The sequence below is a fragment of the Fringilla coelebs genome (assembly GCF_963513975.1).
Source record: "Fringilla coelebs genome assembly, chromosome: 1".
Lineage (NCBI taxonomy): Eukaryota > Metazoa > Chordata > Aves > Passeriformes > Fringillidae > Fringilla > Fringilla coelebs.
In genome coordinates, this window is record NC_140028.1 from 60,956,428 (window position 1) to 61,098,845 (window position 142,418).

Consider the following 142,418-nt stretch of genomic DNA (forward strand, 5'->3'; position numbering starts at 1 on the left):
ACTTGTTCAGGCATCATAGATTATTTTATTTCAGTCAGTCAATGGGAGCAAGTGCAGTATTTTATTCTCAGACTTGCAAAGAACCAAGCTTTGAGAGAGTACAGTACATGCAGCTCAGCAGGCTTCAAGCAGACAGAAGAAAGCTACCAATCCCCTTTCAAACCAAAAATACATTGTGAAAGAACATTTTGTTTTCAACCTAGTTAAGTAATCTGAAAGCCTCAACCAAAGGATACTGTCTGAGAAGCTGATCCATTGAAAACAGTTACTGGATCCTCTGTGACTTGTGCTTCACCTTGGTTCTGTTGTATATTTATAATTAAGATCATTCAGACTATCTTTTGGCCTGAAAAATTAGACTGCAAATAACTGCAACAAAAATAATCCCTCTTTTTTCCTTGCTTCACGCTCCTCAAGTAGAAATCATGCAAAGTTTATTAGCCTAATACAGAGAGGATTTTTGCCAGCCAGTCCTAATAAACACCCCTGCCCCCCCAGCAATCTAATCAAAAATGTTACATTCCACTCAGCAGCCTTATTCTCCTCAGAATGTTCTGTAATGGCAGATAATACTACAATGTGGAGCATGTCCAGTGCCCAGCAAAGCCACACAGACATGGGGGAACTTTTAATAGCTGAGAAAGTTTCCATTTTCTACCCCAGACTGCAAACCAGTGGAGCAGGTGGAAAAGGCATTGCGTGTTTCATGTGTATACGTGAGTGATCCTTGTTGCTGTACCAGTTACTGTTCTGAAAAGTAAGGGAATATTAAAATACTGGTTTCCCTGCTCTCTAAACACCAGAAATGTGACAGTGGTAAGTTATAATCTGTTCCTTGCTGAAGGGAATATTTCCAACTCTGTTCCAAAGCCTACTTCCCAAGTTTTCATGGACCTGACCCTTTCCCTCTGCTTATGGGCATCCCCAGATGTCAATAAAATAGGATTTTCCTCAAAAGCAAAAGCAAAAACACAAGGTCACTTATACTCTAGTTGTGGAAACTCTATAGTGAAGTTGCAGGAGTTAGACAAAGAGGAGATGTGGAGCATAGACTTTAGTTCTTAGTATTACCACTAGGAGCCAGTGAAGAAGTGAAAGCTGCTGAGATGAAATGGAAAACTTGCTCCAGTAAAAAATGTTCTCCCTGGCTCTTTCCTGGCTCATGGACCATCAGATAAGCTTTGACAAGATAGACAAAAACAAGGACATGGTACAATCCACGATGGTGCCATGATGAAAGGATAACCACAAACTTCTCTGCAGTGCTGGACTAATTTAGCTTTAAGTCAACATGAGGGTGATTCTCATTACTAGTTAAAAAAGCAAAGAGAAATGTCATCTCTTCAGTATACAACTGTTTTGCCTTGTCTTTTTATTTCCTCTCTGATTCCCACCTTACCAATATTTTTTAACAGTAGGCTGTATGACTTTTCCTGAAGATAGTCAAATCTCCCTTGTTGCAAGCTCCGTAAATATAGAATATGAATCTCTGAACTGTAACTCTGAAATTGTCTGACTGTATTTAAAATAATTTCCATGCTCTGTTGTTATATCAATTTTTATTCCTCACTTTCTGCGATTTCCACGGTTAGGCCACAGTTAGGGAGGCTGAACTCTGCTTATTTGATGTAAAATAATTGTTCTAATAATAACACAAAAAAAGATCAGTGAGAACGTTGTATATTTTTTGATGTTGACTGAGACTGGTCGGTTTTGAAAAGGAAGTGTGTGTAGAGAGAGGAAGCCTGGCTATCTGTCCTTACCAAGGCAGCCCCCTTTCTCTTGCCTTGCAGCCTTCCTGTCAGTGCCCAGGGGTGATTTACAGAGCCAGTGGGGGAAGATGATTGCCCTCCAATGCTTTGCATGCTCCTGAGTTCCTAATTTTACTGACTGGAAAAGCACCAGATATAGCTTCAGATTCTTCTGCAGGAAAAAATACTCACTTGGATACTCAAAGCTAGAGCTTTTTGAACCATCTGTGCAAGTGTGCAAAGGGCTCCTTGGTGCAGTGCAGGCTGAGGGAGATAAGCCCTTTTCTCATCCTGCCCAGAGGTACCTCCCACCATCTTAGTGAAAGTGGGGGAAAGGATGAAAGCAGCAAATGCCCCTCTTTGCTTTCTCTGCACAGCAGTACTGGTCCAGTGCCCTCGGCTTTGTCACAAGCAGACTTTCCTTCTCCATTGAACAAACAGGATGCAGCCAGTCCCACGCAAACACAAAGGCATCAGAGCAAACAGCTCCCAGCTGGGAACCCCAGCAGCAGCTCCTGTTGCCCATTCTCTGCCTGTGAACTCCAGAAATGCTACCAAACCGAGGAACAGACTGAGAAAGCAGATTACTGCAGAGGGCAGAGGATAAGATGGTATTTTCCTGCTGAGCCAATTCTTGCCTTTCATAACACTGATGAGCTAATAGGTTTAACACTGGTGAACTAATAGGCTCAGTGTGATGTAAGCTATCTGAAGACCATGGAGGCTTTAAAACACAGACCAATGCTTATTCACCTCCAGCTCCTTTCCACAGTAGGTGCACTCAGTTGGGCAGACAAAAGCCCTGTGAAGCTGCCATCAGCCAGGACCGATAACTCACTGCCAGACATCCAGGGGTAGTTAGGAGCTCTGGCAAGAACCCATCCCACCAACATCAAATGGTCCTTCTGCCACCCACTTGGTGCTGGTGGCAGGGAAGCCCTGACTCAAGGCATTGCATTACTGGGAGGTTTCTCCCATTGCAGAGGGCTGGTGCAGCCCTCTGGGCATCCTGAACCCTGCACTTCCTGCTTATCTGTTTTGTTCATCTGCTTGGAGATGTGGAACATGCACAGGTTTGGTTACCAACCTTGGTGAGATAGTTTTGTGCTTTTGCAGAAAGATCCTTTTGCCCCACCTTCCATCCTAAATGGAAAAAAATCCTGACCTGTTTCAGTCCAAGGAAGTATCTGCCAACACGGAAAAGGATGACTGAATTCACCTCCAGGGCATCTGATAGAGATTTTTTTATGGTTTTTCAGTAACTGGGAGAATTTTTGAAAGCCACAAGAAAGTGAGTTCCCTTTCTTGGACATATTTGTCCAGCCTTGCCAGCTGTACTTGCATGCAGTATCTACTTCCAGGTCCAGGTAAAGCTTCTGCCTCAACAAATGATTTCTGCAGTATCAGGAAATACTGTACTGCAAAATGTTATAATGGCATGGTGTAATCCTTCCTTTTTGTCTTTCATTTAAGCGCTATCACTGCAGAAACAGTGTAACTTTCGTTTCAATTGCTGTAATTAAGCAGTGTTTCAGCCCACTGGCTCCTATTTAAGCCTCCTACTTTCTCAACTGCCAGTGTTACACTGAAGACTTCTCAGTCACGGGGAGTCTCTTTCCTCTGAGCTGATACTGCACAACAAGCTTTGTCTCCAAGAAATAAAAAGATAAAATCTATGCATCTTCATTAATGAACATTTATTTTAATCTTAGTGAACAAAACCCTGGGAAATTTACCTGCTATTCCTCCCCCCCCTTTTTTTTTTAATCCATCTGTTTTATTATTTAACTCCCTATATGTTTAACATTTCCTTATTTAATTCTAGGTATATCACTTCTCTTTTAGTGATTTCAAGCTCTTTTCATGTAGGACTGTTTAGGACCGCCTGGATTCTCAGAAGAAATTGCTTCTCTTGATAACTGGATCAAAGAATTTATAAAATTATGCCTCCAATTGTACATTATTTCCACAAGTACAGGTTACTGTTGATTATTAACTTTCTCACATTCACATTTGTATAAATCCTTTGGGCTGTATAGATGCCATAATATCATGCTACAGAATCAAGAAAATAAATCAAATTACAAATTGCAAGCCAAGAAATGTTTTGTTTGGTTTAACTTTGCTGTTTCTACCCCTTTAAGTTTTAGTTGTTGTATTCAGCAGATATTTTACCTTTTACATCACTGATTAAATTAAGAGGCAAATTAATTTAAAGACTGACTGCTCTTGATTGTCAGCAACTTAGATGCTTATTAAGTGGTTTAAAGTACATTTAATTATAGATGTATTGCTTCACATCCAGGAGTCAGTGAAACATGTAGTGTTTATGTCTTCTTATAAAGTATTACCACTTCTGTAGTTCAAGAATGCTTTCAAAGGATGTATGCATAATTTCCTCCTTTTAAAAGGATGACTAACCACTAATTGCACTGAATTGAATCTTCCTCTTACCTACTGTTTATAACTCTAAAACTGAATTGGCCCATACAAATGTTATGTCTTTGCTTGCTCCTATATCTCCCCCCACTATCTATTCCAAAGGTTAAGAAAGACTGCTGATCAAAAGAGCAATCAGCCAATGCTACAAAGGGATATGGACTTCAGGCATCGAGATACATCACACACTACTCTGAATGCTTTTTTTATCCCTGATTCAAAAACCTATTTCAGAACAACAGGAGTCAGCCTCCTTCATGTCTTCCAAAATAATCCAGAAGGGGCAGCCACATAACCAAAAGCAGCCGTAATACAGAAGGCCACATAATCTGATGTTTCTAGATGATGAAACAGCAGTTTATTGTACTTTTCCCTTCTCAACCATTGTTAGAAAAGTCAGACTGCCTTCACCTTCCTCACAAATCCTTTGACTGGAACTACCAGGGAGGGGGAGGTGTAAGCCCTGACAACAAAACAACAAACCCCGTGACATTTCTTCAAAGGCTTAGTACGGAACAAGATTGTCATGGAGCAAGTCATAATGTGTGATCTGTGCCAGCCCCATTTTAAGCCCAGAAGGAAAAGCCTGGCAGTTGGAAAATCCTGGCAGTTGTACCTATTTTTCACTTTCTTATAGGACTATTTATTTTGGAATAAAAAGAAGAGATTACGGGCTCAACATGAGTTTAAAAATGTATCAGTGCTTTCTCCCTCCTTGTTTTTGCAGCTGAGTTGTTATAAAATTAATGGGATATGTTGAAAGCAATCAAGGATTGGACATCCTTCCCAAACAGGTTGTTCTCTTTCACCTTTAATAAAAGCAATTTGCTGTTTAAAGAAGTGAAAGCAGAACAGGAGATCTCTGCAGCTGATTTCTGTGCAGATGAATTAACATCCTGAGGCTTATTTGCTTGTTTAGTGAAGTCACCTGGGGCTCCTGCTGAATGAAAGGAAAACCACACCTACCTCAGGCCTCCCTGTTCCTGTGAGAAAAGAGCTGGTTAACTTATTCAGGAGAGGTTTAGACTGGACATCAGGATGGATCTTTACTGAAAGAGTGGTCAAACACTTTTACTGGCTGTAAATCACTGTTGGAGAGTGATAATGGGTAAGGCTGGAAGCGAACACCAGCAGCGATTTAGCTCCTGGCTCAAGCACAGTCAGTCCACTGGAGCACATTAGTGAGGAGTAAGTTGTGAATATCCCCAGTGAGGGAAACTCCACGCCCTCTCTGGGCAGCCTGATCCAGTGCTCAACCACCTGCACAGTAAAGAAGTTCTTCATGTTCCACTTAAATTCCTGGAACTTCCTTCTTTGCATGTGTTTCCAAAACAAATCAAGTCCCCCAAACCAAGTCTGTTTTGCCCATGAGGATAATTGGGAAGTGTCTTTATCTCAACCTGTGAGCTTTTTTTTTTTAATTCTGATTTCTTCCTCCCACCTCTTTGGGAAAGGGGACTGAGAGAGGGGCAGACTGACTACCAGGTGAAACCAAGCCACCACAGCAGTGCAGCAAACAAGTTGTTTGTAAGCTTTGGGCTCAACACCAATGACAAACAACAACAAAAAGAAGAATTTAGGCTGTCAAACTCCATTCACTTCACGTCACTGATGGGTTATCTCTCCTTCTTCTCCATGCCTGTGCACTGAACTTCATATCAGAAAGTCAGGAGGCTTTCCCTTTTAAATCAGCATTGCACATCTATAAAACAACAGCTTCTACAAGATTGATTACGCAGTTCTTAGAGTAAGAAGGCCTTGCTGATCTTCTGCCATCAGCAAGGCCTTGAGCTGCTCAGGCTCTGCCCAGCACTTTATAAGAGCTCACTGAAAAAAAAAGTCTCAATCTGAACCTCATATCCAGGCTAATAAACACCAAGTAAGCTGTACACCACCCCAAGTGAACAACTTCCATGCATCTGCCTATATCATTTTGGCAAACAGAAGGCATATTGTTCTTAAATCTGTTCAACAATAGTTCAGTTTCTACTTAAGAAACCCTTCTTTTGTGAGAAGCTAGTCTTTCCTTCCTCAGCTCCTTTACTTTCTTCCCTGAAGGGGTGCGTAGATTCAACACAAACTTCAGAAGCTAACACAAAACATCCTACAAAAGACAAGGTCATAAAGGATGATGGGAATGGTTACAAAATAAACAATGAAGGCACAATAAAAGTAGTCTTAAAATACAAAAAAGCAGCCTTTATTATGAGATCATAATACATGCCAAAAATAAAAGTGTCTTTTAAATCACTGTGTATGTTTATGAATTGTATTTACAGGTTTTTCCTGCCATTTTAAAACTAGAATTTGCTTGGTTTTGCAGATATTTTCAAAAATAAATATTATAAAACATGATTCAAGAAAAGATGCATACATTAGGAAAAGGGAAACCTGGCTTGAAATAAAACCATTCCTGCAGAAGCCAAGAACAAAGAACATATCAGGGCTGAGAACTTAAAATAAGCCCTACCTTAAACTGAGAGGGTAAAATTTTGTAAAAACAAGAATAAATCACTTAAAAACTGAAGATGCCAGTACTTTTTTTCTTTTTTATAATATAACATCAAAGTTACACAGAATGCCCCAGTGATCACTAGGAAATCTGCCACATTCTAGTTTTTCCAAACCAATTAAGTCCATGCTTCGTGGAATGAAATGCCCCCCTTCCACTGCAGGTCGAAAGTAAATGCGGTCAAACCTCATCTTGCACTTGTAGGCTGCATTCAGGTTGGTGTTGGACTGGGTGTCCCAAGTGTAGCGGCAGTGCTGAGGTTTACCCAAAAACTCCCAGGCATCCTTAATGTTGTCAGGCAGATTACCAAGTTTAGCAACCTGAAGGCAGAAAGAGGGAAAAAAATTCCACAAGAGAGTGAATTCACAAATTCTACCTTCAAAAAATAGAACTGAGTTGTCGCAGCATTGGATTTTTTTCTGCAAAACATAAGTTGTTAAAAATCAAAGATCTTGGAGATGTTTCTAAACTATGGTATTTCTCCAGATACTCTAAAGCATGACCATTTCCTGTGGCACTTTCTAAACCCAAAATATGTTCCAAAACATATGCTCAGCTCTGAAATGTTGAGGTATAGGGCCAACACCATGTTTCCTAAACCAATGTCATTCCAGTTCACCGCAACGGAATTTCATGATAGAGAGAGGTGAAACTCTGACCTTCTAGTAATAATACACAAATTTCCCTTTTAGTATCAGCAGCCAAAAACTACTTCTAATTTTGAATGTCTTGATTGCCGGGAATTAAGATCTATTTCTCCAGACCACCCTCTTCCTTCACTGATTCTAAGAATTGGAGAGTTGAACAAGTAAAGACCAGGTTCTCAAAATGAGAAAAAGTTTTTGAAGTCAAAACTTCCATCAAATCTGCCTGCATCTGCTCAGATACAAGTATTGTTCTTAAAGCATTTTGTTATGTGGAAGGGGTCTCCACATATATCACCTCAGCCAAAACAACACTTACTTCTACTTAGTCACAGTTCCACATCTTAAGAATAAGCGTTGACTATCTCTGTTCTGCCTAAGAGGTAATTTCTCATAAAGACAACAGAAAAGCCTGAGAAGGTTTTGTCAAAATACCTCCTCTAAATAACAAAATTACTTATTTCTATTTACCTCGCTGTCTCTGAGGTTTGTATCCCCTCCAAATATAACAGTGGTGGACTCAGACTCCTTCTGCATTTCATTTAACACTATTTGCAGCTGCTTCATACGTTCCTTGGAATGATCTTTAGTGCTCTCCAGATGAGAAGTCATAAGGCAAAGTTCAATACCAGATATGCTCACCTATGTGTGAAACAAAGAGGCAGTGTTGCTATCCACATCACGGTAAGAAGCTCAAAGACAAAATCTAATCACAAAGGAAATGACTGAATGTCAGAGCTCTGGTTTATATTAGTTTTACATTGAAGAAAAGGGGCTTACAGAAGGATAACAGGCTTTTAGTTTTGTTTTCAGACGTTATGAGACTTGAAAGCAAAGAATGGTTAGTAACTTGCATAAAAGATTTAAGTTTGTCAGTATCAAATGCCACTGAGTTTGCATGCTTGGAGAAGTTTTTCTGCTCTTTGAGACTCTCATAGAGAAAAAGCCAGTTCAGTTTTTCCTAGGATTTTCTGTTTGGAAGGCAGAAGTACAGCTGCTTAGTACATCCTGACTCACTCACATGCACAACTAAAAGGTTCCTCTTCATGGCAGTCGTTGGAAAAGGTATTATGTCATGTTTCAGTAGCTTCACTCTCGATTTCTTTAACATTACAGCAGTGAAATACTCATCTATGTTACCTACAGAGGACCAAGCAAAGAAATGTTTGAGGACATCTGCTGTGCCACAGCAGAACAGCCATAAAGCAGTTAAGGTTCTGAAAGAGACCTTTTTACCACAACCTGCAAGAGTATGTTGATTTTTAAGTCATTAGTGAAAAGTTGCGTAATAATGGTCTGAATTTTCCAGATTTTTTAAATGCAAATACCTAAAAAAATTACTTATTTATGGTATTTTTTGATTACCCTTGCTACCAATCTTTCAAAATGCAGAAAGAAATACAAAGGAAAACGCCAGAAAAGCAAGCTTTTCACATGCATAATTTGCATCAAGCTACATGCTGATACCAAAACACAGGAACATTGAGTGCGTCCCTCTTCACTTTACTCTTTATATTCTTTAAAATGGTTGGAGGTTTTGGCAAGAGAAACAGAATAAACCCAACCTTTGTTTTTTGGCTTTTGTCTTTAGCACCTGAGGGCATTTTCTTACCTGGAATAATAGTGTAATTGCCTGCTTTCATCTGGAGAAGAGGGAGATGTGGTGGGATGACCTCCTGCAAAAACACAACATCCGGACTGTATCTGAAATCAGCAAGGCAAGAAAAACTTCAATTAATAACTGAGAAGTAGTACTGCAACACTCTGAGGCCAAATGGAACAAAGTCAGGGATTTCAGGTGCACCTTGCCCTAATTTTCCTAGGTTTTGTAAGAATCTGCTCCTTAAAAAAGAAAAAGCTATCTGCATTGTATTTAGCAGCACATAGAAACCACCATTACTAAAAGGGAGAAAACAACTGTTATTATGAACATGAAACCAACATGGTAATAAAATGCATGACTTCCTTCTACCACAACCTTGCAGGTTTCATATACTACAGAACAGAAGGAATTCAACTTAAGCAGCTGCAAAGGGGCTTTGGGACATGTTTTCCAGAAGATTCTCATGTACAGGATGCTATTATGAACTATGTTTGTGATGTATGGTTGCAACTTGAACAATATTGCTCATTATTAGACTTTTAAAGTAGCCATCTAAAAAGATTAAACCTCTGGGATGCTGCACAGGTTCACACCTTTTAAAGTCAGCATAACAACTCTCAGCTATTTAGGATATTTATAGGGTGATTGATCTGTTGCATCTAACATTAAGATAAGTGGGACATGAAGATTTGTAAATTCTCAAATCAAGAAGCCTTTTCATTTTTCTGTTGAATCTAGGCACCTGACAATACGAAGAGGAGGCTGTACTTACAATGCCAGGTATGTACAGATTCCTCTAGCTCGGTCTTTCACATTTCCCAGATCCAGCCCATCAATGTTCCAGGTGATCAGCGAGAAGTTGCTGTCATCTTCTTTTTGCTGCGAGTCTTCACTGTTGACACTAGCATTACTTGTAGTTGCATCTGCAGTGAGGTCAATGCTAAAGAGAGAGTGTATTTGTTTGTTAACATGCATAATACTGACCTGTGATTGCCTCACTTGTCTTCTAAAGCATGTATGATCTCAAGGTCATTTAAAAGCACAGTAGCTAAAACATACAGGCCCCAGACGTACAGAGCTGTGGTACACAGGTGAAGTAAGTGGTTTTCTCTCCACCTATGGATGGAAGATAACATTTACCATTCTGATGTAAGCTAATCAGATGGTAACTAACAAAATCCAAAGCACTTGAGTAGTTCAACTCTTTCCCCATAATCCCACTCTTTCCCTGTGTACTTCAGGAACAGGCTGCTTCCAAGTGGACTCCCCATGGGGTCACAAGTCCAGCCGGCAAACCTGTTCCAGCACAGGCTCCTCTGTCCATGTGCCCACAGGTCCTGCCAGGAGCCTGCTCCAGCGTGGGTTTCCCATGGGATCAGCCTTCTTCAGGCACCCACCTGCTGCAGTGGGGAGTCCTCCCTGGGCTGCAGGTGGGCCTCTGTTCCACTGTGGTTCTCCAATGGGTGTGCAGGAGCACAGCTGCCTCACCATGCTCTGCACTTGGGGAATCTCTGTTCCTGCACCTGGAGTACCTCCTGCCCCTTGGTGTCTGCAGGGCTGTTTTCAGTTCTCTCTTCTGCTGCAGATGCTGTGGTGCAGCAACTTTTTAACCTTAAGTACATTATCCCAGAGGCGCTACCACCATCGCTGATGGGCACAGCATTGTTCCACAGCGGGTCTGCCTTGAAGCCAGCTGACTTTGGCTCTGTCAGACACAGAGGAAGCTTCTGGCAGCTCCTCACAGGAGCCATGCCTGTAGCCCCTCACTACCAAAACCTTGCCAAGCAAACCTGGTCAGAATAATGTTGACAACACACTGATGTTTTTGTTGTTGCTAACTAGTGCCTACCTCAAGACAAGGGCCCTTCAGCTTCCCATGCTCTTCCAGGTGCACAAAAAGCTGGGAAGAAACATGACCAGGTGAGCTGACCTGAACTGGCAAAAGGGATACTTCATACCATAGATCATCATGTCCAGTGAATGAACTTGGAGGGAATTGGCAGGAGGAGCCAACTGCTGCTTAGAGACGGGCCGGGCATTAGTCACTGGACGGTGAGCAATTGTACTGTGCATCACTTATCTTTCTTGGCTTCCATTTTCCTCTCTCTTTTTGTTATCTCAAATTTCATTACAATTAATTTTATATTATTACTGTTAATTTTTACTGCAAAACTGTTTCTACCTCAACCCATGCGTTTTATCATTTTTTTCAATTCTCCTTCCCACCGTACTGAGAGGGTTATGGTAAGTCAGGGTGTCCAAGTGAGTGGGTGCATACTACTTAGTTGGTATCTGGGGTTAAACCACAGCAGGCAGGGATCTGGAAAAGGTCAATTCCACATGCAGACCAGTACCTCCTCCAGGTGTGCTATGAGATGGTGTACATAAGACACAAATCTTACATCTTAACTCCCACAGGTACATTTAACAAGGTATTCATGTACAAGCATATTTTATTTATAGAAATAAAAATATGCATACATCCACTATAATACGAATATGGATAATTTACATATATACAAATGCATGTATGGTAAAATCTGTACACATATCACTAGACAACACAAGGCAATGAAAAGAAAATATGCCTATGCCTTCTCCAAAAGGCTCACAGTCCACCGGTCCAGAGAATCCACAGAGAGGAAAGGCAGCCCAAAAGCCTGAGAGCCTCTCCATGGGAGAGAAACGTCGGGAAAGGACGAGAACGGGAGCAGAAAAGGAACAGGAACCGCCTGCCTCGCTACACGTCAGCCGAGGCGCGATGCCCGGCCTCCGGGAGCCTCGGCCCGGCGATGCCTCTCCCCGGCTGTGGGGGTCCCAGCGCCTTCCTGCCGAGGGGAATCTGCCTCCCCTCGGCGAGGCAAACCTGCGTTCCTCCGGGGAGGCTCGGCTCCCCGACCCTCTCCTCCCGCCGCATCCCGCCGTCCCCGTCACCTACCAGCTGCCGCTGTCCGCGCAGGCCGGGGCCGCCCCGCCCGCCGCTGCCTCCGTGTCCCGCGGCGGGTCGAAGTAGGCGTTCAGCGCCCTCTGAAACACAGGGCCGGCTGGCAGCGAGGGGCCGCCGCCGGGCAGCCCCGCGGCCGCGCCGGCCCCGGCCGTACCTCCATGTGCCAGTCGCTGCCGGCCAAGAAGCGGCGCGCCACGGCCTCGTCGCTGCTGGTGATGGCGGCGAACTCGGAGCACAGCACTTTCCTCCGCTTGGCGACGTGTAGCGCCTCCTCGTCCTCTTGCTCCCGCTTGTGCTCCGCCGGCGGCGGGCTCGGCGCCTCCTCGGCCCGCTCCTCCATGGCTGCGGCGGAAGGCGAGCAGAGGCACCGCCCGCCGGGGTTGCGGTTCCGGGGCGCGGGCGGGCGGCGGTCAGCGGGGCGGCAGCATGGGGTTCACGATGGACACCCTGAAGGAGGCTATGAAGTACATGGTGCAGTCGAAGGGCTTCGACCGGGTGCTCGGCAAGGTACGGGCATTGGAGGGCAGGGCTCCGGGAGCGCGGCACCGCCCGGACAGCTGGTCTCTACGGGCATGTGTCCCCTCCCGGGACAAGCGGCTGGACCGGGATCAGGGTGTCAGTCCGCGGGGGCTGCGCAGGGCCGAGCCTGGCGGGCTGCGGGCACGGCAGGAGCCCGCTGGTGCAGGCTCGCCGGCGTCTTATCCCGCATTCCAGGCCTCGCACCCTGGCGTGTAGCCGTGCTGCTAACACGGGGTAGAAAACAATTGTTATAATAATTAATCAATTGTTATTCAGTAACTCTCGTTAAACACTGCAGCTGCCTTCCAGCAGCTCTCTGAAGGTGGCTGTACTGAATAACCTTCAGGAGTCATTCAGCTGGTGGCATTCTTTCCTTCGCAGTATGTGCGAAGCCGCTAACTTCCGGGACTGTGAAATTGTAAAATAAACCCTTCCCTGTTTAAAATTAGAAAGGTGTCTCGTTATGACATCTCCTGAGCCTGAAGGCAGGCTGGGAGCACAACGCACACCCCAGTGCTCTCTGAATTTCGACACAAGGCCTTACACTATACCTTCACTGCACATTCTGGTGTAAGGAAAAATGTAATTGACTGGTACTGCTGCACTGTCATGTTACATTATGCTCTGAAAAAAGTTGAAGTTACTGTTAATTTACACTGCAACTTGTGTAGTATACAGTAGCATAGCTGCTGTGTAGGAAAGTTCTCGTTCTAGAAGCAGTTTCAGTGTTCTCATTCAATATTCACTTGAATTTTTATTTGGTTGTGTAACTGTGACATGGAGTGATGGAGTAAATATAGCTAAGAAAATCAGCCATGTAGAAGTGCCTTTGCATTATAGAGCAGCAAATGTTATAATGGAAGCAGTGCTTTTGTTGACAGCTCCATGATCTGATACACTTAACAGAAATCAGCTGTTCGCAAAGTAATTCTTACAGTCGGGTTTTTCCAAGACATGTTGGTGTGTATAAAGTTTTTTAAAAATTTATAAAGCTTTAAGAAGATAGTTTATATATTCATAGAATCTATTTAGGTCTTAGTCACCATTTCACTGTGATAACTTTACGCTCCTTTTAAATCCTGATAAGTGGTGAGCAAGTATTAGCATTTCAGCTTGTAAAGGTAACTGCCTGGAAGTGAGCCTTGGGAGACAGGTTTCCAGTCTTCCTGGGGAATACTTTCAGATTTTTCCTGCAACCTTCTAGAATTAGGATGCTAGGAATCTGATGATAATAACAATAAAAGTACAGTTTGAATTAAAAGTAACTGCTGATTTTCTGGGAGATACCTGAAATCTCTCTTACCATAAGTAAATGACTCAAGGTATTTCTTATTCTGAAGAAGACACGTTTAGTCCGAAACCTTTCACCTCAAGCCTCAGACTTAGTTTCTGGTGTAACTCCAATGTGGTATCTACCCAGGCTTTAATGACTGTGTGTGTTTAAAGCCTGGAAGCTGAAGCAATGTGCTGTTCCCCGAGGCAGATGCGTGGGAGGACAGGAACAGCAGGGCTGGGAGAAGCAGAGACCAGCAGCTCGAGCTGAGTAGGTCCTGGAAGCGTTCAAGTACTGAACTATTTTTGTCAAGGAGAGCAGGCATGTAGTGCCAGATCAGAGCAACGACACAAGGGACCAGATGCTTTCCTCACCTCGCTGGTGGGGTGGAGCACCAGTCCCTGACGGGAGTGGAAGCCATCTGCTCCCAGTGCTGAGCGTCTGTAAAGTCCTCCTTAGAAATTCTGTCGGAAGCTCAGGCCTCCAGTGCAGTGCAGCATGCCTGATTTAGGACTTGGGGTTTTCATTGATACCAGTGCTATTTCCGTATTAGGACGTTGCCTCAGTAATTTCCTCTCTGTTTAATACCAGTTTTTTCCATTAGAAGACTGTACTGCATCATCATTGATCTTAGCATAATTTGTCTGCAAAATTTGGATAAACTGTGGTTTATCAGAAAGGGTGAAACTCAGCTCTTACAATGCATTATAAATAAATAACAATGAAACTGGAAGCATTTCAACCTTAATACCGTTTAAGATCAAAAAATATTTAAACTCAGCTGGTAACAGAATGGAAACATTCAAGTTTAAAAAAGCCCTTGTAAAAAACCTGAAAATTAGTAAGAAGAAATATAATAAATATGTCCACATTTCACTTTTAATAGTCTAAAGGCACTTCAAAGTCTTAGTTATACATGTAAATGTATGTGGAACTTACCCCAGTTTTGCATCTGCTTTCAGATTTTGAATATAGTGCTACTGACTGAAGAAATTTAAATAGAGCTTTTCAAATACTGAGTTGCAGTAACATCTTGGTGTCAAAATTCCAGCTTCTTTTGTTGGTTATAGGGGGAAGCATGGTACTATAGGTGAGCTGTAATTCTGGATTTACCACCTGTGGTCTGGAATAAAACTATATATACAAATAATGATGCTGTAACACTGTGATACAGCCTTGGATACTTATACTCATGAATAAGAATTTCCAATCAGAGAGGCCAATCTGATTAGTATTTCCAACACTCATTTCAAAATACTGATTTTTATTGAGTTGCTCTTATGTAATGACTAATGAATTACTGGTGGTCTCATTACCACATTGTGAGCTAACAAATGCCTTCACAACTGTGGTACACACAAATACTTAGAGCAGTTTTTGTGTTACCTCTAATCTGGTCTTTCACTCACGGCTTCAAGTAAAAGGAAAACTGAAGACGGTTTCCTCCTAAGGAATTCCTGACAGCATAGCACCTATTGAAGTTCTGTTAAGCTGTCAGTTTAAATATTTGTCTACATTAGAAGTACAGATTTTTCTAATGCAACAGTCTTCTGCTCAAAGTCTATGGAAATATCTAATGAGACAGTTGAATTACTCTATTTCCATCTTTTAATTTGTCTCATGAGTCCAGTGTCAGAAAAAATTTACTTTCAATTTGATTGAGGGCAATATTAGGTGTTGGTATTACTGTCACTAAGCTTTTTATTCCTTTTTTGGTTATACAGATGAAACTTCAATCTGCAACTCCTGGAAAAGTTGTTTGTGAAATGAAGGTAGAGGAGGAGCATACAAACAGAGGTGGCACATTACACGGAGGTCTGACAGCCACCCTTGTGGATGTGGTGTCAACAGCAGCATTGTTGTACACAGAAAGAGCAGTGCCTGGGGTCAGTGTGGACATGAACATCACGTAGGTATCGTCCACTATGGTACCAAAACATACTTTTATTCCCCTATTGACTCCATTGTACATCTTTTCTGTGCTGTGGCACTCGCTAAAAATGGGTGTTTTCTTGGCTTTCAGAAGTCCTGTTTTGATGAATTAAAGGGGTTGCATGTGTGTTTTTGGAGGCTGCCATTTGGTTTCAAATTTTGAGTTGGACCTTCTTAAGCTTTTATTTGTTACATGTGTTTATGAGACAGTGCCCATTTATTCACAGAACGTAAAGGGTTGCTGATATGTCAACAATTTTACTCCTAAGAAATTGGTTTGGTTTCAGTTTTTGCTTGTGCAGGTATGTTAATGTCTCCTCAAAATCCAAGCTCTAGGGCAAGCAGCTTTCTGTAAACCCTTTTTTAGTATTATTCCATAAACCAGAGGAAAAGCAGAGTTTACCTCTGTTGTGTATAGAGGGTGAATTACAGATTGAATCAGAGTTTCTCAGTGGAAGAAGAATCCTTTGCTCTAGGTTATTTTAAGGTAGTTTTATGCTGAGAATAGTTCTTCCTGTAATGAAAATTCAAAGCACGGTGTCTTAAAAAACCAGTTGTTCTGAAAGTTTCTTTCATCATGCTATTGTAGCTTCTCAGCTTTGCTTCATTACTTTTAATGAAGACATTATGACTAATTGGAACTAAAGTAATCCTACATGGAATAACTAACACAGAGCATTAAAAATGTTAGGAAAGTAACCCCTCATCAAAACTGCCTTAAAAAAAAAAAAAAAAAAAAAAAAAAAAAAAAAAAAAAGCTTGAAAAATGTGTGGGGGGTGATCTCTGTCTTTACCAGGTTCCTTCCTTTCTCTCCCAGCACCTTCTGATTTCTCCACTAGGCAGATGGGGGATTAAGCATCTATTTAGGCTTCATGCTACCACTGTAATGACTAGGATCTTACTGGAAATTAAAACCTAAAATTCTCCTGTAGTTATGGGTTTTTTCCTGCAGTAATATAACAAGAGGCCAACATCTGAATTATTGACACTATCAGCTATGTTCACCCAATTACATAAGGGCTGAAATCTGAAGAAAGTGCTGTCTCTGGAGGTGATACAAAATTACATTTAGGCAATGTTACATGAAGCAATATTAATATCTTTTTTTAACTTGGACTACTGCATTCATTGAAAAAGTGAGATTGGATATCAAATATTGTTACAAGAACTTTTTTCCTTTTTGGGAAGGAGCTTTTTAAAAAGTTGCCATGAGGAAGCTATTTCAGTAATGGAAAGAACAGAGAGAAACAGAGAAAATTTTTTTTGGTAACCACAAGAGGATCAGCAGTAGCTTCTGGAAATGAGACAAGGCTGAAATCCTGCCCTTGTCAAGCAATGGAGCTGGTGCTACATCAGCGTTAGGCGTGGCTGACATTCTTGTGACATGGCATCGTGTATAAAAATGGACTCGTTGATGAAATTTAGCTCAACAAGATTAACATCCAGCAATTCTTCATTTTCCTCTGCAGCTCTAACATTTGAATATTGTTCCCTTACCTCAGATCATGGTTGGATCATGTTCCTCCTAATTTGTTCCAGGGGAATTTTTTGTGCAGAAATTTCTTCCTATTACCCAAGAGTGTGTTTAAAAGCACACCCTCCTGCTCATGTAAATAAAACAAAGAGTTTTCTAATGAATGGAAACAACATTTGAGGGTGCCCAGATTTCCGTGACTTTCCTCTAACCAGGGTATGGGAACAGTTAACCTATGCTTACAGTTCCATACAGAAATGACCTTCTGGAGCCTTTGTGACATTGACATTTTACAGCTGAAGCAGCCAGACTAGTTTAGAACGGCTGTAGGAAGCCAGCAGTGGTTGGAATAGGACTCGGAGCTGAACTTTTAACTGAAGTCTTGGATACCCCATTGTTTCTGTTCCAAAACAGACTTTTCCTCAGCCAATGGGGTTTTTTTCTAGCCTCCATTTTCTCAGAGAGCTCTTACACTTACTTACCAGTGCCAGTAGTTAGAAGAGCTCAAATTCATTAAGTGGGGGTTTGCAAGTAGGCAGGCAGACAGAGATGTTGCTTTATTACCTGCTTCTATTAATTCCTCCATAATATAAAATGCAGGAATATTCTTGGATTTATCCTCTGTACAGTTGCTTACCTGTTCCTTTTTTTCTTCCTTGAAGATACACTTCTGCTGCTAAGATTGGAGAAGAGATACTGATTACAGCTCAGATTTTGAAGCAAGGAAAAACTCTTGCATTTGCAACTGTGGATTTAACAAATAAGGCTACAGGAAAGTTAATTGCACAAGGTAGACATACAAAGTTCATAGGAAATTAATATGAAAAAGTATTTTAAATAAGAATGTTGGATTTCAGAATCCCAGTTAGAATTATTTTCTCATTTATGCAATATCACCTGCACAAAGTTGTGATAGTCTCTATCAAGCAAATTTGTCTCACTTCTATAATAAGCGAACAGATTTCTTAATTACCACCAGTATTGCTACGAGCCTGGGTTTGGGAAGAACAACAGAGTGTGACAGCACAGGGAGGCATCTGGCTTTTTTTGGTCAAGATAGCAGATGGGAAGAGCCTTTGGACCAGCCATATGGTTAACCAGCATGACAGCATTTTAAGAGATCTGTTTTCTCTACCTGTGGCCAAAGCAACCCTGTCTTCAGACCTGTCACTGTCACACTCAAACACCACTAGAAGTGCTTCCAAACTGTACTTGTTCCCTGAGATGGTAGTACAGTTCCTGTAACATTGTCCAGAACTGGTTTGAAAGTGTAAAGCAGACTGATGCAAAATGTAATTTACTGATGCTGTAATAAATTAAGAAGTATTCAATAAAACTTTCTGAAACTACCTTTTTAAAGATTGTTTCATAGTTTTGTAGCCTCTTTGCACCTAAGTAAAATCTTGTCAGCATGCTGTACTTGAGAGACGGTGTGGTGGAACACAAATTCACCCAAGATGTCATCATCTCCCTCTAATCCTGGAACGTGAAAATAGTTACATCGTGTAGGCTTTTCAGCTCTCCCTGGCTGAGGCTGTGGTTATATTTGTTTAAAATCCATCAGCTGAATGTTACAGATGTAAAAAAGTAATTTTGGTAAGCTTTCATTCAGGCTAAGGCTGTAGATTATCTGACCAGGGTTAAATGTGGTAGAGTTAAGCTGCTGTTCATCAGCTGAAGCCTGGTCTCCTCTTGCAGTGTTGTGGACAGGTTTAACTGCTTTCTTCAAACTGTTGACAAATGATTCATGGCAAGATTATCAAGCTGTAATAAGAACAGCAATGCTACATGCAGTGCATGTTTTTCTCCTCTACAAAAAAGCTGATCTACGCTAGTAAAGGGCATGTGTAAGTCCTTTTTGTTGTGGAAGTTGAGTCATTGTCTTCAGTCATTTGACTTTTGTGATGAGCAGTCAGGGTTTTCTTCTGTGAATTCCTAAACCTAAATAAGTAATTTTTAATGAGTTAGGTGACCTGTTCATGCCGACTGATTTTCAATACAAACTTGTACAAGTTTACCAATGTGTCATTAATCTTTCCAAAAGACTTTTAAACAACTAATACGAGCAGATGACTAACCCTTCAGTGGAAGTTCTCTAAAAAAATATCTACAGTGGGCTCAAGCTACCAGCATGTATTTTTGCTGCAAGTTTAGAACAGTTTTCCATGATATATACATTCTCATAAAAGCTTTTTCTCTCGGGCTGCCTCAGAAGCACACAGGGTTTACATGCCTGTGGCTACTTGAACTTTTAATAGTAGCATCCTCTCTTTAGCAGTACGTTCATGATTGATTTTCCCACAGGACTTGTACTCACTAATACTCAGGAATCATCCCTGAATCCCATTTAAAGGAACACAATGCTTTGCTGAAACAGTTCTGCAAAGGTGATTACTCCAGCAGTAACTTTTTTTGTTTTAAATCTTTGCTCATTAGAGCTAGATGCTGCACTATACGAAGTTCTCACGTCACAGCTCCCTCAGCCTGGAGCACTGTTAACAGTCTTAAGCATCTCCAGTTCCTCTGCAATTACTTGGATGAGCAGAGAGGATCCATCAAAGCAACTGGATGCACTTTCTGACTTTGGCGATTGCTGCTCTGGTTTCTTTCTATTAACATGCTCTGGCATCTCCAGTTACCTTTTTTCTCATTCTTAAGTTTACCAGTTTTCTTACGTGGGTTACTCATGTAGCAGAGCCCGAGAAGATAGTTAAAACCACTCCCCTCCAATTGCTATAAACCCATCCCCTCACTGGAACACAAGAGTGGTTTTGACTATTACCTGAAATAAAAGGCAGAGGGTGAGAATGAAGGAGGTGCCAAATTCAATATGTGCCAAAATATTGAGAACACTCTCAGCTGTTTGTGCTGGGGCCACTCTGTCCTTGTGTAGCTGTCCCACTGCAACTTAACACGACTTCCCTCAATCAGCGCTGGCTGCCTCAGGAACCTATCAGAGTTAAGTGGTCCCATTCTATCACTTAGCATTCATCATATCTCCATAATTACAGCTGAAAAGCGTCCAGGCCAATTGAGAGTAGCAAACCTCAACACGGAAACAGCAGTATCCTCCTGTTCCCATTCAAGCCTGGCAAGGACTGTTTCAGGCTGAGAGCGAAACAGAAATAAACCTTCCTGAAATAACAAGTGAATTCTCTTCTCCCTTACAATAGACTATTCAACACAGTATTTTAGAACTGCCTAATTAATAAGAGGGACATTGTTAATATGCAGGCCAGTTATTTCAGAAGAGTTAATTAAATGGATTATTTTAAGACAACCTTGTCTGTTATCCCTCACCAGCAGCAGTATGTTGACCTCATAATTTATTTCACAACTGAACTCAGGCACAGAGATAATCTTAGAAGGAACTGATACCATTGAGCTTACCTTGCTCTGAGAGTAAACTGTCAAGCATCAGACTTAATACTTGGAAGTGTTCTTTGCTGATTTCACTCTAACCTACATGTGGAAAAATCTGTATCTTACCTTAGCTGAATCTCAAAGTAATGGAAACAAATTACCATAATAAGGACAAGTGGTACATGGCTCCACCTGGCATTAGAACAAACAGACCTCCTGTGGAGTTGACCTGGTTCCATCACTGCAGATTTAGGCGTAATTCCCTTACAAGCAAGCAAATAATGATTTCATGACCTCATCCTGTTAGTCTTAGTAGTATACAAGATTTCATATCCAGTAACTGACAGACAACTGCAAGTTCCTTCTTAACAGCTAAAAATGAGACCAGCCCTCCCATATTGCAGTTTGTTGTACTTTGGGGTTTTTCTTTTAAATATACCAAACACCCAAATTATACTGATGTCTAGATGTCTGTTCTTACAGAGGCCACATAAATAGCCATTTCATACCACATTTCAGTGGTATGAAATGCTGAGGAACAATTGTCTCTCTTAGTGAAAGTAACTTCAGCTTGCCACTTCATGCAGTACCCTGTCCAGCCAAGTGTTTCATGCTGGTTTCACATCCCTGCTATTGCACAAATGCATTCAGACTGACACCCACGGGCTCGCACCATGTACAGCTGTGCTTTGAGAAAATAAGGAATCAGAACAGACTTGTTCCCACTGGCATTTGAAACCAGGGGTCCAGATGTTGATCAGGGCAGATACAGATCACAGATTAAGATGCAGTGAAAAGGGATTTAGTCATGAAGCATTCCAGCTCTTGAGATGTCAGTGATAAACTAGCGAGAAGATAAGGATGGGTGTCACTGCTGAAACATGTGTTGAACTATCAAAATTCCTTCTAAGTTTTTTAGGTCAAGCCACCCATCCCAGGCTGAGCTGCTGGTTTACAATTCTCAAATTCACAAACCACCACCTAATAGGGATGGAGCAGGGAGGGCAGGGATGTCAGGTGAATTAGGCTGTTAAGTAACTGTTCTGAACAGCAGTTCAAATCTCTTCAGCTTCATTGACTGGCTCTGAGCCACTGCCAGGGCATATGGAAGAATTTCCCACTGCATTATATCATTCACAATTTTAGAATTTCCATCTGCAAAAAAAAAATTAGGCAGAACCCCCCAAACCTCTCCTTACCTCATTGTCTCCAAGAATGAAAAAAAAACCACTCAATGTATGCCTATTTTGCTACTTGAGTTCAGGGCCAACATGATGACAGTTATCACCTTCATGATTCTGCAATGCTACCACCAGACCAGGATCCCAAGCTGCCATGGTTTTGGGACACAGCAGCATATACAGTTATACAGTTCTCATTTAAAAGAGAATAAATTACCTGCCACCTTTCATCAAACAAGACACATTTGCTATCCTTCAGGAAAACCACCAAAAATAAATTAACAAAAAAAAAAAAAAAAAAAAAAACCAAAAAAAACCAACTTATTTTTGTTTACTAAGACAGTACCTGGGGCTTGTAACTCTAGTAAAATTCTGGATCTTTGATTTCTTTTGCTTAAAAGCAGTAGCTGCTTGAATAGATTTCCAGAGTCCAGAACAGCAATTTTTTTTAGTGGGTGCTCTAGCATACAGTAATTGTGCTTAAATTAAGGGACCTTTCCATATGTAAATCCTTTCCAAGCAGAAGTAGGCCACGGATATCTTCAGCCCTATAAAGCATTTCAGTCACCCAAGCAGAAGAGAAATTACACTTAGCTTGAGTTAACCTGTAGAGCTGACACAGCCCTCCCTCTACAGCATCTGCGCTACCCAGTGAGCCGTGTGAGCTCCCTCCCAGCTGCGGTGCACAAAGCAGAAAGCAGCACCTACTGCTGCAGACCTGAAGGGTTTTAATAATGTTTTGTCTCATTGCTTCCCTCCAGAAAGCGGTTCCAGAATCCGCAGGCTTACACAGCTTGTGAATTTACTGCTGCAATAAATGCAAAATGAAAAATCTGAGATGATTTTCCAGGCTAATAAAAGTAAATAGCAATTAGGTAAACTCACATGGCATGTCTATCTGCTTAGTGAATGTAAATGCACTCTACTCATTCTTGACTTCAACTATCACGCTCAATGGCGGTAATGTTAATGCAATATTAAATGAAGCCTCCAACAGTCCATTAGACTAATCTCACTATTAAGAGGCAGGAAACCCTTCAGTGACTCTCTTCTCACTGTTCAACCCTCCAGATCCTGATTCAACATAAGCTGGTGTTCAGTAACTGCACATAACCTAAATGACTCAGCACACAAGTGCAAGAAAAAGCAGTGTTCTCCTGGCAGCAGAACAGGGGTGGGAATGAAAGGATGCCTGCAGAGCTCACAGGCTGCAAGTATGTGCAAGGACGAAGCATTTATAGCATTTGTGTGATCTTTTAAAGTGATTTCAAAACTAATCCATTGCACCTTTTGTGTCAAGGAAAAGATGTGGTCATTCCTAAGGTCACAGCCACTTACTGTAGTGCAGGCTGATCCTCAGGTTTGTATTTTCAAAGTACAATCAAATAGGTCTTTCAGAAATGTCAATTTTTTAAAAGTCTAGGTCATTTTACAAGTTCCAATTTTCATCTTTCCACCTGCTGTTTTTCTAACAGACTTAATATTTTGCAATTAAAAAAATGGAATTGCAATGAGAGATCAGTACCTTTGATCTAAAACTTTCAATGCTCAGAGATTAGTAACCAATCAAGTAACCATTTTTTCCTTTTTTTAAGAGAAGCACTGACTAACCCCAGTGTTTCTACTACCTGATATAACACTTAACATAAATTTTCATGTTTATAAAATAACACTAAAGCTATAATCTAGCTTTTGAGGGGGAATTTATACTTTGAGACAGACATAACAAAGGGCATTAACTGCCAACTACAGGCCTGTTGCATTTTGGCAGTACTTGTACAGCAGTTCTGTACAAGTTCTCCATCTTACCATATTTTGGTAATACTTGCACAGCTGAAGAAACTTGAAAGAGAAGAGAAGCTTCATAGTCATGTACAGACTATAACATTTAAGAAGTTTCTCATCACCCAGGAAGCACCTGACTCAAGCTTTCCTTCACCAGACAATTCACTGAGATGCATTTAACATTTTATGGCCTTCTGTCTACTTATTTTTCCCTGCCGTTTTGGCACTTCCCAAAGTCTCATGACAAATCCTTAAGCAACAGCCCAGTTAAACTCCCATACTGAGGTGCAATATTGAGTGTATTTCAATTCTTGGTATTAGTATGTCCAAGGGACCCACACAAGCAGTTGACAATAGGCAGTAACTAAAATTCTTGTAAGAGAGCCTTTTTGTATTTACAAACAGCTCCAAAAATTAGGTGTACACCATCACAAACAGTGCTTTGGAAAATTAGTTTTGTGAGACAAAACCTACATTCTGAAAAAAGACTACCAAAAAAGCAATTAAGCTTATATAAAGAGGGCCTGAAACCAAATTCTAGATGTTATGAACTATTTCCATTCCTTCTGAAGGGCATTTTGCTACAGTAACTTAACAGAAGAATACTTTGAAATTGACCTGCAAGTTCCATTGACAAAGAGTAGAACAATAGTTGAATCTCTTCCCTAAAAGCTGTCCTGTTTAAGGAGAGAAAACTCTTCAAAGATGCCAAATGATAGAACAAACTCACATATCCCCCAACATTCTCAGCTCTGAAACCTGTTGGTCCCTTATCTTTTTTCCCCACTACTTAGACAATGCAGATGGTTCTCAACTCACTTTGATAGCACAGCAAAAACATAAGGTTTGCCAGCTGGGTAGTATAGACCACATTGAACAAAATTAGTTTTCCAATTTTTTGTTTCCTCTAATCCTGTGCTCTCCCAAGGAACCATGGTATGGTTTGTCATGAGGAACAAATGAGCAGCCTGTCTTATGCACCCTGTACAGAACCAAAAAAAACCAATTAAATGGAACCAGTTGTTTCCTGTAATACAGAGAATTAAAGTTAAAATCCATATGATTGCTGACACTTGGAAAGCAGTGTACACAGCCACTCAGACCAACATCTTGAGGCTTTTTCTAAGAGAAACCAGATTGAAGAAAACAAAAATACCTAATGCAAGAACTGTCATTTGTTTGCTAACCAAGGTAACTACAAGCCTATTGTCACTGTGGTGAGATGATATCCAAAATGACAAATTAGGAACAAAGGATGGCACTTACTAAGCAAATTCTAAAATGCAGAAACTTATATGTTCCAGAACCTATGAAACTTAGCTCAAGCTTCATGTGGACATTTTGCATTATGTCTTACAGATCATTCAAAGAAGAGACACTTAAAGCTGAGAAATTTTCAGTACTATTAGCAGGTATGGTGGTTACTAAATATTTTAGAAAGCCTTAGCATTCTGAAGAGCAGCCCTTTCAAGATATTTCTTTGTAACTTAAGGCAACCATGAAAGTGAAGTTGGAGCTTTCAGGGGGTGTTCTTGTAGGGTGTTTCATATTAACCTGTAGGAACTTACAACCTTGGAAGTAAAAATACTTCTGTACCAGGATAGTAGGATACTAGTAATGTCATTATTTCTGACCAGTACTTTTCAAAACATGTGGCCCACATTTGCAAGAACACCTTTGCCATTGATCTTTGCTAATCTTAACATTTTACAGTCTGTACATTTTCAGCGTTTGTAGTGGGTGACACTCTTTAAGATTGAAGATGCTACTAAGATTCAGTTAATAGGTTTTCCATAAATAAAACCAGCCATCTTTTACCTAATTTATTTAATTTTCAATTTTTTCCAATTCCAAACAAAAGCTAAATACAAGTTTTAAACAGGTAAGCACTAGTTTTATCCAAAGGGAGTAGGCTTATGCAGTTTTACTCCAGTAAGGTACTCAACCCTTAAGCAGAGCCTTCTTTGTCATCAAAACTATACAGTAGTCTTTCTTTTATCATTGCACAATCTTAAAATGTTCTGTCAGAACCAACTTTTGACACTCCAAACACTATTTTACATTGGTTTATAATGTCTATTCCAAAAGAAAGAAAAAAAACAACCTCAATGGGTTTTCTGTAAGAAATGTTTTAGAAACCAGTATTTCCTGCACAGTTCACCTGCAAGTTTACAAGTCTCAACTCTCAAGAAAAAATAATCCTCTACCAACATTGTTTCTGCAGCTATTATTTTACCTTTTTTGAGCTGCTTTAGCAACTTCAGACTCCAGGTCTGCCTCATCTGTATAAATGCATCCAACTCAAAAGAATACCTTCATACAGTTATACAGCAACTTGGGGAAAGAGATCCAAAACAAAAGTGCCAGTAAACTTAAGACATGGCCCAGCAAAATAAAAGAGGCAAAAAACACCTATACATTAAATGAGATGCCTTTTTTTTTTTAAGAAAGATTTCTTTCCCACACTTACTTCCTATTGTAATAGCCACTTCTTCGTTCATTAGAATGAATGATAGTGCTCGTCTATACAATCATGAACAGCAAAGCTATAAGGCTTTTATACCCGTTACATTCACTTCTCACCCTCAAAATACTGATGGTTAACATTAGGGATGTTAGGGGGCATGACCAGCACAAATGGGAACACCACCACAAATGATCACCTTGTGCTTTCGGATACATTTGTTTCAATGTACAGTCCCTTCATTTCGCATTTCAGTAAGATGCTGATGCAGTGCAGAAGTGTGCAGAGCATCCTCTCTTTCACAAGGTCCATGCAGAAAACATCTAAAAAAAATTGCAAAGTTCTGAGATACAAATGATTAAAAAAATCCAGGATGATCAAGTTTCACAATGTATAGTGTTCTGAACATGAGTCCATTTTCTTCTAAATTCTGAAAGAATGAAGTGGTGAGGAAAGTGAAAATCCACTGCTGCATTCTGTGATCTTCCCCATTTTGCTGGCCAGTACCTTACTCTGGCATGTACGGACAGAGGTGATCCTCTATGGTACCAACCGTCCAGTGAGTGAGCTGCTCCTGTGGCAGGTACAGGCAGATGCTGCATAACTTGAAGATTGTAGCTTTGTTTTTTGGAGTCTAGAGGCAAAGAAAACCCAAAGAAAAGGTATTAAGCCTAGAAGTTAACTCAGGTTTTAGTAGGCAGACCCCCAAAGACATTTAAAATTCACTATTTCATACACATAGACAGAGCTTAAAATTAGTCTACCAACTCTAATGCATAAAATGTTTTCACTATTTTGTTCATTCTTTACTTGAATTATTTCTGTATTGTCACCCAAACCAAAGCTTTAATTTTTTCTTAAACGCTGTTAGGCCTATTTCAGAACTTCTTCAATTTTTAATACAAGAACATTAATTCTATGTGAACACATATGTGGCCCATAGTTAGTTTTTGCACGTATGAGTCCTATTTATAGTGTAAGCTTCCCCTGAAACTGCCAAAATGCAATCATGAATGCATGATTGGTTTTTCTACTTCAGTACCTTTCAGCAAAATCACTGATGTTCCCAAGAAGAAAAAGCTTTTTGTGATTAAAATACACCTGTTAAAACAAGGACAAAAGAAGCTTACCTGCAAGTGCTGTCTGTCAATGAAGAGAAACACTGACTGGTTAGGGTTGTTGACAACAATTCCAGTCTTGTCCTTTCGGCTCAGAACATGCAGAAACTGTTTTTCATAGTCACCATGATGAAATTCAAACTTGGCCTACATGGTGCGAGGGAAGGAAAAAAAATATTTTTCAAGATAAAACTCACATGTAACCCATTTATTGTCTTCAATCTGGGGCTTTACAACCACTTTTGTTCTTTCCTTTTCTGATCTATTCTGAAAAGCAGAAACTGTGTCTTGACACAATTTTAAGAATCCCCTAATTTCATTCTGCCAACACTGATTGAGCCATTGCAATGACATATTAACAACTCAAAGGTACAACACTACCTGCAGCATATATAAAACCCAATTTATCTTCCTGTGGCAGAAGATCCCTGTGCAACAATTTATAATGCAAAGGCTCCATCCATCTTACTCTTCCATCTAATCAAATACAGCAATTTGGAATACAAAACCTTAACAACACCATCACATTTAGACAAAGATTCAATTGTACTAAGAGGCACATCTAATCCACTCCTACAAATACAAACACACTGTATGCATTTATACATACATGTCATTTGCAAAGGCCCTTTGGAAACTTACATTTTGGAAGGGCTAATACAACAGTGCATAAAGATAGGAGGCAGAATTTGGCATTCAGAACACTGACTGCTTTATAAATAAAAGCAGACAGCATACTTTTCTAACATTTACAGAACTTGCATACCTTATCAACTTATTGGTTAAAGAGAACACTCCCTCCAGGAACAAGTTAGTGACTGAAGTCAAAACCCAAAACCCAATACCTGAACAGGCCTAAAGGGTTCATCAGATCCCTTCCACCGAGAGAACAGGAGACAGACTATCTTCTCAATATCATTACGAGGCCATAGAATGAAGTCCATCTCCTGGGTACAGCCGATCACATCCTGTGAGCAATAAATTTCTGTACTTACATTCCCTCCAGTAGTCAAAGACACAGATAAGCAACTTATCTATACAGGCACATACTTGAGAGGTGATACTTATACAATATTTGTTTGATTTTCCATTTGTATTATTCATACCACAGCTGAAGTCTTCCTCGCTTGCCACTGAATTTTAGTAGCATTACCCACTTAGTATAAACTACAACTTTAAGAAAACACTAGCAAAGACTGTCTGTCTTCCAATATTCGTAAAGCAACATCACTTAGATGTACAGCAGGAGCTGTTGCAAGAATTCCTTCTAAAGGACACATTCCTTCTAAAGGACAAAGATGGCAAGAAGATACAATTCCCAAGGCACATCTCTGAATGAGACAAACGAAAGGTAAAACTTAAGAACTACATATTTCAACAATTTCAGAACTATTCTTACCCCACTGCTACTCTTCAAACTAGACCACATAAACAAACACAGGCCCACAGAGGCCTCATGCAGCAAATGAGAAAACAAAAAGGCAGGATTAGCCTTCAAGATTCACAAGGAAAAGCACAAGTGTTGGAAAAGTACAATTCAGCAAGCATAAAAAGGAGCCTTACCCTGCGCATGGACTGGTAGCGGGGTGCATGGAGCTGTACTACATCCTTCTGCAGAAGCTCTAAGGAACTTTCCAAAGAATAGCTGGAATCTCGCACACCTTTCAGGATATTTTCTTCATAGTTATTGGTCATGACTGGTATCACTTCAGACACTTCAAAAAGTGCTGACTTTTTCTTCTAAAAAAAGCACAGATTACATTAAGATTGCAATCCTTTTTAGGAAACTATAGGTAACAGTTTACTTCAGGATTTGTGATTTTCTGTATAAAGTACACATCACACAGACTAAGACTTTGACACAAATCATTCTAAAATTCACATGCAAAGAAGTTCATAAATTAAACAGAATCAGACTGACAACTTTTATAAAAGCTGTACAGATTTTTGTAGTCTCCAAAAATGCAGATTTACATATCAATCTTGAAAACACTAAGATTCTACATAAAACTTAACAGAATTACTCCTTCTTCAAGTAGAGTATACAACTCTGGGATGACCAAGAACTTCTGCAAGCTTCTCTCTGCAAATCAGGTAACACCTTTTTTCTCCTTTTCAATTTTTTACAGTTTGCCTTTTATGAAAAGTGAAATCTTTCAATGCAACATTTGGTGACAGCAGGTGACTGAGATACCATCTGAAGTTAGCTATAATCTTCTCAAAGGAGAACTATTTTCATTTGCTATATAACTTTTGTACTCCCTACAAATATTTCAGCATCTCTCAAGGAAGGCCAAAACATTATGAGAATATAAAATCACTAAAGTTTATGTCTGTTTCTAACAGTGCACTGGAAGTCTTGACCTACTTAAGAGAAAGTGTATCTCACCAAATAATGCTCCACTTCCCCTCTCCCCCCCTCTTCATCACAACACAGGTAACAGGCAACTATTTGCTAACCATACTGACTTGAGCTAAACTCCTACTTTAAGCAAAATGGTACGGGACGGACATCTTCAGATCACTGAGATGTATGCAAATATAACAGGATTTAAAACAGGCATTTGCCATGAATTTCTACAAAGCAATAAAAAAGTACTACCAATGTCCAACTAAAAGAGTCACAGCCATGTCACCTAAGAAAATCTAATTGTTGCCACTGCTTAAACATTCATTTTTATGTTACTATTGCACAGCACCCAGAAATTATACTTCAATAAAATCCATCTCTGCTTGCACTAGAACTGACAAACAAGAGCAAACTGAACTCAGAATTTTAAAGAAACTTTTCAAGGAAAAGTCTTCATTAAAAACACCTAATTATTACATCAAATGCAAAATCTATACATATGAGGAGATTAAACAATATCAGAGCTCATCTACATGCATTATGTACTCTAATGCCATTTGCTTCTACCTTCACTTCCTCATCATGTGTTCAGCACATTCACTTCCTCTAACTGCTTCCCTTAACGTTCTGTGGATAAAAACTCTCCCACAATTGCGGGTCTATAGCTGGCTTTAGAAAGACCCAGCTCCCCACCCAGATGTGTGGAGTTCAGCAGCAGAGGAGGCAGCCAAGCCAAGGAAGATTTTTCTCTTTGCCTTCCCAACTCCCTTTCAAAACGACAGCAGCACTTCCACATGTGCCTGCGCACTTGGGCCATTTCCACATCACATCTTGCGACTCCTCCCTTCAACTGCCAGGTCTTCCCTTCTGCTTTCACCAGATAAACACACGGGGCAATCGCCCCAGTCAGACCGCCTTCACAGCCCAACTGCTCACAGCCAGCAATTGGGCAGGACAGACCCCAATTAGGCTCAACGATTTACAGTGTTAACTTTGAAAAATATCTACCCAATACAGAAGTTACTAACTAACCATTTAAAGAGGCACTGGAACCCTCCGCCTTACAAAACTACAAAACACAAAGAGCCAAAATGACAAACATGAACTAAGTGAGTATCATAGCAATTAGCAATTAAAAAAAAATAAAAGTCAATGGACTCTGTTAAGGATAAAACATTTGATGCAATCAGGCAGTAAGACTTTGCACAGAACGCTTAAAATGCAACAGACACACTTTAAAACCAAGTTACCTTGTCTTTGAACACAAAGGCAATGTACATCTTGAAGTCAAACTGGTCAGCTAAAGATTCTTTTTTCTTTCTAAGCTGAGCACGAAGTCTGTTCAGAGCTTGTTTCTTCCGGGAGTTTGGGTCCCCCATTTTGTAATACAGATGGTACTAAAGCCTTTGGAAACTGTCGCTAAACTACGGGCACCTTTTCGTAAGACTTAAGTACAACAGAAACAAGTCGCTTGATTCCTGCTAATATAACTGAATAGATCAAACGCTAATGTAACCCAGAACCGCACCTCAGGCAATATTTTACGAGAATGTCATATTGGAGGGGTCAAGAAACAAAGAAAGTAGTTGTCCAGCCATGGCTGGACAAGAGGTTTTACAATAAATCAAGAAAAAACCCCAAAGAATTTCGAAGAGAAAAATTTGAACAGTTTAGCTGCAGGAATAAGTGGGAAAGAATGAAGGGGGAAAAAAAAAGAAAACAAACCCCAAACAAATCTTACCACAATTTATGTGTACAACAAAAAGCAAGTGGCACAAGCCCAATCCATGGGGGGGGGGGTATTTTTGCTCTGCTTACAAAAAAAAAAACCCGAAGCTGAAATTACAAACTGCGTTCTACCCCAGCCAGATTCATGACTCTACTGATTAGTATTCTCAGCCTTCCACTATTGCTATGTTGCCTGTCTTTTTCTTTAGTATTATTACACTTGGTGGAGAGCAGAGAAAAGGGTGCAAAGGAGGAGTGCACAACCCGGGAAGTATGACATTTCTCTGCCACCAACAACAACAAAATCAACTACTGACAACACAGCGCTGGTTTGCAGGGGAGCAAAGAGAAAAGACAGCGGAGTCATTTCTAACTTCATCCTGCTCATCACTACCCTGAGGCTACTGCTGCCGAAGAGGAGAGGGATCATGATGGCCATTGACAAGGGGCGAACAGGGATTCAAAGGACACTATTATCTCACCGAGAGACTTAAGCCTGAATCAGTGCCCCAAACCCGGGCTTGCTCCCTACCCGTGGGAGAGCCCTACATCCCCCGACACCTCATACACTCCCTGGGCTGCTGATCCCCCGGGGATCCTTCCCTCTCTCTCTCACTCAGCTGTGCGAGCACGGTCAGCCGAGGCTGTGCATGTCCGGCGCTCTTGGATTTCCCTTCGGCTTCTCTCTGCGCGCAGGGCGGCCGCGCCCGGGGCAGCGGGACACCCACAGCAGCACCGCCTCTCTCCCCTCTCACTTCATGGCCACGACTCGGAAAACATGGAGTGCGTTTCGCTCCTGCTTTTCGGTGACAGATTTCTTTGCGAGGTTTTTGTTTGCTTTTTATCTAATTGCAACCTAGGTTGCAATTTTAAACCTCTAAATCACCCTCCCCCGAATAAAAGCAAATCCCCAGTTATCAGGTTATTTTCTTCCTCTCTCCAGACATTTTTCCCCCTCCTCAGGTGTTTGATTAGTCGGGGTTAAAAAGTTTTTAGGTTAACAAATTCGTCGGACCAGGTTAAGAAGAGGAGGGGGAAAAAAAGTATTTCTCCCCTTCTCTCCCTGGAGAGAAAGGAACAAAAAACCAAAGGAAAACAAAAATTAAAAAAAAAAAACGAACCCCTCCCAAAGCTTCCCCCCGAGTTAAGCAAGAGACTGAGAGGCCCCGACGAGAGCCCGGGACCGTGGCCCGCTCGCTACCCGCAGCCGGCGGGCGCAGGAGGAGCAGTGGAGGAGGTGGCGGCGGTGCTGGCAGCACGGAGAGGAGCCATGTCAAGATAAAGCCACGAAGCCGCGGAGCCCCCCCATCCCTGCCGCAGGGGACACGGTGACCGGGCCGCCCGCTCTGCCGCTGCTCGGCCCCGACTTGGTCCCCATAGTCTAGCTCAGCGCCCCGGGGCCGGGGAGTGGGGAAATGGTGGCGGAGAGAGAAGGAGAAGGAAGAGGCGACGGCGGCGGAAGGAGGAGGAGGAGGAAGAGGACGCTGTCCCTGCGCTAGAGGCTCCTACGGAGGAGGGCGGCGGGCATAGAGAGATCCCGGAGCGGCGTCGGAACAGGACCGGGACGGCCGGGAAGAATGATGAAAGGACTGAGGAGAGCCTCTTTTCGCCCAGGCGGTCCCGGGACGTCCTCGAGAGCGACGGCGGGAGCGGGCAGGAAGGAGCGGGAGTGCCTGTGCTTCGGCACGGAGCAAGCACGGAGTGCAGCTGCGCAGCCACCACGGACCCCTCAAAATGGCAGCGCCTGAGTCACACAGGCACCGCCCTACCCGCCCCGCTGGAGCGTACCAAGCGCTCGTGCCTCTGGGGGGGCGAGGCACTGTTGTGGTCGAGGAAGTAGAGCTCAACCTCAGTAACCACCGTGTACACGCCTTGTCGGAAATGGCAGAAAGCACAATACAGCAGCGGCATGGAGCGTCTCCGAGCTCTCACCGCGCCAAGAATGCTCACTGCCCTACACTTTCTTCCCCTCCACCCCCCGTGGTCACGCCTCGTGTAACCGCCCGCTCGCCCCGCGTGGTGCCCGCGGGACAGGGACCCGGATGGGGCTGCTCAACGCCGTTCTCGGGGGCGGGGGGGGGGGGGGGGGCGGGGGAACGACGACGGGCAGGGTGTGAGGCAAACGAGAGGGAAGAGCCATGCCCCACCCCCCCCACGCCCGCCCGAGGTGGTATATGCCTGGGGCAGTTCCCCTCCGTCCCACCCAAGGAACGCCTGATCCCCAAATTCCGTCGCCTTGCCGGAATGCTTAAACTTGTTCCAGCCTTTAGCGTGGTGATGTTATAGGTAAACAAGTCTCGTAGTGGCATATTTTGTGTAATTTGCTACGTCGCGGTTTGTATTCAGCCCGTCCCACGTATGCAAAGTAAAACTGTAAATAAAACAACAATTAAATTCCAGCATGTATTCAAAGCTGACATGGCGAAGGGTGTGTCTGCAGCGCTGATCTCGCCACAGCAGCCAGTGACAGTCCGTGTTCCTCCTGGCGGCCGCAGCGCTTCCCGAGAAGGCTAGCTAAGTTTGATAAATAAGTAATTGCTGTTCCAGAGACACAAACCTAATCCTTGGAGAGAAGTAAGCGGTTTTATTTCTGCACTGCAAGGACAGGCTAATGCCCCTCTTCTTCCCTTCCCGTTCTCTGGAAGGAAGGAGGAATGTCATGGAAGCAATGGATGCGACGCGAGGACGCAGACTGCTGTGGAGCCTTCTCCCTGTGGGAAGGCCCAGGGCGAGTAGGAGGAATCGCCATCCTAGCACCGGGCCCGGTCGTTTGCGGGCCCATCCTTGCGTGCCAGGGAAACCTCCGCGCTGTCCCACATGCCCCGGCCCGGGGCTGCTCCCGAGGCGCCGGCAGCGCAGGTTCGTGCCGGGGAGCCGAGGGGTGCTGAGCGGCTGGTTTGTGCCACTGCATGGCCCGGGCTGCCGGGCTGGCTGAACGCCGCGCTCCCACCTTTCCCTGGGAGCTGGCGCCTGTGACTCCAGGGAACAGCGGCGATATTACAGAGATTACAGGCAGAAGACAAGTGCGGGCACCGTCTCTCTCACTTGATCGTGTTACAAAGCCCATGAAGCATGCCAATGGCACTCTCCAGTAATTCCACATTTCAGTGTCTGGTTCCCCAGTCTCTTGCTTGTCCCTGCCGATCCCCCTTTTTCTCTCCTGACCCTCAAATTAGTTATTTTCCTTTAGAATGCCTTTCTTCTACATACTTTCCCTGGGACATGTCTCTCCTGCCTGTCTTACAGGCAGGAGCTGTGTTCAGCCTTTGGACCTTGTTATCTTCTCTGGGTGTTATCCAGACCCTCCCATGCGAACAGTCCTCTTGCCTTCCCTGACACCAGCATTGCCCAGAACATTCCTCTGTTGTTTGAACAAGAACAGAGCAGAAATGTAATTTTTACCTACTTAGAGATTGCTGTTCAGTCCTAACGGGCAATGCCGATTGAAAATAACCCTTTATTTGGTGGTAAAAAGCAAGGCAGGTAAATAGGAGGATTACGTTAGCTCCGCACTTGTGTGGCTATTTCAGACTGACATGAGTTTTTTAACTACATCAGTCTGTCCTTAAGGAGAGCTGTGTTTAGATAACTGCTCTTCCAGCCAGTTTGGTCCAGTTTTGTTTTCCACGCTGCCCTGTGTGACATTTTGTGCTGCAGTCTTGCGCCCACTGCTATTTTAAGGCATGACTCACGCTTGGCCTGTGACCCGCTTTGTGCCAGCACAGCAAGAGCTCGGCACCGCCTGACGAGGGGATTGCCCCGGCAATTCGAGGCCCGCGGGGGGAACTGGCGCCTTGCCCACCTGCAGAGGGGAAAGGAAGGCCTTTTCTTCCAGCCCAGGGACTCCAGCTGCCCTTTTGAGATGCAGTCACAAGGGATCGGGCAGCTGCCCAGCCCCAGGCTGAGGAATGCACCCAAAAAATTTTGTCAAATGTAGTGGTGGTGTAAGAGCACTTTTTCTTCTGGAGGACTTTATAGTAGAGCTATGAGGAGAGGAATATATATATACTTAGATAAAATATACATATACTTAAATAGATGTGTGTGTCTGTGTGTAAAGGAAAAGGGAGTTCAAGTACAAAGTATTACGTGTTAAGCTGCCAACACCTGTCTTCTGCAAACTCAGGCTGCTCAAATCCTTTCAGAAAGGATAGGGAGCTGGAATCACTCCTTCTGTAGAGACTGGTGCTCCTCCTGAGATAGACAACTTCCTTTTTTTAGCAAGGTCAGAGAAGATTTTTTTCCCCTTTTGCTCATAGTCTAGTAAAGGTACCCTGACAACATTTACGCAAATGAGTCAATTAACCAACCCAAGTGTGTTTAGTATACATTTACATGCAGAAATTTTGCATTATTAAATTCATGAGTGCTGGCTGAGTCTTGTCCTACTTTTATATAGTGGTGCTTCTGTCTCTCCATCATGAAGAAGCTTATAGGGTAGAAAAATCTCATCATCTTAGTTAAAACATATGTCAAAAAGTAACATCTCTTAATGAAGGGAGAGTTAAGACTTAGCAAAATAAATACTTGTATGCTATTGATCCATAATTCTCTTGACTACATAATTACGTATTATTGTTATGCTTCATACTGGTTATGCAATGTTGCATCATTTATAAAAGAAGCTTGTGGCCCTGGAAGCTGGGTGTGTATTTTGCAATTGTAACACTCAATTCAATGACAGACTACCTCTCTTCAAATCTAATTTAAAATAATGTAAGGCTTATCACTGAGAAGAAAGGAATGTGCATGTTATACAAAACAAACCTGACAAGTAGGTTGTGGCATTATATGCAGTAATAGTTCTCTTTTTTTAGGCTTAAATCCCATTAACACAGCAAAAATAGTGTTTCTTGTGCACAATAAATCCAGGCTGAGTAAAACAGCCAGCAGAGTGGGTCAGCCTCTGCTTGGTTAGCACAACACAGACAAATCAGCTGGTGTCCTTGAGGCTTTCCCCCAGAGTGAGGAGGACTGTGTAGACCACCACAAAGCTGCAGTCCTGTACCCTTGGAGGAGTCAGGTGCACACAGACCCCTCTGAGGACTGGGGTCGCAGCATCAGGGCTGCCATCCTGCAGAAGTACAGAATCCAGCAGCACAGGAAATGGCCCATGTGAAGGTAGTCATGTATTCTACTTGTCTCAAAAATATATTCCTTGGGAGAGAAAGTGACTCATGGAATTCTGAAAGTTTAAAATATCTGGTTGAAAAAAGTTTGAAAGTTTAAAATATCTAGTTGCTGGCTATGCTTCTCTGAAAACCTGGTATTTTCCAGTTACCATGTTATCATATCCTCACTATTTTCAGTGAAACCAAGCACTCCTTTGCATTATAACTTGTGCTTTTTCTGTAAATTAAAAACCATTGATAACTTTCTAGATACACCTTGTTGTTTTGGGTTTCTTTTCCCTAAAATTTATGTAATTTCAGAGTCTAATTCCTGTTTTCAAAATTGCATGTTTACTCATAAGCATGTGGGCAAGATTGTACTCTAATGCCCCTGCTCCTAATTTCCAGCCTAATGATTAGGTACTTAAAAATTAATAATATCATGTTAATAATTAGTTTTTAATAAATTGCCAAAAATTGTTATGTATGTTATAGACATATTTAGGAAGACATTAGATGGATTCTGTTATCTTTCTTCTGTACATTCCACACATACTGTACTGTATGTTAGAAGCAGAATCAGCCCTGAAGCTACTTGCTTCAAAAACAGAACTATGATTAATTCAGTGCCAAATATTTATGCATCATACAAAAATAAATTAGTATTCTTTGGAAATTCAAACAAGACAAATTAGGTGGTAATTAAAACTCTTTCATATACTTCAGAACATACTGATTCACTCATTTCTACATTCAGAGAAAACAGTTTCTAAGTCATAAGAGAAATGCTTTTGTGCAAAGAAATGTCAGTGTTTAATGTTCAACATTCCTTATATTGTGTTCTGGACCCACTTAGAATTACAGAATCATAGAATGACTTTGGTTGTCCACCACTGTCTACTTCCTCTTGTGATAGACAGCAGTGGACAGAAGAAAATTAACTCTACCCCTGCCAAAACCAGCACACCACTGCACAGCTGTTGCTACAATATGAAGCCTCATTGGGCACTTCCTTTTGTCCCATCTTCTAGTTTCAGGGGGCTGTGGTCATAAAATGGGACATGTTCTTGGGCATGTGAGGTACTGGTCTTAAATAATGTAGGTTTTGTGCTTTAATCAGCAGATGCTTGCAAGAATAAGGGTGAAATTAAAAAAAAATGTTTTATTTGTTCCATCTGTAAATAAAATTCTAAATACTTGCAGTCAACAGCAGCTTTAGCATATTATTAATTTGTAGCTTTTATAGAGCATGTTTAATTTTTAAATCTTAAAGCACTTTTTTTTTTTTTTTTTTTTTTTTTTGGAGCTGTGGGTTAGGACCTAACAGTGTCTTAAAGGATGTCTCAGTGGCTCCCACAGTACTCAACTAGGGAAAAAAATAACCAGGTGAGATGCAGATTTTTCTTTCAACTTTTCACCTCTGAGGCACTCAGGATCACGGTTCACAGGACAATCTTTTGTTTTAGTACATGAAATTTGTGTACTTCCTGGAGAGATCTAATTATTAACAGTGGCCATCACTGAAACCCAGTCGGCCTTATGAATTATACCTGGATTGTGCCGTCTACATAATCCACACGTTTCGTTAGCATGCAGCCTTCCATGCTGATTAACGCAGGGAAAAGAAGACAAACCGCGAATTTCTTGTCGGTAACACACGAAGCACGACGAAAAACCAGAGGCGGAGGGAGGGAAAGCGTGATGCCACGCTGCCACCTACTGTCACCCTGCGGACTGCGGGGAGTTCTTTCATCCCTGAAATAAATATTGGACAGGAGGGTCAAGAGAACATCAGCGAGGGACCCTGAGAGCCGCAGGTCTTAACTGGGTCAGGGATTCCAAAGGCGGTCTCGGGCCTTCCTTCCCCGGGCCCTTTGCAGGGCTGCGGCCAGGGCAGGACTGCGGTGAGACATTCCCGTGTGTCAGAGACTCAGCACTGCAGGGCTGCCCTGGCCCTCTCCCAGGGTGTTCCTCTGCATCCCAAACACAGTCAGTGCTTACAGTAAACACTAACAAATAGGAGGTCTTTTATGATATTTATGTAATAACAAAATTTTTAAAAAACACACAGTGTGGTTTACCTGTACTTAATGTGGCAGGTAGAAATAAAGCCCTTAAGCAGCCCAGAGCTAGATCATTATCTGGAGAGTACAGAAAGGGCCTTGACAAAAGGGACAGTGAGAGTGTCAAGTCCAAATCATCCTTGCCAGCACTTTATTCAGATAGCCAAGTCCAGACTCTCCCTCTGCAATGCTTAGGAAGTTTCCACACACTGGCATGTAAGCAATACAGGACTCCCAAGCTGCTGGAGACCCACCTATTCTCATGCTCTCAGGCACATGAAGTCCTCCAAGGAGCTTTTTTTTTCAGTTTTCATTTGCTGTAAAAACTGATAACATTTATCAACAGCAATGGAATACAAAAGCTCTAAAAAGTACACATTCTCTGCTGCCATGAATAATCTAACAAATTGGCTGAGTTCTATGGGAAACCTCGGCGTGTTTGCTTAGGCTCACTTGAAGTGCAAATAGTCATAAGTATTCATGACAGAGGGTTTTTTTTTTATGAAACAAACAAGCTGAAATGCCTTAATCCCTGTTTAAATTAAAACTTTGGAACTTTGGCTACAAAAGGGGAATTCTTACAGTAAAATAACCTGGATGCTTTTTTTTTTTTTCCCCCTAGGTTTTTTTGGTGAGGTTTTTATATCATTATACTGGTTTCCCACAATTAAAGCTATGAATAAGCTTGTAATAATAAACTCTCAGTGTTCTTTCTGAGATGGTGGTGGGGTTCGAAAACTTTCGAACTGAAGAGACTGAACTGTGGGACATGGTGGTTTGTAAGAGGACATGTTCTTCAGCTGGATAAATTGAAGGAGTGGCAGCTTTGTAATAAACCTCCAGATTGTATGCCTCCAGCAAGGAACAAATTAAAAGGCAAAACCAACAAGACTGTTGCATCAGAACCATCTCCCATTACCTTGGACCCTTCCAATTACCAACATCTCCAAAAACAGTTATTCCACTTCTGAACTGTAAATCTACCTGAAAATTTTTTATGAATTAAACCTGAATTTTGAAAGGGGAACATCTGAGAAAGTTTACTTTTGAAAACATAGCATTTACAAGACATACAGTTTATATATTGCAGCCATAAAATTCACACAGTGCCTCTTAAGTATGATTTATGATAGAAATTGATGCATGCATCTAATTTAAATACTTAGTATAGTTTTTATTGGAATTTAAAATTTTTGTATAAGAAAACATAAAATGTAAAAACAGGAATGTTTTTATGGTGTGCTCATATAGGCACTACCTGTATCGAGATTTTTCTGAAAGGACATTCAATGCTGGTAGGATTTGTGTGCATATTTAATGAATTACTAATACCTGCCAGTGTTTTGAAACCTAGAAATTTCAACAAAATTAAACTAACCTAAGAGCATGTACTTTTTTTTTAGTACTCTAACAGAACAATATTAATTTAGATTACGTTTCTGCATGTGTTATTTTCATTTGCTGAAAGAAGACAAAGTTTACTGAGCTGACAAAGTTTACTGAGGTGATACTGTGTTATTCAAGATAACAAGAAGGGACCTGACTGAAAAACTACAGAAGGAAATTATGGAATTGAGTGATGGGCAAATACAGCAATGAAATTCAATGCAGAGAAACATCAAAGAATATGCATAAGAAAATAAACCTTAATTTCACACAGTGAATGACAAACTTTGAACTGACCATCACTCAAGAATAAGATCTCAGAGTTATGGCAGATTTTCCCACTGAAATGCCAGCCCAGTGCTCAGCAGTGGCAAATCAAATAACATACAGTTCACAAAAGAGCAGGAAAATGGAACAGCTTTCATGTCAGGGACAGCTAAGCAGGCCTGGGAGAGAGAACTGGAGAGCTGTCTGTGTAACAGTGGCCTAGATGAGGGCAGGTTGTTTGTTGTCCCTTCCAGTACAAGGACTGGGGACATCAAGTGACAATATCGGAATCAGGTTCAAAGGAAAAAAAACAAAAAAGATGGTGTTCTTCAGACAAAAGATTATTTGAGCTCTAGAGGTACTTGCCAAAGGATATTGTGGACAATGAAAATTTAAATGGGTCAGTGAGAGACTGAACAAGAGAGATCAGCTTTATTTCCTTATCCTTGTTTAAAGATTTCCTAACGCCTCTTTTTTTATGTTCTGCCTTTCCTGCTTTCATAGGACCATGACATTCAACTTAAAACATTCTCATAAGTGCCATAGAATTTCTTTCCAAACAGGAGACCGACAGAATGGCAGGCTAAATAAATGCTTTCTCTGTAATTATCCTAATTTTTAATAGCTCCATCATATTGCCTGGGAAAAATGTTGATAGCTGTTCTGTGAGACCTTGATTGTAAGGAATGTGGCCTTAACTCCACAAACTGTTTATTCACAAGTCAGCAGAAGATATTATTAGTATAAATGAAAGATAAATGTGCAAATATTTGCAAGAATATAATTGTCAAGTGGCTTCTAAAAAATTTAACAGCACGCCTAAGGCATAATTAATAAGAACTGTAGTCTATATCATGCACAAAATTAACGTTGTGTAGCAGTTATTGCAGCTTAACACTGCTAATTTTCTTCCCCGGTTTTGCAGGTTGTACCGTGTTTAGACAGGAGTGATGAGAATAAGCGGAGACGCGATTAAATCTGATCTGGCACAACTCCTTTATAAGTAAAACCAAAGAAAACCAAAAGCCAGAGGCAACCAAAGCCCGCAGCACAGCGCGCAGCGCCACGCGCCCCCTCAGCGCCGGCCTCTGCGCGCGGGGCGGGGGGAGCGCGGCCCGCGATTGGCTCGGAGAGGGCCCCCGCGTCACGTGACCATCAGAGCGCTCCTTATAGCCGCGCGCGAGAAGGTGGCTGCGTGTGCGAGCGCGCGCAGTGGGGTCTCTGCGGGAGCGGCCGCCGGTGAGCGGGGCCTTGGGCCCGGGAGAGGGGCGGGAAGGACGAGACAGGGCTGATCTCCGTCTCCGTTCAGCCGCTGCCACCGGCGGCGGGTTGGGGCCGCAAGGTTCCGCGGCCGAGTTTGGGTGTTGGCGGGCTCCTGCCTCGCTATTCCCCATTGGCCGCGGTCGCGGCCGCGCGCGGGGAGGGAGGGGCCCTGCGAGCTCCTGGCGGGAGGCGGGCCGCGGGAATGGTGTGGGTGAGTGCCCCGTTCCCCCCTCAGCCGTTCTGGTGTGCGCCTGGGACACCTTCCGCTTGCCCTGCGGGTTCGCCGGCGGGAGCAGGGCCGGGGGGTGCTGTGAGTGAGTGCCCCGTTCCCCCCTCAGCCGTTCCGGTGTGCGCCTGGGACTGTCCCGCCGGCCCTGCGGGAAGGCCGCTCCGCGCTGTGGCGGCGCTGGGTGCTGCCTTCCCGCCGCTCCTGTCTCGGGTGCAACCTCGGGAGGGGCTTTGGAGGGGCGCACTGACGACGCCGTGCATGGCTGACTGCTTAAGGCAGCCATGAAGGCCATTAATGCGAAATGGTGATGTTCTCTAACTAGTGTTTCCGAACTTCAGGAGTAGAGGGATGCTATATTAATTTTAGCGGTTTTCTATTGCAGTTGATCTCATGAATTCCAGAATGAAACAGAAACTGACCACAGAAAAGTCCTCAGGATCTTTGCAGGTATAGGCTTTAAAGCCTTGAAGCTAGTACCTCTCTGTGTGACACAAGGTTCTCTGACCACTGAAGGAATATAAAGGGATCTGTTGCAATGTGCTTCCACCTGGCTTGTGTCCATTTGGCTTGAGTAACCTGGCAGACATTGTGGCTTGGGAACATGCTGTCCTGCTTGGGTCTATGTGCTTATGACTACTTTTTTTCCTATTGCTCAGCAAGTCCTTTTTACTTTGACACTGAGCTTACTGTCTCTCCGTTTAATTTTTTAGGGTTGGGTTGGTTTGGTTTGTTTGTCCTGACTTTTTGCCTTTGCTTACTGAATCTGTCTGGCTTATGCTTAGGAGTTGTAGGATAGGTTTTGTAGTTTGTTCTTTATGGATGGGAAGTTCTGAAGAGTTCTGTCTGTCTTGTATTGGACGTGTTTTAACTGAAGTATTCAAGCAGGCAGTTCACATTCTAAAGTCACCTTTGTGAATAATAGTTGCCTTGGAATTGGTGGAAATGCTTAGACAATGTAGGTTTTTAAGAGCTAACTGATTAGGAACAAACCTTAGTAACTTTTCTTGGCAAACCTTTTAATGTAGGCCCTAATCAGAATAGTACAAAAGTGTGTAAAATAGAGGCTAGTGGCTCTTGTATGATGAGGCATAGTGACTGGAATGGAAGCTTCAGGTTTTAATGAAAACTGCTAATTGATAGGTCTGATTTATGGCACTCTTGTCTCATAGTGTCCCTAGGGTATGAATTGCTCGGTGTGGCTTTTTGCACTTTCAGTGGGGAAACTTGAGTATTGGCCAATAATTTCTTGGCAGAATATACTTAATTCTAATCCTAAGTAATAGCAAGCAGTGTCTGACACACGGTGTGATTCTTGTTCCCACAGCAGTTAATGTTTGTCCTTTAGTGGAACAGTAGGATAATTGGTGGCAGAAACTACCGTGGGAAATGCGAGCTCTTGTCCTATGAAGTATGGTGTGAATCGGTGACTTTCTCACGCTGGTGTGGCATTGTATCCTGGCTGTTCTTGCTTGGTTGTCTGCCATTGTTTGCTATCCCATGGTGGCAGTGTAACCAACCCAATCAGAAAGCTTTGATTTAGGAAAGAGGCATTTATGCATGATAGCAAGGGTGATAAACATACTGGTTAGACAAAACAATAGCCTCTCTGGATCGAAGCAAAGAAACTTCTAATCCACTTTAATGGATAATCAAAGTAACACATCTATTTAAATGAACACTGTTTGATGCTGTGTTCACAGGTTATAAAAACAGCTACTGCCTGATGTGCCTTTACCACCTAACCTTGCAAGTACAATCCCTGTCCCCAAGGGTCTGAGACTGCTGCTCTCAAACTTGAGTTTGAGAGGTCCAGCTAAAGTCACTGGCCTTGAAATCTAATCAGAGTATTTCTGCTGAAGTTCTTTTATGAAAGAGAAATGTTACCTAAGAGGCAGGGATTGATCATAGCTTCATGTGATTAAGATCTATCTCTGGTAGAAATAATTAGATCCCCTTCCTTACAAATGCCCTTATATAGACTACAGTGTCATTTTTTTGTCTTGAAAAGATGAATTGTGTTACCTTAATGGAAGCATGATTAATTCCTAATTTTCAGTTGATGTAAAGAAGGGTGTCTACTGTCTGACCCATTTTTGTCTTTTCAGAAGTACCTCACAGATACCACATGCAGTGCTGCCCGAAGACCAACTCTTAAAATGATCCAGCCTTCAGCAGCCGGTAACCTGGTTGGCAGGCGTAATGAGGTATAAACGAAAAGATAATTTGTAAATATGGAATTATTTCTAGTCATAGTGAAATGCTTTTGAGCTGCTAACTGAAAACTAATATAGTTGAAAAAATTATAATGTGCTAACTAGAGTAACACAAGCTTGCTATTGTTCTAGTAATAAACAATATTAAAACGTAGCAATTTCTGAGTTCTTTGGGTATTAAGGAAGATGTCTAAACTAGAACTATAATGTGAAGAAAGCAGGACTTAGAGACTTACTTGCAGTCATGAGTGTGCAGGCTTAGAAGTTTGTATTTTTGTGTAGACTGCGATGTTCCTCTAAACTTAAACCTGCCCATGTTTTATGCAGAAGAAATCTTCAGTCAGAAGGAAGCTCTGGAGTAACAAATTTGCCTCAAAGGCTTCTAAAGCGGAGGTGTCTGCTGACAAGGAGCAAGAGAATGAGAATGATGTCATTCAAGCTGAAGATCTCATGACGAAAGGTATGTGGTAGTTCCTGAAATGTTTTCTTGCACTTTAAATGCTGTGCTGCTGTTGGAGTGCTACTTGAAACATATTTCCTTTGTCATTTAGATAAGGGCTTTGTGGATTTTTCGTTATGTGTAGCAGGAGTTGATGATACTTATCCTCTATATTAAATAAAGTATTGATGTCTAGTATTTGAGAAGGAATCAGAAGCTGAGAAACATTGTGTGCAGCAGTGTTAAGGAGTCTTGTATTTATTTTGGCTGGGCTATAAGTTTTCCAGTGACTAATAATTAGGTTGAAACGAAAGCGTGTTCTGCCACAGTGTGTTGTTTGTGCAGTTTCTCAGAACCATTATGACCAGTGTGGACAGTGACTTGGAAGTAACTTCTGTCTTGCACAAAGTGCACATTCAGAGCAGCATTTGCAAATGTGGCCATCTTGCAGAGCCTGCTGCCATGCTTGAGGCAGCTTCCTGAAGGGGCTGTACAGCCATTAATGCAGTGTAGGATGTTTCTTGTAAGCTTGTCACTAGTTGTAGTTCTACAATTAATCTTTGAAAACACTATACAGAGTGAGTTCTTAGTATCACAGCTCACAGAACACTTGTATACAGGTTAGATATCTTAAGGTGCTTTTAAGAAGTCAGTCTTACCACAGACTTAATGTAGCCTCTTAAATTCAGGAGATCCTTCATCTCAGTATTGGAAAGAAGTGGCAGAAGAAAGGAGGAAGGCTCTGTATGAAGTGCTTCAAGAAAATGAAAAGGTAGCTACTCAAAGATGCCTAACTGCTAAGGTTACCTGGCTATTGTGTTCCTCTTCTAACATTTTGTTATTTGAACTCAGTTGCACAAGGAAATCGAGCAGAAGGATGGTGAAATTGCCCGTCTAAAAGAAGAAAATGAAGAACTCATGTCCCTTGCTGAGCATGTGCATTATATGACCAGTGTGATTGAGGTACTTAAAGTAATTTTCATTTAATGTTGTGGAACAAAGCAGTGAGAAACCAGCCAAAGTATTTATAATGAATCATGACTTCTGTTATATGTGCTCACATGACTCTTCATTTTAAATTGCTCTCTGACCTTTTTCCTGCAGGATAGCTCTTATTCTGTCGTCAAAAAGCTCTGGGGGATGAATTTTTCCCATCTTAGAACCTATAGGAGTAATGAGAGTACTAAGATGGATCTTTTCAGAAGAAGGAATTCAACTGACTCTCTTAACAGAATTAGGATTTGCACGTTAGAGATTGTGATAAGGGAAGGAAGGAAGAGTTGATTTTTCACTTTTTTGGGATGACTTAAATTCATGTGCTTAATAGGTTGTACTGGCTGTGTCCTTTGAGAATCTAAACTTGTAACAAACAGAGTCACCAAGTAGAGCAGTGAGAGGGAGCACCATTCTCTTTAAGGTCGAGGTTTTCTTGTTAAGGCACAGTGCTGGTTTCTCTGCTCAAAAAGGGCTGTACACAGAGTCTCTAGGGTTCATAAACTCAAATTTCCTAATAGCTCCCTCTGAGAGTTCCTTGGAGTGGGTAGTTGTCACTAATTCCATGGCTCCTTCAGCAGAAGAGGATTGTTTCTAAGAGCCTCTGAAGCTGTGATAAATACATAGATAGGTGTGAAGCCTTGATGTTGTGGCTTTCAGGTTGTTTTTGCAGGAATTAAGCCCTCATGAAGCTGGGATATGAAGCTAGGTGCCTGGCAAATACTTTGTCTGTGATGACTAGACTGAGAGGTAGAAACAAAATGCAGTATTATTGCAAGTAACTTGTTTATTCAATAATTAAATTTCATCAAATTACTTTTTGGTTAGTGCAGTTATTTAGATCAGCCTTGAAAGATTGTTATGTTACACTTGAATTTTTTTGATGCTTGAAGAGTACTGCTTGTTAGTGATAAAACCACTGTCAGAAATTACATTACTTGAGGACTTGAACTAATAGTTGGAAACTTCTCTACAGTTTCTCAAAAGTTATGATCACTTATTAGTTGTAAGCTGCTCCCTTCTGAGGCTTAAATGAGCCTTAAGGGATCCATCAAACAACCAGAAGCTTCAAAACCAGCCTCTTTACAGTCCTGTTTATCTTCCTTACCTCAGGTTAGGTGAGGAACTTCTAGGTTGATCAAGTGCTAGAGACTGCGGTGGCTTAAAGTTCATCTCTACTTAATGTAGCTTCATCTCTAACTAAAAATGGAGTACTGTACTGATTGTACTGTAATTTTTCTAAAATAAAATCTATAAGGTACTATAGTAAATACTTAACTTGGGAACCAGTTTCCCATGTTTTAGGTTGCCTGAGATGAAACCTGTCCTACTGAAGAACCTAAGGAAAACTGAACAAGCAAATGTGGTTTGCAAGTTTAGAGGTAGTAATTTGAGTTGAACTTGTATCTTAAGGTTTTTGTAACTGGGGAATGTTTTGATTATATCAACAACCTCCAAAAGAAGTAATTAGGTTGATTAATTTAATATGCAGAGTCTTCTTTCACTATTTCGTAGTCATTAAGTAGAAAAATATTAAATTGGCTGTCTTCTGTTTCTTTGTAGAGGCTAACTGGGCAAGCACCTGACAGTCTTGAGACACTGGAGAGTCTGGCTCTAGGGGAATGCACACAGGAAAATGAAGAGGACATCTATGGAGATCAGGCAGGCAGCCCTTCTGAAGAAGAGCCATCACAAGTATTGTCTGGTTTAAGAGAGAATAGATCAGATCTTCCTTCAAAGCAAGCAAGCCATTTGCAACTGGAATGACAACCTTTAAATAGGCTTCTGTATGTGGCTTTTAATTGCAGACTTCCTCTGGAAAGGGTATACTGAACCTCAGGTACAGAAACTCTTGTGGGGACATTACAGATGTTGGTATTTTAAACTGGAATTATGTAGCAGTGGGAGGAGTATCTGAATACTGCATGAAAATTTACTACAGGCTGCATGTAGTTGCTTGTAGGAAATGCAAATACTGTGTATTTCAACAGTTGTGTAAATATCTCTTATCAGTTGGTCTGACATGATGCATGAAAATTGATAAATAAATCTTTGCATTACCAAAATACGTCTTAATTGACAGGGGAATGGATAATCCTTGGTTTAAATCAGTTATGACTCCTGTAGATGGAAGCTTTCAAGTTTTTAAGGGGAATGCTTGGGCAGTTTTTAGTTCTTTTTAGATTTGTGGAATTCTGGATAACAAAATTGCTTTTTTTTTGCGGATAGAGGGAGGGAAAAGGCAAAAAACTTGCGTGTTGGTGAAGTTTTAGAAAGTCTTATTGGATAAGAGTCAAAATCTAAAGGTCAGTTATGATTTTCAGAGTTTTTTAAAATTAATTTCCTCTGCCTGCTAAGGAAACATTTTGCAATCTGCGTAATGAGAGCTTAAGTGGGAAATGTTAGACCATTTATTTTAGTAATACTTTAATTGGCTTATGAAGAGAAGGTGGTATGTTCTTGGTCCCAATAGCAGCTGTGCTGAAAACTAGGTGGAGACAAAGCAGCCTGTACTTGAGAGCTGTTCTGAAAGAAACTTGGTGTTTTCAAGGTACTGCTCTGGTATTTACCGAGGGATGATGCACCCTTTTACCAAGGTACTTTAGGTTCTGGAAGGTTTACAGGAATAGAAAGGGTCTTTTAAACCTTGAGCACCTCATCTGGTATCTGCATGGGCTGTGATGGAGCAGGAAGGTTGGATACAGATTTTCCAGTACTGAGTGGACTCGGGGCAGTTGTTCTGTAACAAGGCTTTAACAATGGGGGCTGTTGCCATATCTTGGGAGGAGCTTAAAGCTGGGTGTCTTTCAGGAGGCAGAAGTGAATAGAAGCATCCTGGTTGGTGGATCTCTCTGGCCTTCCCAAAGATGGTTGCTTCAGGGTATGTGTGACTGACTCTGGAGCTATCAGATTGGCACCTTTATATTCCTTCTGTTTTACTTCCTGTGGCTGTTGATCACTTAACAGGTGTTTTACAAGTGATTTCAGTTGTGACATCCAGGAAATGTCAGAAACCACTGTAGGAGCTAATACTCCTGGCTGCCATTTTACCTCAAGCATGCTGACTGGAAAACGAGGCATCAATTTCTTGTAAGCTTCGTAAGCACAAGATTATATCTTCCAGTGTGTGCTCCAGGGGGTGCTTAGACATATTCCTTTCCATCACAAGATGAAAAGGTGAGAAAGGTGTGTCCTTTATCTTGCACCGATGCTGTCTTGAAGAAGAAACAAAACTGGGTGCTGGGCAAATGATTTGTAGAGTAACCTTGGTTTTCTGTTAAGGAGAAGTGGATAATGCTTGTTAAGTGACTTAGGCCTCTATCATATTCTAAGCAACTTTCTTAACAATGTAGTTCAACATTAGTAAATAAGGAAGCATTTTCATTTTGATATAATTGGGTTTTGTAGTTCAATTTAGTTTGTTATTGATTGTTAACTCTAATTTTTTTAGAGGTGGCTTTATTTTTAAACATCGAGCATATTGTATTTGCAGAGGCTGAAGGGAAGAAAGGAGTGTGGCATGACTAGCAAGACAGCAAGTGCAACTTTTCCACTATTTCACTTCCTGCTGTGTGAACTGCTGTAGTACAGGTGCTGTTGTTGGAACAGAACTGCCAGAAAGAGACGAATCCAGAATTTGTGTGCAGTGTCTGTCTGCATTTCTTACCTTCAGGTTGATTAAGAAAAATGCATACTAGGCTTAATTCTTATGCTTTTTCTGGATTGATTTTATTTAAATAAAATGATGTGACAGTCTGTTGATATGCTGGACCCTTCTGTTGAAATAGACTGTGTACAAATAAATCATGGAAGTTCTGCAAGTAGGGTGATGGATTATTGCAGCATTTGGCCCACCTGTAATAAAGTACATTTTTACATCAAAAAGGCATGTGCCACTTAGTAATACATACTGATGTCTTAAACCAATACTGCTATGGTTTTATTAAGTGCAGTTTGTTAGCAGAGCACATAGTTTGCTGTATAAACTGGAAAAAAACCTGTGATGCCTGAGAAGGCCAGGTGTGAGAGCTGAACTGTCACAGTAATTAAACCTATACACCTGCTTTGTCACAGATGCATTGAACTTTGACCAAACACTGACTATACCTATTGTATCAGACATTAATGTATGGAAATGTTCTCAGCAGTTTTAGGATGCTGCAATAATTCTTGTTTAAAAGTGTACTAAAAGGATTGTGTTAGTTTGTTCTGAAAATTCTTGAGTGCTTTTGAACATGCATGCAGTAGCACTATGCTACATATTAAGTCTAGGAACTTGGTACTTATGTGCTCACAGCTTGTCGAAGGTGTAGAAATTATACAGAGATTTGTTTGTGATTAGTTCTCTTAAAGCTATCTGACATTTGAAGTATATAGGGAAACTCATCACTGGAACACAGCTATGTAGCAGCTGAAAATCAGCATCACTAAAGACAACCTTCATATCCAGCTAAGTTAGAGAGAACATTCTATCTAGTACAATAAATGTGTCAGTTCTGGAACCTAACTACAGCATTTGATTCTTTCCAGGAAGTTAAATGTGTGCTACTAGCATGTTGACTCCTTTTCACTGCAAAAGGTACAGACACAGTCTTTTCTTTCTCTGAGGTAGACTCAGGCTCTGTGGAAGTGGGATGTATCTACAGTGTCCTGGCACTTCTTCCATAAACTGTGCATGTCTGAACAGGGCTGAATTTCAGCTATGCAAGAGCAAAGTGTGGGGAGGTGGGTCATTTGCAGGTGTCATGTTTCAAGAATGAGCAGCTGTGCAGGGACAGGCAAACCATGGGGCAGGTGGAGTGTTTGTATGAGGAAGAATTCATAACTGATTTACACTAAAAATTATTTTTGCTAAGCACCCATTGTACTTGAGACAGTGTGTGGAGAAATTATTTAGACCATAATAGCTATTTGTTTGGGCAGCTGAAACCCACGTGGTTTTTTGCATGGGATTGCTTACGTGAGGGCCTGCAGCATTGTCCTGTGCTCCAGCTTATGGTGTGGCCTCTGCATAAGTCATGAAGTTAGTCATAGGTTATTTTTTGTTAAGAACATGTTAAGAATATTCATTTTCTTTTCCTCAAGGGCCATCTCAAGTTGTTTTCAGAACTGGATTTAAGAATTTAATAAGATGTGCAAACTTTGCCAAGGCTGTGCTTTTCCAGCACTCCAATGTTCTTAAGACTGAATTGCATTCTCATCAATGTTTTTTTCCAGCAGAAAATGTTTGTGTTATTCATTTATCTTTCCATTCTTGTAATAACACAAAACAGTTTAGCAACTGAGAATGGTGTTATGAGGAACTGTAATTTGCTGCTGTTTGTTGAACTGCTGGCAGATGCCTGTAATGAAATGTGATCAATTGTGAGGACACATCTATCCTACCCCTGGGGACACTACTGCCATTTGAAGTTGGGTGCTGTCGATCCTCTCCTCAGGACAATCCCTCTGAAAAGCAGGGAGCCATACTAAAGCCATGTCTGGTGGTTGTTGACTCCTAATTTTGAAGTCCATGTTAATGGTAAGCATTATTTATAAAGTATCTATCACAGACTGCAGGACAGGGTGAAGCTACAGAGCATAGCTTTTTGAAAATCTGGTGGATATAAAAGCCTTGCCAGTAGCAGCGTGCAAGTGGGCAGCCTAACACGCTGCTGCTGTAGCTACAGTAGCATAGGGGCACTACAGGTTTCTATTTATGGGGCCACGTGCTGAGACAGTGGCAGCATGGCAGGGGTAGTAAAAACCACCACAGCCTAAGGTAAGGATACGGTTACCACCAGATAAACCCCTTCCCAAGTGCACTTCTAGCGAGCTGCCCATCTTTTCCATCTGCACTGCTGCTGAGCTACTTTGGTACAGGAACTTTTTCCTAACACACTTTCCTGGGGTGGCCCTGACCTTTGAATTTGTCCAGGTAAGCCTGCTGCAGCCTAAGAGCTTTTGTAATTACTGCCTGTTGCTTCCTTCTTTACTATTGGTAAGCATGAGCCTTGTGATGCTCACCTCTGTGCATCTGGTTTTTCCTACTCCACCAAGGAGTGTGTTAGTGTGCCCGGAAAAGGCAGTGTTGTCAGCTCTGCAAGCACAAAAATGTACAAGCTTGGAGACAAATAAATGGTTTGGTCATTTTTCTTTGCCTTCAGGTTTTGGAAGCTTTAAGGTCTGTTCACTGTCACAGCTGTCATGAATTCTGGTTGTAATGGGGTAGCAGATCAGCTTTAGGCTAATAAACTTCTCCAAGGATGGCTTTAAACTACAATGAGATGTGATACACCCTCTATTTGATGGAGTACCTCTGTATGTGAGCTGCTCCCTCTTCTCCGTGGCTTTGGCTCTATAGGCAGCTCTACATTCCACAAGGTGTGTGCTCTAAGGCTGAATGTTTGAAAAGGGAAAATGAATGGAAGGAATGTCTTCTGTCTGAGACATGAAGAGTCTGTCTTCATAGAAGGGAGCAGTAATCAGTGCAAGTTTGGTAGCAATCCTGGAGCCTCTCCAGCACGTTTTCTGGTAGTCCCTTGGAGCCTTTCTTGATAAGTATCTTGAATGACACACAAAACTGGCTTGCTCTGAACTTAAACTATGAGCCTAATAGTGAAGAGGCTGCTGATGGAAAGGGTGACTACACATATGGACTGATGTGCATAGTAATTAAAAATAATCTTTATTATAACTTAAAAGTGATAGGAAATATGGTGAGTACAAATGCCACAAAACTAAAAGAAAAAAATTAAAAAAAAAAAGTAGATACAAAAGGACACCTTGAAAGAATTCAACTTTCTATGATGGGACAGGTGTAGTATAAAAACCATAACATGGCTATTTTACCTTCTGCAAAAAAGAGTTTATATCCCTCAGTAAACAAGTAAGCATTTTGCACTGTACAAAATGTACTTCTTTAATTAAAGGAAGAATATATATATTTATAAATATACAGATATGTACATTCTTGTAACATTCACAGTAAAAAAAAAAAAACCAAAACAAATGACCCCTGCCTGCCAAAGTGTTTGGCTCGCAAGGTTTCCTCTTGATGTGAACTGTTTCAAATATTTCCTACGTTGTCTATGCAAATTTGGATACTTCAATTGACGTCTAAATAGCATTTCATGCATAATGAACACAGTACAGGAACACTCTTCTGTTAAATTCTATTCACCTCTGTTAACTTAAGGCTTGTAATCAACAGTTTGAAGCACTCACTGTCTTTCAACCTTGCAGTGCAGGGAGGGGAGGTGCATTCACTTCCCCCTCTGTTTATTACTGCCTCCGAGGTCCACTTGAGTTTGTTCTGTTCTTTATATTGAAATCACTCTATAGAAACTACGCTCCTCTAATTAGAATGTACGAAATCCAATCCTGCCTGCAACTTGCAGGACAAAATGGTTTTGGGGACTCGTGCAATTAGCAGTATTCACTCCTTCTTCTCAGAATAAATAAATGCACTTTACCTTTTCATTTAGTTCTCAGAAACCTACATGATTGTTTGATCCCCCTCAGAAATCGCTGGATTAATGATGGTTTGCTGCTGGAGGGCAAGAGAAGGGAATAAAAGACCAGTGGAGGCATTTAGAATGAGTCACCAAAGTGACACCTCCCAGGGTTTACATCATGCTGTTTCTCAAGGCAAAACTTGTAGAATTTTCTCTGTATTTCATTACCAAGACACAAATGAGAATGCTGAGCAGCGTTTCCTGCTACTGGAGTGTTGCTGGGGACACTGCATGGCAGCAGACACTTCATTTGGGATTCAAGGGAAAACTTTGCATGCCTGCTCAGGTGGCCTCCTGATTGTCCTTGATAGATACGGTATCACACAGCTCAAGCTTTCACAACAACTTCAAGGAAGTAAATATAATAGGAAAATATATGGAGATGCCAAATTCTAAAAATCTCACAGAAATCTGTTGAGGCTGAATAACTGCAATTACATTATTTGTTTAGAATCAGTCAAGACAGTATTCCTCAGCATCCAACTGTTCCATCATGAGCTGCAACGAGGAGCCAATAGGAATCCTTAAGCTGGATTTTAGATTTTGCTTTTCTAGAAGAAGCCTGTAAATTGCTACATTTTGGAACATTCTCATAGAATTCTTTAAAGTCTTCCTTTTGTTCCCCACAGTGAAGTGCAGCTCCATCCTACTTGAATGCCTGTTAAATGTTGGCAGGTTCTTCTCCATCTAAAAAGCTGTGGCAGCTTCAGTTCCACGGCGGCTTCCTACTTTAACAAATTCCCGGGGAAATTTGTCCAGCTGTTCATATGCCAGTCTCCCATCTTCACCTGAATGCAAAACAATAAAGCATAATAATGAATTATGTCATTGCCCTAGAACATTTAAAATACCGGATTCTCTGCTATTAGAAGGTACTGATTGGCCAGTAACTTCTACCCCTTCTTAAACTTTATCTTGTTAAAAGCAATTTCAGAAATTATTTGGAAAAGTTAAACATGCTCCGAATGTTCAATTTTATTTTTTTAATTTCCCATGTAACTTGTTTGATTATCTAAAGCCAAACAGAAGCAGATGTGGCTTGTATGATGAGGTGACAGTATCTGCACACTTGTCACACTGAATGACCTATTGTGCTTTTCAAGGCCTCAGCTGCTGCTGTGATGTACTTGAGGTAAATGTTTATCCATTTCAACCTTGGAAAATATAAAGTTTCTCCATCTCCTGCTTCCTGGCACTTTAAAGAAGTGAGTCTATCCACAACGTTACTTCTATACTGTTGAAAATGAGGAAACAGTATGTTTGCTAAATATTATTGTATCTTTCACCCCCTTTCTCCTTAGCTACTGCCATCTGTATGCACTTTCACTAAGACAGCATTGAGCCTAATGTGTTGAGCTGACAATTAGGAACCAAAAATGGTCTCTGTATGCTGTCTAGAAGAATGGCAGAACAATCAGAGTTTTCAAGTGTCCCTAGGCTAGTTGTTTTATAATCTGAGCAATAACATGTCCAACAGCAGACTGAACTCCTGCCCAATTCTCTGGAAGAGAGCATATTTGAAGGGTTTGCATAATTAAAATAACACAAGGACACCTACTGTGCAGAATTATTATCAATTATTTCTGTTTCTCAACTTCTCTTTTGCTATCCTTACTTTTACTACTTCCCCCTCCAGACTCACACAATTCAATTTCTCTTTTTAGCTCATTTTCAAAATGAATGATTAAGAATCTGTATTTTCTGACTTTTTTAAGTCACTCTGTAAAGTTTTGTTTAAAATTTACAGTCTCACATTTACATAGCTCAGGTGTCTTACTTGCTGTTCTGTTAAAAAATAAAATTAAATACTGCTCTAAACCAGGCAACTCACCAAGGGAGAGCAGGGTTTCGGATGCCACTTTTCTGATCTCTTCATTGTCAGACTGGCAGAGCGTGACCAGCATTTTAATGCTCTCAGTAGCCTGGGAAGTGCAAAGAGAACTGCATTAGCACCACACAGGACACTCGGGGGTTTTTCCAAAACCTTGTATGTAAACAGTAACCGTCCTCTGCACTGCCCTTCCCACTCCAAGCTAAGGGCTTTGGTGGAGACAGGAGGAATGGGGTTTCCCTGAGGGGAATCATTTGGAGGAGGTGTATTTTCTGCTGCTGGTGTGGGCCCTTTCTCATTTTCCTACCCTATGCACTATATACGTAAATCTGACAGACCAGCTCTGTCTGCCACTTCTGACTGTAGGATGGGTGATGGGCTGTGGACCAAGGCCATAAAATGCCAAGGTAAGGGTACAGCAGGGAAATGAACAGCAGGGATCTAGCAAATAGGTTTCCTATAAAGCATGTCAAGCCTGTGCTTACCAATATTTGCAGACTTCTGCCTTGCCTCTGCTAGGGAAGAAAACAAGGAATAATCCTGTTCTGTAATACAAAAATGGCAGGTCCTTGGGGAGAGCAGCTGTCATAGTGTCTCTGGCTGGCTATTTAATACTACGAGATGAGTGAAAGGAAGGGCAGGTACTGCCCCAGTGTGACACCTGGAAGAGGCACTGAGCCACAGAGTCAGTATTTGTATGAGCCCTGTCAATCCAAGGGGCACAAGGTCTGGTCTGTGTGCTCTGAATGAGGGCTTTGCTGCCAGAGCCATCACATCTCACCACCTTGTCTTCAGCGTGGCCACTCATGTGTGACTCGGTGTAAGGCTGCACTGCTGACTGCGGCTCAGATGCCTGTGAGTGATGGGGCACAGGCACACAGAGCTTGCTGCCATCTGAAAAACCCCTCAGAGATTCACTGGGCCCTTGGTTTAATCCACAACCGACTGTGGATTAAATTTACCCCGTCCACAGCCACCTATCCATTGTAGCATTTCCATCTCTGAAGTATTAACTGCCAGCTTCAGCTTTTTCTTTGAAGAGGCTAAATGGTGATACTTTCCCTCAGTAGCTTTTTTCCCCAGCCATTCTAACTATTCAAGACTCACTGAAGCCACATTGCTCCAGTTAAACTTGCCTAGCTCCAGTTCCCACCACTGGTTCCTAGTCTGAGTTTTTCTGAGCAATCAAAAATGCCACTGCACCCCCAGGCAGCAGAGATGTAATGTCCCTCACCATTGCCTCTAAGGGAGGCCTGCTAGCTTCTCATTTAAGGGAAAGGTTTTTTCATATTTAAACAATACCGGATTATGTGCTGCATAGCATCAGTTGTGACTGGGATGAAGTTACAGTTTAGAGCTGCCTTCCAGGGGACAGATTAGAGGGAGAAATAGTCACTCCAAAGTGCATCTGTCTCATGGAACACATTTTTTGCTCCAGTGCCCCATACCAGCCAGGCTTGGGTGGCTGCTGTCTCCCATGGCTCTATCCAACCAAAACAAAAGTGCATTTCCCCATCTGTCATAGGCTGGACTGCAAAGATGGTACTGGATGCTAGCTGAAGCTGTAGTGCCCAGATGTTATGACCAGTTATTTGTCACAAAACCAGCTGTGATCTTTCTTTTCTGTTACTGCAGCCCACATGCATTAGAACTCATTTTATCCCGGGAAAACATTTTTTATCCTTCTCAGTCAGTAATTTATGGATTAACTTTTTTTTTTCTCTGTCATGTGGAACTGAGTCTCCTAAAGTCAATATGAGGGGGAGGAAAAGATGATATGCAAAAGATAAAACTTTTCCAAGGTCACAGAACCCAGGTGTTTGTGGTTTAGAAGGTTCTAAACCATTCCTTTTATCTGAAAAAGGATGGAGCACAGCAACAAAACAAAAACACTACTGCTGCTGTTATTGAAATTTCTCTTTTGTTGTTTGTCTCTTTCATATGTCCTTTCAAAAGCAAAGCCAAGCACCACATTCTATTCCTTGTCTCTTACCTTGAGGTATCTTAGAGCCAAGCAAGCTGCTTTCTGCAGCTGGAGGTTGGGCTGGGTTAGTGCTTCACAGTAATAAATCAAGGCCTGAAAACAGATAAAGAAGAATAGCAATGAAAATGTCTGTGCCTCCATAGAGAAGGGTGGAGCATGGAGGTATTGCTACCCTGTTAAAGTGACAGCAATTGCAGCCTGCCTCCCTGGCAGTGAGCATGTGGGATGGCACAGGTGGGAAAATTCCCTACAGCAGATCCAGGCCACACCACCTGTCACAGATCAGCAGTCTCAGGGCAGCTTTGGGTGAGGAGAAGTTCATGTTAAAGTGAGATGTACAATCTGGTGCCTCTGAAGGCACATCACCAAAGAGCTTTGAATGGGCCTCGGAGTCTAATACCTCAAGAGGTGGCCCTTGTGATGGTCTCTTTAATGTAGGGATATTAATGAACTAGCTGGTATAGACCCTAGGGAGACTTAAAATAATGATTACAATGTCAGCATGAGCTGCTAGACCAGTTTACTGCTTGACCCTAGAAATTAGTAGCTACTACTGAGCAGCAAATCTCAGCAGCACTCAGCTGCACAGAGAATTCATCTGCAGCATAAGGCTCCATAATATCCTCACAGAAGCCACTCTGTGGTCCTTCCTGCAGGCACTGCACCAGGTATCAGCTACACATGCCTGTTCCAGGAGAAGGTTATATTTGCCCTGAGATGCTGCCTCCAGGAAGCTGGGGATGGAGAAGGATGGTATGAAATACCAAGATGGTATGAAATACCAAGAGGAAGATGAAGTGGGAGGGCAAGCAAAGAGGGGACTGGATTGATAGACAAGAGAAGCAAAGACTTTTTCTCTTCCCTTTGCCTTCCTTCTGCCACTCTTCCCCTTCCAGCTGCCTTTTCTTTTGCTCTTTCCTGACAGAGAGCAAGATGGAAAGTAGGGGAAGGTCTGCCATGAAAGGGTAGGAGCCAATCCCTAATTTCTTCTTACTCCTCCTTCTCCCCTCTATTTAATTTCGGTGTTTAACCTGGCCCTGCTTGTTGCATTTGTAATCAGAGGTAGACTCAAATCTTAGTTCTCACAGCTGAGCTGTGTTTGCCCATCCCCTCTGGAAATGCTGGGAAGTCCCATAGATGGCAGACTTCTTTGGGAAAAAAAAGAAAATCTGAGACCTACATCTTTGCATGTTGGTGGTGCTGGGGACTGTTACCTTGAAGCCTTGGACTGAAGCCAAGTCTGAGACAGGGCAGCAGAAATGCTGAGGTGTGGAAGGTAGCTGGAGAGCACAGCACACAGTAAGTTTTTGCAGTTTTGATTGGTACCTGTTTAGCGTAATGACAGGTACAAGCAGACTGGCATAAAGACAGAAACAGACCTGTACATGTGCAGAAAAATCAGACAGAATAGCCCTCTGGATCACTTTAAATCAAGCTTGGATCAGTTATTTTATATGCACAGATATTTGAGACGTACAGGTAGAAAAAAGTCATGGTGACACAGGTCTCTCAGGTGACAGGTGATTTTCTGCCACTTACCTTCTCCCTGAAGTGCCTGTTTTCTGCAGTTGCTGTCAGAAGCGATGCCACAGTCTCACTGACTTCATTTTTATTTTCATTGAGAAGCAAAGCCAAAGCTCTTAAAACTTCCTGCTGTGGTGGAAGGTTATTGGAGTTTATTTTGGACACATTGTGCTGCAGTTTTCCATCTTTCACTGACTGCAGCACCTGAACCACAGACGCTAGAAGAGCAAGAAAAAGGTCTGTGTTACTTTATCCTCTCGGTACTTTGGGTTTCCTTTTCTTGCTAGCAATCCTTGATTTATACTACACACACTGAGGGTACAAAATTATTCCCATCTGAGCAACTGCAGCATGGCAGTGTGTCTGCATGGGGAATTTAAGCCGGGCCTTTCTCAGACCTTCTGCAAGTGAGGAGATGAGTAGATGGGCCCAAGTGCAGCACTGAGGCTGTCCAGAGCTACAGGCACCCCTGTCAAATCTTTGCTTCCTGCTGGAAGATGTCAATTCTCGCTCTAACAATTGAAACCAAATATCCTTGCCAGTGTATTGACTTTCAGAGCATCTTTGTGAGAGCTTTTCCTGGATAGATTGATGTCTGCCAACAAGAGCTAGGGCTAATATGTTTCAGAATTGAAATGCCATTTTGCTTCCAGGCTTTTGAGCAAAAGCTCCCTCATATGCCCAAATAAAAAGGAAAACTAGGCAAGGTTCCTCAAACTCCCTCTCAGATAGAGAAGAAAACTTGGCTTGTCAGAGACTGCAGTTCAGCACACTGTGCAGCATCTGCTTCCTCTCTAGCTCTTGGTGGCAGAGCCTGCAAAACTCTGAGGTGCTGTGATCCCTTGGTTCCTGAGAATTGCTCAGCACTTCAGAAGGTGTCTCCATAACAGGTGGTGAAAGACCAAGACATCATCCAAGCTGTGGGCACAGAAAACTTCCCAGACCTTGGGCTCAGCCCACCACCATCAGCCATTCCCTGAAAAACAGTACTTTCAAAACAGGTTTTTCCCCATTTGAATATGGAAATAGGAATGACTGAGAGTTTATCTGCATCAGCTCCTTTCCCTTGACATGCACAACAGTTCAGGTGCATCCACTTCATAGCCAGGACACTTCTTTGTCTCTTTTCTCTCCTCCTTTGTAAAACCAACCTCAGGGCAGGACTGCCTTGTGTTGAGCTCAGAAGGACAGGGAGGAACTGCCTAACCAGCCAGCTGAATTTATATACCTACCTTCTTTTGCAAGCTGCAGCAAATAGCTTCCAAGGTCATTGACACTGTGGCTGGCAAAGTAGCTGTAGTACTGAAAGACAGTGATGGTCTCGGAGGACATGCTGGAGTAGAGGACAGGCTCTGTCCGGTCCAGGATCTGAGACACCAGGATCCTGAAAACTGCCATGGACAGCCATGGACAAAGGCACAGGTTAGCGAGAGCAAAAGCTGCTGGCAAAATTACTCAGTCCACTTCAAAACCGGAAAGAAAGAACATCCTCTGCAAGGCCAGATACTTCCAATGTTTCTAAGCTCAGCTGTGGTTAGGTTAGAAGCTGGACAGGCCTTCTCCCTATCTGGGTCTCATTGCCAGAGAATACCTTTGTAAGGATGAACCTCTGCCAGTCTGCAGATGGCTAGTGCAGCTTCCTGTGCTGCGTCATTTCTACCTGAACAATATCCTGCACTGTACACCCCTCTCCACATGCACTGCCTGCTACACCCCCACAGTGCCACTGAGGCAGGATTTGGCTTGGCTATTTTTCATGTTCCTGCACTAGTGTGGCATGCAGAAGGCTAGTCTGAGGCACTGCCTGAGAGCTGTAGCATGGAGCAGGAAGGAGAACACTGCCCTGTGTAGCATCCACAGTGCAGGTGGCCACACCTGGGCAAATCAGCCTCCATCCCCGTTCTGTCCAAGGGAGAGCTGGTCAGTATAGCTGGAGTTTGAGGTGTGGTACATCCCCCACAAGATAAGAACAAGTGAGCTCAGGCAAACTCACTGAATGTGGATTAATTTCATCCCAGTCCACTGTAATGGGGTGTGGGAATTATACAGATACACAAAATTAAGTGCAAGGATTCCTGATTCACTGAATCACTTACAAATCTCTATTTGGGAATATACTTTCCTTCTGGTTAGCTCATAAACCTTAAAACAGTATTTTCTTTTCTGTTAAGCTCACCTTTTTTTTTTTTTTTTTTTTTTTTTTTTGTTTGTTTCATTATTTGGGGCCAAAACTGTTTCAAGAGTTGTAGCATTAGTTTTCAAATGAGATCTTGGAACTGTGGCCAAACAGATCTCCAAGGGGTTGGAAAACAAACCTCAGTACACGACTGTACTCCATTTTGATGGCTGACACATTTTTTTGCAGCAGTTTGTACCTGTTTCTGCAAGTCCTGGACACTCCTCATTCACAGTAGTGGCAAAATTAATATCCAACTGCTTCATCATCTTGTCTGCAGAGGTGTGATACACTCCTGCAGGGCCAGTACACTTCATCCAGAAAGCCAGCAGTGACAGCTTCTTGTGGAACTCTGGAATTGCTTGGGAAGACAAAACGAATAATGAAACAAAGCCATGCTTTGAGAAGCATCAGCTTTGAGAAAAGAAGGTAAGAATGGAGGAAATCTCACCTAATCCCACAGTTACCATTACCTTCACAGAGCATGACAACATGCTCACCCCAGATTTGTAACATGTTTTTTCTGTTTCCCATGGTAATGTGAGAAAAATTGCTCCTGATCCAGTTCTCAGCATTGATGTCTCTTCCTCTTAACTAGCACAAAGTACTAGGGGAACACCACAAATGGTCTGCACAAGTTTGGTCCCTGTCCTAGCACTACACTATGGCTTCAAGTAAGTCACTCAATTTTTGCCTCAATTTTCTGATACAGTAAATACACCTTGTAATATTTACCTATCCTGCCAGAGTGTACATGAGGGTAACTATGTGTTTGTCAAACTCTTCCAAGTATTAAAATAGATGCAAAAAGAAAAATACCTAAGAGTTCTCCATAGAGATGACTAAAAATGAAAATGTTCAAGTTGTATTATGCCTCTGATATTGTAATGCAAATCCTGCCTTTCCTCAGGAAAGAAAGGTGAAAGAAGAATTTGGGCCTTCAGAGGTGGAAGTATCCCCACCTCACAACACCAATGACACCTGTCCATCTTCTGCACATCAGGCTGGATAAGAAGTCCTTTCTCTTCTCACTTGCATATTTCAGCGCTGAGGACAAATGTAGGTGACACCTGCCTTGCCTGCTGGTGACCCTGGGCCAGCCCTTACTACAGTGGCCTCTCCTGCACTGCTGGTGAGCTCTGCACAGAGATTATTTCAGCAGACACACATGCCCAGGCAAATCCTTGTCAGCATGAAAGCCCCTAAGCTATTTCTTACCATCAGTGAGAGAGGTGATGTTTCCCAAGTTCTCAGTGCTGATCTCTGCAATGTTCTCCACCACGAGGATCTGCCTGGACAGCTTATCCAGGAGGTCTCTTGTCACAAATGGTGTTTTACTGGAGAACACAATTTGCTGGTAAAGAGAAATGGGAAGAGAAAAAAAGGAGTCAGTGAACCAAAAAGGAACCCAGCTTCAGAAAAAACAAAAAAACTCCAAAACACCTGAAGTGCAAAGACAAATTCATTGCCTCAAACCACAGGATCTCCTTAACTTAAAAAAAAATTTGTTGTCGGGATAATTTTTGGTCCTTGTTGATAAGCATCATTGCTTGTACCTTAAATATCTACATCCACATCCAAACACCTGAGTATCCAAGTAGCCATTTGCATAAGTAATTTCTGATTTACACACTCCCCAAAGCTAAAGAAACCCATCACCACAAGACTTAAAGCCAGGCAAGAATATTAGTCTGACTTTCACACACCACGGGCCATAGATTTTCAGGACAACCCTGCATAGAGGAAGACCACAAGCTGCTCTTTCTCCACTCCATTTCAGCTTTGATCAATTACTTAGGTGCCTTTATTAATTTTATTAATTAATTAATCTTTGCTAATACTCCCTGCTGCTGATATCTGCATCTCTTCAGCAGTCTATGTAAATAATGTTCATATCAAATCTGCTTTGTGTGTGGATGTGGTTCAAGTTCACTTTGCTCAGCTGCATATTTACTGTATATCTTGTATTGAAACCAAAAAACCTCCCTTTGTCTCATAGTGTGAGTCAGCAGAGTTTCCAGCTCAACACTCAGGGTGCTGGAATCAGGCTCGTGCTCTATTGCTTCAATGAGCCTTTGGGAAAATAAAGCTAATTATAACTAAGATGGAAGAGTAAAATAATTGTGAAGAGGACGTTGCAGCATGTTTTGATTTGTCAGGAAAACCCTGATGACCTCACTTACTAGATGTTTAAATTCGCATTTCCCATGCATGGGCACTGAAAAAAAACTACAGAAAAGCCCCTCTAGTTGTGAGCATGAACTGACAATTTTGATGTCCCAGGGGGCTGTCTCATGCTGCCTTCTCCATGCCTGTTACAGACAGAATCTCTCTGTCTCATGTGCAATAATTAATCTCTGCTCTTGAACGCTGCAGGCTCATCTGGGGCTCAGTTAAACAGTGGAGACAGGGTTCCTGTTTTACCTCTGAAGACACAGGCTGCTTTGACTGGGCACCGACTCCACTGAGGACCTGCCAGCAAAGCCAGCTGGAGTTTGTAACCCAGAGCAGGGGATGCCCCTGTCCCCCACTGCCCTGCCCTCAGCTGGTGCCAAGCTATACGGTTCACACGTCAGGTCTGCTCCGAAACGGGCCGGGATGGAAACGATGGAGGCACCTCTGGCTGGGGTCAGGGTGTCACCATCCTACCCCAGCGTGGTGTCTGTCCCAGCCCAGAGCTCCCACCGCCTCTCAGGAGCAGCACTGACATTGCCAGCCTGCTTGTACCTGCAGGCAGGAATGATTTTAAAGGAAATGCCCAAATGAGGCGGGGCTGGTACCTGAATGAGCTGGGTGCAATACTGCAAGTGCTTAACTATGGTTATATCCAGGCTGTCGTTGCCTGTGGTCAGGGGCAGAGGGCTGCCAGCCACGCTGGTGCCCACGCCCGTGTCCTCGGTGAGAGCTTCGCTCAGGTGGCCTCTGGCTTCCGGGTGTTCCGTCCTGTAACTGGGGAGGAGGCAGGGAGGAGGAGGTCAGTGCGGGGCTGGCAGCTGCCACAGCAGACACACACCCACAGCCCCACTCACACACAAGGTGATGAGCAAAGAGCACGGCAGAAGAGCTGAAAGCGCACAGAAACCTGGTGATGGGCACATCATATCACAGGGCTGCCCTGCCTGGGTACAGGAGGGACGTGCCCATCTAGGGGACATCCCCTGACTGGCTTGCCTTGAGTGATATGATGTCCTCAACAGCAAGGTTTGTCGTGGTTACTGTCCCTTGGTGGTGACAGCTTTCTCCCATCTGTGACGAATCACCTGCCCAGTCACTCTGGATTAAGAACCATGACAATTTGTATCTTCCCAAGCACTGAGCTGCTAAGAACAGCTCTGTGCTTGGGAAGAGTCCTCCTGCTGTCAAATTTAAGGCTCATTGCAGAAGGAAAGGAAAACCACTGCTGAAGTAAGAGACAATGTTTTCATGTGCAGTTTGACACAATGTGTACAGCTTACTTTGCCAATTGTTTCTGCAAGAGTGCAGAGCTAGCCTTACTGTGGTTTAAATCTTTATTTCCAATATTGTCCTGCTGCACAAAAGATCCTCCCCGTGTTTAAATGCAAAGCCTGAGGTCAGTCCCCAGATGGCAAGTGTGTTTGGCTGCAAGTTCAGAAGTTTCAACACTTGCAATCTTTACACTGAGTCACACACTTACACATCTAAAAATGGAAGTGGGAATCTGCACTGTCTGGGGATGAGCCAGAGGGGAAAGAAAGAAATTTCAATTTCTATTTTAACTGGTTGAAGCTAGATCCCTAAATCAGCACAGACCGGACTGAGGTCAGAGTGCCAGTTTAGCAAGCAACACAATTTCCCAATTTTTTTTTCCCACCAAGTCTTATTCTGGAATGAGGACATGAGATGACGGGAACTGCACGGTGGTTGCTCATTGCACTCAAGTTGCTTTAAGCAAGCTGTGAGTAGTATAGCTCCCTGGCTGGAGAGCACAGGCAGGGAGGGAACCGTGTTCCTTTCTTTTTTTTCCAGCTCTAGTGCCGCTTACGTGCCTGCTGGGCATCGTGTCAGCTCAAAGGAGGCAAACATGCTTTTAAGATCTAATGATTGAAGCACAGCATCTTAAAGTCACACAACAATGGCAGGCCACGGCACAACACCACAGCTTTTTTGTTTTCTCTTTTTTTTTGCCTTTTTTTTTTTTTTTTCTCAGAAAGACCAAAAGTGATGAAAGAAGGGCAGGTAACACGCAGGGCCATGAACAGAGTACCAGTCATCACTCTTACATTCCAAAGGCAACCTACATCATGCTGCTTAAATCTGGCCCTGTGTTATTGTTACTGACAAGCTTAATCCACTGCAAAGACTCATTCGGCTAGAGAGAAAAGACAAAGGGAGGGGGGAAAAAACCACAGAGGAATTAGTAATTACATCCAAGGAAAGCCAGGTCCAAACCTATGTCAAGGAAGAGGCTCTGCCAGTATTGATGTCAGCCTAATTTAATTTACCCTTCTCCTTTGGAGGACAGATTGCATATATTTAAACATAGGGAAAAAAGATGGTGCTGGAAACGAAAGATTTTGTATGCAGCAGCCATGGGGAGCCCTCTGACCCTAAAACTCATCAAGGATTAGTCAGTCTTCCTTGAATAAATTGTGCACCAGGATCCCCTGTTAGTGACAAAGAGCCAGGGTGTCAGTTTGGCGTAAGCACAGCTGGCAGGTACTACAAACTTACCTATTCTTCTCAATCTCAGTATCTGAAAATACTGAGTCTGCACCTCCTCCACCATTACAAACCTCCACACCACCACCATCCTCATCATCAAAGTCAGAGGTGTTCAGGAAATCAAAGCTTTCTAAAGCACTTTCAACTGTTAGACTTAAACTGGAGGACCTGCTTCGGCTTACTGCTGGCTTGCACTGCAAAGGCAGAACGAACCAATGAAAACCCCAAGAAACTACTACAAGAAAGATAAGAAAAAAAAATTGATAAAGCTTAAAACTTCAAATTCTTCATTTTATTTTCAAAACTTCATTTTATTGGGTGTTTCATTTCAAGCCTTCATATTCATAGCATATACAATCAAAGCCTGAGAACTGGAGAGAGCCTTTCATTCCTCCTCCCCTCCTCATGCTACCCACTCTCTTCCCCAAAGGAAAACCCTCAAAGGCAAAATTCAATGCATTTTATAGAAATGAGAAGTACTTCTTGAATCCAAGTTTCGCAGCTCTAGGCATTTTCCAAAAGGAATGACGGGAATTAATGCAATGGAAGTTGAAAGGAGAAGGCACATTCCTTAATTGCTGTTCTAGCTACAGAAGCCAATTTATACATATCCAATGGCACTACCTGATTTATTCCAGACGTAACTCTAAGAGACCTTAGCCAGGAATGAATTTCATCCCATAGCTGCACATTTATTAATGGAATGAAAGGACTTTTGTGGCCTTTGAAGCCAAATGGATTATCAAGGAAAAGCCAATAAGGTATCAGATTCTTAGGTGACAGAGAAAGGCAGTATTGTAACTCAGAAATTAACAGTACTAGAGAGAGGGGGAAACCATCCCCACCTCACTGCAGGGAAGAAATGCAAAGGAACCTTGCTGTTGCTGTGGGAAGTATGAAATACCCTAACCCCATGTGGCAATTCATCCACGTGTGCCCACAGAATTGCTTCCACGGTTTTCCTGAAGAATCAGATGTAACTTGAGGGATCATCTCCATTGGTTGGTGCAATGACTTCAACATCCTTCACACCATTTGATCAGAAACAGTCATGAGCCACTGGTGCCATTACACAGGCCACATCCTCCAGTCTCAGGCAGGAGCCATGACTTTGTCTCAGCTCACAGAAAAATGCATTGGCCTCTGAGGAGTTCAGATCCAGCACCAGCTGCTCTAGAGCTGAAGGGAGCTGGAGTTCCATTTATAATTCATTTGTACACAATACTAATGGTCAGGCACTTGCACTTAGGATGTTTGAGTCCTTAAACTGACTGCACAGTCAATAGCTGATCAAACACACTTCCCAACACATCTGTGACAAGGATGAGTGCTGTATCCTGCTTCTTGTGCAGCACCAATGGTTTCAGCTTCCATTTCCTTCAGGGCTTGGCAGTGCAGCTTCTTCAAGCAAATTGAAACAGCTACATGTGGGCCATTTTCTATGCTCATCCAATATGGCCAAGAGAGGTTTCTTCAGCCACAGCTGGATTCCAGCTCAACCCTTCTGCATGAGGAGCCCTTTTCTGCATGGCTGCTGGTGATGCTGAGTGCCAGTCTGAGAGCTGATCAATAGGTGACATCCAGATTTCAACAGATCTGAAGAGGCATCCATCTTGAGTGTGCAGGAATCCTGTCTGCACACATCCATCCTCCTCTGCCCCCATCCCATGTCTGTCTGTTTGTAACTTCTGATCGAAGCAGCCTAAATAAACAGTCTCCATTGTCTCTCTGCCCTTTGGATAGTTGACCTCTTGTACCAAGTTAAAAAATAATAGTAATGGTACCTTTGCCTGCTTGAACCTCTCTAGGAATAAATAATGCAAGGAACAGGGGCTGCAGGCTGTCAAAAAAATGCTTAATTTGGGAAAGTACCATGCAATGGAAATAAGGATGTTAACAAAGTTTCTTTGTAAAAAGATAATGCAGAAGAATAAATTATTCCCTGCTTCCTCCTCAGCCATGTTTTTGAATGATGAGGCTTAAATGACTAGCAGACCAACTTGCATATGAATATGAAGCATTTGAAATGATTATTCCCCATATAATACTGTTTGGAGAGTAACATGTCATGAGTTGTTATTCACGGGGGAGATACGAGTAACAGTGACCTGCAGTAAACATATTAACAACACACATGCAAACCCCTTTTCTTCTGATTTTTAACATTATTCTCTGCATCTTGATGTGATGACAGGATGTTTTTCATTATGAAAATGGATGAGGGAAAAAGGAAAAGGCCACGCCTAGGTGACATGGGGACAGCAACCTTCAGTGACACTTGTGCTTCTAAATCCCCTTGGGAATTTAGAAAATTCAGCTTCTATGGCTACAAGGCCTGATCCTCAGCTGGTGCAGTTTTGCACAGCTCCATGGAGTTCAGGGGCAGTATGCTGAAGCACACCCACTGAGGATGTGACTCATAGATTTCAAAGGCAGAAGTTTGGCTATATTTGATCCCCAGTATGGCACAAGCAATGGGTTCACAAGAGGTGATTCACAATGGTTCACAAAGCGTTCTGAAGGGCATAATTTAATTACCCTTCAGTCATAGCACCTTTTTCTCTTTCCCCCAGGTTTTGATAAAAGATCTGTTGCTGGAGGACACAAGGCTATGATAAGCACATTGCTGACAATAGTTTAAAAATGCAATATTGTGAAAAGATGCTCCAAGCAGGAGCAAATCTACCGTTACCAGGGAAGTCTACTATTCTCCAGAAAGCCTAATTTAATGTTTGCGAGGCAGGCAAGGACATTCTACCTGCTCAGATTTTCTTTAGGGTAGCATTTTCTGAAAATGTACTCACTTTTAGGATGTCATCTAGATGCATCACTTCTTGATCCAGGTCCTGAAACTCTTTATACTGCTCTTTATGTGGCTCAAGAGCTAAGAGAAGCCCTTGCAAGGCTTCCTCAATGCTTCCATCGAGATAAGACTTATATCCTTCTGATTCCCCACTAATGGATCCCTCACAAGGCAGCCTCTCTGGGGTCAGGGGTGTCTCTGCTGATGTAAGCCTTTTGACCAGCTGCTTCGTGATGCTGCCCTCATAGGTATCCAGCTCCACAGGCTTGAGTTCTGAGCCTTCATCCGTGTCCTGCAGGAGAGACACCGGGACACTCGTTTCTACGAAGACACCATCGCTCCCAGCATCAGAGATCTTTTGGCAAACTTCAAGAGCTGCCCTGGGGGCGTTCTTGCTCTCAGCCACCGCTCCCTCTCCGTGGGACAGCAGGTCCTTTGGCTCAGCAACAGAGTCTCTGCGGGAGTCGCTGCTGCTACAGTCCAGGCTTGAGCTCTGGGAGGAGCCCAGGGCTTGGTGCTGGGTGGGGGTGGCGGTGATGTCGGGGCTGGAGCTGACGTGAGCACAGGGGGACTCTGCTGAGCTGGCGGGGGGCACGGCGTCTTCGTAAGGCAGGTCACCAAAAGTGAAGGAGAGAGGTCTCTTCTCAGTGGCCGCTGTGCCGTTTTCAAAGACATCATCTGGCAAATTCGACTGAAAAGATAATAGGGAGAAAGTGTTTTTCAATGCAGTACTGGAAAGAGGAAAAAAATAATGTGCCCAAGAAAAAAAAGGAAAGGAAAAAGATTAAAGAAGCATTCAAGACTTGAGAGATGGAAAAAATATTTCAAATCAAACTTCCGCTTTCATCTGGCACAGCTCCTCAATTTCAGCATGAAAACTTCTGGAAAACCTGGGCTCAGCCATGCCTCTGCTAAATAGAGAGCTCTAGCAAATGATCTCCAGAGAGTCATGAATTCTGCTCACCCTGCTATATTCTCTCCAACAGCATTTCCAGTGCACTGCTCTAGTTCCTGTACCATGGCTCTTTTTAATGGGATTGTACATAAGCCACCTAGTCTGCATTTTCTTACTCATTACAGATTTCTGTTCTACTTTTTTTCTGACTTCTAAAGTAGCAATCCATAAAATGTAACACAGTTTGCTCCAAAAGTTTCTCTAGTATCATGGTGGTTAAGTGATGATAGTATTGTGCTATTTCTTTTTATCCAATGTCCTGCATGTGGCATGGATGTCTGTAACAATTGTCGAACAAGAGTTATACAGGAGTCCTCTCCAACATGAGTTTCTGCTGAAATGAGTCAGCAAAACTGGTGGTGTATTGAGCAGGACACTGATCATTAAAGAAGCAAAATCAGCCTATGCTGACTCCAGACTTATCAGGGCATATATTATATATGTATGTATGTTCATCTCTGACTGACATTTGGGGAAAAATCACTATAGGAGTCACAACCTGCCTATCTAACCTACAAACCTTGCTTTGTTATGTGGCCAGCTCATGGAAATGCATGGCACAGATGGAAGGCAACTACTATTTTGCTGACAATTTGCTGGAAAGAACTGTAGGCATCCACATGTTGTTAAGCTTAAGGTTTAAATGCCCAGAACTTGAAATTTTTTTCTAATATTATTAGCAGCTTTTTTTCCCTAAACATAATTATAGCCAAAGGTTTATTTGTTCTTTCCCTTTACATGAGCATGCCTTTGGCTTCTGAAAGTCATGTTACTAGGCAAATGTGGAGCGTCAGTCAGTGTAGCAGGTGATTTTTAAGAACACTGTTGGCTTGTACTCCTGCCCTGCTCTCTGCCCACAGATAGTTGACTTCTGATCATTATCTCTGTGGAAACCAAGAGGAATTTTGATTTAATGCAAGCTGCATGGGCTCACAGTTATGTCCAGCCCTCTAATCAGTCAGCAAAATGAGCGAGTTGCAACAGAGAGCGACACATGAAGCATGCGTGGGAATGGAAATGCCACACAGGAACTGAAAAAATCCTTCACCAAACAAAAACCAGGACTCACATAGAGCTCTAGCCCTGCTTTTGGGCTTAGCCTGAGCGATGGCAGGTCACTAAAAGAGCGACTGCGACGAAGCTTGTCAAAGAAAGTGTCTTGAAGAGCATCTAAGATTGTCAACTTTGGCCTGTCTTGCAGGGGATGCAGCCATTTCTTCAACAGTTAAAGCAAAGAGGGTGTGAGGAAGGGCAAGTTAAATGAATGCCTTGCAGCAGAGTACTAAATTACAGGCATGGGATGCAGCACTTGTAAAGTTAATCTCTGTACAGATGGCCTGATTAAGCATTCAGAATTCGATTCATGCAAAATGTAGGAACACCCTGTGAATATCTTCAGTACAGGGGCAAATTTTATCACAGGATACTTAAAAATACTTGTGCTATAATAGTTGCTTAACTACTGTTGCAAAATGAAAACACATTTTTTAAAGATTATTCAAGCATCACAGCAGTCAGGCAGGAAGGATAGGTATGCATTAATTGGCCACATAGTTTCAAAGATGCCAGGATCATGGTCACCTTCTTTTAGGATTAGCAGCTAGGAATGCACTTGCTTTATAAGTATTTGTAAGGGTAGCCTGCTGGAACCAGGGCAAAAAAAGCTTAGACATGTAAAGCAGTGAAATGTTTGCAGTGTTTGAACTGCTCTAAGGTTTCTCATTACATGAACACGAAGCTAAACAGAGCTTACAAAGAATGAGTGGTCCTTGAAGGTTGGTGTTTCAGGAGTGCCTTGGCTGTACATGGACATTCTCCTCTGGAGAGCAGATGCCTTGCTCACATTTCCTGTGGATGGGGTCAAGTCTTCAACATCAAAGGGGCTACAGATACACAGGCAAGAGGGGAGAAAATAAAAGGTTGTTAGGCTGAGCAAGAGGGACTTTCAGGTCCATAGAAATCATTTTTGAAAGGGTGGTTTATTAGCACTTCAAAACCCAGAGGTAGCAAGTTTTTAAACTGAAGTGTTTAAAGAAAATGTTGTTAATTAGACAGCAGTCTCAGAAGTGTGGTTTTCGGTTCTGATAAAAGTGTTCCCTCAGAAATCATTTATGTAGTGTAGTCTGATGTTATTCTTCTCACATGAAAAGTATTCTTGCATTTGAGGTGCCAAGTGTCACACATACTAATGAGAAAGGTGCTCAACTATTAATAGAGCTGTTGCATTGTAAAGGAAACCAGGAGCTGTTATTGCTGCCTTCATGTTTATTGCATTACAAGAAACAGCACACATCATTGTAAAAAGTTATATGCATCAATGCTTCTTCAGAAATGACATTTACTTGTTTTATTAAAATGCACTGAGAATTGGGTTTGTATCCTAAGGCTACCAGCTCACCTATGCTGACCAATGTGAAAACACCAAGAGATTTCCCATCACTCTTGTGGTGTATGAAGCCCTTAAAAGCCAGCTTTTCAAGATGGGTCAGCTCCTGAACTTTGCTATGCTAGTGTAAATCCATAAAATGATTTTTAAAAAATATTAAATATATATATATAAATATAAATTATATATATATATTAAAAAATTATATATATATGAGCACTCAGTTATATCCCATTTTTAAGTTTTGAAGTAAGCTTTAGGCAATTCTGAGATCTATCCTCACTAAGCAGTTCCCATACCTTGTAATGTCAGTTCTTACCAAACCTAATTTAACAGCTGAAACTAGGCACAACCCTCTTTACCACAGGAAAAGCAGGCAAATTGTGGCTGAGTATGAACTATTTCTCATATACCAAACTTGGGCCACAGCTCCTTCACAATCTTCCTTGGCAGGGAAAAATATGGAGAGAACAACCCACATGGATGAACCATTTTTCTTTGGTTGAAGTTTTACAGCTGATTGATTGATTGATTGATTGATTGATTGACTGACTGACCAACAAGTTCTACTTACTACCAGGTGATCTCAAGGTTCAGCTTTACTGTGCCAAGGTCATTAATGTCTACTGCAACCACTTGAGGCCGAGCTGCAAACAGGTCTTTTGTCTCACAGGTTACACTTCCCACGAGGATATGAGTAGCAAGCCCTTTAACTTCTGTGACCTGTAAGGGACGAGAACAGGATATTTAGGACCAAAAAGGGCATTGCAGTCCTTAATCCCAAAATAATAGTTTTGGTTGTCTGGCCTGGCCCCCTTGCCAAAAAGCTTCTAAAATATTATTGTCTGTTGCATTACTTAAGGAAAAAAATCTGGATTTGGTGGTGGTTTTGTTTTGGTTTTTTTTTTTTAGGAAATGCATAGTTGCATATGATTACAATTCCATGTTTCCTTTATGTTTTTTATAGGAGTCAGAAGTGGACAACCATACTGGCTCAAGACCAAGGGGCTGTCTAGTCTTGTATTCGATCTTTTGCACTAATGATAACCAGAGCCCAAGGGAAGAGTGAGAACAGGAAGGCCATAGCGTGTCTCAGCAGTTGACAAATTCCTGACTGGGAATCTCCTGATGTAACTTGTCTAATTAGGAATTCCCAAGGGAGCTCTCTTCTAGGTATTTCTCTCTTGTAACTCTGAAGCCATGTAATTGTTTCCACCAAGGATGGCCTTTGGTGAGGACTTCTACAGATCTACAGCTGAGGAACCAGCTCTGTGTATGTTGTTACAGTAGGAGTAGAGCACTATTCATATTTAGAGATATATTTGCATGGGAATTCAGAGTGACAGTTCTATATGCAGCTCCTACACAAACCAGCCCTTGGCTGCTTGCTTGAACGTCAGTTCTTGAGCCTTTTATGTGAAAGTGTTTGGCCAGAGTCCAAAAAAGGGAAGAGAATATACACATTAACCTTAATAATACTGGGATTCTTGTGTACTATAAAAAGGGGTTCTCTCCTAACTTTCCACCTTAAACCTGTGTGTTAGATTGAGGAGAGTGACTCACCATGTGTCACAACTTGTCTTTCACTGAAAACCTACTGTCTCACGCATCTGGGATTATTTTGGTTGTGGGTTTTGTAATCACCTGCATTTCTTTTCATAAACTCTTTGCAGTGTCTAAGAGGGCCATTTCCCCTAAAACTTTCATGATATTCTTCTGTTTAAGCTTCCTAACCAGGGACATCTGGAATGGTTCTAGGACCAATTTCTAGACAGGGATGAGAGAATGGGTATCTCTAGGTTGGAGGCTTATGGAAAAGAAAGCATATTGACTTTCAGCCAGGAGAAAACTGTGTTGGGACAGTGAAGATATGGAACAGTGATGGAAAGACTCCACTTTGGGGAAAAAATCTCTCCCACAGTTCTCACAAATGGATTAGTCTCGTAGTATCTAAACTGGACAATACTACAGCACTTTAGTAGGTGTGTCTGAAATACTAATTATGGCTCGTTTCTAAAGAGTTTAATGATCTGCTTCTGTGTTTTTTGCTGATGGTGCATGAAAAGGCAGGTTCTTGACTCCTGCCTTGCTTGAAGGCAAAGGAGTCAGCATGCATACCTTGATGGAGATCAGTCCAACAATGAGAGGGAGGAAAACCATCTCTTCTCCATCCCAGCTTTGCTTGCCATTCACTTCTATCTTGCCTTTCAGTTTCCAGCGCTGGCGACCATAACGCATGAAAATCTGAAAAAGAAAAATCCTCTCATTTGCTTGAGAAATCTGTTCTCATGATGCACAAATATCAGAAACAGAACTGGGGAAAGAGTCTGAGAAAGGATGGAAGAGTTAGGTGGTGTAGGTGCTGCCCTTCCACTTCCCATCGAGTCAGAAGGAAAAATCTACTGGAGGATCTCTATCTCTCAGCTCTCCTAATTGCTCCTTTTGGTAGTGGACCCCTCACCCAAGTTTTTAACTTCCTGTCACTTGATGACTCATAACAAAGCTGCAAGGCATTTAATTCCATCTACAGGGAAAGTGGCAGGGCAAAGGAGATTTAGGAGGGAAGGATGAAAGCACCAGTGGTCTATCTTGACATCTACAACTTGTTGGATCATCTGCCTTTCCAGGCAGGTGAACTTTTGGCCATTCCCCATCAGAGACCTCCCCAGCTGTGAGGTTTTGGCTGTCTGATGACAGAAATGAATGACATCCTCAGTGCAGTAACCCAATTTGAAACATCAAGAGCAGGAAGACCACTTTGGGCCAGCTGGGAGATACCTGCACCAACTAACTGACCCCACAGAGGAAGCAGGAGTCATTTGTCAGGGGGAATGAGAGTGGGAACAAACGAATCTATGATCGAGGCAGCTAAGAAGTACTTGTTGGAGGGATCCACTATCAAGCCACTGCAAATTTCTTGCAAGGTTAGTTCTGTTCTGGTAGAACTGGAGGCTTTATTTTAATCCATCTCTAATTAATACACTCCTGATGATCTCTACTGAAATACTGCAATCACCAGAGATCCTGATGCAGCCTCACAGCAGGTAACATCTGAGTCTTGAGAAATGGTTATTCAGTGTCTTTCTGCCACTAGCTCTATGATGGAGAGCCTATGCATTCAGTAAAGGATGCTTGCAAGGATGTGTTCCATTTGCCCTACATGCATGGGATGAGACATATGCTTTTTTCCAGGGGAATTAGAAACTTTTATCAAAAATAAGATTTTTAAAAGTGGGAAAAAAAAAACCCTCAAAGTTCTTCTAACAGCTATCACCCAGTTCTCTGAATGTAAAATCCAGGTCTTCTGACAGATGCCCTGACAAAAGCGGACATACAGGGAACACAAGGTTTTTCAGAGCACGTATGGGAAAACTAATAGCTGTTCATTGAGGTGCTGATGTGAAAAGGTTTTATTCATCATGATGTGAAAAGCAGCAGAGGTATGCCTTTCCTTTTGATCTTTTGCTATTTAATAAACAAACTGATGCAGACATACCTCGTATTGATCTCCTGGGCAGAGCCGAGCGAAGCCAGCCAGACCTGAGAAGGAAAGACACAGAGGGGCTGTGGGAGGGCCTGGGCTGCCAAGTATGGCTGACCCAGAAGTGGGGTGCAGTGGGGTGCCCAGAGCCACACTTGGACAGAAGAGACCAACACCCCCCTGCAGCCCCCCAGCTGCTGTTTATATCCCCCCCTCTTACTGCTGCCCGTGCACTCTCCGAACCAGGACAACCCACCGTCCTGATTTTCTATTTTCTTCTTTATTTTCATAAAATTCATTGGGCTGTGGTTTCTTGCACATGAAAGATTTCTACCTTCCAGCTTTTTTCCCTATAAGAGCCTAAAATTTCCTTTTCTATAGTAACTATAGAAAAAGGAGAAACACCTTCCTGACATCATCTGGCTCCAGACCCTCAGCTGAGAGCCCTTCTCACAGCGAGGTGTAGGCAAGCTGCTGATCCCCCTCTAGTGCTGCTCAACGCTGTCTGACCGAGCTCCACTCTTCAGCACAGATCCCTTTTTAGCACATCTTCAGAGAGACACAGCAAGCAACAGGGGCTCCTTCTGCTTGGTGTTTCCATAACATTATCATTCCCACAATAGTTGAGTGTCTTTCAATAGTAAGTGCATCACAAAATATGACTGACATCTGTAATACCAGAATAATCCCATTTTTCCCCAGAGTGGGAGAAGCAGCACAGCAAAGCACTTGTGATCTATGTTTGGTTTTGGGTTTTTTTAAGGTAGGACATAACAATGCTATTTTTATATCAGCACTGTGCATATGAAATGAAAGTTTCCTGAGGCTCCACACTGAAATCCAAGTGGAATTACCACCCCTCTCCTGGCCTGCTGACCTGCTTTTCCACAGGATTCAACTGGTTGTTTTTCCCACAGAGGGAACTTCTCCTTTCTCACAGATTCCTCTCAGTATGTGGCCAGTACACTTGTTTTGGTATAAAAACGTACCCAGCTTTGCCTGTGTGAGCCTAAATCTATGCCTCTAGTGTTGCAGTGCCCAAAGAAACTGCCTTGAAGCCACATACAAAGCCCGTGGCAGAGAAAGGAATGCCCCAACGGAACACACAGGGGTGTGTTAAAATCAAGGCAAGTATGAGGAGCCCTGGTGCTGGCTGTATTTGCAGGGATGAATTAGTCCTGCTAGCTGCACTGTAGGAGCAACTCAATCCCTGCATGCAGTCATGGGCTGTCCCCCTGATCTGCTTATCTGCCTCTTCCATTTCTTTGACCAGAACATAGTTTTCTTTGCTCATCCTAGTGTTCAGCAGAACAGAGAGGCCCTTGCACAGAGCTCATATTACCAATTTCTTTCTAATTTATTTACTGTTAATAAATAATTTAAGATTACTAGCACTCTACCACTGCTTCTCTCTCCCCAGGCATGCTTTTATAAGTGAATTTGATCTCTCCTGGGACACATCACCAAAAGCATGTGAGGAAAATAAAAGGTCCTTTTTTTGCCCAGTGTATGGGGAGGGTGGGTGAGGAAACTCCAGCTTAAAACTCCATATGGATGTTGAAGTCTGTGAGCTGTGACTGGCCCAAGCAGGCTGGCCAAGTCTTTTCAGCATGATGAAGAGGAGGCTAAATGCTCACTTGACCATAGGGCATAAGTACTTTCATAGGAAACAACAGGGGACAGGGTCATCATGGGGCTGTGGTAAGGAGGCAGGGCCACCTGGAGCTTATGCACCATGTGCAGCTCTGCTGGTGTGCAGGATGCTAGACTCCTGCACTCCTGGCTGCTGGTGTTGGGCTCTGTGTAGCAGAGCCACTGGTGTGTCAGACCAGCAAATTGTTCTCTCTTGAGTGAAACATCTGGGCTTTTCACCTCCTGCTGTCCTGGCTCTTCAAACAGCTATAAGGGCACTTTCCTGTACATCAGGACATGCAGATTCCATACAGGAATTTCCACACTGGGTTTCCCTGGTAAATTCCAGCAACTGATTAATCCTGACCAGTTAACTAAGCCTGCTGGCACGTTTATTATCTTGATTCTGAAAAATGATTAGGCTTTTATTTTTCTATAAATATCAGTCATAAAAGCTCTGTGCAGCTCCCCTGCTTCCTGACAGCATTGTGTAGGTTGGCTTGCTTTCAGTGTAAGTGACAGAGGGCACAAAATAAAAATAACTTTCACTGGAATGGCTAGGAACAGATAAGCTGTGGGGAGAGGAATGCTTTGATTTTAAATTAGATCCTAAAGTTAGCTAGATATGCTGCAGTATAACTTAAGGGGGAAACTTGCTGTGTGATCTGCAGGCTTTTTTGCCAGAGCTGCTGCAAGCCTTAGCAATAGCGATGGCTGTATTGTCCTATAGGATTCCTATTCCTAAGGAAAACTATCTAGATAGAAATCTCAGATGGCCTAATTAGAGAATACTTAGTATGGCATTTCTCTTTGCTGTTTTCTAATCTGGGCTTCTTTACGTGATGCAAACTCTGTTCAGAAGCGGCTGCTGCTTGTGCTCTGTGCTCTGCTCCTGGTCATGAGTCCAGTACCTGCCTTCTTCAGAGCCCTTGAATTTTGCCAGAGGATTTGGCATCCAAAAGAGAAGGGGCCAGACCTCTTCAGACAAGACATTTGTGACACTGTGACACCTTCTGCAACATGTTCCGCTGCCAGGAACTGTGCACTGCATTTACAGCAAGTAAAGAAATGCTCCAAGGGAGCTGGAAAATCCCTTTATACACTCTGTGACATTGCTTCATTCAATATGTCCATGCTGTGGTTCTGCTGTGGGTTCTTGTACAGAAAAATCTGTCTCAGTCTCTGTGTGTTCATCTAAAACCTGAGGGATGGAGCTAGGAGAACTCCAACATCTGCTGCAATTGTTTTCTATAAAATGAGAGCGCAGAGTAGCTATTTTAATTAAATCTAAGATTAAGATTAATCTTATGCAATGCAACCATGGGAAACAACTGTGACAAGGCAGGCAGAATCAAAACCTTGTATGAGATTTGTGAGCTCTCAGAACTCCACCAGCAACACTGTGGATGTTTTAAATGGAAAGATATCAAGTGAAGAATTAAGAGTTCATGAATATTTGATGCTGACTTTGTTTTATAGAACTATTCTCATGCCACTGACTGAAGATCCAAAAAAGATATCCCCTCCCAATCTCTTCTTAAGGACATTGAGTCTTAAAGGGATAACAGCATTAGCAATACCTGATGATCCATTGAGGCTTCAAGTAAAACTGATTCTATTGTATTCAAGCCCATAAACTCCCCTGTCATAAAGACAAGGAATAAAATGGAAAGGTGAATGCCATCACAGAGTTATCTAGGAAAACTATCCCCAGCTTTTTGCCTTTTTTACATTTGGTCAAAAATAGTATTGGTCAAAATTAGCAAAAGTAAAGGAGTTACAAATAGCTGATGTCAAATTAAGAAGGTATTTTAAATTTCAAGTTCAACTCAATAGAAATTCAGATAATTTCCCAGTCACCTTCTCAAAGAATTACTGAAAATAGAGGCAAAAATGACAGCAGTCTTAGAAACTGAATTGCTTTGGCTTTTGGGAGGAGTCTTTGTGGGAGGTAATTGGTCTAGAAAACAAAAAGCAGGCCCTCAGAAAGTCTGTAAGCATTGGTGTTCCTGTTTCTGTAATCCTTTCCAGTGGGCAGGGGTGTGAATAGGGGGTTTGAGGGCTCAGCAATGGGTGAGAAACCCTACCTGTCATAAATGCATGTCACACAGCACATCTCAATTCCCTCACCAATGTGTGCAGCAACTGCGCCTGTTTCTGAGAAAGAAGGGAAAGGTGAAAAGGCACTTACCTTTCATCTTGATGCAAAACTCCCCCAATAGGTTTTCCAGCTCTGCTTCTATGGTACACATGTTCTGTGTTGGAAAAGAGAACAGTGAGGGCAGAAAAAACTTCTTTGGGATTTTTTTTAAGGTCTGTTTGTAAGGATAGAGTCAAGATATTATGCAAGAAAATCAATCTCAGAGCCATCCTTCCTGTTTAACTAAGTCTGGCCCTAAAAAATGGCAGCTATGCCTGCTTTTTTTGACACTTCAACCCTGTGCTTCTCTGCTGCTGCATGCTAATCCTCATGATGGCAAAAGGGAAGCTTTGGCCCTTGGAGTGTAACCTGTTCACTGTTCTGGTCCTCTCCAGCCAGGACTTCTGACAACAGCAGCAGCTCCATGGCAAAGTGGCTCCCAGCATGATTCAATCTCTCAAGAAACATGGACTACCTTAAGAAAGAAGGCTGTGAGAGACTGGATATTAGACCCTCTCCAGTTCTTCCTTCAGGTTTTGGAAGGTTGTCACAGCTGGTGTGCTGGGAAGTCTGCAACACTATTAGACTTGTTCATCATCTCCTGCCTGTTTAATAAAATAGACTTTGATCACAGCAAGTACAACATACAGGATGCAGCATGTGTCTGTAGGCACATCATTTCCAGTCAAGCTGCCATCCCTACATCTGCAGGTGGGAAGGAGGTAGCTGGAGTTTAAGTAGGTTTGGGGCAGATTTATGCTTTTGCTTTTGTGCTGCTGTTCCTAGGTATAACCCTGCTCTCATAGAGTCTAAACTGTTATTTCAAGGAATTCTTTGGGCCCATGTAACCTGTCTTTGTCAGTCATCAGGTGATGTCTTGTCAGTCATCACCTGAAGAAAAACAAATACTAATTCTTCTTTGATGAGTTTTCTTTCATTTCTTTTATCTGGATGAAACTCTCCCTGAAATTAATGGCAAAGTTACCATGGTTTTCAAGCAGTGTGAGAGTGAAAACAATGAACTGAGGAGGATATACCTCTGTGTACTCCTTGTAGCTCCTGTTGATTTCGGTCAAACTCTCTCGAGCTGCTTTGCTGGCAGGAGACATTGCAAAAGCTTGCTTCATTTTGCTGGCACCATCACAGAGACGTCTTTGGATGCAATAGGCTTCATAAAGCTCATCCACCTAGTGGGAACAAGGAAAGTGTACTGAAAAAACCCCAGCAAAATAAAGCCAACACACTGAAGCAATCTGCCTTAAAAGAAAACTCAGCCAAACCATTGTATCCAATGGAGGGGCTGAGGAAATGAAACTGTGATAGTGTTACAGTCTGTGGAAAAGAAACACAAGATGAAAGTAACTTCTACTGTAAAAATCTCAATAGAGCGACAGTGGATGCCAGCAATTCACCTGCTTGCCCTGCATGCCTCTAAGCATTGTTACTTGTGTTCTCCCCATCGTACCAGTGAGGCAGGAATGCAGCCAGCTTCTCAAACATCTCACTGTGGTGTGGACGAGCTCTTTAAAAGGCAACTGCAATGCCCACACTGCCAAATGCAGCTGGAAGTAGTCAATGGCACATTTAGCAGGGTCAGCAGTGGCTTTGGTTCCCTAATATCAGCCATGGATCAAGGCTGTTGCAATATTTGACTAATATTGGAAGCTGGGAGTGATATTTTGAACTCTTATCCTCCATCCTCCAGAAACTGGGAGTCATACTAGGAATCAGTACAAGTAAAGGGCTTACAAACAGCTGATGTCAAATTTAAAAAGTATTTTGAACTTCAACCTCCCCCAGACACATCTAGTCATTTTCTTATGCTCCTTTGACTTAACTTAGGGATCCAACATATTATAAGTGCTCTGAAGATTTGCAAAGCATAGTTACACACAGCTTGAAGTCTCACCTGGATCTAGCTTCAGAGGAGCAATGGATTTACACACCTCATGCTTTGGTTTCCCTTTTCCCTCTAATCCCTCTACTAGACACACACATTTACTCCAACTGAGTAATATATGTACATATATACACCAGCTATATATGGTGGTTTATATTTTTATAAACTAAATCTGCCACATACAGAAGATGTGGGTTTTTTAACCTAACTATTAGGGTGAGGAGAAGAACAGGAATGGAAGAAACTGTCTCTTCTTTCTGCTCCTAACATCCCTCCTAAAACAGGATGATATTTGGGTTTTACCTAAAACAACTCTTTCCATTGTTGTCTCTGAAATCAAGAGGTCACTGTGTTCCACAGTGCTCCTGCTCAGCAATGGATTTTCATGGCATAATTTCTCTCTATGAAAGCATCCAGCACCTTGGCTTCATCAGTCTGTGACTGTGTGTGCTGCATTAGAGATGAGCCTGATGTGACAATCCAGGCATGTTTCAAATCCCATTTTCCAAGCCTGCTTAACCTCTAACAAAAAGTGGTGTTGCTAATTTGTTTGGAACAGGACTTGTCTCCCTGATGGCTTCAAAGCCTTGGGTCAATTTTTACAAGGCTACCTTGGATAACTGGCAGCTGAAGCCTCTGACCAGAGGGCACCCTACCCAAAACAGGAAATGCTTTGCAAAGTGAAAGAGTTCAGCATAAGTTAATGAAGACACAGGTAGCATTTTACCATTTTGAAGTTACAAAAAAAGCTTTCTGCACTCATACTCACTGCTGTTTCTCTTGCAAGACAGCAAGCTAAAGACAGCTACTATAAATAGCTGTCACTTGGTATTTACTTCTGACATTGGAGTGGAGCCTTGGTCTGGGATAGATATCCTGCTCCTGCCGATGTGAGTGTGGCTAGGACATGCTCATCTGCTCCCCAGGTATGTGGAATCTGCTGTGGTGCACCCATTTTTCCTTGCTTTGCTTCCTTTACAGAGCAGTGGCAGGTAAAAGACAGAGGACATCTCTGTGTCCCTGATTAAGGACTGCTGAAAAAACCTTTTCTCCACCTGCCCAAGCCTGTGGGCTTTAATGCCACACACTTTGTTCCTTTTGTCTCTGTTGCCATGGGTTACAGAGAGTGAACTCATGTAGTTGGCAAGCCTGAGTAACGCTGACCAGTGTCACCGCTCGCGTTTGGTGCTTTTCACTCTTATTATAATCCAGAAACCATTAGCTCTGAGCAGGCTGAAGTGGGAAGGATTTGAATGGAAATGTTCTTCAAGTACTAATTTTTGCCATTCATGTTGCCAGCAAGGGAGTAGGTGGCTTGGGGAACAAAATCTCAGTCTATCGCCTCATGATTTATATTTGCATTTTCAGCTCCAAGAGTAAGAGAGGACTGAAATTAAAAGGTTTGGATAGGTTGTCATAATTAGAGGACTTGAAGCTGCACCAATGCTTTTTAAATGACTCTCAAAAGACATTTCATCTGTCAAAAATAATTCCTTCCTTTATCAGGCTCAAAAAAGCAACTAATCACTAGCAGATATGTTTAAAAGTAAGAGAATACATGCCATGGATTTCCTCCTGCTCGAAAATGTATTAGTGCAAATCACAAGTACCTCCACTGACATTCTCACCAATGCATTCAAGTGGATGTGGGCCCCAAACCATGCAGCAAAAGCATTAGCAGTGAAATCCAGGAATAAATCCAAACTAGCTGCTGTGTGTGCTAGAGATAACTGCTGAATTAAATTGCTTTCAGATGCAACTCTCCTTCTACCTAAAGTCTGACAATAAGCATGCTGTGAGATAGATTTTCCCCAGCAGGTCTCCAACCCAATGTTCTCTCTGTACCTAAAAGTATGTGGGAGTGTCTTGGGGCATGGCTGAACCTTGGGGTCTATGTGGAAACCCTTTCTTTGGCTCTGACCACCAGCCTGTCATGGAAAAAACAGCCAATCTGGGAGCGGCCTCCCCAGAACAAAGGGGTAGCAGGAGGCCAAGGGTTTGTTTCCTCAATAATATAGGAACAGATGCAGAAGAAAGATGATAGGAGAGAGCTCATTACCTTGCTAATGTGGAACTCCAGCCTTCTCATGTATCTCTCAACTGCTTTGATTTGCTGAAAGAAAGGAAAAGGCAGAGGTGAGGCACCTTTAAATAAATCAGTAAGCCACTGCCACGCTAGCTCTGCTAGTCCCCATGGATCCAAGATACTCCTCCTTAAAACACACAGGATTTCCATGACCATGAATCCAGAATCAGTTGTCCCACCCTATTACTGTTAAGCTGCTGCTGACAATGGAGCTCCTTCACTCCTTTACCTAATGTATATTTTTAAATAGGAGTTTTTATTTAATGGGATTTCTCTAGGTTTTTCCTAACTATTAAAAAAAAAACCAAAAAAAAAACCCCAAAAAAACCTAAAGAAAGCAGAGCTTTTTTTAGGCTAAAAAATAATGTTTTCACTACTTTGAAATCCCATTTTAATATTGATCATGTTTTGCATTTCAAGATCCATTGTCTTCCTTAGCAAGCTGGTTTTGAGAATAAACTCAAGCTTGGCATTTTGACTGAAAAAAAGTCAGACTTTTTCAGGAAATGTTTTTGAAAGATTTCTTTCACCCAAATTTTCCTGCAGGGAAAATGTATTTTCAATTTTTCTTTCTTCAGAACTCACAGGAGCAGGAATGAACTGGGGCTTGACCTGGATCCCCCCCAGCCCCCTGGTACACTGCTATCAGCCCCCATCTGACTGGAGCTGGCTGGGAGAATTTGCACAAGGGAATCCATTTAATGGCTGTCAGCTGACAGAAAAAAGAAGTCCCTCCTCTGCTTCCTTTCTCCCTTGCCTGGCAGGGGTCTGTCTCGGTCTGTGCCCATCCCAGGGCCAGTCTGACCTAGCAGACCTCAGAAAAAGAGCTGGCAGGGTACATTTGATGCCAGATCAGTCAGCACACTGTGTTTGATGCTGCATTAGTGGGCAACACCAGAGCCCCTGGGAAGAGGAGGGGAGTGCGACTTCTTCCTTTGAAAATGCAGGTGTTGGCATGGCCAGCAGATCCCTCTAAGAAAGGTTTCCATGTACACTGTATGGATATTAATGCTTCCTTGCAAAGTGAGAGTTGAAGGGAGTAGCATACCTTATCTAAATCGTACAGGACTCCCTGCAACAGAGAACACAAAACTGATTAATTTTGCAACACAACAGCACCATGAGAAAGTAGTGTTTGACACTCAACAGAAATCACAAACAAGACAATGGCTAGAAGGGAAGAAGAGCATCAGTGCAAATTCCCTGTATCCCGCACCCATCCCCTGGCTGCTCCAGCACCTCATGAAGGCCACAGGATGAAAAAGCATGGCACGTACCAGGCGTGAGTTTCTTTTCATGTCTTTTAACTGAGTAGTCAGCTTATCCAGCTCTGTCTGGTGAACTTCCAGATACTCACTGTGAACACAAACCAGAGAACGACGCATGAGCTCTGCAGCACATACCAAGCTGGCTGATGACCATCTCAAAAGAAAATCTGCCTGACAAATGGCTTTCCTCACTGGATGTGTTTACAGACAAAAAACTCATTTACGTTGATCTGTCCTAAAAGCAGCTCCCTGCTGCCTTTTTGGGAATAAATAGGAGCCCACTTATTTAACTGTGCAAGAGCTCGGTGTTCTCTTTACACTGAACAACCAGTTTCAAGTAAGCTAATCTGCTGCTCAGTTTATGGGCTGGTGCCTTCCAGTCGCTACGCCTGTATCTGGCTGATTAAAGCCCTGCTATCATCTGGGATGTTATCTGAAAGGCAATACAAGCCTTTGATAGGACTCTAGGAAACTCAGAGGGAAAAAAAAAGTCTGATGTTGAAATCTCAGACTTTGGGGGCTTTTCTCAAAATGAGAATGGAAATGGGATTCTGCCTCCTGTATTCCTGTTTCCCATAGAAATATTTTAGATATTAAGTGTCACAATCCAGACTTCAAGAGGTGTATGTTAATCTCTTATGAGAAAGGATCCCTGTTTTTGTTTCTCTAGGCTTTAAAATGTCACAGAAAGCTTCAGTCAACAAGCAGGATAAAAGCTCTTACTCCAGGCCACTCTTCAGGGCTCGGTAGACCTCTTCCATCCTTTTAGGCTGGGGTTCTTTGGGCGTGGTGCTGTTCTTATGGCCCAAATTATGCATTTTCTTCACCTTTGCTTGGGGCTTCTTGAGTGCTGAGGAATTTTCAATAAAGGAGTTACACCTGCAAAATGAACATCAAAGAAGAAGAAATCCCTATAAATCACAGAAATCTCAAAGGAGTGTCTTGAAGAAATCTTCTGATATTATCTCTGCTGGCAAAAAATGAATCTGCTTCTGTGCCTGCCAGTTAAAAGTCTGCATTTCTTTATGGGTTAAGAATCTGAGCAGCCTGGGATATGTGCTTCCCAAGACATAAGTGCTTGTCTGGAAATGCAAGGCCAAGTCTGAGGCTCATCAGACATTTCTCTGTCTTACACCATGCCTGTCCTAACTCACATTAGAAATTCCATGAGAGAGCTGAGCTACATCCAGGTGCTAAACAGAAAGGGGAGCCCAGATAATCTCAGGTGTAAAGCTTGCAGATCCTAAGGAAGATCGGGATTTGATTAAGAGAGTTTCTAGACAACAGCATCACACCACTGGTGTTGAGTATGGAGTGTATGGCAAAGTGAGGACAGCTGTGCTGCATACAGGTGTCTCTCTGGGGACTTTGCTGGTGGGTGGGTCAGCATCTAAAGACCATAATTGACTTGGGCTGACAGTGGGAGCCCCTTTGCCTGCTGTCACTCGTCAGTTGCTAACTGGTGGTCTGGCACTGGGAGACTACACAAGTTAAAATCAATTGTAAAGTAGCCTCTGGGAGCATCCAGGATTGCATGGCTTGGGCATGCCTCACTGAAAACCCCAAGTCCTGTGTAGCTAAGGGACAGTGCTTGGAAAGCCTCCACAGCCAAGCTCGGGGAAACAGCCTTGTTTTGGATTTGTAGTGGTGCAGCAATGAGAAAACTGTCTTTTAGGCAGCAGTGGTCTTAAACAGGAGGCGATGGCAAGTGTATCATGTGCAGCGCTCTTGCACATTTCATTGTATAAGTTAAAACTGTTCTCTGCAATTCTCTCACAGTTCTGAGGCATATGAGGAAGCCGTGCACTAATGGGGGAGAGGCAAACAGGCAGAGGGTAACACCTTAGTTATACAGAAGATATATAGAGACATTTTAGCCTAGGACACTTTTTTGGCAGAGAGTCAGAAAGAAAGAAGTCCTCTCTCACCTCCTTTCCCCCTTCATCCCCTAAAGCCCAGAAGTCCTTTACAGCCTGATTTTGAAATTCCCCTTAAGAGATCAAGGACACTTGCCTGGACCGTCTTTCCTGAAGCCCGCTGAAGCCAGCAAAGGACTGACTTCTAATAATCCCATTAGGACCTCCTGGGGAGAATGAATGTGATCCTATTGACATGATGTCAGGGAGCCTTGGAGATATTCCTGAAAAACAACAGAAAGCATGTCAGTGAGGGTGGAGTTACAGTAAAAGGCAGGCAGTGAGGCCGGACAGCCTGGTGTCCATCCATGACATTAAGGGGTACCTGAACCCCACAAAGGGCTGCAAGCCAGGGCACAAATCTGTTTGCATTTCCAAATCACCTCCACTCAAGACCAAAAGAATCCTATTTTAACTTCTGACTTCCAGCCCAGGGTCTACTGAAAATGTACCAGAGACACAAAGAGGGTCGGGATGTGGGACTAGAAACCAGATACTTCAATGTGATAATCCCAATGCCATCCCCAATTTCTGCCATGCCTGGCATGTTTCACCCCCAGCTCCAGTGTCCCCATCTGTCTTGGGAATTATTATGGGAGCGCGCAGAGCTCTTAGGATGTGCTCACCATCACTGCAAAGTGTGATTATACACAGTAATAATTTTTAAAAGGATTGATACATCATGAACGCCCCGCAGCTCCCCTTTGATCCTTGCTCCCATGGCTGCTCAGCCCAGGGGCTGCTGAAAAGGAAGACACAGTGGGTGTGTGTGCAGCCATGACATGCCGTGATGAGAGGGATGCCCTCCACTGTGAAGAGAGAGGAGTAAACAAGCTCCAGGCACTGTATGCTCTGCATTTCATGTGTCTGGGGGGGGGCCTCAGCAGGGAGGAAGCCCTTGCCCTCTGTGTGCTCATTTCCAATGCCCAGCTTGGCATCTGCACTTAACTAGGATGATTTCAATCCATCCACAAATAAATAGCAGAGAAGTGCTGTGGTTCACAGCGGCTCTATCTGCTGCCACAAGGGAAAAGGGGGACGCCTTTATCTTCCTTTTCTCCTTAATCCACTGTTTTTCTTGTCTCTGCCCTCGGCAGACAATTAAATTGATTTTTCTGCTGGCTTGGTTTTGTGCTGCTCTGGTAAGAGGAGTGGCCCCACCAATTTGTGAGGAGCACCATGGCCAACAGAGGCCAGGCAGCAGGGCAGAGAGCAGGAGGAAAACGGGGATGCTGGAGAAGAGGGAGCTGGTCAGCAGGTGCTGCCAGACATGGCTCCCCCATCCTGCAGGACCCATCCTCTCACTGCCTCCATCCTTCCTGGGTTGCCAGTTCAGCTGATGACATCACTGTGCTGTGAAACGGACTGAAAAACTAGGCCAGCTTAAAAATAACCTGACAGAAAATGAAAAAGCGGGGTTTTAGCAGTTCTTTTCCATCTATTTTAAAAGCTGGACCCAGCCTGCCCCATGGCCCCAGTTCATTTCACTGCAGTAGCTGGGCTGAGGGATGAGCTTGATAATGAAGCAGGGTGGTATGGCAGGGGCTGGAGCTGCCTGCAGGCAGTGGAGCTGATGTTCTGTGAAACTCTGACCTACAGCGCTGAGGGGGTGACAGCAAGTCTAAACCTCCCTCTCATCCCCACAGGTCAGGAATGACTGCGAGGGCACAACAGAACAGCCATTTGTGAAAGCCAGAGATCTACACTGTGAGCCTTCACAACTGAACATATTTATTAATGATAAGCACCAGAGCTACGTGGTGCTTGCATGGCAAACATTCACTGCAGAAAGCAAATATGTGGGAAAACATTGTGCACTGCTCGGTTATATTTAATTTGGAGTGTTAAACTGGGCAAACACTCTTTGAGGTGGCAGTAGGTGCCATGGCAAACTACTGTTTCTCTTTGGAGGAGACTGCATTGCCCAAGGAGCAGCTTTGTCAGGAATATTTCTGCAAGAACTCCGCCAGAAACACTTCTTCCAGTCCCAGCATTGCCAGCGCTACTGCTAATGAGACATTTTCTCTATTGCACAGCCCAACCAGAGTACATCTTCCTGTTTTGGAAGTGAGGGCTGTCCCCCTGACTGAACAGCCGCAGAGATTCCACACGGGGTGCAGTCAAAGATGGTTTTCTCCTCCCCTGTGGTCAGCAGGCAATGGTACTTCACCATTCGGGTCCCTGCCTAGACCAGATGCAGCCCACTCAGCTCAGGGCTCAGAGAGTTTAAGCACAGCAAGGATAAACCCCTGGGACACAGAAGCTGCTTTCAGGCAGACCAGGACCATGAGCACCTGTGTTGGGCAGAAACCCATGGAAAGGGAAGAGCATGGAGGAGCAGAGAGGCTCTGGAGCTGCTGCTCCTCACAAACTCAGAAGATACCACAGTGAGGATGCACTTTGGCTAACTCACACAGGGATAAACATGCTCCAGCCACAGCTGGAGGTACTTGAGTCTTTGCTCAGTGAGAGCCCAAATTTGGGTCTGTACTCATCCCTACATGCATAAGGCTCTCTGCACACCTCTGCAGGGCTAAGCTGTGCTCAGGCTTGCTGATACCTGGCACACCACTTGCCAGAAGGCATTTTACAGCTTCCAGGGTCAAACCTCACAACCCTATAGATGGTAGAGAGTTTTCCCTGTGCCAGTTTATGCCTAACAGTTCAAACTCCACAGAGAGCCACCTCCTGTGAGACAGAGCGGAAACCACCCTACCACAGTACTCTGGGGTCTGCACAGCAAGTTCCCTTTGGGTTTGCAAATAACCTTTGGACAATTAGGCTGCAATCTGTATGCTCCCATGCAAGGATTTGCATTAAAAACCCGGTCCAGAGTGCCAAGGAGCAGAAAGAAAATCCCTTGCAAGTGTTCAGCACTTGCATGGCTTGACAGGACGATTAACTCACACACCCTGACAACATCTGGAGAACTAGGAGGAGCTAAACAACACTGTCAATCAGAGGAGATTTAGCAGCATAAACATCAACGACCCTTCAAAAAATAGGAGAGAGAAAACAAAACTTGAAGTTGGGTGCTAATCACAACCACACTGGCTTTGGAAAGGGCTTTAGATTCAAAGCTGTTGTGAAAATGCTAGCATCTTCTGCATGATGTCTCTTCTCTATTAATATGATCAGAACACTAATGGCTTTCACTCTGAACAGAATCGCAGTGTCCAAATCTGTGCAGAAACACTGGAACTGTTTTGATTTTCTTTTCCTTTGGGCAAACTTAAAAAATAAATAATCTTGGAAAAGGAATGTACTTATTTATTTTCTTTATTTTACTCAAGCACTCAGATGGCTTTGAAAGGCTTTAGTAGCTGAGACTTTCCCCAAGACAGCAGAAAAAATGTGCAAGAAGTGCAATTGAAATGCAAATTGAAGACCTGCCTGGAGCTACTTTTGCTTTGCTTTCGCATAAAATGGTCAGAACTCAGAGCCCAGATAGGCTTGTGGCCTCTCCCTATATATTATATATAATCTTGGTGAATAATGTATGTTTAATTTCTGTACAGAAGAAACCTGAGATAAAAGGAGGTAGCAGTAGGAACTGGTGAAATCTCCCAGTTCTGTTCAGTTATTTTCCATTGGTCAGGTTAAAGGTTGACTCTATTGTACCAACACCATCTGTTCTAAAGATTTAAACTAATATTCATAATATGACATCTCAGACCCTTCTAACCAACTCAGAAAATTGCAGACTCTGCATCAGCCCCTCGGCCCAGATTCACAGAGACAATGGCTGCATATGGACACGGCATTGATGGATTATTAATGATATTCATCTTGCAAACACACTCTTAGTCATGAGTTTCTGTCATGTTGTTGTGATACCCTCTGCTGAGAGGCGTTTCTTTTCCTGCCTCTTAAACCATTTCCAGGTCTCTCTGCTATCAACTACATAAACCTAGCTCTGAATTTAATAATACAGCTGTATCCTGATGATATGCATGGGTGCAGTTGCCAGTACAATTTCAGCCCATGAGGACTCACCCAGATCTCTTACTGACCTTACTGTGGGTATCCCCACAGCTGAACACCGCGAAGGGTGTTCTGGTGCTACGCCAAGGGAGCGATCAAGTTTCTCAGTCTACATTTAGCAGTTGTGTGATATAATGCTACTCTCTTCTACATGCAGTATAAATATTGCTCTCAATAGAATGCAAGCTGCACATCTAAAATGTTATTAAATGCTTCTGTGATTTGAGAGGTCCACTTCAGCAGTGGATCTAATGACTACACTTAGACTTTTAAATCTATATAGTTAATGAACCAGGGATGTTTCATTTTAAAAAGACAGCGGTCTCCTTACTGCTAATATAAGCATGCCCTGTGTAGAAGTACAATTAATATAATTAGTACTGCCCATGCTAAGTGCACAGCAGTTGAATGATGAGCCCATCAGTGAGTCAAGGGATAAGGTGAAATCCTATCAGTCCTCCTCTGCCCTATTCGCTGACAGCTTGCAGCACAGAATGGCAATAATTGATGATGTCTCTGTCCCCAGGGAAATAAAAGTCCCCTCTCTCAGCTCTTCTTTCAGTCTGGAAATGGGGAAACAGCTGAGCCTGAGCTAATGACTGGGGAAAGGACAATCACTTTCACAGGGCTGCCCTCTCTTCATCACCCTCAGCATAGACCTCTACCTCCCACAGTGCCAAAACATTTGATAAACAGTGTTTGATTCAAGCTAAGAGAGGAAAATCAGGCTGAAACATACTTGCTAAATCTAGTCTAACTTTTGCACAGCCATTTTTTTCTTTGCTTCTTCCCCCTGACCAGTTTGGAGATGGTATTTTTTGCTTACCACATGACGAGGGGAAGTTGGTTTTGCTAGACATGTGCTAACAACCATGTAAAGCTGCAATAGAGTGGTGAGGGTGCCCTTGATTCCTCCTGTTCTCTCTGTGTAGCAGCTACAGTTATGGCTCCAGGTGTAGAATTTGCTGTAAGGTAGCTGTCTGCAGCTGAGGCTTCAAGGACACTTTGGGATTACATATAATTGCCGATTAAATGGGATAGGACTAAGTGACTGAAAGCATCCTTGATCATCCTTTCTTCCTATATTATTTTCTTGTGTGACACATGGTTCAAGGTCTGTTCTGCATCTAAGGAGAGGTAATCCCTGCAGTGAGATGGTTTATATGTTGATCTGTGATGGTCTGCAGGCTGCCTTTTAAAAAATCAAGTGATAATTATCTAGGTTAAGGTGAGCTGAGGGGATGTGAGTGGATGGCTACAAAAGTCAACCAATTCTGTTTGGCGTGCTAGGAACATTTCTTACCTGCAAACCTGGAGTCTGCCTGACAAATGAGCCAATATCTTTGTGACAAATGAGCCAATATCTTTGTGACTAATAAAGGAACAAAACATTTTCCTCTCTCATCTATGCCAAGGTCTATATTCTGCTTATTGGGCTGCCTGGCCTACAAAGGAGAAAAACTTTTAAATGCAATGAGATGACATGTAGGACCATGCATCTCTCCAAAAGACAACCACAATAAGGGAAGGAACTGTTATGCCCTAGTAGTCATGTTGTCCTCCAAAACAGCCAATTCTTTCTGCTTTGCACTCATAAACCCAAAGAGGAAAATGAAATTCTAAACTTACACACACTTAGCTCAGTGCCAAGCTCATTCAGTGCACCTTCAATTCATGCTGCTTGCTTTTGCAGCCTAACTCTAATAATTTTAAATATTTCTTTTCCAACTTCTTCCTTCTGATTTAGCTGAATCACTTTGGCAATACAAGGCCGGCATGGCCAGTAGCCCAAATAACCACCTGGAATTTATGATTTCCACGCTCCCTAGGCTCCCAGAAGATACAGAGGCATGCATCTTGGATGAAAAAGTAGACATCCTTTTGGGTTTTTAAACATAAACATTTGACAATGCTATGTGGGTAAAAGTGCTCAGGAGCATTATAAAAACTTTCACTAGAAATTTAATTCTTGCACAAGAGTTTTTACACTTTCAGGACAAAAACTCTTAAGCATGAGTGAGCAGGCTCATAATTTCTGTACGTGTCAGGAAGATTTCTGTGGGGTGGGGGTCTCCTGGAAGCGCCTGTAGAAAGGTGTCTCTGTTGGTCACTTGATGACACAAATTACAACCTTCACGGCACATTTAATGCTCCCAATTATTGGGCTGCTCCTCCCTTGTGCAGGGCAGCATTTGCTAGAACTGTACAGACATGCGAGCTCCATCTGAAGAACTATTCTTGGTTGCCAGAACAAAATCATGTGCATTTGTTCCACCCAAGTCCAAGGCTTTGAGATATTCCTAAATAGTAGCATATGGCTGCACCACCAAGCACGCTTCCCAAGCCTACATCAGCCGGTGAAAGGCCAGCACACCCGTGAGCTCCACGCGTTAATTTTAGTGTACAGAACGAGCCACGTGGGCTTCCCCACACGGCTGAAGAGCAGTGCTGCACAGAGAAGGAGCTGCAGCTGAGATGGAGCCCCCTCCTTCAAACAAGACATGTGGGAGCATATGGGTCATGCTTGGGTGGGCATCGAAGCCACTGGCAGCCACAGCACAGGAAGGGAAACTTCTGCCCTGCCTCTTGCAGCAACAAGAATCTTAGCTGAGCCCACTGCAGCTCATCCTGCTCTCCCTGAGGTGCTCTCTTCCCTCACCATGGACATCCTCAGCATTGACTATCCAGCAGGATCTCTCTGAAGGCCTGAGCACACTTCTCACTGACGACTTTATGTCCATCAGAGACACCCACAGTGATTCTTGCATTAGCTGTATTTCAATACCTTCAGTTCAGGTGGATTCTGTTCTTACAATGCACAAAGAAATGTTTATGCAACTTAAGAGCATCTTTTATAGCTCTTAAGCCCACAGCTGGGAGCTTTACTTTTTCACGCAGAAATCCCTGCAAGTGAGCACAAGTGCCATTACCTGTTTTTAAAAAATGAAAATGTAGTGTTTCAGTCACAAATTTCAGCTTTTGTTTGAAAGGGGATCAAGCCTTAGGAAAAAGATTAATAGCATGACTTGTACTTTATGGTCTCATTTCTGTAAGAATATTTTAAATGTTGCATGTAAGGGCATTTTCAAGTTAAAGGCCACAGTCTAGCTCACCACGAGACACCCTGTGGTGAGCTGTCTACAGAGTGTCTACCATCTGGAACAGCCCATGTTGTTCTTCTGCTCCTCCTACCCAAACTAGATGATGTACATGAACCTTTTTATTGCATAAAAAGCAACAGTAATAGTAAGAAGAAAGCTAACAGTCCGGGTCCAGAGCAAAATGGTAAAGTAGATATGGCTGTAAGTGCATACAACCTAATGGCTGCAGCTCCTACTGCAATATAGCTCCATATATTCAGTAAGTTATCTCTCATACCAGTCTAGGTACCAAAGTAAGTGTGAAGACTTTGCATTTCATTTTATTTTTATTGTAAAACATGCCTTTGGCTCTAATTCTCATCACCTCACTAGAACACAGAAATAAGGATTGGCAGTGGCTAAGGTGAAAGCAGCACTCTTTTTGTCTCATACCACAGTTAGCCTTCTGCCTCCCCTTTTTGCAGCTACTCCACCAGAGCTCTCAGTGCAATGCCCTTGTTTCTCTGTTTTTGTTGCCAGGGAGCTCCTGCTTAACCTCCCTTCAGAGAAAGATCTACACTGCACCTTCCCCTTGGTATAGCTGAAAACCCAAGGAGAGGGAAATGCAAATTAGTTATTTCACTGTAATAAACCCAAGGAAAATAAACTTGATCCTAAATGGCTCCGCACACAACAGATGGGTTCGTGACAGCTGACCTCCTTTTTTCTTTTCAGTTCCAACATTTATTTCACACTGGTGGCTGGGGTGAGCATGCGCAGGAGCCCACATGGAGCCCTCCCTAATCTTGCTCCCTTCATTAGAGACATAGGGCAATCATATTCAGCTGGCATTAGCATAAATAAGCAAAATTTGGTCTTGCACTTATGAGTGTGGCTGAGGGATCAGAATCTGACCATCTAATTACATTTGACATTCATTTATCTCAAACCCACCCCAGTATGCAGAATTATCTTTGATTAGAAGTCAACTCCAATTCTACTCATCACTGATAATTCTTTATGTCAATGTAAGATTTAATTAAAAATGAAGTCCCACTGCCATTCAAGTGCTGGCAAATAATCTAAAGAAAAAGCACTTCTGAAACCCAGCTGAGAACAATCCTCTCACGCTTTAAATCCACCTTGCACAAAATCCCTACCAAGCGGTTCAGTGTGTGGCCTGAGCACACAATTAACCACACTGTCATTCTGGCACCACTGCACAGTCATAAAGATGCAAGACTTTGGGCAGCTCTGGTATCTATCCCTGCATCAGGAGATAAACTAGGAGGAGCAATCTTGTGAGCAGTAGTAAGACTAGCCAGATTCAAAACAGGTTGTGGAAACTCCTCCAGCCAGGAGCAGTCTGGCTACGCTCTACCTCTTTTAGAATATGCCTGGTTGACCACAGATGTTGGGCAGAATTTTAATTTTTTAGCTCAGACCACAAGAAGTGACCAACTGATTGCCCATTTTGGCAAGCATTAGTGTTAGGGGAGGCCTAGGAACCCGTGAGTGCTGCGGGTGGTCTCCCTTGACCCTTACTGACTAACAGGAACATCTGGAGTAACAAGCCCAGGAGCAACACTGAGCACAAGTGGAGTAAGACAGCCCTGATGTCAATAGATGCAGCTCCAGTGGGAGTCCTTTGGCAAGCTCCATGATGAATCTGAGCAGTGACCTAAATTTGCATGTCAAGTGTAAGCAGCACAGAATGGCTTCACTTTCTCAGACTGTGCAAGGAATGAGTATAAAAATCTTCTCCGTGACAGGAGAAAAAAGCAATGGCTAGCAAAGTTGTCCTTGAGAATGCTGATTTCTTTAATTACTTTGCACCAATATTTTTGCTGCTTAACAACCCTCATTTAATGCAGATGGTAGCAGCACAGGCAAGGACAGCAAGCTGAGGATACCATTTCTTTCCATCAGCAGGAAAGTAAATGCATCAAGTAAACACATACAGGATGGTCTGGGTAACCAGTGGGCTGCTCTAGAGATTATTTGTTTTCCCTCAGCCAAGACAGACAAACTGTCTGTTCTTGGTATCCACTCCAGGTACGCTCTAATATAAGCATGAGCGAGCTAAATTAAACAAGTACGCCAGGCTTTTCATCCCTGAAAGGAAAGTAAAACATCATTGTTGTCAAATCCTTTCAGCCACTAATGAGATACACACGCTTTACTGCTCCTCTTTAAATACATGGGATTAGGGTGACTTAAAACTCCCTTTATGTTTATATGATCATTCTATTTCCAGGAGTGTCGTAATGGCACACTGCTCACTAAAATACTGCTGAAGATACCCTGTTACATGTCCTAGGATGAAGATCTTTAAAGCTGGATGTTCTTCTCCCAGACATGAGCATCGCAGAAACAGATTTATTTAATCTTTTTGACACCTTACAAGTGTGGCCACTTAAAGAGCATTGCCATAAAAGTCCTGTGTTACTTCATTTATATTTGGCTATAGCATCTGTCTGAAGCTCTCTTCCAGTACATTAAGTAGCTGAACACTGTGCATGCACAACCAAGAATGGCTGGCTGCTCTCATGCAACTCACTTGTCTCTTTGCTTCAACCCATTTTCAAATTCAAAACTTCAGTCTTCTTACATATATGACTTTACTAAATTTTATTTAAAGTTGTGGCAGAGTTTATTATTCTCTTGGCTACAGTATTTTAAGCTTCAAAAACCTCTTGAAGGCACAGGATATGAGTACATATCTAATACCATGAAACAGCCTAAACTTCTCCCTAAACACCACCATTTTCTCTGGTCAGGATCATTAAAGGATTTGTAAGAATCATCTGAAAGGGCATAAATGGGTAAGGGTCTATGCTAGGGTCCCTCTTGGGAAAAGCTTGTGTTTGTGACACTGGTGCTGGAAAAAGAGGGCTGATGAGCAATAGGGCAGCTGAGCCATCTACATTCTACAACTCTGAGTTTCTCAGCACAGAAAAGCTGCTCCCTCTCAACTCTGCAATGGCTTTCTGCTCCTTGGGGCAAAGGAGGTCACACTGAACAGTCACTGGCACAGTTCTGGTTTGGGCTGGATAGGGCTTTCTTACACAACCTCTGTGCATATTTTGGGAAGCATGGACCAAGGATCATTCCCAAAGCAGTCCTGATGTACTTTCCTCCTCTGAAAGGCAGGGGAGCTTGATACCATAAATACAGCCTGCTGCTGTTTCTGCCCAAAAACACTTGCAAATGCCTGTAGTTTGCTGTCACAGGCAAAGCCAATGCAAACCCAATGAAACCCTTAAATCTACAGCAGGTAGATCTAGTCAGGGTTAACTGATAAATTTAATTTGTAGTGGACATTAAAAAAACCCCAAATCCTGAGTTTAAAATGTCATATCCTCCAGCTATACTATAGGATTAGTTACCATTTGAGTTTTCTAGTCACAGAGACATTACAGATAAACCGAGCATGAACCAAAAAGATCTGACAGGGCTTTTGTCACTGAACTACAAGGTAATTATCTTGTGTAACTTTTCATTACACAAATTAAGGCAGTGCATCTTGGCACATCCCTGCTATTCCACAGTATGCCATTTAAAAGAAAGACCTACTGGGGCCATTGCAGGTTAATGACAAGCTTTTAGGAACGACCCCATAGCTTGTCCTCTGTTGCCCTTCCTTTCTTCTTTTCTTCTCTGTTGATTTCTGCATTTTCCTATCCATGTCATATTAACAGACCATCATTAAGGATATAGGAAAAGGAGGATATCATGGCTTTTCATGAAGATGGAAAATTATTTTGCCCCTTTGCCAATGGAGGCAATTGTCTTCCTCAGCTGGTGGCAGCATGACATGCCCACAAGAAATACAGTGCCTGGAGGAACCCTGTATACAGGGCTCAGTTTAAGATAGGAGCTGCTACACTGGATCCACTGCTGCCACCTCTCTACTAGAAAGGAAGATTGTTTTCTTTTTAAGGATAGAGCTAGGAGAGAATGGGAAAAAGCAACCCTTTGCTGGTTAACTGCATATGAAAAGCCATCTAACATTCAGAGAACTTCTGTTTTCAGTGTAGGGCATGGAAATCAAATATATTGAAAGCACTTCCATCATGCAGGTGCTGGACTGGAACAAGTCTTTGTGGTCCAGCTGTCATCTGGGGAGATGATGACAACATCTCCTTCTGATTTCAAAGAAAGCAAAACCCTAGCCTATGCAGGCAGAATTTTAAGCTGATTATTCTCTGGCCTCAGCTGAGTCTTAGCATTTTTAATATAGCTTAGGTTTGGTTTTGTGTAGTGCAGATGACTTACTGCAACTCCAGCTCCTGGCTTTATTAATCTGAACATCTAATAAACTAAACATTCTTCTGTTTATTTTAGCAAACGTCTCTTCTTCTACAGAAGATTTTATGTATATCTAAGTAGATGTGACCTGCAAGTGTAACACTGAATTCAAGAAAAAGCCTTGTGAATCAAAGAGCACCTCACAGCCAACTCTTCCTATGCCACCAGCACCTCTTTGTGAAAACCCAAGTCCTTCTTTGAACTAACAGAACACTGTTTTGTGGATGTACTGAATGAGACAAGGAAAGGGCAGTCAGTCATGCAGGGCAACACATTACACACTTAATTGAGCATTGGCAACAGCACTGTCACCCACTGACGTGCCTCTGTGGTTGGGAAAGTGCGCAGGTTGCTGCCATGATCCAGCAATGCCTACAGGGGTGACCAGAGAAAAAGTTGTGTCCGTACCCAAGGAGACTCACTGGCCAAAGACTACTTGCAGGGATATTATGGCACAGAGCTGTAACATACACTACTACTTCTGTACCACAGTTAAAAAGTTTTAAAAACCAAACATTTTAAAATTAAATACTAACAGAGGATGTTAAGCTGCTTAATTATGGAAAATACATTTTCCTTCATGTTATACAACAAGAAAATGCCTATCAGACTTTGAATACAGAGTGACACTTTCTGCCCTACCTGCCTGCAGCAGTATCACAGACCACTGCCACCATCTCAAGCCCAAGCACAAGCCTTGATCCTCAAGGCTTCTAAGGCACCCTCAAGGGGTGCATTTGCTACAAGTAAAAATTTTATTCCTCTGTTCAGATTCAGACTTCTAGCAGATGCAAGACAAATCTGACAATGAAGAAAGACACCTCACTGAGGCACAAATCAAGCAGTTTTGTCTGGCCAGACAGCAAGATGTTAATTTGGGGAAAGAGAAGGGAAGTTCTGGTGTTCAACCTTGCATGGTCTGTTGAAATATGAACCTCCTGCCACTATTTACAGATGCTTATTTGCCTGTCTCCTACAGATTTCAGTGAAAAAGAGTTCCTTCTTTTGGTCAGCTCAAATACAAACGTATAAATAGTAAAAGATAGGGTTGGTCTAGACTGGTGTTTTGTAGAGGCAGAAGCACAAGCTAAAACCAGAACCTCGGTGATGACTAGATAGATTTTCTCTGCTGCAACTGCTTTTTGGAGTTAATGGATGACTAGAAGTTTTCCTGTTGATAAGGCTTTTCAGGACAAAACCATCTACAACAAATCCCTGGGTGTTGCAGCTAGATGAGGTTTTTTGATCTAAAAAAAAAAAAAAAAAAGGTTGATTACAGAAGGGATTATTTGAAACAGTTCTGGTGTTACTGAAGGGTTACCAGCAGGCTGCACAACCTGGAAAGCAATAGCTGCTGCTGCAGCTAATCAGGCTGTTTGAGGGCCAGGACAGAGGGCAGGCTGTGAGCAGTGGGACAGCAGTAATGACATGGTTGGCTCTGCCAGCCAAGGTCAGCTTACTGGAGGCATCAGAGACCAGAGAGCTTCTGATGCTCTAAAAGGGCTGGAAGATAAAATGTATTATTGTGACTACTTCATGTGTTGCACTGGTTCCAGGGAACTGTCAGCTTCAATTTGTTCCTCCCATTGAAAAGAAGAGAGATGCTCGCATACTTCTGTGCTAATCCGTCATTTCTTTTGTGCTGGTCGGGAAGTAAAAATTGCAGGATACCCTTGCAACGTAAAAAGACACAAGAAAAAAATAACTTAAGGAAAAAAAGGCCAGTTACTTCTTGTGTCATGCTTAGAGGATTCACTTCTTGAGGCCACTGGGTGCAGAGCCTGTATGCAAAGAATAAGACAAGGTCTGTTCCTGTGGCTACCAAAAAGCAATTCAAGTACAGCACCAACCTGCCCTTCTGCACACCTCCCAAATCCCGTGGGGCAGCATGTACTGGGATTGTCAGTTTTGATCATGGATTGGTTCCTGGAGCCTCGCTGCAGCTCCCTAATTAACCTGGATGGGACTGGGGAGGTGGAATCTTCTTTCCTCCAAACAGTACCAGACCCAGCAGCAAAAACACTTCAAAGCTGGAGCTGAAGAGCAAAAATTCAAGGGATTTAATCCAAATCCCCTGGATGCAGACTTGAGCGATAGGAGAAGGGGTAATGGTTTTAAACTACAAGAGGGCAGATTTAAGCTGGACATGAGGTTTTGGTTTTTTTTTTTCTTTTTACAATTAGGGTGGTGAAACAGTGGCACAGGTTGCCCAGAGAGGTGATAGATGCCCCATCTCTGGAAACATTTAAGGCCAGGTTGGACAGGTCTCTGAGGAAGCTGATCTAGTTGAAGATGTCCCTGCTCAATGCAGGCAGCTGGGACTAGATGGCCTTTAAAGGTTCCTTCCAACCTAAGCCATTCTGCAGTTCTGTGAAGGCTGAGACAAAACTGGTGCCCACTTGCTGTAAAACTAGAGCTGAAGGTTGGCTGTCCCCAGGCTGCCAGACGGGAATAACGACAGTTCCCAGGGAAGATTACCTGGTACCCACTGCTTCCTTTCCCCTTGAAATACCTGCCTGGAGGTATTTCAGGTGCCAGAGCACCAGCTTTATGGGAATGAACTGGACAGGATTAAACCAGCCCCAGGCCAGTCACACAGCCTGCGTGGGTGCAGATAAGTGAGGGCACGAGCAGCGTTTGCACTGAGAAGCAGAAATAAAGCCTCAGAAGAGCTGTGGACAAGAAAATGCAGTTTCTGCTTTGATTTGGGGCATGTAGGGAAGGACAGTCACAGAGCTCAAACTGAGCTGACTGCCCAGCCTTAGCTAAGCCATTCCTGACATTAGGCAGAGAGCTATAATATGATCCAGTTTATTACATCCAGGGTTGACTTTTGCTGCTGACCTCCTTCCAGCTCTCTCATGGGGAGCTGGCAAAGCCCATCCTGCCATTCCTCCTCCAGCCGCCTGGCTCCCCTGCTCACAGACTGCCCTTCTGCCTTTGTCCTGTTGTAACTGAACCAAAGGACAGCATGGGAAACCAAGATGTTGGCAACTTAAATTCTCATTGACTCTGTGATGTGTTTAATGTGCAGCCACTGTGGTTTGTAAAGTCTCCAAGGGCAAAATTGCTTCTGCTCTCAAAGACTTCACGTTTGACTTTAAATTCCAAGTGGGCCCAGTCCTTTTTCTCTGCCTCCTAAAGGGGCAAGCACATCTTGAAGTCAATGCAACAATCAGTGCAAGACTAGTGGAAGGAAAAAAAAAATCAGCATGTGTTCTTCCTGATTAATTTTGAAAATCTCTTAGTAAGAAACTCCTTTAGCAACCTCCCTTTCAGAAAATCAGCAGGCCCTGTATACTGAGTGAACAAAACAATGACCTCCAAGCTCCTGCTAAGTGAGAAAATAACCATTTTTCCCCCCTCCCATTTTGTTAATAGAGTCATCCAGGAACCACACAGCTTCAAAGTGATGTGAGAGGCCCCTATCTGACACTAATTCACATCCCAGTCCTCTCTAACAAGCCCGTGCCAGGAGCGTGTGTTCAGGCATTGCCGTCCTTACTTCCTTCCCAGTCTGCTTTCAGCTGATGCTCTGTGCAGGCTGAATGGCCACAGACACAAGCTGTCTATCTCCCAGCTGCTCCCAGCCTAGCTTGCCTGATGAAAACTACCCCAGTTAAGTGGGTTGTCTGGGAGCAGCTTGTCATTGCCACATGTATAGCATCAGGAAAAAAGAAGTGTCAAACCAGCCATCCCTTTTTTGGAAAAAGCCAATGCTGCTTATAGCTCTCACTCCCACTTCCCCCAGCAGGAAAGCAAAGCGGCTTCCCCAGACCTTTTCCAGCAGTGCACTTTTTGTGGAAGTTACCTTTCAGCCTGTTTGGGTTTAAAAATATCAAAGAGCAAAAGGTAACCCTGCATGGCACGTAAGCATGCCACTGTGAGCTTTGAGGCTGTGCTTCGTACCACTCTTAGCCCAAGTGTTTGTTCTGTGATACAGGTGAATAAAATGGGCATGTGCCTTGAAAGCACACGGGAAGAAAAGCACCTTTTTCACTTACAGTTGCTCCTTCACAAACCACACACTTCTTCACTTACACATTCCCAGGCATTTAAGAAATATTAATTCTGCAGCAGAAAAACCTCTATGGTATAGCTGTACTGTCATTCTAGAGAGGAGTAGGAACATGCCAAAGCAAAGTGCTCTGTTTCTTACGCAGGATCCTGGAAAGAAATTCAACATGCTGCTTTTTAAAAACAATACAAAACAAAGAAAACGCCCAAAGCCCACATTTTGTCAAGGAAATGCTGCTTGGATGCCAAAAGTTAAACCAGCATCAGATTATGGATGCTGGGATTGTCAAAGTTCACCTTGCACAAGTGCTTATCTGCACTTGCAAGCAGCACAGACACCATCTTAAGTGACTGTCCTAATCTTCAGTTACTAGCTTCGAAAACACTGGATTTATGGGAAAAAAAGAAACTTTGTTCCATGTTTAAATGAGTGTGGGTGGGTATATATGTTGCACGGTGGGAGTCTAAAGGAAGCAATCTGTCACAATTGCCCATTATGGTTATAAAGCAGGGCTCTGAACCCATCCCAGTGGATACCTTTCCGAGTCCGGCCACACAAAGCACATCATGTTGTGTCTCTTCCCACCGTGCGAAGATCTCCAAGACAGCTGGGCAACCAACACAGGAATCTTTCAGGAAATACACCTTCCTCCTGTCTCCTTCCTTAAGCTCTCTGTTTGGGTATGCTCCTGCTTTTGTTTATGCAGGAGAGGGATACTTGTGAAACCTAATTAACCACTGGAGAAGATGATGTTTCTGTTTCGGAGCGTGTTCCCTGCCCCGGGCTCCAGCTGCGTGACAACAGCTCAAACACGGTAATTAAAATGAGCGTGGCTGAATGCATGGCCAGATTAATGAATGCTGAAATTACACTGGGAATACACTCAGCTCTTCCCAGAGAGACGGATGAAAGGGTGCAAAGGCAGCATGGCCACAAGCACACAGTTTCCAGAAAGCGTTTTGAAACTTTGAATGAGAGACAGCAAAATGCCCGGCTAACACAGCAATAGAAAGACCAGTCACAGGATTAGGGTGACCTTTTGTAACCAGGGCATTCAAAGGTAAACTGAAGAGCAATGCTAGTGTGTAATGGGTTTGCATCAGTCCTTGGGAACGAGCCAGAGGACTGTAAAGGGAACTTAAGAGGGTCTAAGCTCTCCTCTAACCAGTAATACCATAAAAGCTCTCTGGAAATAGAAAGACAAGACCTAAGGAAACGCCGAGACTTTTTTATGGAAACAGGGCTAAGCACTTCCACGCTCTGTGAGAAAATATTAAGCCAGTTTCATGTCCCTCAGCGAACACCCACGCTCAAGATTTTCTTCACAATCACAGCCTAAAACCATGCCCGGGACGCTCCAAAAGAGCGCCTTTGCCCTTCTCAAAACCTTGCCGCCGCCGGCAGATGAGCAGGGTCGGGACGCGCTCCCGTGAGCGCGGCTCTCCAGCCCCGCAGCCCCGGAGCTGCGCTCGGCCACGTCCCCGCTCAGCAGCGCCCCTTTCCTTCCTTCCTTCCTTCCTTCCCCCGCGGGCTCGGGCCCCGCACCCCTCCGGGAGCCCGGCCGGGTACCTGTTGCTGCCGGCGGTGCTGCCGCGGCTCACAGCCCGCTCCGGGACGCCGCTCGCCCGCCGCCGCCCAGCGCTCCTCGGGCACCGCGGTGCCCCATCCCGGGCGGCAGCGCCCGCAGCTGGAAAACTAATAAACAGCGAATAATAATTTCTAAAAACAAAAAGGATAAAATTAAAGTCTCAAAATGAAATTAAAAAATCAAAAACGAAAAGAAGTGAGGACGGCTCGCTTCCCGTCGCCGCGCACCGCCGCTCTGGCAGCGAGCGAAGTCGCTGCCGGCTTTTCCTTGCGGAGCCGCGGCGGGAGGCGGGGGCGGCGGAGGCGGCGCTGCTGCGCGGCCGCCGCCCGCCCCCAGCCCGCGGGCAGTGCGGGGGTGCGGGAGCCCCCCGGGCTCGGCCCCGCGGGATGCGGCGGAGCCCGCGCTGCCGGTGCCCCCGTACCTTTTTGGGAGACGCGGCCGTGCGGCTCTTCCTTTTTTTCGCTCGATGAGTCTGGCCCCTCAGGCCGTTTGTCCCAAAGGCGGAACATCTGCAAAATCCTTCTGACCCTTCCCGCCTGGAATAGGGCAGGGAACGGGCTGCCGCCGCCTGCCTTCCCCGCGCCCGGTGGACCACTCGCTGCAGCCTCCGTTGCCGTCAGGAGTGTGTATGAAAGCTCTAAATTTGGATGTTGGGCGGGCTGAAGACAGCAGTTAAAGACGAATATAAATGAAAGAACATTGCAATGAATGGACCTTGCGTTTCTTCCTTTAAGCATCTTTTCTGTTACCTCAAGAAAAAAAAGGCTGTATTTTCCCAGAGACTGTGAGGTCTTTTCTTCAAATTTAGTGCTCCTTCCAAAATGTATAGTCCTATTTATATCAATATATCTCTCTAGAGAGATATGGATTTTGCATATATTTGTTGCTACCCTTAGGACTTCTTCATTTCTCTTCTGTGACTTTTTTTTAACACTGGACTTTACATCAGGGAACAAAGTACCAAACACACGTTGTATTTCCTATATGATTTGCTGTTCCTCTCCCAGCATTAAAGCTGTTGAAGGGTCCTTCAAACAAGCCCTCCCTTGTGCCTCTTAAACAGCTGCAAATGGTTCTTTTTTGGGGGGGAGGGGGCAGAGGGAGTGAGGGGCAGAAGGAATCCCTGGCAAATCTATGGGGTTGGAAAATAGACACAATTTGGAAGGAGGCTTGAGAAGTCAATGCTGATACGCTCCTCATATCCCTGTATCTTTCCCCATTTGGGTCAGGATAGGTAGATTCACCACTTTGCTTGCATTGAGTACACTGACCTGTCACACAGAGGGTGATATTGTATGAAGAAGTTAAGCAAATGAGAAGGAAGGCAGAGCTAGGTTTCGAGGAGCACTGTGCATGTAAAACAATTCCCAAAACTGTCCCTGAATAAAAAATCTAAGCTGCCAATTCCAGATGACCTATCACCTTAAGTAATTTTCAGCAGGAACAATGAATATGACTTATTTCTATTCTATGCTGAAAATAAACCCTGTAGCCTTAGAAAGTAGAAATGAGACAAAATTACTCCAGATTTAGTAAAAGCAGAGAAGCATTCTCTTCACACTGGTGTGTGGACCTCTGGGCCTAGAGGCTGTTTCCAATGTTTCTGAGTTCAGAAGGGCTCTACAGCGATCACGGCTGTGGTATTTCCAGAGGCACCCATTTCTCCATTAGAAAAAGTGTAAGGGCTGCTGCCAACACAGTGTCACTGCTGTAGCTCCAAGGCAAAATTTTAAGGGTGACCTTTCTGCATCTATGACTGAATCAACTGTTCCCCCATTTCATGTGTGTCACACAGGATGTGAACTCTGAGGCAAAGGCGGAGGAATCGCTTTCTGGAAAAAGCAGCTGTGCACTTTGGGCTATGGAATGCCAGAGAAAGAGGAGAGGAAATATTTGTGGCAATGCTGAAAGCTATAAATGTCTCATCATGCACACTTAATATGTGTTTGAGTCCATTTCAGCCTCTTAGGGGGTGGCAGCTCTCACTATGCAAGCTTGGTTATCTGTTAAAGGTTTTCAGTGCCATAGACTAATTGCAACATCCTGCTTCAACCTGGAGCCTCCTACAGTTCTGGTCAATTGTTACCAATTCCCTCTGGCCTTTTTGATCTTATCTTGCAAAAGATTTTTTGAACTTAAAGTTGCAGATGCAAATTACCTCATTCATATTGCAGCCTCCTCTTTCAAGGAAATATCCTCTATCCTATGCAAATACATGTGATAGGGATGTATGAGCTGTTTCTCTTGGTTTCTCAATATAGTTTAGCATAGCAAATGCAGAAGGCTACTCTCCTCCTCCCCATCACACCAAGCCCTACACACACTCCCACTTCTCTGCCCCCAGTGCTTGTTGAAACAGCTGGGAGACTGAGTAGGTTGATGGATGCTCTAGATAAAATCTTTGCCCCACTTAGTCCTTCTGGACATGTATTCATCCTGACACACATGCTTTTGAAAGGCTGGGACAGTCATTCCACGTGTGTCTTGTTTTGCTAATTCAGTGGAAATTGCCAGAGAGCTCTGTCTCCCTCCATCATCTGGCAGGAACTGAAGCTGCCATTGTAGTGTGGCTGTGATCATGCTACTATGCCTATAAATTATTCACGGTATTGCAGCGTAATCTTCTGTTATGTTAAAAATAGGTCATCATGAGTGTCCCCAGTGAAATTCTAAGTGACAACAGCTGATTTTAGCTTTGTCTTCAGAAAACAGTGACCTTTTCAAAGCAGTAATTGACAATTATGGTCTACTTCTGTCTCTGAGACAGCTCCAGTGCATCCTCACAAACATTAATTCTCAGCACTGGTAACCCCACATTATACTTGAGACAACTAAACCAGAGCTACTAAGTTACCTGCTGAGCTTTGCCAAAGCACTTAGCTTTTTATTAGCCTTTGCTTCCAGGCCAAAGAGTAAATCAGGATTACCAGAGAAGAGATTATAGTGTGAGAATACCTAAATGCTCTGCTCCTCCCAGGCACTTGGAAAGCTTCTTGAAAAGGCTGAGCAGGATTTTCTGGCTGATATGCATCAGTTACACATCCTTCTGGGGGGGTGGTTATATTGAAAAGTACTTCACTTTTCCTAATGCCACACAGACTCCAGCCCACTGAATCCCCTGAATCAAGAGAGCCAGAGGCTTTCAGGTCCATTGCAGACCAGACAAACCCAGAAAGGGGGAGCACAACCCAGTAGTCTGGACAGAGGTCATGGGGAAATTCTCTTTTCCCCATAAGATACTGTGTGGGAGGGCTCTGTGTGGACCCCCCCAAAAACGTGGGATATTATTGAAATTTCCCTGCTTGCTGTGGGGATGTATGTCTGTTATGCAGATACAAAGACTTAGACTTGGGTGACTTCATTCAGCTGCAAGCAAAGATTGGTGGTGGGTCATGCACACAGCAATTTGCATGGAGGTCTCTTGTTAGCATGTTCAGAGCAGCAGGAGGCCAAAGGATGTGGGGGGATGGTTAGGCAGACTACAGCTTTGAGCTCTGGATGTCTGAGGTAGATCAGGCCTGCCCTAGCCTTTAAGGAAGACAATTTATACCTGTTTTTTCTTGATGTAACTTGTCTTTGCTATGTTTCTGTGTAACTCCCATGCTCAGAATGGATGCATAAGGCATCCTCATGTTGCTGATGGACATCCCACAGGACATCTCCAGCTGGTATCACACCCAGGAAAGTCTTTTGTGGGAACACAGGGTGCAAACCTGATTGCTCTTACCTGAGGATCTTGGTCCAAAAATATAGGTAAATGATCATATTTGAGAGTGGGGAACATGGCAGGTGCTGGAACCATCACTTGGGAATTAGGGGAGAGTTAAAGACAAGACCCTGACCACTGCTATGAGCAATCTGGGCAAGATGTGAACTTTAACATTCTGAATGTATGCAGGTTTGCCATTACTCTTTCCAACGATACATATCAAAGTGTAGCCACAATTCTCCTACTCCACCCTGCCCATGCTACTCTTTGGATTGACTCCATTCCTGTACTTATAGCTTCTCTGTCCAGTTTGTTGCACATTCATTGTCACCCTGTAACACTTCTTGCTCTCTTTCCAGAAGAGTTTGATACCCACTTGTTTTTCTGTCCTCTAACCACTGTGCAATCATTTCCCCCCTTTTACTTCCCATCACTATGTGGCTGCTCCACCCTCAAGTTCCTCATTTCTCATGATGGTGCTTTTGCAAGTGTTTCCACTTGCTGCTCTGGGGCACTTTGTGGGGAAAAGCTACTGGTGCTGATCTTCTGTAGCGATTCAAGAACAAATTCCATTTGGGACTTCTGGCCAGAGGCTCAGCACAGCTGGATCTTTGGGAATGACCGAAGCATAATGCAGTGGTTGTGTCCTGTGGTATGGAGATCAGGACACACTTGGTATGTCAAAGAACAGCTATGGATAGAGAGGGAGAAGGCCAGGGACAAAAAGGGGAGTCACCTTTAGCTTTTGATGTACCACAGAGACACTTTCCCGAGGTAATCCTTCTTTTATCTGTTCTTTGTCCCACCTGGCTGCAATTGTGGTGGTCTGTGATAGCTGCCTTCAGATCAAGAACACTTCCCACAATGGCCTGTGCCTCTGGCAGCATTTGATGTTTGAGAGGTGTATGCACAAGCATACATCCTACCTATCCTCACATATATAACTTGGGGGAGCAGCACAAAGGAGTCACCAACTGATTTTTTTTTCCCCAAAACCTGTTTCAAAATCAGCACTGATGCCTCTTCTGGGCAGGTTTTGTGTGGCAATGTTCATGCAGGGTTGGAGGAAGCAGCACATTCCAGTTTTTCAGACTGCTTAGCAACCAGGGCTGGCTGAGCTGCTCTTACGTGCACACCAAGTGTGTAGATGGCGTGTCTAATACTGCAGCTCTATCCTTATTTTTTCCCTGTCTTTTGTTTTTGAAAATCATTCCTTGTTTTCCAGTTAAGGCACTGGAAAAACTGCCGTAAAATAATTTTTCCTTTTCTGGACAGCTGGAAGTTAGCTACATTATGAGATGATCAAAGCTACTATAGGAGGGATTGGAGACAGAGAGACAGGTATGGCACTATCAGCCTGTTTTTTGGGAGCATGACTGCAGGACAGTGTCATCCATGCTGCTGGTAATGGGCTGGCTTGAAGTCCAGCTGCTGGACAGCCATGAAACTAACTTGCCCTAAGGAATGCAGGCATTGCTTTCCATGGGTCTGCAGCATGTGAGATTCCTGCTCAGGGCTACCTGTCTCAGTACAACCAACATGCTTGAAGTCAAGAAGACCCTGTTAGACCATTTCCAGGAGCAGTTTCAGCTTTGCAGTCAGAAAGTCAATATGTTCCTAGCTTCCTTGCTGGGATCCTCTTGAATCATTGGGTAATCTCTTGCCTCTTACTTGTTTCTTGGCTGTCAAATGCCCAGACCAGTCTCCCTGCCACAACCTTCACAGTCCATCATGGCAGCAGGCTGAGATTCTGAATCTGTTTGGGGTTCTCTTAGGGACTGTGCCCATCTCTTCCCATGTTATCCAGCAGTAATACCTGCTGCTGAAATTTGCTGCTGACATCAGGACTACAGTTAAAATGTGGCCCCAGCCCATGTTCACCTCCACACTCTGCTTGCACCCTCACCTGCATTTGAGAAACAAGTTTTGGGCCAGCTCTAAAGCACAGAGAAGGAGAAAACCTTTCTTGATACATCCACAAGCACACTCTGGTTCTCCTCCACCCCATGACATGAAGCAGAAAACTGGCCTGGAAGGACCAAGGATCATGAAAGATTGTATTATATGGGGCAAGACACTATAGGACATGTTAGCAAACATCAAAGGCATCCTAAATCCATGACTAAAGAGCAAGTCAGGAGCACACAGGACTTTGGCCTGCCTTGCTGTGATCCTCAGCATAGAGACAGGCCCTGCCTTCCTGCTGCTCTGTGAGCCCCCCAGGTCATGGCAAAAAGGGGAGGAGCTGCAGGGATGATGATCATAGTCTGGGGAAAATGATGGTCAGGTAGAGGAAGGCTGCAAAGACTGGGGTGGAAGCAGGAAGCAAAGGAGCAAATAATGCCAGACGTTTAAAAATGTAGTTCCATGTTTGAATTCTGCAGTGCTCCACACCAGTCTTCCTGCATGTCCCTAACAGAGCAGTTTCATAACCCAGAAGGAGTCCTCAGGTGCAAAGGCTCCAAGCAATTTCCATCCTTAGTTACGTTAGTGTAACAGCAGAGCTGCCTTGTAATCATTCCCAGATAAACTGCAGTATGGGTGACCTGTCGAGGTCCTTGGTGCAGAGACCGTGCTCCTCTTTCCTTCTTGTGAGCCAAAATTCTGCACAAAGGACTGCAGCTTTGAGAAATTATTTTCATTTCTTCCCTCCCTCCAAGATACCACCACTTCCCTCTTTTCCTCCCCAGCGCATATTTCTGTGGCTTAAATATAGCAAATACAAAACAAGTGCAGCACACACAAAATGCCATTCGGGGGAGCGCAGTGAACATGCTGCCTCTGTAATGTAATGAGCCCTAAGTGCATCTGCCAAATATTTGGACTGAGATTCCAAGGGAGAGAGGGTGGTCTGTAGCACAGAGAAGCTCTGACCAAACCCTCAGACCAGTACCTCCAGGCATCTCCTGGGGGGGATACATGTTCCTTGTTGGTCCAACCTGCCTTCACCTGGAGGTGATTGACAATTCATAGCAGTTATTTCCTCTAGGAAAGGTGAAGAGCAGCTTTGTGTGAGTGGATTTAAAATTCATAAATAATACGTAAAGCAAATAAGAAGTGTTTCTTTAGGGGTGTGTCTGGCTTTGTGGCTGAGGTTAAATGACACCAGTGAAACCATGCCAGTTTTTGAACATCTGACCTTGTGTACTATTTTCAGTGCAGTGATTTTTGAAGTGATTAATGACAACAACTTGGCACTACTCAGAGGCTGGTGTTGCTGATTAAGCTAACTCTTCCTTGGCTCACAACAGGCATCAGGAATAGAGTGGGCAGGAAGCTCCCCAGAGTGACAGAAGAGGCAGAGCACATCAGGACCTCCCGAGCTGCCTGTGTTTCAATGGGGAAATTAGAAAAAAAAACTACTGACATCCAACTCCACAGCTGAGCTCAGCAGTGCTGGACTGCTCTGCTCCTCCTGTGGCTTTCTTTTTCTTTGAGAATATTTTGTATGGATTCTTTTCAACATTCCCACCCCTCTCAATTAAAAAAAAAAAGAGCCTCGCTTGTTAAGTGTGCACTGGGATTGCTATGTGGCACTCCTAGCATGTGTTTGGAGGAGGATCTCAGAGATACTATCTGGTTGCAAATCTATCTACATCTATAAAGTATCTCTCTTCTCCAAGACCCTCAAGAAAAGGAAATCTGTTAGTTCAGAGCGAAGGCAGTGAGCAGGACTCCAAAACTTACAGGAGCTCTCAGGTGGCAAACTGCACTTCTACACAGTCACAACCAACTGCTAAAAAGAGCATGGTGCCTTATAGACAATATCCACGTTCACAACAGAGCTCTTCCACTGCTCTGAGCTACAACAAAATGAGAAGGATGTGAACAAAGCTCCAGTTATGCCATGGAGCCTGAATGCTGGCCAGCCTGGTTAGCCACTGGCATCTTAATGATAAATTTGAGAAAGCTGTGGGGCTCATGTGTGGGATTTCATAAGCTCATCTCCCTGAGGTCCTGCAGGAGTTCTTGAAAATTTAATGACTATGATAATGACATATATTGAATATATTCACAGAGCTTTTAGCCATCCTGCCAAGCCCCTCAGAGAGGCTGTCTCTCTCTCTTCTGCCACAGGTGACTGTGACACCCCTCCAGGGAACCTCCTGGATGCCACTCAGCTGCTGCCATACCTGAACCATAGGTGCATTCCTCGGGGAGTGAGGAGGGTTGGGGGCTTTTCACTCTGGTGTTACACAGCATGAAGAGGGGATCAGTTGCACAAAAGCTCATCATTGCAGGTCACTTCCCCTAGGGCTGGGCACAGGGAGGGCAGGAAGGCAGGGCTGGCCTGGGGAACAGCCTGGTGTGATGAAAGGGGAGCTTTTGCAAGCCCTTGTGTGCACTGCTATAGTCACCTCAGAGAGCTCTGAATTTTTGGGGCAGTTTTGGGTTTGCTTCCCAGGGTGGTCATTTCACATGGGATTTTGGGCTTGAGCATTTATTTCACTGGACTATTTTGAGTGTCCTTTATTTTCTGTGGAATGAGTTGTGGTTAATTGTAGGCAGGCTCACACAATGCCATGACATGGGCAGTAAATCCAGGGCAGGGCTCTGGTTAGTGAAGCTGCAGGAGCAACCTGGGTGCTGAGCTTCCTCACCACAGTGCAACAGAGCAGCAGCAAGTGGAGGCAGTTTTCCTAGTGGGGCATAACTAAAAGCATCACTGTGCACTGGGGAAACCTAGCCCAGGCCCATGTGGGCATTACCTTAGCTACTGGATCCTGGTTAGAGGCAAAGCTCAAGTAAATATTGAGCTTTAATGGTAAGCGGCTGCTGCAGGGCTTCCTCGTTGAACCTGCAGTCACAAAGATGAGCCTATTCCACTGCTGCAGTGGATCTGCCTCCTGTTGCCCTGTGGGTGGGAATGCTGGGCTGTGGACCCCGACAGGCACCAGCCACACTTGTGCCCACTGCTGCCAGGCAAGCACCAGGGGACTGCCATGGTCAGCAAAAGAGCCCAGGTCTTCCAGCAGTGAAGGATCCCTATTTCCATGGCCTGAACTGGCACCTGGAGGGGCTTCTTGTTTCCGCCCTTGCTCTCCCTCCTTCTTGAACACACCTACTATTGACTAAGAGGAACACAAGGTAACCAGTTTGAAGAGCTAGAACGCTAAATCTCAGAGAAGGCTGGAATAGAGGTCATTCAAACTGCCCCAATTTGGGCGCAGCCAGATGTGTTTATCCACTGTGTTTATCTGTTCAGGCAAGGGCTGGTCACAGTGGGCTTTTCCCCAAAATACCAGTTTATTTTCTCGCTCTCCATGGCTTCTTATCTTTCTACTTTACTTCTTGTCTAACAAGCTTTTTGTCAACTATTAGAACTCAAGGTATCATTTCCAAGCTCTGCATCTCTGAATTTCCAACTCCCAGACTACCTGCAATTAAACTAGAGCAAGCCAATGCGAGCCCCCATAAGTTATGCAGATTGAAGCCTCTTATGCTCAGTATTTCTGTAGCAGTTATGCTTCACCTGTTGACCAATTGCCAAAGACACAGGAATATCAGGGACTCTTTCACAGCATAAACCTCTGCTTCAAACCATTTCTCTGCTCCTAAATGCCAGATCAACAACACACTGCTTAAAATTCTGTGTGACCTGACAACACCCCTCACCCCCACAAGCATTGCTGAGATATAAGAGAAATCCTACCATTGGGAAATCTTCCCACCATCAACTTTTTTAGGGCCTCTGTGACATTGTCAAGTGCTTAACTACTCTTCCCCCCCCCCCTCCCCATCCATACCCACAGACTGTTTTCACTCCTCGCCTTTTAACTCTGCACTTCCTGACCCGGTTGTTTTGTGCCTGTCACACCCATGGTGCACCAACCACAAGGCTTTGGTTCAGCATCCAGGCAGGCGGAAGCTCATTTCACAGGCGGCTGAGCTGTGCCTCGAATTATTAAAGGGGTGAAGTTGTTTACGCCACCAACTCACGTTGGCCAAGACACATTTATTTTGTGAATTTAATGATGGGACTGAGCGACAAAAAGCTCGTGTTTCTTGGAACTTTGTAAAGATGCTGTGTAAAACCAGGAGGGGGAAAATGTGTGAAAAGAAAGGCAACTTTGCTACAGCCTCTGTGTGACACTTGTTTTGGAAGATTAGAAGGCGCCCCAAGCACACCTGATCAGTGGTTTCTCTCTGGCTTGTACATACCTTCCTCTTTTCTCTGAGGGCTGGTTAAATGCCACTTGTTTATTTGACCTGGATTTTCCCCTCACTGTTGTTATCATTAGTGATCTAGAAATATTGTCAACAGATATGAACCAAAAAAGCTGCCTTCCAGAAGTGGAGAAGGAAGCACCAAAAAGATCAGAGGTTTTAATTAAAAAAAATAGGGAGAGAACAAAGGAGAAAGGGTCTCTCATTTAAATATTTTTCTTTTTTTTTTTTTTTTTTAATTTGGCCTTAATGGGCTCAAACTTTTCTGCTTCATAAATGGAGTGTGACACCCTGTTAAAAATAATCCTCCAGCTGCCCATGACAGCTGGAAGTTCCAGAGCACTGCGGGTGGGTCAGTGCGGGGGCGCCTGGGGTGGGGATGGGCGTCTCACACTGACTCCTCTGACCACAAAAAGCTCTCTCCTCTGTCTGCATAACTCCGAGTCCACCCATGGACCACAACCAGAACGAAGCAGCTGCGAGAAGCAGGTGAGGGGAGCATTTAGTGTAAACAGGAATAACAGAAATGCTCCATAAGACAGCACCCTTTTTTCCTTGCCATCCTTGTCCTGCATCTTAAATAGGTCTGATCATGCTCTTGCAGAAAGGTGCTTCAATCTAGTTTATAGGCCAAATATCTCACTACCATCCATCTATCTGGATGAAGCAGACTCTGTTGCCTTGGTGATGGGACTTCTCATCCTCTGGGCTGAAGGGAGTACTGCACACACTTTCTCCAGGAATGTGAGATAAATCAAAAGGACAAGTAGGGCTTGTGGGACCTGTAAATGTTTTTAGGACACTGATCTCAGTCTCCCAGCAGTCAGGACGGAGAAGCTCCCATGCTTGATACATTGCAAGGCTGCTCATCCTTACAACAGCCTCCTGAAGTGTTGGGAAATGGTATGTTGGATAAAAAGTAGCCATGTCAAACTCTCTGGGGTGGAAACATAGGGAAAAAAGCTATCGCTGCATATCCCTGAGGTAGGCATCTGCTGGAATACCATACTGATATGAACACATGAGCATCATTAGAAAACATAATTCTCTTAAAGTTACACCACTTCGATGTACTCTGTGGGGAGGGGTCATAGCTGAGGGGTCTCACCAAAGCAAGGCTAGATACAGCATGGAAGGAAACCTGGTCCCATAGGTCACAGACAAGCTGAGACATGGATGGCCCCATGTGACATTTGACAAGCCACTGCAGTTGTGTCCAAGAAAAGCACAGTGTGTAGTATTGCTTCAAGGAAAGAGAAAAGTTTTTTAACCTGAATTGTTGCTGAATAAAGAGTCTCAATTATAAGTTAACATCCAAAGCTTTATCCTCAGTTTTCTCTAACATCTCTAGCCTCACTATGTGCAGGCAGTGCACATAACCATTTCAGCTAAGCCTCAGAGCTGGTCCCAAACCCCAGAACTAAAGCTATTTTCTCTCTTATAAATGACAGGCAGGCTTTTTTGAAGCACACCTTAAACATCTGATGCAGTTCTGTTCTCACAGGAGCCTTGATGGGCAGCAGTGCTGGAATGTATCTGTATGCCAAAAGGAGCATGTCAGTTTTGGGCAAGGAAAGGGCCCTGGGACTCTGACTCTGTGCAGTGCACCATCTAAAATGGGGCTCTGGTCTACTGAACTGGATCACACCCTTAATAATGTAATGAAAAAGACAGCATTGGTTTCCCCCACCCCATTCTTTGGAAACACTGATGGGATTTTGTGTGGGCTTTGACCTGAGAGGGAGGTTATGGTTACCCCATGTATAACCAGAGGGCATATACAGGAAGTGGGAAGTGGAGGTGTGAGGAGAGGTCAGTCTAGAGCAGCTGCATGAAAAGATCCGCAATAAATCACAGCTTAATTTCTACTTTTGATGTGCACTCTCAGTTTGGATAGGGTGGTCAGTGCTAACAAAATATTTGGACCTAATTCTTGAAGGAATACCAAGCAAGTTTGCCAACAACACTAAATTGAGAGGAGGAGGGTGTCAATTAATTGTTGACTCCCTCAAGGGCAGACAGGCCATGCAGAGAGACCCTGACAAATTAGAGGACTGGGCAATCACCAGTTGTAAGAAGTTCAACAAGGGCAAGTGCTGGATTCTGGACCTTGGATGGGGCAACCCTGGTTGTGCGTATAGACTAGAGAACAAGAGCCTGGAGAGAAGCACTGTGGAAAGGGACCTGGTTGACAGCAAGTTGAATCAGTGCCCTGGCAGTCTGGAGGGCCAGGGGTGTCCTGAGGGGCATCAGGCCCAGCATGGCCAGCTGGGCAAGGGAGGGGATTGTCCTGCTCTGCTCTGCATGGGGGCAGCCTCACCTCGAGTGCTGGGGGCAGTTTGGGTGCCACAATATAAAAATGACATTAAACTATTAGAGAACGTCCAAAGGAGGACTGTGAAGATGGTGAAGGGCCTTGAGAGGAAGCCATGTGAGGAGCAGCTGAGGTCACTTATTCTGTTCAGCCTGGAGAAAAGGAGACTGAAGGGAGACATCATTGCAGTTAGAACTTCCTTGTGAGGGGAAGAGGAGGGGCAGGCACTGATCTCTTCTCTGTGGTGACCAGTGACAGGACCCAAGGAAACTGCATGAAGTTGAGTCAGGGGAGGTTTAGGCAGGATATCAAGAAAAGATTCTTCACCCAGAGGGTGGTTGGGCACTGGAACAGGCTCCCCAGGGAAGTGGTCACAGCACCAGCCTGACAGTGTTCATGAAGTATTTTAACAGTACTCTTGGGCACTTGAGTCATATTCAAGGTATGACTCTTGGAGGTACAGGGCTAGGAGCTGGACTCAATGATCCTGATGCATCCCTTCCAACTCAGCATATCCTATGATTCTGTGATGTGCTGGCCATGTTTGCTGACTGCTTGCAAATTCTGCTTATGGATGTGTCTGCTTGATCCAGGAGCTCCTGCTGTGCCGAGCTTCTGGTCCCAGTCAGAGGCTGTGCAGGTGCAGTGGCATCGCACCTCTGTGTGAGCCCTCAGCTCTCCTCCCAGGGAAACCAGGGTCTGCCTGGAAAGCTGAATTGTGCACAAATCCCCATCACTCTCTGGGCTTGGCTCCTCATCTTAGACAGAGTCAGGGAAAATCCACACTGTCACTGCAGGCTGCAGTGATGAGGGAAAGCCCAGTGCTAGTGGAAGGGATTTCTTTTTAATGAAATACATCTTCAGAATCCCAGGCACTTAGAGTCACTAAAAATTAAACAGCATTTTGCCCAAAGTGGGTATTTGACCTAACAAAATTGTAAAAATAACTGAAGGCACTTGCTTTGAGTTAACATAGTGAGTAGGGCTAAAAGAAATTAAATCTATCACTCCCTATGCTTTCAAAAGGCTAAAAGAATTTCTTTTTTAAACTTTTCCACACTACAGCTGTGCCCTGTTCAACACTGATCACATTGCAAAGGAGAGGGAGTTCTTCACTGAACATAAGCACAGTCACTTGCAAAATCTCTGCAAAACCTCTGAAGGAGAGAGCACCATGTCAGTGCAAGGCACTGTTACTACAAAACAAAGGAAAGAGCTGACAAAGTTTCTTTGAGGTTGAACATTTTGAAGCTTTGAATACCTGTTGCATTTTTGTGAGGATAGTTCTAGCCTATTTTGTTACATCCAGCTTTTTGACTTGCAATTTCAAGGTATAATAAGGAAAAGCAATGCCTATTGAAGCACAAGTAAATGAAAATTGTGGAATTATGGATTATGCTGAAGAAAACACAGAAGTTTTTAACAAATGTTTTGGTTAGCATGTGGGAAAATATCAGTGCCATCTGACAGTCTATATCAATGGGAAAATATTTCCCCCTTGATCTTTCCCAGAAGACAATTTAAAACTGTAATTTTGAGAAGAGTTATCCTAGGAACTTCTTGTTGATGTTTCAGAAAACTTGAAACACCAGAGGAATTCCAGGAAGCTGTAAATAATGTTGTGTTACTAATGATGTGATAGCCTGGCAGTGGTCTTGGCCTCGTCAAGGAGTAGCTGATGTTGAAGTCATATAAGCAAAATTAATGGAGATGGAGTACAATCAGTGGCAATCATTAGGATTTTAGAGAAAATAATTTACTTGATAGCGTACTCTGACTTTAGGAAGAAACAGAACTTGGTACTGCATGAAATCTTTACGCACATAACCCAGCTGAGAAATCATCCAAGATGCCAGTTTCTAAAGAGGACATACAAAGATTGATTCTCTCCCAAAGGATTGAACTATTTTTATGTCAGTGATCTGACAGGGAACTTTAAACAGTGATTGACTGAGTATAGCACAGATGGCACAATGTCTGGAGAAGTGGAAAACGGGCTACTTGAGGAAGTGAGGTGATTCATCTGGTTTTAGTATGGGCATAGCTGGGAGCAAGGGAGATAAGCCATCCTGACAGGATAACATTGACTTTGTCCTGAGAAATTTGACTCTGAAAGAATTGAGGATTAAAGAGAAAAATCTGAAAAGAGAAGAGCAGACCCTCCCGTGATGGTGCAACCTGAAAGAACTTCAGATCCTTGAACTGATCCTGATATATTATACATACACTTAAGTATGAGTAAGCATATCATGTAACTTCTGGATTTGTCCCTGGTATGACAGTTTTGGAGCACTGGACTCCATGCTGGTGTCCACATCTCTCCAAGGGTCTGGTCTCAAAAACCATGAAAATGCTTAACAGATTAAAAGTTTGTAAGGAAACAGTCATTGACAACAGTCTGCTTGGCAAAATATGAGAGTGGTCTGAATATTGGCTCTAGATAGTTATATGAGATTTTTATATACACAAGCAAGAGTGAGATCTTAGCTCTCCTGGACAGGAGGGAAACTAACTCCAAAAAAATAGACAGATCAGTGCTAGAAGAAATAAAATGTAGCTGTCTTTAGCTGTGATGGTAGCTAAGCCTTGGGATGAGTTCAAAAGGTGGACAGAGATTTGCCATCATCACTTTCCAAATCAAGGTGGATGTGGAAAATAATAAAAAATAGGTCATGCCCTAAGAACTGAGGTCTGCACTGAGCTGGGAGTTCAGTGCCTGACAAGTGCCTCCATCTGGCCTGAAAATCTGCAACTAAGTTTTGGCTGTGACTAAATTTTGGCTGGCGCCTGAGGCTGCAGCGTGAGCGGGGCGGGGGCTGCCCTGTGACCGAAAGGGGCCCTGCTCCTCCCCGCCCGGATCCCACCCAGCCCCAGGGAGTGAACTGGGTCGTCCAGGGTAAACAGTGCTCCAGAAATAGCAGCCAAAAAGTTAATATTTCCTTGCAAGAGAAAGGAGAGGGGACTGAAGGGGAAGTCTAGCACTGTGCCTGTGTTGTTTGGGCTCTCCAGCTGGCAGGTTTGGGAGCCAACAATCCCTGTGTCTGAGAGAGCAGCTGGGATACAACTGTTCCCAGTTACGTGTAGGTGAGTTGAAGAGGATGTCACCAACTCATAGGCTCGAAGGATACCTTAGGTGGGGTGCGATCTCAGAAGATCATCTATTCCAACCTCCTCCTCCAAAAAGGGTCATGGAGAGGTTTTTAAAATGTTCCTGCCTTTGAAAAAGCAGAGCCTCCTCTAGCTGTTTCTGGATCAGCCCTGCCAGAAACAACTTAGCTGAGAGGCTGGAACAGATTTTTGAAGTGCTGTATCATTCCCTTCAGATAACACAATATATATGTCAATTAACCTGCCCACATTTCTCTCCTTCCCTTCCACATTTCTGGTTAAGAACATGAGCTAAAGGTTTCAGAAACAGCAAAGAAGCTTAAAAACCCACTGGCTCTTCAGAGCAATTGCAAATGTCCATATCAAGTCAGAGCACGTGGATGATTATCCTGGGAAGCAACATCCACTTGTGTTGAATGCAGGATGCAGCAAATGCAAGGGGGTCTTTCAGTGCCAGCTGATTTGCCCACTGGCATGAGGTGTTTCCTGGACTACTAGGATTTCTTCCACAATGCAAATGCACTGACCTCTCCTGTCAGCAAATTCATTGCCCTTCTGAGCCCAGACTGGGATACAGGGTGAGAAGTGGGGGCATAGAGACGTGAGAAATGTATTTGAGCACGGAGAGAACATCATTGAGACTGCTTTCTTTTCTGAGCTGATGCCTTTCACTGGGGCTCAGATAACTTGATTTGGCACTATTCACTGCTAAGTTTTCCATACCAACCGCAGCTGAGCTTTGTTTAAATGAGGCTTGCTGAAGCTGTGCTGAAAGTGAGTTTAAAGGTTCACAGTCTTTGGAGTGGATCCAGGCAGCTCTTTGTGCCTTCAACTCCCTTAGAAACTGTGGAGGGCTGGGGGCCGGGAGAAGATTTGAATGAGCAAGTTCTCCCCCCAGCTCAAATGCAAAGGGGAGCAGTGAGCAACGGCAGAAATTGAACACCATGGGCCAGATTCTTTCTCCTCCTCTGGGCCCTCTTCTCTGTGTTTCTGTTATTTTGACTTGATAGCACTCAGCACACATGTAAATGATGGTACAGAATGCAAGCAACAAGGAATCAAGCACCGGCAGACGCAGTTTTAGGGATAAGAAATTATGACACCTGCTTTGTATCTCAGGTTGTATCAGTTGGAAAGGAGGACGCTAATTCTGCTCAGATGATTTAAGTAGCAAGTCACCCTCAGCCCCTGGTAAAGAGCTCCTACTACTTTAGCGACAGCTGCACCTGTGCTGCTGAATGCCCAATGTGCCACTTTCCACAGTGCAGCCACTGTAGAAAATACACTGGGTGTCCCCCCAGCTTTCTTTGGCAGTAACTTCCTTGAAGCTGCTGAACTAGTGTGAATGTATTTTTATTGTATCTGTGGTCCCTTTGTTCTCCATTCTCTAAGGAGAAAAAGAGTCTGGTCACCCCTGTGACCCAGAAGCCCACAGACAACTTCAGATTTACACAAGAAATACTACCCAGGCTAGTAACCGGTCTCTAGTCTGAGTAGGAGAAGGATTAGTTTAATAAAAGATGACTTTACCTTCCCCAAAGGAATCATCTTCTTCTCCAAGTGCAGTCAAATCTTCTTGGGAGTGCTGCATCGTGGCAAGGACGCAGCTCAGGGCACAGCCAGAGTCGAGTGCTTGAACCTGTTCCTGTGCTACAGCTCGACTGTTTCCTTTCACCAGTTTCCTAAATATTTTGGTGGTAACAGCTTCCGCATCTGCACTTACGAAAACAATCTCATTCATAGAAATGACGCCTCCTGTTTTTTACAGTCAGCCTTTGAGATGAGCTTTGAGGTGGGGTGTCCTTACTGCTGAGAGGGAAGTTGATTTTGAAAGCAGAGGAGGCAGGACAAGCTTGAAATGCACCCTGCCCTGTTGCTGAGTGCCATAACTGCGCAGCAGCGGCAGCCCTGTCAGCCCGGGGTGTTAAAAGTTTTGCATATGAATGGGAATGTTTTCTGGTGGTAGAGGTAGAGCTGGGGAACAGCTCACCCTGCTTGGACTGCAGAGCAACTCCTCCCTTTCACCCCAGGGACAGTGTGACATGAGGAAACCCCCAGGCTCTCTCACTGTCATGTGTTGATGGAACTAATTTTCTTTTAGCACGGTGGCAGTGACATCACTTTCTCACCCACGCTGGGGTGGCCCATAGCAATGGACATGTGGACAAGCTGGAAACCACAGGTGATGGCAGTTGTCCCATGGGCAGATGCCTTGGCAGGGACATGCTTCTCACTGTTAGACTCATCTGAGTCACAGTCTGTGGTGCACTACCAAACCTAAGGACCTTCCTGGTCAGGTGTACAACAGAACAAGACCAAAGTAAAACTTGCTGTCTGCCAACAATAGGCATATTATTTCAGTATCTCTGTCGCTCCTAATTCGGCATCATACTGGTCTGTCCTGTCACTGTGTTTCTTGAACTTTATAAAGCAAGTTGACTCCTTTGTGTCAGGTCCCTCAGTTTATGAGAGGACCTTACCTACAAACTAATTTACTCTAAACTTGTACAAAACCACATTTGGCCTTTAGGTAGTGTCTGAGCCTTGCATAGCCCTGCAGTCTTAGCGGTCTACTCAGGGATATATCCACTGTGGGGCCCAGCACAGGAAGTCCCCCACAGCTCTGCTATCAGACGTTAGAATGTAATGACAGTAAACATGAACTGAGCACCAATTTCTCAGTCTAGTAATTGCTCGTGTCACCACACCCTTGGAGGCGAGACTCCCAGCACAGCAGCCGTGTTCACTGCAGCTTCCGGCACATGAGTCACAGATATAATGAACTCTTCTCTAGTTATTATGTTGGGATTTTTTAAAGCTCTCCCAGCGGGTGTCTGCAAGGCACTGCACAACTTGAACTAAAGATGGGACAAGTCCATTTGAAGCACCTGGTCTCACCCCAGCCCAGGCCATGTTCATTAGCAAATCCTATGGCAGCACTTTGGTCATCATAGGAAGGTGAAAACACCCTTCCCAGCTCAGGCACAGCTTTCCTCTGGGTGCAGGGTCCCTGGAAAGTGGTGCTGCATCCCACCCACTCATGCCACCCCCTTGCTGTCACATCAGGTGTCTTGGTTGCACGACCTGTGAGTTGCTGCCTTGCCAGGATTGGGAAGCTGTGTTTTCCTAGGTCGATGTGGTTGAAGCCAAGAGCATCCCAGGACTGGTTTTTAGTGGGGCATTGTAGTTTGCCCACTGGGTTGTTCCTCTGTCACAGCAGCAAGATTCCTTAAGGAACTCCATTCCCCACAGCCCCCCCTCAAACTTGGCTTTGCTTTAAAATTAGATTTGTTCAAATCCCCACGGACATGACAGCTTGGTCCAACAAGCAAGAGAAGAGAACTTGTTTCTGGCCCTACTGGACAGCCTTGGGGAAGCCACTCCTCCTTTCTAGACATCCTCCCTCAGCCTTTTTCTTGGTCTGGTTATTTGAAATGAATTTTTCAGGCAAGGTCCATCTCTGATTAGATGGTACTCAACAAAAGCATCCCTCTGCCTCAGTATGACCCTCCTGCCATGGTGCTGAGTAGATGGAGAAAGTGATGAAAAGAGAGAAACACCATTATTGGGTGATGAGGGGAAGCAGAGAAGAAGAGGGGATCAATGAAAAAGAGAGGTATGAAAAGAGGAATAGTAAGAGACACGAAAGCTGTAGAGGAGAAGCATCAGTCTGGAGGGAAGGGATGCTGGCACAGGAGGCTGGGACCTCTCCAGGCACTGCCTCCCAGGGTCAGGGCTGGGAACTCCTGAGCTTGCAGAGGCTGGTGGGGCCAGCATGTGAAATGACTGATGGGGCTGAGGGAAAGGAGAAGTGCAGAAGGAAAGACACCCCCAAGGTGTATCTTGTCTTAAAGCTTCCTGGCAAGGCCTATTGCTGGCAATGGGCAGGCACTGCCCATGGTTTCCTTGAAACAGCAGGAAGTGGTTGGCAGAAATCTTGAGCCCTTGTAAAGTCAATGGCTAAACTGCCCCAGGGTGCTGTGGAGCCTGTCAGTCTCTGAGGGCTAGGGCCAGAAGAGGCTTCTGCTCTTTTGAGGAAGGTTTTTGGGCTTGACTAGAATAAGTTTCAAGATAAATGAAGCTACAAATACAGATATGAATACTCAAATCAAAAAGACAGCCCAGCAGGAAGAATCACAGAGAAAATACTGCAGGTCCAACTCTCCTGCATTGCCCTGGAATTGGAGGTCATTTGTAATTTGGGCATGGGAAGTTTTAGCCGTTTGCTGCTTCTTCCTTCAGAAATGTGAAGGAGCAAGCCACACTGTCCTGGTTATTGTGGCAGCTCCCTTTTAGGCTGCATTTCCCTGGGACTTAAAGCTATTTCCCTACCCACTGTTTTCAGTCAGCCTCTCCGGATGCCTGTTACCTTGACAGCCCTTTTTTCTTTTATTTTCAGGAATTAAAAGGCATCAAAAGCTGTCCTCTCTCCCAAAAACAACTGTCACCAGAATTAACACACCAGTCAGGCTAGTGATGAATGGTAATGACTCAGCCTCCATTGCAGATGCACAAAGAGGAGTTGCTTTGATTCCTTTCCGTTTGCCACATCGTCCCTTGACAGCAGCCTCACCTGCACTGCTCACAGCATGTGATGTTCCTCCAGAGACCTGTTCCCCAGGGGAGCACAGTGCCCTTTCCCTTGAGACAGGATAAATTAACACAGACAAAAACAGTCCACCTCACATGGATGCCCAGGCTTCCCTTCCCCCAGCTCCAGCTTTGCCTTTGGGGCAGCAGGATTTTGCCCTGGCAGTCTGTCTTTGCTGCTTACTGATCTCAACCATCAAGCCTAACAAAGTGACTTCCTCCCTCCTTTGTTTTGTAGCATATCTGGGGTGTTTCCCTTCTGTACCCACAAGTATTTTTTTCTCATACTTGTTGAGCTGCTCTGAAACACAGTATGTTATTTTCACCTGTTGGCTTATAAAGACTGACTCCACACCAAAAACAAAAGCCCTCAATCAATTTTGCATCCACTGCAAAACTCTCATGTGCATATTTTTTAGGTAACCACATCTGATGCTGTTCTCAGAAAAAGCCACCACCCATTTTCTAAGAACCTGTCAACAAAAAGCAGGGGAGCCTGGGGAAATGTCAAAAACAAGGGTGGATCAAGCAAAAGGAGACAACTTCTACAGCAGCTTCTTTAAATTACTCCAACCTTACTCTTCTTCCCCTGCAACTTAGTTTATTAGGATTTCTGATCCAGGAAAAAGTCAAGCATTCTGATATTTTATCTCCAGATACAGGACTAAAAGCCATTCCTAAAGAAAAAAATTTGTAAAAAATTGTGCCCTTTAGAAGTTTTGGGGATGTTTTAATTCAACCCTACCTTAAATTACCAACAGCTCCACAAGCAGCAGGAGAGATGAGTTGGGCATTTTCTGTGTCTGAAACAGCTCTGCCCTATTTACATCTCCTCCTTCCAGCACTAGAATGATTCTCAGGATACAGAAAGCTGCAGATCACAGGAGTAGTTAGTGCCCTGCTTTGAGGGCACTAAATGCCCCGCTGAGGCTATTTTGGGAGTGAAGATTACATTTGATAATCTACATGGAAAAAAAGGGGGGGGCAGAAGTGATGAAATAAGGGCAGATGACTCTTGAGATGGAGGCAGTATGAAAGAGAATATAGAAAAAGGTGGCTGACACTGGTCAGTTTGGGAAAGTGAGTGTTCATCTGCCTTTTGAGTACTTGTAAAAGTTTTGCTCTGGATATTGCCGCAGGGTCAGTCCTCCAGCAAAACATGCTCCTCAGAAACCTGATAAATAGAATTACAATAACTTGTCTAGTTGTTAACTCATTTGCAAGTTACAGGGACTCCAGGGACTTAGATTATGTTTAGACAGTCTGTGTCAGTGTCTGAGTGAGCTTAGTAAAATTTTTTCTTTCCAACTCTTGAAACATTTTGTACTTTTTTGCCAAAAAATCTAAGCACTTTTTTCTTTTTTTTTTTTTTAAGTAGGGATATCCAGCTCCAGAGAAAACCTGGGAGAATTTCTCCCTTTTACTGTCCAGAAGGAGAGTCAGCAGGCCAGGCCAGTAGAAGACATGACTCATTGCACACAACTTCACAGACATTAATACCCCTGTGCACAAATCTTCACAAGGCTGTGAAATATACACCATGCATTTTGGAGAGCTGAAAAAAGAGCTGGCTCCAGGAACCATTCACACAGCAGACAGAACAGTGGTTCCTTAAGACCCCTGGTGTACATGAGCCTTTTGCTCAATTCCCCAGCAGACACACACTGCAGTGAGCAGGAGCCATGGCACACACGTGTTGCTGGTGCCCTACTGGTGTCCATTCACGTTCCCCACCCTGCTGTGAGCAGAGAACCCGTGGCACGCCCCAGTGGTGAGTGGCATTTGTGTGCACTCAAGTGTGACACTGCAATCTACAACACCTAGCACATCCCACCAGCACATCAAAGGCGACTTTGGCTTCTTCCAAGACAGCATTTTTTCATTCCAGTATCACTTGGCCTATTATCTTCACATAGCAAAATATTATTTCAGTTCAAAGGGAGAAAGCAAACCATGCTGGATGAAACCCCTCCAGAATGAATACAATCTTGGAAATTGTACTCAGTTAAGTAGTTCCCAAGTGGCTCATTATCAAAAGATAAGAAAATGGTCAAGCATGATTTTGCAGGGCCCAGCCTTGGATCTGGTATTATTCAATATATACTTTAATATCCTAGATGATATTTAATATCCCAGAATAGATATGATCACACTCATTATAATTGCAGATGCCAAGCTTCCCAGCATATTACACTGGAGGACAGAATCAAAATTCCAGCTTTTAGTTACAAACTAGAGAAGCAGTCTGGAAACAATTAAATGCAAGAGAATGATCTGTGAAGTATTATGCACCAGCAGGAATAATCCTTATAAATGCAGGCTGAAGGATGGCTACTTTAGTAGCATGTTTTCAGAAAGAAGGCAGGAGATCGCAAAAGGGGATTCAGCAACAGCACCCAAAACCAGCAGACAGCTGCCATCAGGTGTGATCAAAGGCAGGGACACAAAGTATTCAGGCAGCATTTGAGTTAATAAGGCCTCTGCCAAGGCAGGACACTGCATTCACACATCTCAGTTCAAGGAGGATAGAGACTGTTGGGTGATGTTCCTGAGGGGAACCACCAGACTGCTCTGAAGGCTGGGAAATGGGAAATTAAGGAAAAGATTGGAGAAACTGTAGCTACTTCATTTGAGGGAGAGAGAACAAAATACAGGAGATAAAAGCAGTACTCATCCCTCTTCACCTTTGTTGTGAACAAGGTGTCAGGAAGTGAGGCTGCAGAATGGAGGAAGCAAATGAGGAGGCACATTAGGTAGCAAACAAGCAGAAAATAGAAAGAAGAAAGTTTGGGAAAACCACTTTCCAACAGCCAAGACAGTGAAGCAGCAAAAGACAGTGCTTGGGTGAGTCAGAGCTGAGTGAATCAGAGTGCTGCTTTAACCTACCAAGCACATACAAGGCCTTTGAAGAACAGAGCAGAAAAGTAGCTATTGGGAATAATATAAGAATGATGATTCTGAAGTCTTAGGGGAGGGCAGTGGGAATGGGGGATCTCTTGAGGTTAGACTCAGTGCTGTGTTACTAGAGCAGCGATTGAGTAATACTGGATTTCTACTTGTTAAATTTATTTCTCAGTGACACTTAGCCAAGTGCTAAACTTTCCCACTGCTTGAGGGGTCCAGCACATTCCAGTGGCTCTTGACTGGGATGGGAATACTTTTGCTATTTCAAGCAATTTAAGTATTCCTACTATCTTTCTCCTGTAAGAAATCTTCATGGCTGTTGCTTTTGTGTTCATTCTTTTTTCCTAGTTCTTTTGTCACCTATTCCTCTGTAATCCAGTGAGGTCATTGTCATCAGCAAAGAATAGAGGATGGATTTTTCATCCTTAGATGATTAAATCCCATGGGTTTCTCTCAGAAGTACCTCAGGTTGTTTCTATAAATTGTCAAAGAGATGCAGTCTGAATACTGTAATAATATGGGAGCTTGCTATCCCCAGCATAACCAACAACTATGCTCAATCCTGCTAGGCATCACAACCTTATGTCTTACTAAAAGTCAGGTATCAACTACATAATACTTTTATCAATGTGAACAAATGTTACAATTGACCCAAGAGGTCCAGACAATATTCTAGTGCCAATGCCAAAGCCACAAGACCATCTCAATTTTCTCTACCATAATTCTTGTTAATAATACTTTTTTCCTCCAGTACTAACTACCTTGGGTGTTGGAAGAAATACAGGAAAGCAGGTCATCTCATTCATTGTTCAGCTGTATGTCTTCCCTCCCAGGCCAAGGATATTGAAAGGCGATTCACAACATTATTTTAGTAATATTTCAAAAAATATATGAGTTCCCCTTGTTTTCCTTTAGGTAGACTATTGGAAATAGAGTGAAAGCCCCAGGTCATTTATTTTAAACTCTCAGGTCACACTGTCAAACAAATGTCTGTGGATGAATCTGCCTTTTCTTCACATTAATAATCCTGCCTGTGGACTATTCAGTTTGGGGGCCTTTACTTCATTGTGTACATGATGTTTCCAGTTTCTCTAGCTACTGGAAGGAGTTCAGGAGCTGGTCTTCTCCCCCAGTTTTTGCTTCTTCCAGTTCCAGCCAGCAGCATTCTTTCTGCTTCTGGGAGATAGTTCTTGACAGAACTTATCTTGGGTATTTTGCAAGACTGTGTGGATTTTTTTTCTTCGCCAAAGGGTGTTTTTTGAAGACATTCTCCCATATTCCGGCAAACTGTGGGTGAGATGGGCAGCTTCAGTTGTGAGATGGCTCAGACCCTGCCTGGGGCTGCTCCCAAAGGAGCAAGAATGCATTTCTCTCAGGCAATCTGACTTAGCTGCTTCCATCTCCAGGACACTGCCAAGTCTCAGCATGTCCCCCTTGCCTACAATGCATTCTTCTTCTCACCAGTCCCTAAAATGCTATAAATGACTGTTTAACATCTCTCTTGCAGAGCACTTAGCAGGGACAAGTGGACATAAGGAATTGCTGCTGCAAATAAAGCTGCTGCATGCAGGAATATGAAATTCAGGCAGTGTGAAGAGTGGGTGCATAGACTGTAAGGGTATCAAAGCCCAGGAATTTCTTTCTTTGGGATCCCCCTGCACCCCCAGCTTGAGCTGTTATTATGCCACAGCACCACAATTAAATTACTCAAAGAAGGCAGATGTCTGGGACTTAGCTAGGGGATACTTAGGATTGAAGGGACAAGGGAAACTTGTCTGCGTGAGCATGGTGCGTGCATAGGATCAAATGGGTTCAGTGGAACTTCCCCCTGTGAAGGGGCTTCGGTCTCAGCAGTTAAATCTCAGGCGGTGAGAGTGCGACTGTCAGAGTGGCATCTGAGTGGTCAGGTGGGAAAGTTTCACTAACACACATTCTGTATCTCCAAGAGCTGAAACAGACCTAAACTCTGAACTTCCTCTGTTTTGTAGGAAGGCATCGCTTCATTGTAGCTCACACGGGTAATGGCGAAGATGGTGTAACATCAGCTTCACCAGTGAGGCAGTTTGGTTTTAAGCCCAGTCTGTTTTCTGTGAAACTTTAGCTGATAGTGGCCCTGACTTAGGTGCTATCTCCCAGGCCATGTGTCCTCGACATCTGGTGCCAAGGTCCCAGGGAATCTGAGCATTTAATCCTAAATAGTGGCAATTTGAGGACTCAAGCTTTTGATCCTTCCCCAGTTCCAACCCATACACTGCAGGTGGCCATGGCACAGTCAGCAGTGGGGTTGTATTAAAATTGGGGCATCTTGGCTTTGGAAAAACAAGGAGCTGTTTCCAAAGAATGGATAAGCTTTTATATTGCCTACTGTGCATGTGTCAGCAGAGGAGAACACTTTCATTAAGGACAAAAAAAAGGTTAAATTGAGATGGGCTTATTCTGTTCTGTATTTCAGGTAGCTTTTTGAGAAATTGTTCTGAAAAACGTCCCTGTTTTGTGTTTGCAGCCTCTTGGTACATTGGTAACACTCTGGGATCGAGTTCTCCGAATAATTGCAACAGCAGGATTTACTTCTCCTTTATCTGAAGCCCTAGGAAAAAAGCACAGCTGAGAACGGAACCTGTGGTAAAGGAAATCACACTGCAAGGCATCCCCGCCCTGTGTGCCTTCCTCCTTGAGCAAGTGGTACAGGGCATGTGCAGGGGGTGGATGTGTACAGGGCTGGTAATAGCTCTCCTGGAGGCATTGCTTCATTTTTGCTCCTACAAAGTAGGGCAGAAAAGAGGACTAAAAAAAAAATACTTTTTAGCACAATGTCTCCCTTTTTGCAATTTGTTGAAGTGATTAGCAGCTCAGAAACAGTGTAATGACCACAGCACACTTATTTGGCATTTTTGGGTTTGGTTGCTTCTTTTAACTGCAAACCAACAGTTAGTTCTCCCTTCCCTGCAAAGAACAGGGGAGTCATTGAAGGAATGTGGACTTGAGGTCCTTCAAGAGAAAGTGGTTCACTACTTTCCACTTCCACATCTTTCAGGATGAGATTCTGGCAGCTGGGTGGACAAACAATGGTAGCATTTGTAGAGTACCTTAGAATGAGGAAATCTCTGCAAACATTTGCACACACCTGCAGTCCACTACCCTGAAAATATAAAGGAAGCAAAGAGCAGATTTTCCACCTTTAAATCATGGCAGTTGTTGGCTATGGTATCCCAAACAGACTTCACTCATAAAAGGTACCTAAAACCTTACATTGCCAGTACATGGCCAGGATTTTGGGTCCCTCCTGCTGCACTGCTGCACTAATGCTCAGCTGGCTCAGGGGAAGATCACCACCCACTGCATCAGTGATTCTTCAGCAGCCTTGATTTTGCTAATCAGCCTGTCTTTCATCCTGGCCCTGTTTGCTGAGAGAGCAACTTCAGAGAGAGCAGTACAACACAGAAGAGTAAAAATAGCAACAAGAGTTTCTGCAAAATGTGGCACTTCATGCAATTACTTTTCTTCCTGTTTGCATCTCCTGAATTTTTTTTTCTATCAAGTTTAACTCTTGTTTAGAGCCTGCACACACACATTTTGAAGCCAGTATGAGGTTCTTCTAAACAGCAGTGCACTGTGGAGTTAGTTTCTCGCAGTAAACAGAAAATGGCTCAGTCTGATGTTAATGAATTTTAGTACTTTATACAACAGGAAATTCAGAAATAATATTCATGGCTGATGAAAAATAACAAGCTGGTCAAAAAGAAGGAAAGCCAGAAACAAACAGCATATCCCTTTGGGGAGGATCTTTCTTCTAGGACAGGACAGTGTTATGGTTAATCTAATAGCCTCGACACAGGTTTCAAAACTGCAGAAGAGAGAAGAAACTGGAGATAACAAAGTAGTGATCTACACTGACTGACAAAGCAGCTACTGTGGAAGACACACCGGCATGCCCTACTTCATGCTCTCTGCACAGAGTGCTGCAAAAAACACTGTGAAAAAACTTGGGGGTGAGGGGGGAGTATATTTTATCTCTATTTGACTTCACAGTCCTAGAGAGATGATATTGCTCAGGGAGCATGGCAAGGATGGAGCAGCAGAGTGAGGACTAGTAGTGGGTCTTGACCAAGACACAGCAACTCACCTTTGCCATCCCTGTGGTGTGAGGCAGAGCCCCAGGAAGAGCCTCTCCCCACCTCTCACAGGGTGTCTGCCCCTTGCCACAGCACCCTTCCCTGCTGCCAGACCCTGGGCTGGTGTGCCAGGGAATGGTACCCCTCCTCCCTGTTCCTCTGCAGAGTATGGCCAGGATGGGAATAAAATCAAGAGAAAAAAGGAACTTTTTTTTTTCCATCATGCATCTTAGCAACAGCACCTACACAAAGATCTAAGTATAAGATCTTTTACCCCCCACCTTTCCAAGCAATTAGCATGCTGAAATGCAGAAAGAAACAGGATGGCAATGTCAAAACTGACACGTAGGAAGACCATTTCCTTTTTGCAAGGGTTTCACAGCGTGGACCAAGCTGGCTGAGAACAATTTCTGAACCTTTCTCCTCCCCGTGGAGAATTGCCTCTGCAGCAGCTTTGGTAACCCTCCAAAACCGCCTGCTTTTGGTGACTGGCACTCTCCTGGTGGCTGATGCCCAGAAGGTCTCACATTTTCAAAGTAAGAAACCCCAGCCCCCATGGACTGCTCTCCAGTGAAACTAGGTTGCTTAAAAACATCTGAGAAGGTGGAAAAGGAAGGCTGACTGTTTGAAGTAGATAGGCTGTCTTTTGGAGCAGAGCAGAGAAGAAAGGCAGCTGGTGACATATTCAGTGCAGCGCTAGCTCCGTCTGAGCCTTCTTTTGTCAGCCAGATTTTAAATTAATCTCAATCTGGTCTCTGAATCTTGCTGGCAAGTTTTCTGGTAAATTTAAGACTTAGAAGAGACTAAAGAAAGATGCTAGGCAGACAAACTTATGTTAAGGTTTCCAGGTGTGGCCAGCATTGGAAGGAAGTTATTTGTGCAAACAGAGGCTGCCGTGGGAAACGTGGGGGGATCTCCTCCAGAGCCACACAGCTCCTCTGTGCAGGGGAGCACACAAAGCCCCCTGGCTGAAACACAGCCAGGCCTATGCAGCTGGCCATGAACCAAATCTGGTTACTCTCATGAGCTGATATTCAGGGCTTGCATTTTAAGGGTTGAGTGAATCCAAGCCCTTTGGTTTTGCTTTGTTTTCCTTCCTAAAAGCAAATAATTATGGCTTTTTTCCCTCTTAGCATTTGAACAATGTTATTTCCACATAAAAAGTATGCTGTTCCAGCCTGCAGATGATGAATGGACAAGTCGCAGGGAGGATGTTGCTGGTGGCAGTAGGGAACTTGAGGTGGGAAGGAAATACCTGAAGGAATCTCCTCATGCACGTGCGAGCCTTGTCACACATGAAACCTCCACAGAGTTTTAATCTTTATTTCTTCATGTTTAGTGAGATTTTCCTTCTGAGTGTCTTGTCAGAGTGACAGCCTGATTCTGACTCTCCTTGCACCACAAGGCTGGGACGCTGCCTAATGCCAACTCACCCAAACACCTCTTCCCAGAGCACCCACTTGCTCCTGTGCCACACCTGGGGATTAGTGACTGATTAAAGCAAAGCAAAAGACCTTCTCTTAGAGGCTTTAATGAAGTCTCCTCTGGTTCCCTGTTGCTTTAGCATTCAGTTAAGCAGTCCATCACTGCTATGCCCAGCTCTATAAGCGTATCTGAATACAGCTGCTTCCATTTTCTAGGCCAAAGGCAAACTTTTGAGGCAGGCTATAAGCCTCCAATTAGGACTTTAGAGTAGATTGTGTTTTAGAAAATGTAGTGACTTGTGGAATGAATCACTGAATTTGAAGTTGCTAGATGATTTTTTTTTCCTTAGTGGTCAAGGTTAAGCATAACAAGAAAGAAACTCAGCGTAGGAGGATCACAAAATATGTTAACAGCATAACAGCAACAGAAGGACTGACCCAGCCCTATGAGTTTGTGGATTTTACTTTTTTAATTGCTTTTTGAGAGTGAGAGAGAACTACCAGAGCAATACACTGAGCTTTCAGCCCATGCTCTCCTGTTCCTTCATCTCTCACCTTCAGTCACAGTCAAGTGACTCTGCCTGGCTCTAGCGAGCTCCAGCAAGCGGGGGTGATGAATCCTCGCTTGCTCAAGCCGTCTTTCCTGGAAACTGGGAAGGCAGAGCAAAGCTGTGCTGCACAGGATAGCCTCCATCTGTCAGACCTGGCTGTGGGTGAGCTGTCACCCCTCAGATGCTTGCTCCCCATGAGCAGAACAAAGCCACCTGAGACAGGGACATGTGTTCCTCAGTGGCTGGCTCATGCTGGTGGAGAGGACTGCTACAAGACCTAGGGAGCTTCTGTGATCCAATCCCCAGCCCGGACTCTTCTGGCTCTTAGCTGGCTGTTCCTAAGATATACATGACAGTAAAATTACATTCATTAAAAAAAGCTTGCACAATACAGAAGCAAAAAGGTCACCAAAAACACTCCAGTGCACCCATTTGTCCCTTTGGGGATGGGAGACAAGAATAAGGGGGCTATGGCAGCTGCCAGCACAGTGCCTGCCATGCCCCTGTGAGGTGCACTTGCCTTGGGGATGAGTCCAGCTGGAAACCTCAGCAGAATATAGAATACAGCTCCTCACAGGCTTGCACTGTACTCATTTAACCTGAATTTGAGGGAAGCATATTGAGCAAAGCACTTTGCATAGGAGTAGCAGCCCATCCTAAACATCAGGGTTCTCTTTATCTTCCATTTCATAGCCAGTGCTCAGGAGATCCAGATCACAGATCCTCTGTGGGCAGTGCCCACTGCCTGTGGATAGCATCACCTCCTGATCAGCGTGCAGGAAAGGCATCACAAAGCAGAGCTGGGCACTTCTCTTGCCTGAGCTGCGTTTAAGATGTTGCTTTCTGTGCTTTGGAACAAAGAGGTTCCCAAGAGCACATAAATATATTATAAAGCAGCAGAACACTCAATAATTAATTTTCAGCAAGGAGAGGGTTTTATTTCAACTGGAATGACATAAAAAAGCCTTTTGGATTCTCACAGTTTGTAAGTGAAAAGCTGAGGTGCTTCAGTCCAAAGACTCTTGTGCAGAAGGCTCAGACAACATGACCCAATCCCCATGCATTGATACCCTGACTATATCTGGCAAAAATGCAATTTTCTGTGCAGAAAATACAGAATACATCAAGCAGCAAATCGCTTTTCAGTCCTTTCCTCTTACTTTGCAACTCAAATGGCTTTCCAGGTCTTTCATCCTTTCATTCAGAGTTGCAGCATCCCAGAGGACCATCCCACTCCTTTCCACCAACAGTGAGCACTCTGCTCATATGTGATGTTAAGCCCTTTTCATATCCAGTGGACTGGTAGTTGGGAAATTGAAGATTTAAAGTGTATTAAGGCAGGAGTGGTTGATTTGTGGCATTGTTGCTATTTTGCAAGTGTTGGGAACAGATAAATAATTCATTTGATTAATTACCCAAATACAAATGGAAGTTCATGAAGGATTCACTGTCTTGGGACAACTGATTCAAAGGACTCTAGCTAGGGACACATAACTCTTTTCACCAGTACTTTGGGAGGCAGAGTGAAGCAGCTCTCCTTGTGTCAGGAAGATGCCTACATGCCACAGCTAGTTTAAGAGAATCAACAAAAGATATATGAGATTTGCTGAAAAGACACAAAACCTTCAAGATCAAGGGTAGTGCTACAAACCTGGTTGCTATGAGAACTTTTCTGCATGCAAAGATACGTAGGATTCTCACTGAATGACTTACAAACTACTTATACTAATTTTCTCTCCTAATTTATTGTCTTTACTCGTTTCACTGCTCAAAACCCAACATCAGATAAATGACTGCCTCTACACAATGCATTAATTTTGAGACTGGCTTTTTTAGTGCTTCCACTCTGTTGCTTTGTCTGTCATCCCTGGCAAATCCTGACACAGCAGTATAGCTCAGCATCAGGGTGATGGGGCAAGGCATAAAGCAACTCTTCCTTGCACAGCAGCACCTCCCTGCACACCCCCTTCCTCAGCTCTGCCCCACCAGATCAGCTGCCAGCAGTATGTGCCAGGGACAGACCCACTTGTCACCTAAGGGGCTGAGAGAGGCCCAAGAAAACTGAAACAGCTATGCAGCCCCCAGATCACAACCTAAAAATACCAATAAAAGCCAGCTGCACTGGCTCCTGATGCCACTGTTGAGGCTGAAGCCATGGAGTTTTCATGTGAGGTTGGCAATCCCTCACCGATTTATCCAGCAGGTGTGGAAATTAGGGATGGAGAGGCTCTTTTTTTCTGAGCACACTGTAATTAAAGTGCAGTAATACAAGCCTAACTATTGTGTGACTGTGGGCCAGCAGCTGGGTTGGTGCCTCACAGCAAGGACTGAAGTGAGCTCGTCCCCTTTGCCCAGCAAATCCAGGAGCAGAATGGGGTGAGAGGTGCCCCTGCTGAATCTCACTGCTGTTGTTTCTGTGTTTCAGTTACAGTAGCTTTTTTCCAATTGCTCTTAGCCTGCTGATGCTTCTGGTGGGAAGAAGCCACCTCTATATCACACCAGCCTTCTGTGAATTTTTATGGCAGCTATTTTAGAATTCATTTCAATGAGTTTCCTCAGATTTCTCGAGTCTGAAATGCTATGTGTTCCTGTAATAATGATGCCACTCATAGCTAGAAGCATTTTTCCTACATTATTTATTCATTATTCTATCTGATGAATGTGGGATGTGTTATGAATCCATGGTAGGAGATCTGGAGGTAAACTCATTTGCTTTTAGTACTACGTGATTAAAAAGAGACTCTCTGCTTGTGTAGGCAATGAAGGTATTGAATTTCTCTTATCACCAAGATGGTGAAAAACTTGATTCCTTTAATTTCCTCCATCAAGGAAGCAACGACTGCCAGCACAAGCACATACAGTGTGATCTATTCAGAAGATACAGAGTTGCTAGACTAGATATGTTCTCATCACTTGCAAAACGAAGAGCCAGGAAGTAGGCATTTAAAGGATAATATCAAATATTTAGGAGATAAAATCTGCACAGAGTGTAAAATGAAAGATTTAATCTGAGTCTCACCTTAAAGAGTTGGGTTTGTTTTCCTGTCTAGTATCTGCTGCTCAAATTCAAATGAAATGTTAGAAGATATTACATTTGGGTATGGGCAATATAGAGTTCAAAATTTCCTGGTTCAGGAATGTTGTCATTCAGGGTTTTGTTTCTGTCTGTGACAGAAGTACAGGCCTTAAGAACCAGGTGAGGTGGTCAGAAGTTTCATGCAGGTTTAAAAGGGGTTAAATGAAGAGACACATCTTTTTGGTTTAGTCTTACAGCTTCACCCTACCCTTCCAACAAAAGACTCCAAACTAAAAACCCACAAACCTCAGTCCACTTGATGTAACAGCCTGCCCTTTCTGAAGGTGAGCACGTGGCTGGCATTCAGGAACTGCAGGGTGACAGACGTGTAAAAATAGGACTGGTGTTCTTTGTCAAGAAGGGTATTGGTACCTGCAGGCACTACCAAGACTTTTGCCTGGGCATGGAATGGAGAACAAACAAAAGATGGTGCTGCTTGGAGCACTGCCAGGACCTGCACAGCATCTCAGAACCATGGAGACGGGAGGAAGAGTCAGATGGGCATGACCCAAATAGCCAAGAGATGGCAAACTCTTAGGCAGAAGGCAGTTCTTTTCCAGATGGCTGATGCATACATTCAGTAGTCAGTCACAGGCCCTGGGAGGCACTGGAGGTATTGTGCACCAGTGTCCCAGGGGACAGACTGTGTGAATGTACTGATGGGGTACTGATGGGCTAGCAAATGCCCTGCATGCCTTCACTGCTTGCTCAGCCCTTCTTCGCTCAGCCCTGGGCTCTCCCTCTGCTCGTCACACCTCTGCCCGAGCCCCACAGCCCTGCTGTCACTGCCCTGGGCAGAAACACACTCCCAGGGCCAAGGACCCAGTGGTAGCTCTTTTTGCCTAGAGCTCTCCTCTGCTTTGCTTGCTTGGTTTCACTTCTAATCATGCTCACAATGTTCTCTTTAATGCATTGTGGCACTTTGTTTCTCAAAGTATTACCTGCACAGCTATTTTGCTGAGTATCTTAGTGCTGAGGAAAGAACTGGTACAGGAAGATCCGAGAGTATAACGTCCTTTATTCAGTTGTCCCTAGAGGCTAGGAAACCTGCAAGCTTCACATCCCAAGTAGCACAGAAATAGCTGCTTTTTATGGCCTGATGCAACAAAAATCCATGCTGGCTGCTGGAGCTAAGGTGTCTCCTCTGCTCCCAAGCCATGGACAGGCCAAGAAACCAACACAAACCACTGCAGATGGAAACTGAGCAAACATGAGTCCCACGAAGAGTAATGCATGATGCACATGCTTGTCAGCATTTTGGTTTTGGGGTAGCCTCCTGGCTTTTCCTGAGGGTGAGGAAGAAATCCTGGTCTCCCACACTCAGCTATTGCCCCAAGCCCATCCTGGCACTTGTGGACACTCTGCAGACAGCAAACAAATCCTTCAGCCAGAGACTTTCAACAAGGAGCCAGTGACATTCCTCAGGGCAGTCCAGCAGTGGTGACAGCAGAGACAGCCACCGTGTGAAGCCTCACAACCTACAGCAGAGAGCAGCAAGCGAGGCTGCCAAGGGTCACGGAAGGATGGTGGCTCCATCCATCTCTGCTGCTTCCATCACACCCCAACTGCAGCATCCACAACCACTGGGTACAAAACAGCCTCATGGTTGACAACAGACTGAAGGTGGGTGGAGAAACAATTCTTCCTCTTATGGCTTTCTGTATGGTAGGGAGGGAAGGAGGACATCAGGAGGATTTGGGATATATGTGTCTTCAACCACCCCCGATAAATTGGGAATTGATGCCTGGGAATCAGCCCTATTAAAAGGAGTGAAATTTCAAACTCTGTGAGAAATAAAAGTATATTGGTACAGCTTTCTGAGCACAACTTCACCAATGGAAATTCCCCCTCCTGCTAACACACAGTGGGAGGTTTTTTACTTTGGTGTCAGGAATTGAACTCTGAAGACAAATTTTCAATTGTCTACACTTTGAAAGGATGCAAAAAACCCACAACAAAACAAAACAAAAACCAAGAACCAAAAAGAAAACCAAAAAAAAACCCAACAAAAGAACCCCCCAAAACGTCACGGTGGGAATACAGAGCTGTACACGTTTTGGTATACAGCTAATAAACTTACCTAAGAACAGAAGACATTTTCTTTTAAAAAGGTCAAGTTTAACTAACATAAATATACTATGCTGGAGAGCAAATGCAAATCCAATGAAATCACTGTTAGTCAAACACACTGTTAGCCAAGCTCTTACTGGCTATGCAATCTCTTAATCTGGTTTTGGGCTGGAAACATTTTTTTCAGGAAGATAATTTATACTCTGTAGATAAATCATGGGACTGTAGAATTGCAGAAGCAGAGTGAGAAAGACCTACAGGCACTGCAGCTAAATCTGGATGCACTTTTGCCAGATTTTTCTGCTGAAGGAGAGGACGAATAGAAAAGGGACAATGAAGGAAGGAGTTAGAAGAGCCAGTTGTGTAGCATCAGCTAAATTAAGTCCCTGGCCCAGGTAAGCCTCAGCAGCTGTGCAGGAGGCCTGAAAGAGACACCTCCTGACAGAAAGAGATGCTGAAACCCTAAATGAAAGTTGTAGCTCACCTGAAGGTGAAAATCTCTTTCTCAGAAAAGATCCCAAATAACTTTCTGACAAGACATTTTGTACCATCTCAGTGAAGTTAAGCAATTTAGCACTAGAGGCAGAAATCACCATCAGTCGTAATTTCCTCTTGATCTGAAAACTGGGGTCATGTGTGGAACTGGTAGGGCCCATTTCACCAGCAAACACTCAGCAGTCATATAACTCTTTTGTGAATATTTGAGAGTTGAAAAAACTCAGGCACAGATCAGGAACAGGTTTACCCAAAAAAGGTCTGTCATCAGACAAATCCATGGCGCTGAATAGAAGAGAGTGATTTCTTGCTGAAGCTACTTGGCAAAATGTCCTCGCATGGTGGCACAGTTTCCAGGAGGTCACTGCTTTACAAAAAGTTCTTTGCCACATGTAAAATTCTTTACTTCTCCTGACAGTAAGTCAATCTTTAAAGAGCAGGAAAAATATTTAAAGATGGCACAATGAAATAAATACAAATTACTGCAGCTTGTGCTCAGTCGCCTTATGCAAATCCCAGGGTGTGTTCTACATTGTGTGCCCTCTCATTGTGAAATAAACCCTCGGCAACTTTCCTCATCAGCAGAATCTTGGCAATCCAGGAAATAAAGTGCACTAAAAGCGGAGAATCTCATTCATAGAATAACTTAAAAGAAGAGCCCTTTGGCATTTTTGTTTATTTTTCTTTTAGCACAAAACTCTGATTGTAGAAGCCACAAAGCCAGGTGGTGAAGACACCATTTGATGCTGATGGGGATGGAGTCCTGGCCTGTGATGTGTGGCGTGGAGCAGCCACACCTCCTCAGCAAGAGATTGCGTTTCTGCCTCCATCACCATTCCTGTAGCTCAGGGAGGAGATGAGCTGCTGGAAGCTCCCTTCCTGGCTCCTTCTGTATCCTGCAGGGCATCTATCTCCCACCTCAGCACCATGCTGGGAGCTGTTGCTGGCTGTTACCCGACACTGAATTGGGACATTTGTTAAGGACAGAGGTAAAAAAGAAAAACCTAGAAGTCTGGAAAATTAAAATGGAGTTGGAAGAGACAGAATCACTAAATCACAGAATTGTTTGGGTTGGAAGATACCTCTGGAGATCATCTACTCCAACTCCTCTGCCAAGGCAGGGTTACGTAGAGCAGGTAACACTGGAACATGTCCAGATGGGTTTGGAATGTCTCCAAAGGAGACTCCACGACCTCCCCGGGCTGTTTGTTCCAGTGCTCTGCCACCCTCAATGTAGAAAAGTTCTTCCTCATGTTGAGGTGAAGCTTCTTGTGATTTAGTTTATGGCGACTGCTTTTTGTCCTGTCACTAGCCACCACTGTAAACACTCTGCACCATCCTCTTGGCACCCACGTTGGAGATATTTACATGCATTAATGAGATCCCCTCTTCAGTCTTCTCCAGACTAAACAGGCCCAGCTCCCACAGTCTCTCCTCATAAGAGAGATGCTCCACACTCAAATTACCTTTGTGGTCTCCCCTGGACCCTCTCCAGTAGCTCCTTGTCTTTCTTGTACTGAGAAGCCCAGAACTGGGCATCCAGTCTACTCACCAGGGCTGAGCAGACAGGGACGGTCACCTCTCTTGACCTGCTGGCCACACTGTTCCCAATGCATCCTAGGATACCACTGGCCCTCCTGACCACTAGGACCCATTGCCAGCTCATAGCCAGCTTGTCACCCAGCAGGACTCCCAGGTCCTTCTCTGCTTTCTGGTACATCAGTCTCCAAACTGTGATGGTACTCAGGGCTGTTCCTCACCAGGTGCAGGACCCTGCATTTTCTCTTGTTGAATCTTATTAGAATATTTCCCTCCACCCAATTCTCCAGTCTACAGATGCTACTCCAGACCTGCAGAAGTTACCTCTTCTGCCCTGAGGTTAGCCCACTCTACACAGATGTTTGCTAAATTGTTCCCTAACACCCTGGGTTATAGGGATCTTGGTCTTTCTCAGCAGCCTGTCCCAGTGCTGCCTGGTCTCCACCCTTAAAAAATAGTGCCTAAAATCTAAGCCAGCTCTATCCTGCTGCAGTTGAAGGTGAAACATAGATGCAATGTTTACTTTTAGCAAGTATGTTGAGTTTATGTACATTTTAAAGAAAATATGTTGATTAGGGATTTTTTTCCTTATTTTTCTTGAGCAAGATATTTAGGAAGCTCTTACTTGCAATAATGTCAAGCCTTCCCCTCAATTTTGTTGACTGTCACTTCTCAAAGGGACAACACAAGGGTTAAATGAGTGTTTGGTTTCATATCACACCCTCAGCTTTACAACAGAAATGGACTACAGAGCAGAAACTGCTGGGTTTGTGCCAAGGGATGGATGCAAAGTGTTGGTCAGACAGGTTCACTGCAGACTGGCTGGCTCTGGGACCCCAACCAGGTGGGCAGCAGGATGATTACCAGGTGTGAGCAGCACCCTTGGTGAAATCAAGGCACAGCTGCTACCAATCCCCCAGCTCAGTGCTGCCTGGTACCCCCACAGGCAGCTTTGTCCCTGTCCCCAGTGCCCCTCTGCACCCTGCCAGGGGCTCCTCCCACCTTGTCCTGTCCTGACCTCACAGCTGGGTCTGCACACAAAAAAAAAAACAAACCCCAAATGAACCACACCTGATACTTGTTGCTGCCAGGAGGGGAAGTTTGGGATGCTTAAGTGTTGCTGCAGCCCCTGTGCTTGGCACTGGTTCAGCTCTGCTTGTAGCTGGCCACTTATGATAGCAAACATATCTGATATCATGTTGTACATGAGCTGTAACAAGCACACAAGCTGCTGGGAGGTACAGGGCACGGCAGAGAGCAGCCATGCTTGAATGAAGCAGTTTTGAGTGGGTCTTGGTGGGAAAGCTCTGTTTGTATATGATATAGAGGGGCAGAACATATGCTATTTTTGGTGGGGAATGAATTGGTTAATTTAGCTGAATAACATCACTAATCAGCTGCTGCTGGTAGTTTCCATAAGAAAAGGAAATACTTTACATAAGTAAAAGCTTACTAAAACTAGTAATGAAGAAAATAAAAGACAGGGAGTTTCATATGTAAGCCAGCCCACATTCTAGGACGTGCAGTGCCCAGCTGCAAGTGCTAGAGCTCTCCAAGTAAGTGCAGAGAGATGATGCTATTGCTTTTGCTATTTGCTGCTTAGAAATGTCTCAGTGAGAAAATCAAGGGGACTCATAAAATAACAGTGAGTTGTTTATTTGCATGACTGTCCCAGCAGGAGAGTACCGGTTTGCATGCAATTTTGAAATCCCAGGGAGGATGGGACATAAACCAGGGAATGATCATCCAAGATTGCAAAGTATGTTCCAGCAACCCTAGAAGCTCCCAGGGGAGAAAAACCCTCATAAATGAATGTTTCGCTTGTCTCACTAGTATCACATAGAGTTTTTGACACAGGGATTTTCTGTGCATTATCAAAATTTTGGCTGATGTAAAACATTTCTTAAAGCTTTTTGAAAGCCATTTTTCCATGGCAATAAGAGGTAGGATTCAGAATGACTATTAGGACCCCACTGCTGCTGGCTTGCTTCATGACGGTGTGGAGCTCATTTTCTGTAGATGGGATTGGTTATTCTTCACTAGCACATGGTATGGCAGAGCTATTGATGTCCAACTGTGTTTGAGTATTTTCTTTAGCCTCTCATTCAGTGCCTGGTGGATCATGCAGTGCCATGGCACAGTGTCATCAGAGCAACAGCCTCAGCTACTCCCAAGGTAAATTAGGCACTCTGGATTTACTCTCTGCTTTTGTCTGCGATCTCAGCACCTCATATTCCTGCCTAATCCATGGGATGGTCAGAGTTGCCAAAGCTCTTCCCCTAAAGCCAGTTTTCCATTGGTTTCTGTTAGTCTCTGCCCCCACCTCCCTCAACATATCCACACAAGCACATTTTGTGCATAATACATCATTTGCTGTGTGAGGTGTTTCACTGATCCAAGATACACTATGGATGTTCAAAGAGTCATTCTAGCAGGTATGCTACCTATCTTGTATCCAGTCCTTGAATTTAACTCAGGATGTGGAGGTAAGTCTCTGAGAGTGTGAGTGCAAACGAATCTATGGATTACAGCACCTGAGTCTCACCAGGATGAATGTGTATTCCATTGCCATGCAATATTCTGCTGTGAGAGCCTTGGTGTCCAAGAAAGAGGGCAGAACAGCAAACAGTTAAGGAAAGGTGTTTAAAAAAAACCCATCAAAGATGTAATCCTCCTAAAGATCACAACGTTCTTCCCCATTAAGAAAGAAGAGCCCCAGGATCAACATAAAGATTTGGGCTGTTACATGATGTTCTCATCTTTGAGTTAATCTGTGTGCCAGGAGCAAAGGCAGCGCAGCTGTGCCGGAGCTGCTGCGCCGTGTGGCTGCAGGCACCAGTGAGCAGAGTCGGAGTCAGTCGTCTTCAGCAGCACAGCTGAAGATGGAAGGCAAGGCTGTGTCAAGGGATCTCAAACCATCGACACCCTTGCTATGCAAGGCAGGCATTCCAACAAGCAGTGAAAAGCAGCTGCTGGTGGAACTCCCTCAGGACACCCCAGCTCTACAGAGAGCTTTCAGGAATCAGGAGAGGACATTTACTACCTATTTATGCTATTGCATCATTTAGGGACACTAGTCAAATCTCCTTCTCTTTTGTACCCGTGTCAGCTTGGCTCTCTTAGCAGAACTTTGAGCTTTTAGACAAGAAAATTCTAGGATTGGTTATAAAGATTTATACTCCAAACCAGATAAAGTTAGAGGGGTCATCTTTATGTGTAATGTGTGGTATATTAAGGTTAGGGGAGCCAGACTCCAGCAGCTCAAACTGTAGCTACAAAATCTGTGCCTCTCCTCAAACTGAATTTCTGGAGCAGCCCAGGTAACTTTTTGCTCAGTCTTCATTAAACAAGAGAGCTCTGGACTGCATGGCCTGTGTTCACAGATCCTGAGTGTAATTGGATGTAATTTCTGACTATGATAAAGAATCTTTAACAGTAAAGTGCACTATGGAAACAACAGAGATAAGATCAAAATAACTTGAAATTGGAACACTTGAAAACTTGGCAGAGAATCCGCTTAGGAAGTTTACATGGCAGGAAGGAGTGTGATCCCCCAAATGCTGGGGATTACATTTCCAAAATTACAGCAGGGAGATGCAATAACAACTCCATAATATTTTGATTAGGAAGGAAACAAATAACATACTGCAGAATGCCGCTGTCATAGCATACCCCTTGGCATCACCCTCTTTAAAGGAAAAAAAAATTAAGGTGGGGAAAAAAGGAAATCATCCCCCTGCTTAAAGATAGACAGGGGTACCAGTCAATGCTTAGAGAAGGAATTTGCAAGCTTTTGTCCTCTCACCACCATTTTCCTCTTTGAACCCATCAAACAGAAATCCATGTTTATCAAAACCCATTTGTAGCCAAGTAGAAAATCTCATCTTCAAGTTGGCTGCAGCCAGTGACAGCTTCTTTGGGATCTAACTAGTCTAACAGGCTTTCCTCCTCTTTTATGAAAATTCTCAATGTTCTTCATTTCTGGTCAATCTCATTAACTCAGCACATACCTTTCACCGGCTCTGGGCTCTCACACAGCAACGTGCAGAGAGGAGAACTCAATAATAA

General features: G+C 43.6%; 5 protein-coding genes across 10 annotated transcripts; 2 read left to right on the forward strand and 3 right to left on the reverse strand.

Moving 5' to 3' along the window:
• Positions 1 to 6,433: 6,433 nt before the first annotated feature.
• Positions 6,434 to 12,341, reverse strand: TDP2 (tyrosyl-DNA phosphodiesterase 2). Its single transcript, XM_084216330.1, has 7 exons — positions 12,051 to 12,341; positions 11,888 to 11,976; positions 9,722 to 9,889; positions 8,959 to 9,050; positions 8,368 to 8,486; positions 7,818 to 7,988; positions 6,434 to 7,022 (listed from the first exon to the last, which is right to left on the reverse strand). The coding sequence occupies exons 1-7, from the start codon at positions 12,234 to 12,236 to the stop codon at positions 6,741 to 6,743; spliced, it is 1,107 nt and encodes a 368-aa protein (XP_084072456.1). The 5' UTR covers positions 12,237 to 12,341; the 3' UTR covers positions 6,434 to 6,740.
• Positions 12,308 to 18,444, forward strand: ACOT13 (acyl-CoA thioesterase 13). Its single transcript, XM_084216345.1, has 3 exons — positions 12,308 to 12,403; positions 15,413 to 15,597; positions 17,758 to 18,444. Exons 1-3 carry the CDS (start codon positions 12,323 to 12,325, stop codon positions 17,912 to 17,914), a joined length of 423 nt encoding a protein of 140 aa, XP_084072471.1. The 5' UTR covers positions 12,308 to 12,322; the 3' UTR covers positions 17,915 to 18,444.
• A 6,788-nt stretch (positions 18,445 to 25,232) lies between these two features.
• On the reverse strand, positions 25,233 to 32,809 carry LOC311159154 (uncharacterized protein C6orf62 homolog). Its single transcript, XM_084215073.1, has 5 exons — positions 30,607 to 32,809; positions 28,570 to 28,746; positions 27,852 to 27,974; positions 27,019 to 27,153; positions 25,233 to 26,522 (listed from the first exon to the last, which is right to left on the reverse strand). Exons 1-5 carry the CDS (start codon positions 30,733 to 30,735, stop codon positions 26,397 to 26,399), a joined length of 690 nt encoding a protein of 229 aa, XP_084071199.1. The 5' UTR covers positions 30,736 to 32,809; the 3' UTR covers positions 25,233 to 26,396.
• An 8,286-nt stretch (positions 32,810 to 41,095) lies between these two features.
• On the forward strand, positions 41,096 to 48,804 carry GMNN (geminin DNA replication inhibitor). 4 transcript variants are annotated; one of them, XR_014617014.1, is made up of 8 exons: positions 41,591 to 41,707; positions 41,786 to 41,850; positions 43,509 to 43,607; positions 43,944 to 44,076; positions 44,745 to 44,827; positions 44,908 to 45,018; positions 46,612 to 48,138; positions 48,542 to 48,804. XR_014617014.1 is itself a non-coding variant. In XM_084226516.1 (7 exons), the coding sequence occupies exons 2-7, from the start codon at positions 41,794 to 41,796 to the stop codon at positions 46,813 to 46,815; spliced, it is 687 nt and encodes a 228-aa protein (XP_084082642.1). In that variant the 5' UTR covers positions 41,096 to 41,150; positions 41,786 to 41,793; the 3' UTR covers positions 46,816 to 48,804. The 4 variants fall into 4 exon arrangements, 3 of the variants coding, with proteins under 3 accessions (XP_084082642.1, XP_084082641.1, XP_084082640.1); XM_084226516.1 differs by lacking the exon at positions 41,591 to 41,707 and adding an exon at positions 41,096 to 41,150 and having other exon boundaries at positions 46,612 to 48,804; XM_084226515.1 differs by lacking the exon at positions 41,591 to 41,707 and adding an exon at positions 41,341 to 41,385 and having other exon boundaries at positions 46,612 to 48,804.
• A 2,689-nt stretch (positions 48,805 to 51,493) lies between these two features.
• RIPOR2 (RHO family interacting cell polarization regulator 2) lies at positions 51,494 to 119,225 on the reverse strand (the record flags this gene model as incomplete). Of its 3 annotated transcripts, none has more annotated exons than XM_084213786.1 (22): positions 51,494 to 53,332; positions 54,376 to 54,466; positions 56,369 to 56,452; positions 57,899 to 58,101; positions 59,116 to 59,274; positions 60,259 to 60,420; positions 61,278 to 61,413; positions 62,840 to 63,008; positions 64,752 to 64,936; positions 67,547 to 68,236; positions 70,254 to 70,383; positions 71,461 to 71,609; positions 73,005 to 73,130; positions 74,383 to 74,426; positions 78,191 to 78,254; positions 79,177 to 79,326; positions 82,099 to 82,152; positions 83,174 to 83,197; positions 83,403 to 83,481; positions 84,117 to 84,272; positions 85,407 to 85,533; positions 119,120 to 119,225. In XM_084213786.1, the coding sequence occupies 22 exons, from the start codon at positions 119,178 to 119,180 to the stop codon at positions 53,232 to 53,234; spliced, it is 3,144 nt and encodes a 1,047-aa protein (XP_084069912.1). In that variant the 3' UTR covers positions 51,494 to 53,231. The 3 variants fall into 3 exon arrangements, with proteins under 3 accessions (XP_084069912.1, XP_084069911.1, XP_084069913.1); XM_084213785.1 differs by lacking the exon at positions 119,120 to 119,225 and adding an exon at positions 102,712 to 102,799; XM_084213787.1 differs by lacking the exon at positions 119,120 to 119,225 and adding an exon at positions 102,272 to 102,579.
• Positions 119,226 to 142,418: the final 23,193 nt, after the last annotated feature.

What these genes read in the sequence shown, in the direction of transcription:
- TDP2 (XM_084216330.1), bottom strand. Translation starts at nt 12,236, where the DNA reads ATGGAGGAGCGGGCCGAGGAGGCGCCGAGCCCGCCGCCGGCGGAGCAC. An exon ending in TGCGCGGACAGCGGCAGCTG is followed by an intron (nt 9,890 to 11,887) that starts GTAGGTGACGGG and finishes CTCTCTCTTTAG; the next exon opens with CATTGACCTCACTGCAGATG. An exon ending in CAATTACACTATTATTCCAG is followed by an intron (nt 8,487 to 8,958) that starts GTAAGAAAATGC and finishes GGTCCTCTGTAG; the next exon opens with GTAACATAGATGAGTATTTC.
- ACOT13 (XM_084216345.1), top strand. Translation starts at nt 12,323, where the DNA reads ATGGGGTTCACGATGGACACCCTGAAGGAGGCTATGAAGTACATGGTG. An exon ending in TCGACCGGGTGCTCGGCAAG is followed by an intron (nt 12,404 to 15,412) that starts GTACGGGCATTG and finishes TTGGTTATACAG; the next exon opens with ATGAAACTTCAATCTGCAAC. An exon ending in AGTGTGGACATGAACATCAC is followed by an intron (nt 15,598 to 17,757) that starts GTAGGTATCGTC and finishes TCTTCCTTGAAG; the next exon opens with ATACACTTCTGCTGCTAAGA.
- LOC311159154 (XM_084215073.1), bottom strand. Translation starts at nt 30,735, where the DNA reads ATGGGGGACCCAAACTCCCGGAAGAAACAAGCTCTGAACAGACTTCGT. An exon ending in CCTTTGTGTTCAAAGACAAG is followed by an intron (nt 28,747 to 30,606) that starts GTAACTTGGTTT and finishes TGCTTTTTTTAG; the next exon opens with AAGAAAAAGTCAGCACTTTT. An exon ending in AACCCTTTAGGCCTGTTCAG is followed by an intron (nt 27,154 to 27,851) that starts GTATTGGGTTTT and finishes CGCACCATGTAG; the next exon opens with GCCAAGTTTGAATTTCATCA.
- GMNN (XM_084226514.1), top strand. An exon ending in TGGTTGGCAGGCGTAATGAG is followed by an intron (nt 43,608 to 43,943) that starts GTATAAACGAAA and finishes TGTTTTATGCAG; the next exon opens with AAGAAATCTTCAGTCAGAAG. An exon ending in TGCTTCAAGAAAATGAAAAG is followed by an intron (nt 44,828 to 44,907) that starts GTAGCTACTCAA and finishes ATTTGAACTCAG; the next exon opens with TTGCACAAGGAAATCGAGCA.